Source organism: Coregonus lavaretus (assembly GCF_964263955.1).
Source record: "Coregonus lavaretus genome assembly, chromosome: 14".
Classification (NCBI taxonomy): Eukaryota; Metazoa; Chordata; class Actinopteri; order Salmoniformes; family Salmonidae; genus Coregonus; species Coregonus lavaretus.
Genome location: NC_140001.1, coordinates 38,692,077 through 38,836,255, shown reverse-complemented (window position 1 = coordinate 38,836,255; position 144,179 = coordinate 38,692,077). Strand labels below are relative to the sequence as shown.

General features: G+C 43.1%; 6 protein-coding genes across 6 annotated transcripts; 4 read left to right on the top strand and 2 right to left on the bottom strand.

Moving 5' to 3' along the window:
* Window positions 1-3,663: 3,663 nt before the first annotated feature.
* LOC311141700 (BAG family molecular chaperone regulator 4-like) lies at window positions 3,664-9,584 on the bottom strand. The gene is made up of 5 exons (XM_084177120.1): window positions 9,297-9,584; window positions 7,936-8,058; window positions 7,478-7,720; window positions 7,106-7,369; window positions 3,664-4,581 (listed from the first exon to the last, which is right to left on the bottom strand). The coding sequence occupies exons 1-5, from the start codon at window positions 9,423-9,425 to the stop codon at window positions 4,090-4,092; spliced, it is 1,251 nt and encodes a 416-aa protein (XP_084033246.1). The 5' UTR covers window positions 9,426-9,584; the 3' UTR covers window positions 3,664-4,089.
* A 20,529-nt stretch (window positions 9,585-30,113) lies between these two features.
* On the top strand, window positions 30,114-32,003 carry LOC311141214 (U6 snRNA-associated Sm-like protein LSm1). Its single transcript, XM_084176473.1, has 4 exons — window positions 30,114-30,390; window positions 30,675-30,743; window positions 30,991-31,106; window positions 31,433-32,003. The coding sequence occupies exons 1-4, from the start codon at window positions 30,345-30,347 to the stop codon at window positions 31,601-31,603; spliced, it is 402 nt and encodes a 133-aa protein (XP_084032599.1). The 5' UTR covers window positions 30,114-30,344; the 3' UTR covers window positions 31,604-32,003.
* A 3,752-nt stretch (window positions 32,004-35,755) lies between these two features.
* LOC311141614 (G protein-coupled receptor kinase 5-like) lies at window positions 35,756-101,242 on the top strand. Its single transcript, XM_084176995.1, has 16 exons — window positions 35,756-36,201; window positions 85,844-85,939; window positions 86,321-86,433; window positions 90,474-90,551; window positions 91,597-91,694; window positions 92,105-92,197; window positions 95,807-95,870; window positions 95,959-96,099; window positions 96,188-96,378; window positions 96,646-96,683; window positions 96,806-96,895; window positions 97,063-97,271; window positions 98,370-98,507; window positions 98,781-98,918; window positions 99,116-99,247; window positions 99,369-101,242. The coding sequence occupies exons 1-16, from the start codon at window positions 36,150-36,152 to the stop codon at window positions 99,450-99,452; spliced, it is 1,755 nt and encodes a 584-aa protein (XP_084033121.1). The 5' UTR covers window positions 35,756-36,149; the 3' UTR covers window positions 99,453-101,242.
* Window positions 101,243-116,815: 15,573 nt separating this feature from the next.
* On the top strand, window positions 116,816-120,463 carry LOC311141619 (steroidogenic acute regulatory protein, mitochondrial; the record flags this gene model as incomplete). Its single annotated transcript, XM_084177005.1, has 7 exons — window positions 116,816-116,879; window positions 117,163-117,270; window positions 117,403-117,533; window positions 117,719-117,877; window positions 118,200-118,384; window positions 118,544-118,637; window positions 120,341-120,463. The coding sequence occupies 7 exons, from the start codon at window positions 116,816-116,818 to the stop codon at window positions 120,461-120,463; spliced, it is 864 nt and encodes a 287-aa protein (XP_084033131.1).
* Window positions 120,464-123,991: 3,528 nt separating this feature from the next.
* LOC311141617 (ELMO domain-containing protein 3-like) lies at window positions 123,992-136,645 on the top strand. Its single transcript, XM_084177003.1, has 14 exons — window positions 123,992-124,044; window positions 124,868-125,385; window positions 126,318-126,389; window positions 126,544-126,618; window positions 127,294-127,363; window positions 127,686-127,748; window positions 127,887-127,975; window positions 128,084-128,207; window positions 128,295-128,417; window positions 128,547-128,677; window positions 128,828-128,904; window positions 129,038-129,165; window positions 129,299-130,738; window positions 133,420-136,645. Exons 2-13 carry the CDS (start codon window positions 125,350-125,352, stop codon window positions 129,535-129,537), a joined length of 1,227 nt encoding a protein of 408 aa, XP_084033129.1. The 5' UTR covers window positions 123,992-124,044; window positions 124,868-125,349; the 3' UTR covers window positions 129,538-130,738; window positions 133,420-136,645.
* LOC311141137 (E3 SUMO-protein ligase ZBED1-like) lies at window positions 131,058-132,458 on the bottom strand (the record flags this gene model as incomplete). The annotated part of the gene is made up of 2 exons (XM_084176391.1): window positions 131,058-131,753; window positions 131,908-132,458. 2 exons carry the CDS (start codon window positions 132,456-132,458, stop codon window positions 131,096-131,098), a joined length of 1,209 nt encoding a protein of 402 aa, XP_084032517.1. The 3' UTR covers window positions 131,058-131,095.
* Window positions 136,646-144,179: the final 7,534 nt, after the last annotated feature.

Here is a 144,179-nt window from a genome sequence, read left to right as displayed (position 1 = left end):
CGGTCCGACAGTTTAGACACTTTTTTGCAGCTGCTGCTGCCGCCTTTCACTGGAACCGGTTTTGGAAAGGGTAGTGTAAATGAGCCCTACTGTATGAAGAATCAGGGCCTGGTTTCCCAAAAGCATCTTAGGGCTAAGTTCATCGTTAGAACCATAGGATCCTATGCTTTTGGGAAACTGGGCCCTTGTCTATCACCATGCAAGGGACACAGAGTGCCTACTGTATATCTCCATACTTTAGAGCAGCAAAGTGATTGATTGTTGATTAGTTTCACAGGAATCCTGAAGAGGGATTGAATGAACAGGTGTAGGATTAATAAAGTTGTTCGCTCCAGTGAGTCTTCAAAGCCTTCTGACGCTGTCCCACAAATCAAATTCAGTGAGTGTTCTGATTGTCTCACTATCAGCACCCTTTACTTCATTCAAACCTTTTAATTTTCTCTCTCCCACCTATCATTTGACGAACTCTTGTTAATTGTGAGCGTTTATGGTATTTTTATCATATGACGAACTCTTGTTAATTGTGAGTGTTAATGGCATTCTTTCCTAAAAGACTACAATTGCATAAATACAAAATATTTAAAAAATGTCCTGACATTTAATGCAAGGCCTCAGTTTGAGCTACAGTGGCTTGCAAAAGTATTCACCCCCCTTGGCATTTTTCCTATTTTGTTGCCTTACAACCTGGAATTAAAATGAATTTTTGGGGGGTTTGTATCATTTGATTTACACAACATGCCTACCACTTTGAAGATGTAGAATATTTTTTCTTGTGAAACAAAATAATTAAAAAAAAAGACAAAAAAGCCACTGGGATTTATGCCCATTCTTCAAGGCAAAACTGCTCCAGCTCCTTCAAGTTGGATGAGTTCCGCTGGTGTACAGAAACCTTTAAGTCATACCACAGATTCTCAATTGGATTGAGGTCTGGGCTTTGACTAGGCCATTCCAAGACATTTAAATGGTTCCCCTTAAACCACTCGAGTGTTACTTTAGCAGTATGCTTAGGGTCATTGTCCTACTGGAAGGTGAACCTCCGTCCCAGTCTCAAATCTCTGGAAGACAAACAGTTTTCCCTCAAGAATTTCCCTGTATATTTAGCGCCATCCATCATTCCTTCAATTCTGACCAGTTTCCCAGTCCCTGCCAATGAAAAACATCCCCACAGGATGGTGTTCTCACGTTGATGAGAGGTGTTGGGTTTGCGCCAGACATAGCGTTTTCCTTGATGGCCAAAAAGCTCAATTTTAGTCTCATCTGACCAGAGTACCTTCTTCCATATGTTTGGGGAGTCTCCTACATGCATTTTGGCAAACACCAAACGTGTTTGCTTATTTTTTTCTTTAAGCAATGGCTTTTTTCTGGCCACTGTTCCGTAAAGCCCAGCTCTGTGGAGTATACGGCTTAAAGTGGTCCTATGGACAGATACTCCAATCTCCACTGTGGAGCTTTGCAGCTCCTTCAGGGTTACCTTTGGTCTCTTTGTTGCCTCTCTGATTAATTCCCTCCTTGCCTGGTCCGTGAGTTTTGGTGGGCGGCCCTCTCTTGGCAGGTTTGTTGTGGTGCCATATTCTTTCCATTTTTTAATAATGGATTTAATGGTGTTCCGTGGGATGTTCAAAGTTTCGGTTATTTGTTTTATATTTTATAACCCAACCCTGAACTGTACTTCTCCACACCTTTTACCCTGACCTGCTTGGTCTTCATGGTGCCGCTTGCTTGGTGGTGCCCCTTGCTTAGTGGTGTTGCAGACTCTGGGGCCTTTCAGAACAGGTGTATATATACACTGAGATCATGTGACAGATCATGTGACACTTAGATTGCACACAAGTAGACTTCATTTAACTAATTCTGTGACTTCTGAAGGTAATTGGTTGCACCAGATCTTATTTAGGAGCTTCATAGCAAAGGTGGTGAATACATATGCACGCACCACTTTTCCGTTATTAATTTTTTTAAAACAAGTTTTTTTTTTCATTTCACTTCACCAATTTGGACTATTTTGTGTATGTCCATCACATGAAATCCAAATAAAAATCAATTTAAATTACAGGTTGTAATGCAACAAAATAGGAAAAACGCCAAGGGGGATGAATACTTTTGCAAGGCACTGTATATAAGCAAAGTCATTTCTAAATCAGTCAGGCAAATATTTCCATCTAGTGTTGGAAACATGACATGACCTTGGTCCCTGTATTTGTTACCGGTCTTCTGTTACACACAAATGTCAATCATGAACTAATATGCAATGCTCTATCTTAACACAAAACAAACCAGCACACGAAAAAAAAAAAAAAAAATATGACAAACATAAGATTTTGTTCCATGCAAAGCTTTAGAGATTGTTTATTTTTTTACGATTTGAAAAAGCAGCTGCCGATATTATGGCACTTGTGATTTATAAGAACTGATCACAGTCTAGGAAATTGTTGATCCAACCTCCTCTTCCAATACTTTGACAATGCATCCTTCCTTCAAAATAGTCACTGGTCTGAGACTGGATTGGTCAAACTATGTGGTAGAATGGTCAGAGATTACTCATTTCATTCATTTCATTTACGTCATTTAGCAGACGCTCTTATCCAGAGCGACTTACAGTTAGTGAGTACATTACATTTTATTTTATTCTTACTGGCCCCCCGTGGGAATCGAACCCACAACCCTGGCGTTGCAAACGCCATGCTCTACCAACTGAGCTACATCCCTGCCGGCCATTCCCTCCCCTACCCTGGACGACGCTGGGCCAATTGTGCGCCGCCCCATGGGTCTCCCGGTCGCGGCCGGATACGACAGAGCCTGGATTCGAACCAGGATCTCTAGTGGCACAGCTAGCACTGCGATGCAGTGCCTTAGACCACTGCGCCACTCGGGAGACTCCAAAGGAAGGAAGGACTGGGACAGGATCTAAGGTCAGTTTTCCTTTTCATCCATCTAAAATCTAATCCTAGATCTGCACTTACGGACAATGTCTACCACCAGTCAATGGCAATCGCATTGTGAAGGAGTTGTAGACCAACTACTAAACAGTACATACCAGGGTTGGGATCAATTCCATCTATTCAGAATGTGAATTGAAACTTGCTCAATATTTTCACTGAGCAACTTTTCAATTCATTAACAGAATTTCAATAAATGTATTTCATCAACTGCATTGAAAAGCTATTGACCCTACCTTTGTATATACTGAAGGAAAGTGTAAAATAAACAGAATACAGTGTAATATTACCCAGTACCGATTTGGAAGGCTGTGTGTGAATGCACCCTGCTTGCATTCTGCTTGCAATGACAAGTGGGTGAAAATGTTAGGCTGAGTGATAAAGGGGAAATCTCATGGCACTGCCATTGGTTCACATTATGTAAGAAAACATGGTGAATGGAACACTCATGGTAGAAGTGGCCTTTGACCACAGATCTAGGATCAGATCAGCCTACCCCGAATCCTAACCGAAAATATATCTGACCCTGTATCAGTGATTAAGGGGCAATATCTACCTACTTTGAAAGGAACGTGGTGACACTACATTACACTGGCATAAGTATGACATAACAGATGCTTTAAGCAGTCATGGCCACTAACGTCGGGTTATGAAAACTAACCTAACAAAACCATAACTTGATATGTACAACCATTCAATTTGCCATCATGACTACTTTGAAATGGTATCTCTTATGTATGTTTTTATTTTTTACATTTTAGTCATTTAGCAGACGCTCTTATCCAGAGCGACTTACAGTTAGTGAGTGCATACATTTTCATACTGGCCCCCCGTAGGAAACGAACCCACAACCCTGGCGTTGCACATCCATGCTCTACCAACTGAGCTACAGGAGACTATGTTGTGATCACACCTGCATAAAGTAGCCCAAACTGGCCCGATTCCAAACCAACCCCTACGCCCTTGTTGACAATCAGCCTATCTAAACCTTTCTGATCCGGGAGGTGTAGTCAACAAACAAGGACTTAGTACTCCAATGAATTCTAAGGGACCGGTTTAAATCTTAAATAAGGCCCACAACCTGACTGTGGAAGATTCAAATGTCACAAGAAAAAGAACAGTAAGACCCGTCCATATACAGAACCGGTTCAGTTCAGAAGGCCTTTTTCTCCAGCCGGTCCAGTATGGCCTGGATCCTCTGCACAGCTTCCTTTCGGGCCTGCCTTACCACTTCCTGTCCCTGAGTCTCCACTGAATCCAGCACCAGTAGCTCCTTGGTCAGTAGTTCCTCTAGGTACCTGTAACTCTTGTCTGATTTTTTACCCACAAACTCGTCCACATCCTCATGGAGCAAAAGCACCCGGGCAATGACCTGCTGGACTTTGGCCAGGCTAGGGTTGTCGCTCAGGCACTGAGGCCCGATCGGTCCCTGGGGTTGGGCTGGAGCTGGGACTGGGGGTGGAGGCTCACCCTGGGAAGGCTTTGGCTCCTGCGCCCCCCCCCGCCCTGGTTTATTGTACATCTGGGGAGGTGAGCTGAAGTCAACAGGCTTGCCATTAGTGGGGTTAGGGGAGTGGGCCGGTCTGGGTTTGGGTCCCACCTGTGGGGCACGCTGGTGCTGATGGGGTCCTGGGTAGTGCTGGTCCTGAGGAGGTATAAAAGATTATCTTAGATCAAGGGTGGGCAAACAAACTTGTTGTCAACAGAGGGCCGCACAGATTTTATTTGGGCCAATTTGTTCCTCAAAATACATTTGAAGGCTAGAAAAAAATAGATACACTGCATGACCAAAAGTATGTGGACACCTGCTTGTCGAACATCTCATTCCAAAATCATGGGCATTAATATGGAGTTGGTCCCCCCTTTGCTGCTATAACAGCCTCCACTCTTCTGGGAAGTATTTCCACTAGATGTTGGAACATTGCTGCAGGGACTTGCTTCCATTCAGCCACAAGAGCATTAGTGAGGTCGTCACTGGTGTTGGGCGATTAGGCCTGGCTCGCTGTCGGCATTCCAATTCATCCCAAAGGTGTTCGATGGGGTTAAGGTCAGGGCTCTTTGCAGACCTGTCAAGTCCTTCCACAACGATCTTGACAAACCATTTCTGTATGGACCTCACTTTGAGCACGGGGGCATTGTCATGCTGAAAACAGGAAAGGGCCTTCCCCAAACTGTTGCCACAAAGTTGGAAGCACATAACCGTCTAGAATGTCATTGTATGCTGTAGCATTAAGATTTCCCTTCACTGGAGCAAAGGGGCCTAGCCCGAACGATGACAAAACAGCCCCAGACCATTATTCCTCCTCCACCAAACTTTACAATTGGCACTATGCATTGGGGCAGGTAGCGTTCTCCTGGCATCCGCTAAACTCAGATTCCGTCGGACTGCCAGATGGTGAAGCGTGATTCATCACTCCAAAGAATGCGTTTCCACTCCTGCAGAGTCCAATGGCGGCGAGCTTTACACCACTCCAGCCGACACTTGGCATTGCGCATGGTGAGCTTAGGCTTGTGTGCGGCTGCTCAGCCATGGAAACTCATTTAATGTAGCTCCCGACGAACAGTTCTTGTGCTGACGTTGCTTCCAGAGGCAGTTTGGAACTTGGTAGTGTTGCAACCGAGGACAGACGATTTTTACGCGCAACGCACTTCAACACTCTGCGGTCCCGTTCTGTGAGCTTGTGTGGCCTACCACTTTGCAGCTGAGCAGTTGTTGCTCCTAGACGTTTCCACTTTACAATAACAGCACATACAGTTGACCGGGGCAGCTCTTGCAGGGTAGACATTTGACGAACTGACTTGTTGGAAAGGTGGCATTCTATGACGGTGCCATGTTGAAAGTCACTGAGCTCTTCAGTAAGGCCATTCTACTGACAATGTTTGTCCATGGAGGTTGCATGGCTTTGTGCTCGATTTTATACACCTGTCAGCAATGGGTGTGGCTGAAATAGCCGAATCCACTCATTTGAAGGGGTGTCCACATACTTATGAATATATAGTATATATAGGTCCATTATCATTTCTACATTCTATCTACACTGAACAAAAATATAAAACAAAACATGTAAAGTGTTGGTCCCATGTTTCATGAGCTGAAATAAAAGATCCCAGAAATTTTCCATTCGCAAAAAAAAACACGTATTCTCCCAAATTGAGCACTAATTTGTTTACATCCCTGTTAGTAAGCATTTCTCCTTTGCAAAAATAATCCATCCACATGACAGATGTGAAATATCAAGAATCAAATTAAACAGCATGATCATGACACAGGTGCACCTTGTGCTGTGGACAATTAAAGGCCACTAAAATGTGCAGTTGTCATACAATGCCACAGATGTCTCAAGTTGAGGGAGTGTGCAATTGGCATGCTGACTGCAGGAAAGTCCACCACAGCTGTTGCCAGAGAATTGAAATTTCATTTCTCTAGCATAAGCGGCTTCCAACGTCGTTTTAGAGAATTTGGCAGTACGTCCAACCGGCCTCACAACCACAGACCACGTGTATGGTGTCTTGTGGGCGAGCGGTTTGCTGATGTCAACGTTGTGAACAGAGTGCCCCATGGTGGCGGTGGGGTTATGGTATTGGCAGGCATAAGCTACGGACAACGAACACAATTGCATTTTATCGACTGCAATTTCAAATGGACAAAAATACTGTTACGAGATCCTGAGGGCCATTGTGAGGCCCATTTTTATTTAATGCATCTGTTTTCACAGTCATGTGCAATCCATAGATTAGGGCCTAATGATTTTATTTCAAATTGGCTGATTTCCTCATATGAACTCAGTAAAATAAATGAAATTGTTACATGTTGCGTTTATATTTTTGTTCAGTATAGTTTTTAGACAATCAAATGTGTCCTGGAGCGTTTTTTTTACCCAAAATAATAATTGTAAAATCGGCTGGCGGGTCTGATGCGGCCTGCGGGCCGTAGTTTGCCCACCCGTCTTAGACGACTAGTGTATAATGAGTAAGTTATTAAATTCAGACCCAAAACAGCTACGGTACCAGAGGAAGGATTGAGCTTTTATCGGACATATCCCCTTTCTTCCAAGAAGTAAATGAGGTCCACTTGGAGGTTATTTTAGAAACAATATGTGCAAATAAAGGAGATGAGACAAAAAGGCACTTTAGGTCATTGAGATGCATCCCTTGTGTTCCACATGTACCTTGGCTTCATAGGGGGGTGGTGCTCCAGTGCCAGTCCCTGGCCAGGCTGGGGGTTGTTGGGGGCAGACAGGGGTCCCATAGTGGCTGTGTGGAGGTTGGGTGCCTGGCCGCCACTGCGAGCCTGGCTGCCCCCCATACCCACCCGAGTGGGCCCAAGCCTCAGCCTGTGGCCTATGGTGAATGGCTTGTCCAGTGGGGTATGGGGGCAACGCAGGACCACCTTCCCCATAGTGCGGGTAAGACCCAGGAAGATAGCTAGAGGCCTAAAGAAGACGATTAAGGTAGAAAATAGACAACAAGCTCCATTATACCCAACTGCCTGTACATCAGACACCATTAAACACTGCCCTGCACTGGTTGAATGAACTTACCCCTTGACAGTGTGGTCCAGGATAGTGGTGGTGCGGATGTTGGTGCTGGGCGTGTGGTTGTCCTGACCCCCCTGTGCTCTGCTCTGGTCCTGGGCAGCCCTGGCTAGGGTACTGGCCTGGGGCCTGCCTGGGAGACATCTGGTCTGCACAGTAAAATGGATTGGATGGGTGGAAAGAACTTGCCGGATACTGGCCTGGACCAGGGTTATAGACACCGTGGCCATTTGGATATGCTTGCATTGCCTGGATAGGGAGAGAGAGAGAGCGTGTGCGTACATCAGTAAGTGTGTGAAAGTGCGTGCCAGACTGCCGGTCTGTGAAATTATGTGTGCGTGATTGTGTGAGTGACAAAGTGTCATGGAAGGCTGAGAGCAATTGAGTCTAGAGATAAGGAATTGATTACCATATATAGCCTTGGATTTAGAGGGCCTTTGCTATGATATAACATAAGACAGTACCTGTGGGTTGTAAGGTGGCTGCATGTCAGATCCTGAAGGATAGGCATTTGCATAGTGCCCTGCTGTGGAATGTGACTGGGGGTACCAGTAGTTTGAGGAATAACCAGGGTATTGGGAAGCGTCCTGTAGGAATATGAGGAGAGATTTATTTACCTAGCCTCAAAATCTGCACGGTTTGAACTAGCTATATTGACCTGATATACTCCACTGAGCTAGCCTGCAATGTCACTTCCTTCAGTAGCTCAAACTGCACATGCAATGTTTCCAAAAACTCCTCCATGTAGCAAGATGGCGACATGCTGAAATGAAACTTCCTCATCAAACGCATAGAGCTCGCCAGCTTGTAGTCCTAAAAAACGGAAAGGATTTACCTCTGGTTCGGTCACCCATTCCTATAAGCAACATTAAATGGGGAAAGAATAGGGTTTTGGAATAAACGCCGGAAATAAGGTCTGAGGTTAACACAGGCTTATGAAAGTGTTGTTCTATGAGATAATATCTGTCAGTTAACATGACCTTTATGAATTATGAAGCCTTTATGTGCTTTGTGGGTATTTTTTATTACATAAATGCTTCAAAATTCACAAAAGTGAGGTTAGCTGATTAAGATTCTCAAAGTACAAAACGTATATGATCTCCTAAGTCTGTGTTTACTACACACCTTATTTTTGGCCTTTATCCCAAAACCCTACAAAAACTCAATTTTCCCATAGGCTTTGTTCAAAACCATGGCAGAGTTAGTGCCTACAAAAAGAAGCCATTACTATTGCTTCCTATTCTCATACGAAACAAATGCGGTGACGTCACGTCATCGATGGTCTATTGCTGTGTTCAAAACAACTGGGAACTAGACAAAAAAACGAGCTCTGACTGGGAAAAATATTTTGAACCGTCATCAATCTCGGAATTCCAAATAGGAATCTCGGGCTTCTTTCACTGACGTCATGATTTTGACCTCGTTTTTTCCCTCTAGTTCCCAGTTGCCTTGAATGCACCATAAAAAGTAACGTTAGGCTCCTTTAGTCCATCATTGGGCTATTAGTTATAGTTACCAGTTAGTTAGCTATGTATTGTAGTCTCAACCGTCTGTCTAGCTAGGCTATTTAACGTCATATAATACAAACGAGATAGCTAGCTAGAAAATCTGCATGTCAAATATAGCAAAGCAAGCTAGCAATATAGGAAATCTTACTGTCAGAAGACGGCTAGCTAGATAACGTTAACTGGCTAGAACGTAGACTAGCTAACTAGCTTGAGCTAAATGTACACAGTACAAAAAGACAATGCTTGTTTACTGATATTAAATCGTGTGAGTAACATAAGTACGTGTTGATATGAATTAGCTATACAATGTGACTTACCATAGCTTTACTCCAGTTCACGTTATTATTTTCTGAGTTGTAATTTGAAGGCCAGGCGGATTTGGGATTCGACGGCATTTGATGATGCATAATCCAAGCTGCGTCCCCAGCACTTCTGTCGTTTGCCATACAAATAATCGTGATACAATTCCCCGTCAAATAAGATAGCTCTGACTGATATGGGGGACAAAATTGCTTTATTGAAATTATCCTGTTAATGCATTGATCATGGACAGCAAAGTAGGGAAATGTTTGAATGACAATATTTTATAATTTGCCCCTCCTTCTACCCTTTTCGCCACGTGCGTCAGTAAAATAGGTCGTTATCAATAAAACGTCACGATAAGGTGCAGAGCGTTCGATTTGCCTGCTGGGGGGCAAGTCGACCTTTGCTCCGCTAAAAAAAAAACTGCTTGCCCTTTTCAAAGGATTGTTAAATCAATTTTAACTATTTGGTTGTAATATCATCACCCCTTGAAGAGCATAGTCAGAACAAAACATTTCCGATTATTTCATGCAAAGCAATTGTGCATATTTAGCTCTATCAGAGAATACCACAGAGTTTCTAAACACAGAGGCACAACATCGCGACTTTCGGGAACGCTTGCAAAACATACCAAACAGACCATGCGGGGGTTTGATAAGGCAATGAGAGAAGTGAAACGTATTCCTTTAATAGTTGTTAATTTTCTCGAAATCTAAAGACACAACCTAGATTCGAGACCATTTCTTAAGTAGTTGAACATGTTGTTACTCCAACCTCGTGAAAGTGAGAAACTGACAGGTTTTTATTTTCCTCAAAAACAACTTTATATTGAAGGAGTGCCTTTTGATTTTGACGGCCTGCACATGCGCAGTTCGGCGCAAGGCGACCTTTAGACCCGATGAAGTGTTTCTACGCATGAGTTTAGTTAGCCAACGTCGCCTACAAGTGTGATTGGGGATTTCTATTGGAGAAGCAGTTTTAGCCTATCTTAATACTGTACTGTCTTTGGTTATACATCAAGTAGCTTTTCATGATCAGTAAACATACATTGATCATCTCATTTGAGATACGTGAGGGTAACCACCATTAATTGGATATTTGAGTGATATAAAATAAAAGTGAACTATACCTCAACTATATAGTATGAGTGGTTTAGGTTAATTTCCCATCCGCCTTTGTGGGCGCTGCCTGTCAAGCATCAGAAGGGTGCATTTGTGTACTGTTAGATGATAGCTAGTGTTTACTTTGTGGTAAGTAGACCTAATGTACTTTTTTCTCCAACCAACGTAAACCTACCTAGCGAAGTTAGCAAACATTATCTCCTGTTCAACATTGTTTTTAAGTTTAATCACGATTGCTGCTGACAGACATGATAGCTAGGCTACACTGATTGATGGACCACGTCAAATTGGCTAGAAAATAACAGATCACGTCAATATGGCTAGTTAACAAGCTAACTTTCAGGGGATAAACTAGATGGTTATATATCCTAATATTGTTTGATTTGCTTGCCATCTATGGTGGTGATGTCAGAAGTCCGATTGTCAACTTTACCAGGACGAGGATTTGCCGATGTCAAACCTAATCTGGGATGAAGCATGCTAAATGACACATTTCGTTTGCTTAGCTAGCTAGCTACATGCCGGCTACCATCACGTATCTGAAATTACATGATCGATGTTTACTGTACTGATCATGAAACGCATACAGTTACTTGCTCTATTACTCTGATGATAGTTTCCACCTTTTAATGGGGTGATTGTTGTCTAATCGGGTGGATGATAGAGATAAATGTGGAATATTTGGAAATGTGTAGTTCTGACTGCTCTTCAAGAGGTGATGATATTAAATACAAATAGTTATAACATTTATTTCAAGATCCCTTGAAAACAACACGTAGTAGCGGAGCTGGGGGGTCTCCTTGTCCCTCAGCAGCCAAATCGAATGCTTTGAATCAAATACTGTGACGCTTCTTCTTTTTCTTCTTCATAGGTATCACGGCGTTTGCACATTTTGTTTGTACATGCGCTACCTTTACTGTGCGGTCAATGACGTTAAAATGTGATACAAAAATAAACAAGGACACAATTGCACCACTAACCCTACACCTATATAATACTATTTCATCAAAATAAAATATCACCACCCCATTCCACTACTTCGACCCTAACTGATCCTACACCATGCCAACGGCCTGGGATGACAGGACTCTTTCATTCAACACACATTGTATACCCACATACTTCTGCGCTGCTGCCACCACAACATCTATTTTCTGTGATTTACGTTCCATTTCTGCGGTAGAGTTGTTAACCATGGCAATGAATGCTGAGTAGCGTATGTGTGTGTGTGTCTGTATTATATATATATATATATATATATATACATACAGTGCCTTCGGAAATTATTCAGTCCCCTTGACTTTTTCCACATTTTTGTTACAGCCTTATTCTAAAATGGATTAAATAAATAATCCTCAGCAATCTACACACAATACCCCATAATGACAAAGCGAAAACAGGTTTCATGCATTTTTGCAAATTTATAAAAAAATAAAATAAAAAAACGTATTTACATAAGTATTCAGACCCTTTGCTATGATACTAGAAATTGAGCTCAGGTGCATCCTGTTTCCATTCATCATCCTTGAGATGTTTCTACAACTTGATTGGTGTCCACCTGTGGTAAATTAAATTGATTGGACAAGATTTGGAAAGGCACACACCTTTCTATATAAGGTCCCACAGTTGACAGTGCATGTCAGAGCAAAAACCAAGCCATGAAGTCGAAGGAATTGTCCGTAGAGCTCAGAGAGGCACAGATCTGGGGAAGGGTACCAAAAAATGTCTGCAGCATTGAAGGTCCACAAGAACACAGTGGCCTCCATCATTCTTAAATGGAAGAAGTTTGGAACCAAAGACTCTTCCCAGAGCTGGCCGCCCGGCCAAATTGAGCAATCGGGGGAGAAGGGCCTTGGTCAGAGAGGTGACCAAGAACCCGATGGTCACTCTGACAGAGCTCCAGAGTTCCTCTGTGGAGATGGGAGAACCTTCTAGAAGGACAACCATCTCTGCAGCACTCCACCAATCAGGCCTTTATTGTAGTGTGGCCAGATGGAAGACACTCTTCAGTAAAAGGCACATGACAGCCCACTTGGAGTTTGCCAAACGGCACCGAAAGACTCTCTGGTCTGATGAAACCAAGATTGAACTCTTTGGCCTGAATGCCAATATTCACGTCTGGAGGAAACCTGGCACCGTCCCTACGGTGAAGCATGGTGGTGGCAGCATCATGCTGTGGGGATGTTTTTCAGCGGCAGGGACTGGGAGACTAGTCAGGATCGAGGGAAAGATGAACGGAGTAAAGTACTGCAAGATCCTTGATGAAAACCTGCTCCAGAGCACTCAGGACCTCAGACTGGGGCGAAGGTTCACCTTCCAACAGGACAACGACCCTAGGCATACAGCCAAGACAATGCAGGAGTGGCTTCGGGACAAGTCTCTGAATGTCCTTGAGTGGCCCAGCCAGAGCCCTGACTTGAACCCGATCTAACATCTCTGGAGAGACCTGAAAATAGCTGTGCAGCAACAATCCCCATCCAACCTGACAGAGCTTAAGAGGATCTGCAGAGAAGAATGGGAGAAACTCCACAAATATAGGTGTTCCAAGCTTGTAGCGTCATACCCAAGAATACTTGATGCTGTAATCACTGCCAAAGGTGCTTCAACAAAGTACTGAGTAAAGGGTCTGAATACTTATGTAAATGTGATATTTCCGTTTTTAATTTTTAATAAATTAGCAATAATTTCTCAACCTGTTTTTGCTTTGTCATTATGAGCAATTTAGAATAAGGCTGTAACGTAACAACATTTTGTTGGCTGCTTTTCCTTCACTCTGCGGTCCAACTCATCCCAAACCATCTAAATTGGGTTGAGGTCGGGTGATTGTGGAGGCCAGGTCATCTGATGCAGCACTCCATCACTCTCCTTGGTCAAATAGCCCTTACACAGCCTGGAGGTGTGTTTTGGGTCATTGTCCTGTTGAAAAACAAATGATAGTCCCACTAAGCGCAAACCAGATGGGATGGCAATCGCTGCATAATGCTGTTGTAGCCATGCTGGTTAAGTGTGCCTTGATTTCTAAATAAATCACTGACAGTGTCACCAGCAAAGCACCATCACACCTCCTCCTCCATGCTTCACGGTGGGAACCACACATGCGGATATAGTCCCCTGTAGCTCAGTTGGTAGAGCATGGCGCTTGCAACGCCAGGGTTGTGGGTTCGTTTCCCACGGGGGGCCAGTATGAAAGTGTATGCACTCACTAACTGTAAGTTGCTCTGGATAAGAGCGTCTGCTCAATTACTAAAATGTAAAATATCATCCGTTCACCTACTCTGCATCTGACAAAGACACGGCGGTTGGACTCATCAGACCAAAGGACAGATTTCCACCGGTCTAATGTCCATTGCTTGTGTTTCTTGGCCCAAGCAAGTCTCTTCTTCTTATTGGTGTCCTTTAGTAGTGGTTTCTTTGCAGCAATTCGACCATGAAGGCCTGATTCACGCAGTCTCCTCTGAACAGTTGATGTTGATGTGTCTATTACTTGAACTCTGAAGCATTTATTTGGGCTGCAATCTGAGGTGCAGTTAACTCTAATTATCTTATCCTCTGCAGCAGAGGTAACTCTGGGTCTTCCTTTCCTGTGGCGGTCCTCATGAGAGCCAGTTTCATCATAGCGCTTGATGGTTTTTGCGACTGCACTTGAAGAAACGTTCAAAGTTCTTGAAATGTTCCGTATTGACTGACCTTCATGTCTTAAAGTAATGATGGACTGTCGTTTCTCTTTGCTTATTTGAGCTGTTCTTGCCATAATAATGACTTGGTCTTTTACCAAATAGGGCTATCTTCTGTATACCACCCCTACCTTGTCACAACACAACTGATTGGCTCAAACGCATTAAGAAGGAAATAAATTCCACAAATTAACTTTTAACAACGCACACCTGTTAAATAAAATGCATTCCAGGTGACTACCTCATGAAGCTGGTTGAGAGAATGCCAAGAGTGTGCAAAGCTGTCATTAAGGCAAAGGGTGTCTACTTTGAAGAAACTCAAATAACATATTTAGATTTGTTTAACACTTTTGGTTACTACGTGATTGCATATGTGTTATATCATAGTTTTGATGTCTTCACTATTATTCTACAATGTAGAAAATCTATTATCCTACAATGTAGAAAATAGTAAAAATAAAGAAAAACCCTGGAATGAGTAAGTGTGTGCAAACTTTTGACTGGTACTGTATATGATATACAGTTGAAGTCGTAAGTTTACATACACCTTAGCCAAATACATTTAAAATCAGTTTTTCACAATTCCTGACATTTAATCCTAGTAAAAATTCCCTATCGTAGGTCAGTTAGGATTACCACTCTATTTTAAGAATGTGAAATGTCAGAATAATAGTAGAGAGTGATTTATTTCAGCTTTTATTTCTTTCATCACATTCTCAGTGGGTCAGAAGTTTACATACACTCAATTAGTATTTGGTAGCATTGCCTTTAAATTGTTTAACTTGGGTCAAACGTTTTGGGTAGCCTTCCACAAGCTTCCCACAATAAGTTGGGTGAATTTTGGCCCATTCCTCCTGACAGAGCTGGTGTAACTGAGTCAGGTTTGTAGGCCTCCTTGCTCGCACACGCTTTTTCAGTTCTGCCCACACATTTGCTATAGGATTGAGGTCAGGGCTTTGTGATGGCCACTCCAATACCTTGACTTTGTTGTCCTTAAGCCAATTTGCCACAACTTTGGAAGTATGCTTGGGGTCATTGTCCAATTGAAAGACCCATTTGCGACCAAGCTTTAACTTCCTGACAATATGTCTTGAGATATTGCTTCAATATATCCACATAATTTTCCTTCCTCATGATGCCATCTATTTTGTGAAGTGCACCAGTCCCTCCTGCAACAAAGCACCCCCACAGCATGATGCTGCCACCCCCGTGCTTCACGGTTGGGATGGTGTTCTTCGGCTTACAAGCCTTCCCCTCTTTCCTCCAAACATAACGATGGTCATTATGGCCAAACAGTTCTATTTTTGTTTCATCAGACCAGAGGACATTTCTCCAAAAAGTACGATCTTTGTCCCCATGTGCAGTTGCAAAATGTAGTCTGGCTTTTTTATGGCGGTTTTGGAGCAGTGGCTTCTTCCTTGCTGAGCAGCCTTTCAGGTTATGTCGATAAAGGACTCGTTTTACAGTGGATATAGATACTTTTGTACCTGTTTCCTCCAGCATCTTCACAAGGTCCTTTGCTGTTGTTCTGGGATTGATTTGCACTTTCCGCACCAAAGTATGTTAATCTCTAGGAGACAGAACATGTCTCCTTCCTGAGCGGTATGACGGCTGCGTGGTCCCATGGTGTTTATACTTGTGTACTATTGATTGTACAGATGAACGTGGTACCTTCAGCCGTTTTGAAATTGCTCCCAAGGATGAACCAGACTTGTGGAGGTCTACAAATTATTTTCTAAAGTCTTGGCTGATTTCTTTTGATTTTCCCATGATGTCAAGCAAAGAGGCACTGAGTTTGAAGGGAGGCATTGAAATAAATCCACAGGTACACCTCCAATTGACTCAAATGATGTCAATTAGCCTATCAGAAGCTTCTAAAGCCATGACATCATTTTCTGGAATTTTCCAAGCTGTTTAAAGGCACAGTCAACTTAGTGTATGTAAACTTCTGACCCACTAGAATTGTGATACAGTGAATTATAAGTGAAATAATCTGTCTGTAAACAATTGTTGGAAAATTTACTTGTGTCATGCACAAAGTAGATGTCCTAACCAACTTGCCAAAACTATAGTTTGTTAACAAGAAATGTGTGGAGTGGTTGAAAAACGAGTTTTAATGACTCCAACCTAAGTGTATGTAAACTTCCGACTTCAACTGTATGTGTGTTTATATTTCTCTCTCTCTCATATATATATATATATATATATATGTACACACACACGTACAGTGGGGAAAAAAAGTATTTAGTCAGCCACCAATTGTGCAAGTTCTCCCACTTAAAAAGATGAGAGAGGCCTGTCATTTATCATAGGTACACGTCAACTATGACAGACAAAATGAGAAAAAAAATTCCAGCAAATCACATTGTAGGATTTTTTATGAATTTATTTGCAAATTATGGTGGAAAATAAGTATTTGGTCAATAACAAAAGTTTCTCAATACTTTGTTATATACCCTTTATTGGCAATGACACAGGTCAAACGTTTTCTGTAAGTCTTCACAAGGTTTTCACACACTGTTGCTGGTATTTTGGCCCATTCCTCCATGCAGATCTCCTCTAGAGCAGTGATGTTTTGGGGCTGTCGCTGGGCAACACGGACTTTCAACTCCCTCCAAAGATTTTCTATGGGGTTGAGATCTGGAGACTGGCTAGGCCACTCCAGGACCTTGAAATTATTCTTACGAAGCCACTCCTTCATTGCCCGGGTGGTGTGTTTGGGATCATTGTCATGCTGAAAGACCCAGCCACGTTTCATCTTCAATGCCCTTGCTGATGGAAGGAGGTTTTCACTCAAAATCTCACGATACATGGCCCCATTCATTCTTTCCTTTACACAGATCAGTCGTCCTGGTCACTTTGCAGAAAAACAGCCCCAAAGCATGATGTTTCCACCCCCATGCTTCACAGTAGGTATGGTGTTCTTTGGATGCAACTCAGCATTCTTTGTCCTCCAAACACGACGAGTTGAGTTTTTACCAAAAAGTTCTATTTTGGTTTCATCTGACCATATGACATTCTCCCAATCCTCTTCTGGATCATCCAAATGCACTCTAGCAAACTTCAGACGGGCCTGGACATGTACTGGCTTAAGCAGGGGGACACGTCTGGCACTGCAGGATTTGAGTCCCTGGCGGCGTAGTGTGTTACTGATGGTAGGCTTTGTTACTTTGGTCCCAGCTCTCTGCAGGTCATTCACTAGGTCCCCCCGTGTGGTTCTGGGATTTTTGCTCACTGTTCTTGTGATAATTTTGACCCCACGGGGTGAGATCTTGCGTGGAGCCCCAGATCGAGGGAGATTATCAGTGGTCTTGTATGTCTTCCATTTCCTAATAATTGCTCCCACAGTTGATTTCTTCAAACCAAGCTGCTTACCTATTGCAGATTCAGTCTTCCCAGCCTGGTGCAGGTCTACAATTGTGTTTCTGGTGTCCTTTGACAGCTCTTTGGTCTTGGCCATAGTGGAGTTTGGAGTGTGACTGTTTGAGGTTGTGGACAGGTGTCTTTTATACTGATAACAAGTTCAAACAGGTGCCATTAATACAGGTAACGAGTGGAGGACAGAGGAGCCTCTTAAAGAAGAAGTTACAGGTCTGTGAGAGCCAGAAATATTGCTTGTTTGTAGGTGACCAAATACTTATTTTCCACCATAATTTGCAAATAAATTCATAAAAAATCCTACAATGTGATTTTCTGGATTTTTTTCTTCTCATTTTGTCTGTCATAGTTGACGTGTACCTATGATGAAAATTACAGGCCTCTCTCATCTTTTTAAGTGGGAGAACTTGCACAATTGGTGGCTGACTAAATACTTTTTTCCCCCACTGTATGTGTGTGATGGGACGTATAGACATTGACAGTATGTGGAAAGAATATATAGTACATCTGAAGAATACATGGATAGAATTGTATATGTACAGCAATGTATATGTACAGCAATAGTTGAATAGGATGGACTTGACTAGAATACAGTATATACAGTGGCTTGCGAAAGGTTTCACCCCCCTTGGCATTTTTCCTATTTTGTTGCCTTACAACCTGGAATTAAAATGGATTTTTTCGGGTTTTGTATCATTTGATGTACACAACATGCCTACAACTTTGAAGATGCAAAATATTTGTTATTGTGAAACAAACAAGAAATAAGACAAAAAAACTGAACTTGAGTGTGCATAACTATTCACCCCCCAAAGTCAATACTTTTTAGAGACACCTTTTGCAGCAATTACAGCTGCAAGTATCTTGGGGTATGTCTCTATAAGCTTGGCACATCTAGCCACTTGGATTTTTCCCCATTCTTCAAGGCAAAACGGCTCCAGCTCCATCAAGTTGGATGGGTTCCGCTGGTGTACAGCAATCTTTAAGTCATACCACAGATTCTCAATTGGATTGGTCCCGGGTAGCTCAGTTGGTAGAGCATGTTGGTAGAGCATGGCGTTTGCAACGCCAGGGTTGTGGGTTCGATTCCCACGGGGGGCCAGTATGAAAATGTATGCACTCACTAACTGTAAGTCACTCTGGATAAGAGCGTCTGCTAAATGACTTAAATGTAAATGTAAAAATTGAGGTCTGGGCTTTGACAAGGCCATTCCAAGACATTTAAATGTTTCCCCTTAAACCACTCAAGTGTTGCTTTAGCAGTATGCTTAGGGTCATTGTCCTGCTGGAAGGTGAACCACCATCCCAGTCTCAAATCTCTGGAAGACAAACAGGTTTCCCTCAAGAACTTCCCTGTATTTAGCGCCATCCATCATTCCATCAATTCTGACCAGTTTCCCAGTCCCTGCCGATGGAAAAACATCCCCACAGCATAATGCTGCCACCACCATGCTTCACTGTGGGGATGGTGTTCTCGGGGTGATGAGAGGTGTTGGGTTTGCGCCAGACATAGCGTTTTCCTTGATGGCCAAAAAGCTCAATTTTAATCTCATCTGACCTTCTTCCATATGTTTGGAGTCTCTCACGTGTTTGCTTATTTTTTTGCTTAGTTGTGTTGCAGACTCTGGGGCCTTTCAGAACAGGCGTATATATACTGAGATCATGTGATAGATCATGTGACACTTAGATTGCACACAGGTGGACTTTATTTAACTAATTATGTGACTTCTGAAGGTAATTGGTTGCACCAGTGTTAGATTAATTTGGATTTTAAGAATAATGACTAAAGGATTTTACCCCAAATACAGTATAAATGTTAGAATTATCATGTAGTGTCAACCCACTAACAGAGGGGGTACTAAACATTCAAGGGTAAAGGAGGAGGCGGGAACTGTTTAAGAAAGCCACCTAAAGGTGGGAGGAGCATAGTGCCTTTGTTTGTCAAGAAGTATAAAAACAGTATGTATGTGTTTTTAGCGCCAGAGCGCTCTCCATGAATAAATATACCGATAATTACTTGTGGATTGTGGACCTTGAATCATTGATGATTAAAACCAGAGCTTTACAACCTCTGGTAATGATTCGAGCTTAGGTTGAATTAGAGATAGAAATTCACGTGACAGATTGGTCCTCCTGAGCGGAGCTTAAATACATCTTTATCGTTCTGAAGACACTGAAACCTGTGCACGGGCGGGTGATAGCATCCGTGAATGAGTCCTGGCCTTCGACGTTAAGGTTATAAACAGGCCGGTGATTACTCTTTATGAACGATAAAGACGTTAACGAGTTTGAACAATTATTTGAATCCAAACTACAAGGAAAAGGTCAGTAGTTTTATTCATGGATTTTGGTGAAATGATTTGAACTTGTATAAGAATAGGAATTCTTGTGAAGGGCAGACAGGTTACCAAAATCTCAAAGAAGGTAATAATTATTACGACAGGGAGGGTCCGCAATTGATCCTAGGTAAATAGCTATTACAAAAATAAACTAGTCCGAAATGACATGGAGTGAATTGCAATCACAAATGTAAACTAGTTAATATTGTCATTGTACGAATTGCAATGTTCAGTATAAACAGGGAAATAATTATCATCGTGTGAGATGGATGTGTCGGGAGTAGCATGTGCGACTGGGCATTTGCTAGAACTTTGCAAACAAGTTTGGCAAATGATAAGGTCGTATATGTGTGAGACTTAATCCATCGGGAGACGTGATCATTATTTCAAGGAAGGAGAAAAAAAATAAGTCGCGTGAGAAAAAATTGGGTAACTTACTCTTTTCATGAAACCGGAGTTTTAAATAGAAACTCTGGGTTAGCGGTTAAATAATTTTAAATGGTTAATTACAAAAGCAAGAGGCGCACTAAGATATTAGCTCCTACGAAAATAATTCGGGAGTGAATTATTTAAAAAACAAAAGGGGGGGGGGGGATTTCTTATTGTTCCACCATGGGAAAGACATCTTCTAAACAAGTCCGAGAATTAACGGGAGATGAAAGATATATATTAGGAAGAGATCGAAGAAATATGTTTTATGGATCCATTTGGGAGAAGAGGTATGGATTTATTGGGCATCTCGATGTTGCAAAGTTAGAAAATATGTTTACGCAAATGCATATCAACTGTGGAGCAAATTTTTTAAAAAAAACAGCGAGCGGAGGGGCTAGAGACAGCGAGTGTGTTTTTTTTAAGCGCAAAAATGCTTTAACGGGAACAAAGGAATATTTAACCATCGTGACTGCATGGGTAAAGAAAAGGAGGAGGACAGTCAATTTTTTTGGTTCAACGGGTAAAATGATTGAAAAAAATGATTCGTGTCAATTAAGAATTGGCTAAAAACACCACAAAGCGATTATTTGAGAGGTACCTATAAAGTCCAACGATGTGGTCCTCTGTAGCTCAGCTGGTAAAGCACGGCGCTTGTAACGCCAAGGTAGTGGGTTCGATCCCCGGGACCACCCATACACAAAAAAAATAAAAATAAAAAATGTATGCACGCATGACTGTAAGTCGCTTTGGATAAAAGCGTCTGCTAAATGGCATATTATTATTATTATTATTATGCATATGTATGAACTTTCGCACTCAAACGTAGACGTACGTAATGAGTGAGAAAGTAGAGAAATTTACATTTGCATTTTTGGTCATTTGGCAGACGCTCTGGTCCGGAGCGACTTGTAAGAACCAATAGAGGGAACTATTCTGTTGTGTTGGGCATTTGAATGGCATAAGGTGAAATATGTGTGTATGAGGGAATTCAACGGCGGGTATAAATGATAACCGGATACTACTTAGTATTTGGTTGGTTAAATGCTGAATAAAAGATTTGAGGCGTGGTTATGGGGTAACTAGGAAGACGCACTTATTCAATAAGGAATGGGTGGAGAGAGAGAGAGTTTTTTTACGTGTATTAAAAGTTGCATTAGATAGCTTTAGTAATATTCTAGATATGTCTATGAAAATATGTTATAAGTACGAATGACAATATTTCCTAAGAAGGAAGATTGTAGGGAAGTTTCCCGCGCCTCCCCCATAATGTAGGAAGGAGCAGGAGAGGGGGGAGGTGAGAGACAGTAAATAAGTTCAGATGGTAGGAATGTCATGTATGCTGATCAACGATATCAAGCATTTGTTTTATTGATTGGGGCCGAATCAGAGAGAACTGTTAAAGATATTGAATAGCGAACTGAAATGGGTTAGCGGGAAAATACAAATAGTTGGAAAAATTTTAAACGATAATTTATTTTCGTTACAGGGAAGCGAGTGGCATTGGCTGTTGTGCTGGGGGAATAGCGCCAGCCTGTGGTGGGTTCTGGATTTGTTATAAATAACTTTATATTTTAAACTAAAGTGATGGAATAGACTACAATTATAACATCAGAAAAAGGACAATATAATTCGTAATAGTTATTATAATTATTATTGATAGTTATTGCAGTTATTATTATCCTGAGTGGCGCAGTGGTCTAAGGCACTGCATCGCAGGCCTAACTGTGCCACTAGAGATCCTGGTTCGGATCCAGGCTCTGTCGCAGCCGGCAGCGACCGGGAGACTCATGGGCGGCGCACAATTGGCCCAGCGTCGTCCAGGGTAGGGGGGAATGGCCGGCAGGGATGTAGCTCAGTTGATAGAGCATGGTGTTTGCAACGCCAGGGTTATGGGTTCGATTCCCACGGGGGGAGGCCAGTAGAAAAAAAAAGAATAATAAAAAGAATAATATGTATTCACTAACTGTAGGTCGCTCTGGATAGGAGCGTCTGCTGGGTGACTAGAATGTAAATGTATTATCATTGATTCAGTAATGATAGAAGGGTAGAGAGGGAAGAGGCAGGAAAAGCTAGAGAGAGTAAACACAGAGAGTTTAAAAACAGGGAGTTAAAAAGATTAGAAAACTACAATAAGCCAGGGAGGCAGGTTAAGGGTAGAGTTAGATAGAGAGAAAGAGGTAGTAAGAGCTATAGAGGGTGTAGTGCACCCTAAGACAGGAACAGAGGGGTTCAGGAGGAATTTGGAGAGTTTAGCAGCAAGCTTTAAGCTAAACACAGGGGAAATTGAGAGGACAGTCAGAACCCTAGTTGGGAAAGATTGGGCAGCTGTTCGGGGGGCAGTGGGTTTCAGGGGATGCCAATGGAGCAGTCCTACCATGGGCAAATGATGGGCAATATGTTGGGAAAATAACTGAGTTGTGTAATAATTTAAGGGAACCTTACCATCGACATGCTGACTTCTCCAAAGTACATGAATGTAAACAGGAAGACAGTGAGACCATCAGCCAAGTGGCATACCTGAGCCTCCCCAGGGACAGAGAAATGATACTCCGTACCATCAGCAGCTAAAAAATAGCATTCCTTAGTGGAATGAGACCAGAAATAAGCTGGAATATTAAGAGGACTTTAGTGGGATGGGGAACTACTTCGTTAGCCGAGGTCAAGAGATATGCAATCCATCATGAGCGGAATAGTAGACAGGATAGAGTAAGAAAAATAACATACGGGAGCTGAGTATTTAATGGCCAATAGGGGAAATAGCTGGTAGAGGTAGAACTCCAGAATAGAAGGGGAGAGAGATTTTACTAGGGGGTGGATCAAATAATTGATAATGGATCATTTGAATGAGATCACATGTAGCAGATTTAGAGTAATCAATTAAATAATCATTGTATACTCAAGGAATTTTGAGGGATTTTATGAAGTTAGGCAGTATTTAGGTCATAAGAGGGAGCTACCAAATTAAGTTGAGCCTAACTATCTTTGATTGTTATTTTTCAATTGGGTTTTTCAAATAAATAAAAAAAACACACCCAGCATGATGTTTATAAAGGGTTGTTATGTTGAATTTAGGGGATTTTCAACAGTTCATAGGTGGTGTTTACTATGCTGTGGGATGGAACGGTTTATTGGGTGATATTTGAAACTAAATTAATGGAATAAGCTGCAGTAATCAGAGGAATGTACAATCTAAGGCGAGACAACTATTGCCTAGATCATTGATTTAGCAATAGGATCAGGTAGATAAGGACTAGGGAAAAAAAAAAAAAAAAAAAATTAGATGAAGATTGATGAGCTTTTTGGTAAGGATAGACTGCTGTAAAGCTTGGGTACTCCATTATGTAATGCATACGGGTAAATTAAGTGATCTTATCTATGGGAAGGCAATGGCAGCCCATGATAAAATCATTTGGAACTCTGAGGAGGAAGAACAGTTTATGTTGTTGCTCTCTTCCCAAACAGTCTTAGCTTTTCATACATATATCAGGGATGTTACCCAAATGGTAGATGGAGGGATATGACATTGGTCGTGATTTAAAGATGAGGTTTTTTTTTGGTGGGCTATTAGTGATAACTGGGTTAATCACGAACATAGAGGTTTTTATTCTTTGTTGCTAGGCAGAATACTTAGGTGACCTAAAAATGGACTTATCATGTCCAACAATCAGTCTTCAGGTCAAGCCCGGGAGAGCCGGGGTAGAACAGAGGTTGAACTAAACATAAGTGTTTTTACAAGATAAGAGATTGTTTGTTGGATTACTAATTGATTCTGAACTGAATGAAAGTCGAATTTAGCCGCCATAAAGACAAAGGAAGTGGGAGGAGCAATAAAGAAGCAAAAGACAATCTCAAAAATGAAAGGCATGGCAATTGGTTGATAAATAACCTAAGGGAATGTTTAGGAAGGTGGAAAAAATTTACACATAAGCAGAACTATGTGTCAAGAGGGGGGAAGAGGCTAATTGTATTAAATAATATACGAAGGGGAGGACAAAATACTTTTTTTTTTTTTTTTACATTTTTTTAGATACAGTCTAAAAAGAGAATGCAGTCAGAAATTGTTAGATTAATCTGAACATGTGTGAAGATAGTTTATTAACCACACCCGTATGTCAGAGGTTTTGTGCCCCACAGGTGAACTAAAGGAGAAGGTGACCCACTATCTAACCAGGTGACTGGTGAGCATCCAGTCACTAGAAGGAAAACTGGAAGCAGGCCTGTTGGGAAGGGCCCTATCAGGTTATGTTGGTCACCACCTTGGCCATTAGAATAGCAGAGAGAGGAACCTGGGTCCATGTTACCCACTGCAAGAAGGTAAGACCACATACAAGCACCGCTTAGCACACGCAGAGTTGACGAGCAGAACTGGGCCACAGGGTCCGGGGGTCACCTCTGTCAACGAAGATCTCCTACCCAGACCTATCATCACTGTAGTGTGTTCCTAGGGTGTGAGTATGGGGTGGTACCGAGCAGAAGGACTCAAGACAGGAGAGGGTTGGCGGTTTTTGGGAATATGAGTGACCCTGAGCTGCATCATAGACTCGGCAATAGTCGTGGTAGGTCAAAATCCACCACCACCTCGCACCAATTACGCTATGGCCTTACCATTATTAAGAAATAAAGGGAAAGCGACCCGACATACTGACCGTCAAGGGCGAGTGATCTACAAAATAGGAGTCAGAGAGGGGTGGGGAGTAAGATTCAAAATTAGGATTAGGGATTTTATCAGAGCGGATAAGCAAGCAACATGGGATTATAAGATCCCGTTGTATTTATGTTCAGCTCCCTCGGCAGATTGTTCCTGGGCTCAGGTATTTAGACATACTGGGGGACGGAGATATGAGACGGGGGGGGGGCTGGACGTCCAGATGGAGGATAAGAAGGTATAACGACATCCCCACGGAAATGGTAGTAACAATAGTAAAAGTCACTAAAGAGGACATGAAAAGAACTTACTGGGCTTGCGCGGACGTATACGGACGGGATACTTGTCTAAGATTATATTTGATGGAGTCAAAAGATATAGAGGGAGCAGGTACTGTCATTAATCCACTAACAGCAATAGACCGAGTAAATCAGTCAAGGGATGACGGAGTCAATTCAACTAACCCGTCCACTATGAAAGATTTTCTCCTCCAAGAATGGAACAATGGGGAAGTGGAGGGGGTCCCTGATGAGAATCTCTGGTTAAAGTGGATGAAATACACCGCTAGGGCCTTGGGGGAGACCAATTGTTATGCATGCTCCATTGGGCGACCAACAATGTTGACCGCCCCAATGCCAAAGGCAATGTTTCCCTGTGTATTAGACCTGGGGTCCAATCAAAAAGAGCCAAATTGCACAGGGATTGGGCTGGCAAAATTGACATACTGGGCCAGCCCACCTAGATTCACTTTAACTCCTGGCGAATACCAGTGTTACAGACATAGAAATGGCACCCGTAACTTGGGTGATTTTGATGGCTGTAAGGAGATAATTAATGTGACTGATTTAGATAAGGAAGAATAATTAGGAGAAAAAGAAATAAGTCAGGAAGGAAGGAAATAGCCCAATTTGGATAGATGGTATAGGCATCCCCAGGGGTGTTCCAGACGAATACAAAGCTATAAATCAAATATGGGAGAGTTTTACTACAACATTTTTCTGGTGGGTGACAAACAAAAATATGGATTGGATAAATTATATCTATTACAACCAACAACGATTTATTGACCAGACTAGAGATGCAGTAAAGGGGATCTCTGAGCGATTATCTGCCATCCCGCTCATAACTTAGTAGAGGTTGGTTCTAGATCAGGCAGAAAGGGCCGGTGTCTATAGAAAGATAAGCCATTGTTGCACATTTATCCCTAACAACACCACACTGGATGGGACAGTCACCAGAGCTCTTACAGAATTAACTGCACTAAGTGATGGATGAACTGAACTCAGAAGTTAGTACATTGTGGATAGGGTGGTTTGATGAAATATTTGGTAAATGGAAAACCCTAGCAGCCACCATCTTAGGAGTGATCAGTGTTTGTATGGGTATTCTTGTATTATGTGGTTGTTGTCTTGTTCCCTGTGTCCGAGGATTGGTGAGTCAGGCGTTGGTGAAATGCAGTATCTAAACAATGATGAGAGATGGACTGACTCCGGACTCTGACCAGGGGAATGTGAAAAACGATCCTCCAGGCTTGGTGGATGACGAGGATTTGGAGCCTGAAAGACCGCAATTGGATGAAATGTTTATTAGTTCTGATGTGATCTCTGAGATTAATCATGCTTGTAAAATACATTTATCCTGAATGTGGGAATATTTAGTCAAAGGGGTGGATTGTTAGATTAATTTGGATTTTAAGAATAATGACTAAAGGATTTTACCCCAAATACAGTATAAATGTTAGAATTATCATGTAGTGTCAACCCACTAACAGAGGGGGTACTAAACATTCAAGGGTAAAGGAGGAGGCGGGAACTGTTTAAGAAAGCCACCTAAAGGTGGGAGGAGCATAGTGCCTTTGTTTGTCAAGAAGTATAAAAACAGTATGTATGTGTTTTTAGCGCCAGAGCGCTCTCCATGAATAAATATACCGATAATTACTTGTGGATTGTGGACCTTGAATCATTGATGATTAAAACCAGAGCTTTACAACCTCTGGTAATGATTCGAGCTTAGGTTGAATTAGAGATAGAAATTCACGTGACAACCAGATCTTATTTAGTGGCTTCATAGCAAAGGTGATGGATACATATGCACGCACCACTTTTCTCTTATTTATTTGTTAGAATTTTTTGAAACAAGTTATTTTTTTCATTTCACTTCACAAATTTGGACTGTTTTGTGCATGTCCATTACATGAAATCCAAATAAAATTCAATTTAAATTATAGGTTGTAATTCAACAAAATAGGAAAAACACCAAGGGGGATGAATTTCTGGGTTTTTGTTTGTCCACCCGCCTCTTGAGGATCGACCACAAGTTCTCAATGGGATTAAGATCTGGGGAGTTTCCTGGCCATGGACCCAACATTTCTAAGTTTTGTTCCCCGAGCCACTTAGTTATCACTTTTGACTTATGGCAAGGTGCTCCATCATGCTGGAAAAGGCATTGGTCGTCACCAAACTGTTCTTGGATGGTTGGGAGAAGTAGCCTCGGAGGATGTGTTGGTACCATTCTTTATTCATGGCTGTGTTCTTAGGCAAAATTGTGAGTGAGCCCACTCCCTTGGCTGAGAAGCAACCCCACACATGAATGGTCTCAGGATGCTTTACTGTTGGCATGACACAGGACTGATGGTAGCGCTCACCTTGTCTTCTCCGGACAAGGTGTTTTCCGGATGCCCCAAACAATCGGAAAGGGGATTCATCAGAGAAAATGACTTTACCCCAGTCCTCAGCAGTCCAATCCCTGTACCTTTTGCAGAATATCAGTCTGTCCCTGATGTTTTTCCTGGAGAGAAGTGGCTTCTTTGCTGCCCTTCTTGACACCAGGCCATCCTCAAAAGATGCACACACACCTGCCTGCTGCCATTCCTGAGCAAGCTCTGCACTGGTGGTGCCCCGATCCCGCAGCTGAATCAACTTTAGGAGACGGTCCTGGCACTTGCTGGACTTTCTTGGGCGCCCTGATGCCTTCTTCACAACAATTGAACCTCTCTCCTTGAAGTTCTTGATGAGCCGATAAATGGTTGATTTAGGTGCAATCTTACTAGCAGCAATATCCTTGCCTGTGAAGCCCTTTTTGTGCAAAGCAATGATGACGGCACGTGTTTCCTTGCAGGTAACCATGGTTAACAGAGGAAGAACAATGATTTCAAGCACCACCCTCCTTTTTAAAGCTTCCAGTCTGTTATTCTACCTCAATCAGCATGACAGAGTGATCTCCAGCCTTGTCCTCGTCAACACTCTCACCTGTGTTAACGAGAGAATCACTGACATGATGGCAGCTGGTCCTTTTGTGGCAGGCCTGAAATGCAGTGGAATTTTTTGGGGGGGATTAAGTTCATTTTCATGGCAAAGAGGGACGTTGCAATTTAATTGCAATTCATCTGATCACTCTTTATGACATTCTGGATTATATGCAAATTGCCATCATCAAAACTGAGGCAGCAGACTTTGTGAAAATTAGTATTTGTGTCATTCTCAAAACTTTTGACCACAACTGTACACATGAAATCAATAAGACAGTATGCAAAAATTATTAAAATGACCAGTGTTCCATGTCTATGTAGATATGGCAGCAGCCTCTAAGGTGCAGGTATGAGTAACTGGGTGGTAGCCGACAAGTGACAGTAGCAAAAAAAATTCCACCGATACTACACATTGCTTTGACCCATGTCCTCCTGCACACTTTTCACATCTCGGAATCTCCCTCCTATACACTGCTGCAACATGACCATAAGCTTAGCATCTGAAACACTATAGTGGGTTCGGCACAAAAGCTCTCACTGGATAACTGGATAACTGACATATCCTAACAGGTAAAGACTCTGCTTCAAAAGGACAGACAATGTCTTTTCAGTTTCACCACGCTCGCCACCGGGTCTGCGTTTCACCAAGCGGCGTTATAAATCTATACAATTCGTGGTAGTTGTTTGCAGGGTCTAATCCTTTTTGTCTTGAAAATTAAAGGCCTGCTCATTTAAAAGTATTACATTATTAGAAACATGCAATGTCCTAAATCTAAATCTGTAACTTAAACTTAGATTTGCCTTAATTGTCACTCAATCAAAATTCAAAGAACATGGTCTGATGGAATAAATATTATACACTATATATACAAAAGTATGTGGACACCCCTTCAAATTAGTGGATTCGGCTATTTCCGCCACAACCGTTGCTGACAGGTGTATAAAATCGAGCAAACAGCCATGCAATCTCCATAGACAAACATTGGCAGTAGAATGGCCTTACTGAAGAGCTCAGTGACTTTCAACATGGCACAGTCATAGGATGCCACCTTTCCAACAAGTCAGTTCGTCACATTTCTGTCCTGCTAGAGCTTCCCCGGTCAACTGTCAGTGTTGTTATTTTTAAGTGGAAACGTCTAGGAGCAACAACGGCTCAGCCGTGACGTGGTAGGCCACACAAGCTCACAGAATGGGACCGCAGAGTGCTAATGCGCGTAGAAACATCTGTCCTTCCAGAGGAGTTCCAATAACTGTTCGTCGGGAGCTTCATGAATCGTCGGGAGCTTCACCATCTGGCAGTCCGACGGATGAATCTGGGTTTGACAGATGCCAGGAGAATGCTACCTGCCCCAATGCATAGTGCCAACTGTAAAGTTTGGTGGAGTAGGAATAATGGTCTGGGGCTGTTTTTCATGGTTCGGGCTAGGCCCCTTAGTTTCAGTGAAGGAAATCTTAATGCTACAGCATACAATGACATTCTAGACGATTCTGTGCTTCCAACTTTGTGGCAACAGTTTGGGGAAGGCCGTTTTCTGTTTCAGCATGACAATGCCCCTGTGCACAAAGCGAGGTCCGTAAAGAAATGGTTTGTTGAGATTGGTGTGGAAGAATTTGACTGGCCTGCACAGAGCCCTGACCTCAACCCCATCGAACACCTTTGGGATGAATTGGAACGCTGACTGCGAGCCAGGCCTAATCGCCCAACATCTGTGCCCGACCTCACGAATGCAAGTCCTCGCAGCAATGTTCCAACATCTAGTGGAAAGCCTTCCCAGAAGAGTGGAGGCTATTATAGCAGCAAAGGGGGGACCAACTCCATATTAGTGCCCATTAGTGAGATGTTCGACGAGCAGGTGTCCACATACTTTTGGCCATGTAGTGTATCTTTCTTAGATCATTGGAATAAATAGAAAAATAACAATTCTAATGTTCCTTGCCATCAGCGCTTAAAGGGTTAACATTTTACAGGAAGTCTTTCTCTGTGCGTGCATTACTGCAATTGCGCTTCCTGTAGAGAGAATAACGGTTGTTGACACTTTTCTACTACTAAGTGGTGGACTTTTATTTTGAACATGTCCGGAATTCTGTGACCCGGAAGTGCTTTTTTAGTGTTGCTGAAGAGACGCGTATGACGCTGATCTTATTTTGAACGATTCATGGCTTAATACATTTTATACACAGCGATTAGCTACAATTAAACCACAGAGATACTTACACACGATCACAATGAACTACATGCCAGGGACCGCGAGTCTCATCGACGATATAGACAGTAAGTAGGGATAGAGAATGTTAGGATGAGTTGAGGCAGCAGTGTGAGTGTGAGCAAGTCCGCACTGTTTCCAACGTTCGAAAAAACATTGATGATGATCATGATTAGCAGATACAGTTACCGTTATTATAAATCCCTTCTTGTAACTATTTATTCTTCAGTCGTCAATCGTCACGGGGCGACCTTGCAACATTGTATCCTGAACTCAGTGTTGGGGACAACGATTGGCTACTTTGTATCCGTTTGCTGTGGCTGAACTATAAACATTCATTTTTCTCTTGCAGAAAAACATCTTGTACTTCTTCGTGATGGAAGAACGCTAATTGGGTTTCTTAGAAGCATTGACCAGTTTGGTATGGCAAATAAACCACCTAATAATCATATAGTAGTTTAAACACACTAGCCCACTTGGCATACTAAGTTAGCTCAAGTTTAGATCCCTGTACTATGGATATCTTCCATACATTGAGATGGAGTTGAGTTTACTAAGCTACCTACTATGTAAGCCTTGAAATAATGTAACATATTCAAAAGTAGCTACATTCAGGCAATCAAAGGGGAAATTATATCAACTTCACTATCTCTTAACCTCTCTTTCAGCCAACCTAGTTTTCCATCAAACAGTCGAGCGCATCCATGTGGGCAAGAAGTTTGGGGACATCCCCAGAGGAATCTTCATTGTGAGAGGAGAGAATGTTGTTTTGCTTGGTGAAATAGTAAGTGTTCATCCATGCCACCCTCTTGTTCTTTATCAGTAATTGTTTAGCCTTCCTCGTAGAGTAGGTCTACACATAGTAATGTGTTTGTGTTCAAGTAGCCTGTTGATTAGACCCGTTACTTGAGTGTATAGCAGTTTTCCAATATGCTCACATGATTAATTTTGCCTTAAACTTTAGTTGTCACCTACTTAGCGTGGTTCACACACAGTTGATGATAATCAGTTGCTGGGGTTTACAAGTGTGTGCCACTGCGATTGTTCTCCAGCAGGATATGCGTGACATGTAGGTTTACAGTATGTTTAATATGGTGTTCCCCTCTTTAGGACATGGATAAGCCATGTGACACAGTCTTGCAGCAGGTTTCTATAGAGGAGATCCTAGAGGAGCAGCGATTGCAACAGCAAGCCAAGCAGGAGACAGAGAAAGCCAAGGTGACCGCACTGAAGGACAGAGGCCTATCCATCCCCAAGGCAGATAATCTTGATGAATACTGAAGGCACTTCTGTTCTATTTTCCTCTGTTATACTAGACTCCCCAGTTATTTTGGAGATGGGGAGAAGAATGTGTGTTTTGTAGATGACGCAGCGTCACACTAAATACTGTACTGATTTCATTTTGATAATGGCTCATTGGTTAGAAAGCAAGCAATGATTTAAGTGATGCATTTTTGTTATCTTTGATGGCTGGCGTAATGCAGGAATTGAGGGTAGACCACACACACTAGATTGTCTGCAAGACTACATTTGATGCGATAAATCAATTGAATACGATTTTCATACCACAGCACTTAAAACTTTGTCAATAGTACATAATGATGGACTCTTTATGTTTGTGTAAACGGACCATAACTGTAATGGTAAGATTTGTTTTCCAATAAAGTGTGTTTTATTTTAATACTGAAGTCCACTTTGTAGAAATTAAATTGGTTCTGGAAGTGTCATAGTTCAGGTGCAAGCTGTGCCACAGTAAACCTCTTCCGGTGAGTCTGTGGTAAAACAGTGTACAAACAGTAAGGGTTGCTTTTGTACTTGGGGGTGATATGAAAGTAGACTGTTTAAGGTTTCCACAATCAAGGTTCAACTGACATTGTGTGGACATGTTGTTGTGGGTCAACCAAAAACACCCTAATTAATTGACAAAGAGCCGCCCACAATGCAGGCCATGGCTACATGGTGCAGTTGATATGTAAAGGGTACGGGCAAACTGAGACACGAACACGGATGAAATCATATGACATACATCATTGTCCATTTTTGTCCATCAAAAGTACAACTCATCTCCACTTTTTTTCGGACGTGTTAAGACTAGTTGCGTACATAACAATATGGACAATTTGTTATTTTTGTCAGGAACTCTGTCATTCATCCAGCAACAGAAGACTCCTATTGAAAAATAATTGCTTCCTCCTGGAATTTTCAGACACAAAATCGCAATGTGGCCATGGCCTAATGCAATAAACATTCAAAGTTGGTGATAGATGGCCACCGACTGCAGAGAACTTTCAAGCATGTGGCACATTGACTGAATTTGGATCATATTTGTCTCCTTTCTGTGTTAATAGGCCAACTGATGTTTTAGTTTTTTATACCATATTGCTCAATAGTTTCTCCAGTAATGAATGGAAGGGGAAAAGGTGTGGAAGTAACACAAACACTCCCCCCAGTGTCCCATGTGATGGAGCCAAATTCCCAACATAACTAATAACTACACTGAACAAAAATATAAACGCAACATGTAAAGTGTTGGTCCCATGTTTCATGAGCTGAAATAAAAGATCCAAGAAATGTTCCATACTCACAAAAAGCTTATTTCTCTGAAATGTTGTGCACAAATTTGTTTACATCCCTGTTAGTGAGAATTTCTCCATTGCCAAGATAGTCCATCCACCTGACAGGTGTGGCATATCAAGAAGCTGATTAAACAGCATGCTCATTACACAGGTGCACCTTGTGCTGTGAACAATAAAAGGTCACTCTAAAATGTGCAATTTTGTCACAACACAATGCCACAGATGTCTCAAGTTTTGAGGGAGCGTGCAATTGGCATGCTGACTGCAGGAATGTCCACCAGAGCTGTTGGCAGATAATTTAATGTTCATTTCTCTACCATAAGACACCTCCAATGTCGTTTTATAGAATTTGGCAGTACGTCCAACCAGCCTCACAACCGCAGACCACGTGTAACCATGCCAGCCCAGGACCTCAACATCCGGCTTCTTCATCTGCGGGATCGCCTGAAACCAGCCACCGGGACAGCTGATGAAACTGTGTGTTTGTGCAACCCAAGAATTTCTGCACAAACTGTTAGAAACCGTCTCAGGGAAGCTCATCTGCGTGCACGTCGTCCTCACCAAGGTCTTGACCTGACTGCAGTTCGGCTTTGTAACTGACTTCAGTGGGCAAATGCTCACCTTCAATGGCCACTGGCACACTGGAGAAGTGTGCTCTTCATGGATGAATCCCGGTTTCAACTGTACTGGGCAGATGGCAAACAGCGTGTATGGCGTCGTGTGGGAGAGCGGTTTGCTGATGTCAACGTTGTGAACAGACTGCCCCATGGTGGGGTTATGGTATGGGCAGGCATAAGCTATGGACAACGAACACAATTGCATTTTATGGATGGCAATTTGAATGCACCGTGACGAGATCCTGAGGCCCATTGTTGTGCCATTCATCTGCCGCCAGCACCTCATGTTTCAGCATGATAATGCACGGCCCCATGTCGCAAGGGGCCGTACACAATTCCTGGAAGCTGAAAATGTCCCAGTTCTTCCATGGTCTGCATACTCACCATAAATGTCACCCATTGAGCATGTTTTGGATGCTCTGGATCGAAGTGTACAACAGCTTGTTCCAGTTCCTGCCAATATCCAGCAACTTCGCACAGCCATTGAAGAGGAGTGGGACAACATTCCACAAGCCACAATCAACAGCCTGATCAACTCTATGTTGCGTTGTATGAGGCAAATGGTGGTCACACCAGATATTGACTGGTTTTCTGATCCATGCCCTTACTTTTTTGTAAAGGTATCTGTGACCAACAGATGCAGATCTGTATTCCCAGTCATGTGAAATCCATAGATTTGGGGCCTAATTCATGTATTTCAATTGACTGATTTCAATATATGAACTGTAATTCAGTAAAATCTTAGAAATTGTTGCATGTTGCATTTATATTTTTGTTCAGTGTATATTAACCTATTGTAGACAGGCAGAGCATCACCAATGGTATACATATAGTCTACTGGTAGGCCTATGAGATATTGAGATCATACGATTTTGTATTTCATCAGTTTTTCATAATTATGTCAATGAAATAAATGCACCGCAGTTCTTAGGCTATCCAAACCATGTCAGATGAAAAACAGCATTTGAACGAAGGTCTTTCATCTTCAGTGCTACCGCTTGGCATTCCATTGAGAGGGGATGGCAAGAATGTTCTGTTATCAGATGTCTATGACAGCCAGACACGCATACTCTATGGTAGTACCGTCTATACCAGAGAGGAATAGGCGAAGAGAGAGGGAAAACAGGGCCCAAAATCTGTCTTCTCCAGCAGGTGGCGTTTTTTCCCTTTCCTAATCAAGCGAGGAGTTTTTGTATGGAGGTCAATGAGAGAATATTGAATTTGGTCAACAAAAAATGTAATTGCTTATATGCTACGTGTGGCTTAATTGATCGAATAGAAGTTTCGTAATGCGTAGGTTGTTATGAGTGTCCTGATATACGTAGAACGTGACATCCGGGCAACTTTTAAAATAAAAACGCTATATATCGGAGTTATTCCTGTTGTTCAGCCGGTATCTGCCCTCTCATTGGCTAGAATGGTCCCACCTGATCTTGACTCCTCCCGACTGCCTTCCATTTTTAAAGAAATGTATTTCCATTGTTACATTTTAGTCATTTAGCAGACGCTCTTATCCAGAGCGATTTACAGTTAGTGCATACATTTTTTCATACTGGCCCCCTGTGGGAATAGAACCCACAACCCTGGCGTTGCAAGCGCCATGCTCTACCAACTGAGCTACACGGGGCCACGTTGTTAGAGCAGCCACTTGAGTATCTGGTCAATATAATGGATAATCAGTGTCTATAACCACAAAGTAATAAACCCTGCGCATTTCTACAATTTCTCTTCTTAAAATGTGATTTTGAATCAGCATTATCCACACTGCTAACCTTATGCCTAACCCTAACCTTAAATGAAGACCAAAAAGCATTTTTTTAAAGCAAATTTGACTTTGTGGCTGTGGAATCTGACTTTGTGGATATAGAAGTTAGTGGAAACCAATCCTCTATCAACATACATACGTCATTGGCCAGATCCCAATACGCCCCTTCCGACTGGATGTGTGTGCCACGGGCGGTGAAACTGAATATTGGAACCAATTTGGTGGATGAAGATTAGCGAACCCCTACTACAAATCACTCAACTTCCATTGGCTGTGCGCTTAGCCCCCTGCACGATATCCAAATGTAACCGAAATCTTGACCAGACACACGGGGGAAACAGCTTGGAGCTTCGCCAAACGTGGGGGATATTGATGGCCAAACCAAGAGAAAAAAACCAAGCCCATTTTTTGATTAGGCCTATGCACCGAGAGGGGGAGCACGTTGATGTTCTAGTACACTTCACCAACTCCCCCCAGTGCTACTGTGCTGTGCTTCAGCCGCTGTTAGGAATGCGTTACTAAATGATGTAGGTCTTGCGGTGGTCTCTGGCTGTATTGATAGCTCAACCGTGATCTATCCTTTGATGGGATTCCGCGCCAAATTACGCACGAAACACAACGGTCTTCGGAATTGGAATGGAAATGCCCTCCCAACGCTGGATTCGGAGCCCACGATATGAACCATGCCTAGTTAATTTTACAAGGATTTCTCCTATAGCCTGTGTATAGACCGTGAACGAGTTTGAAATTTATACATTTTATTCGGATTTGGAATAAAACGAACGGCAATTCATCCGTGAAGAGCGAGGTGTTGCTGTCGACTTGTTTTTAAATTTTTTATCTATTCAGCTAATATCAAAGGATTTTAGATGGAACTGGAGAATATTGTGGCCAATACGGTACTGCTAAAAGCAAGAGAAGGTAGGTCTTCAAACAGCCTAATACAATTACTGGACAATTTCTACGCATAGAAGTGATTTCGAATTCCATTTTGTGGTGAATGCTACAGTGATGTAATCTAAACTGGCTCAGAACATGATATTTATACAGATGCTATGCTCTTCAATCAAGCCTATACCATACATCATCAATATCAAACAACATGTTTTATTGGTTATACTAGGCTTTTAAAACCGTCCATTATCTCTCCTTATCTCCATTGATTTCCACAGCCTATGTATGTTCAGGCCTAATATCAGTTTGACAGCTCTTACGTTACGGTGTGGGCAAAGGTCCTCCAAATGTAACAAAAAATCTAAATCAAATTGGTGACTGCGTGATTTATGATTAGACTATTGAGCAGCGATGAAACTAACAATTCAGCATTGCTAGAACTGGGGTCAAACTGATCTGATGATCATTTGCTTCAGTTGGCATATTTATAATGAAAAATGACGTGATCTGAATCGAAGTGGCCATGGTCTCCGTGCTGCAAAATGCAGCCAGTTCAACTTCGAGACCCCAAATAACCCTGCGATTGGACACTTAGGTTCTGTCAATTTCATCTTTACCGACTGTTTGCACGTGTTCAGCAGGTGGACAGTTTCAGAGACGGGCTGCTTTGTTGTTGACATTCTTTGATATTTTAGTAATTCTCCTTGCACAAACACATACGCCTATACCTTCACTTTAAACTCAAACACTGATCCGAACTGCTGAAATTAATGACACTGCCTTAGGTTACTAATGAGAATGTTTTGGCTCCTATGTCGTGTTAATGCTGCAAGCTTCCGTCTATCTGAATAAATATTACAGAAACTGAGAAGGCTGTGTTGCTCTTACTCAGAGAAACACACACTGTTGTGCGTGGTGTAATGTGGCTATGGGTTCTTTGGGCTGCATTGGGTCACAGACAGAGACTAATGTTTGCAGTCAGTGTACCACTTCTGTACAAGGGTCCTTTGTTGTTTTGAAATGCTGCTTGAAACCATCTTATTACTGTGTAAAGAAACACTAGATCACAGATGATTCCAAAGAAAATCACACCATCAAACAATCTCTATAGCATAGGTAGAGTATTTGGCAACCAGTCCTCAGGTGATCCAAGAAGATTCAAACCCAGTGGGGAACCGTGAGGGCCTTCAGAGAAGGCCTAAGGATTTATAAAAATTTATATAAATACAGTGCCTTTTGGAAAGTATTCAGACCACCTGACTTTTTCCACATTTTGTTACGTTACATACAGCCTTATTCTAAAATTGATTCAATAATTTTTTCCCCCTAATCAATCTACACACAATACCCTATAATGACAAAGCAAAAACAGGTTTTTAGAAATGTTTGCTAATTTATTAAAAATGAAAAACTAAAATATCACATTTACATAAGTATTCAGACCCTTTACTCAGTACTTTATTGAAGCACCTTTGGCAGTGATTACAGCATCGAGTCTTCTTGGGTATGATGCTACAAGCTTGGGACACCTGAATTTGGGAAGTTTCTCCCATTCGTCTCTGCAGATCCTCTCAAGCTCTGTCAGGTTGGATGGGGAGCGTTGCTGCAGTTATTTTCAGGTCTCTCCAGAGATGTTCGATCGGGTTCAAGTCCGAGCTCTGGCTGGGCCACTCAGAGACTTGTCCCAAAGCCACTGTGTTGTCTTGGCTGTGTGCTTAGGGTCGTTGTCCTGTTGGAAGGTGAACCTTCACCCCAGTCTGAGGTCCTGAGCACTCTGGAGCAGGTTTTCATCAAGGAGCTCTCTGTACTTTGCTCCGTTCATCTTTCCCTGGATCCTGACTAGTCTCCCAGTCCCTGCCACTGAGAAACATCCCCACAGCATGATGCTGCCACCACCATGCTTCACCATAGGGATGGTGCCAGGTTTCCTCCAGACGTGACACTTGGCATTCAGGCCAAAGAGTTCAATCTTTATTTAATCAGTTTCTCATGGTCTGAGAATCTTTAGGTGCCTTTTGGCAAACTCCAAGTGGGCTGTCATGTGCCTTTTACTGAGGAGTGTTTTCTGTCTGGCCACTCTACCATAAAGGCCTGATTGGTGGAGTGCTGAAAGTTCTCCCATCTACACAGAGGAACTCTAGAGCTCTGTCAGAGTCGGGTTCTTGGTCACCTCCCTGACCAAGGCCCTTCTCCCCCGATTGCTCAGTTTGGCCGGGCGGCCAGCTATAGGAAGAGTCTTGGTGGTTCCAAACATTTTCCATTTAAGAATGATGGAGTTCTTGGGGACCTTCAATGCTGCAGAAATGTTTTGGTACCCTTTCCCAGATCTGTGCCTCGACACAATCCTATCTCAGAGCTCTACAGACAATTCCTTCAACCTTTTCTCTGTCAACTGTGGGGCCTTATATAGACAGGTGTGTGCCTTTCCAAGTCATGTCCAATCAACATAATTAGCGACTTACATTATATATTTTTTCATACCTGTGGGAATCGAACCCACAACCCTGGCGTTGCAAACACCATGCTCTATCAACTGAGCTACATCCCTGCCGGGCCAATTGTGTGCCGCCCCATGGGTCTCCCGGTCGCGACAGAGCCTGGATTCGAACCAGGATCTCTAGTGGCACAGCTAGCACTGCGATGCAGTGCCTTAGACCACTGCACCACTCGGGAGACACTAAATGAGTAGGTGTTGTAGATGTTGTAGAAATATCTCAAGGATGATCAATGGAAACAGGATGCACCTGAGCTCAATTTCGAGTCTCATAGCAAAAGGGCTGAATACTGTAAATAATACTGTTTTTAATTTGTAATACATTTGCAAACATTTCTAAAAACCTGTTTTCGATTGGTGATTATGGGGTATTGTGTGTAGATTGCTGAGGAAAATGTGTTATTTAATCCATTTTAGAATTAGGCTGGAACGTAACAAAGTGGAAAAAGTATATGTACAGTACCAGTCAAAAGTTTGGACACACCTACTCATTCAAGGGTTTTTCTTTATTTTTACTATTTTCTACATTGTAGAATAATAGTGAAGACATCAAAACAATGAAATAACACACATGGAATCATGTAGTAACCAAAAAAAAGTGTTAAACAAATCAAAATAAATTTTCGATTTTCGATTCTACCCTTTGCCTTGATGACAGCTTTGCACACTCTTGGCATTCTCTCAACCAGCTTCACCTGGAATGCTTTTCCAACAGTCTTGAAGGAGTTCCCACATATGCTGAGCACTTGTTGGCTGCTTTTCCTTCACTCTGCGGTCCAACTCATCCCAAACCATCTCAATCGGAATGCTTCTTTGCACACTCTTGGCATTCTCTCAACTAGCTTCATGAGGTAGTCACCTGGAATGCATTTCATTTAAATTAAGGAATTTCTTTCCTTCTTAATGCGTTTGAGCCAATCAGTTGTGTTGTGACAAGGTAGGGGTGGTATACAGAAGATGGCCCTATTTGGTAAAAGACCAAGTCCATATTATGGCAAGAACAGCTCAAATAAGTAAAGAGAAACGACAGTCCATCATTACTTTAAGACATGAATGTCAGTCCATTTGTAAAATTTCAAGAACTTTGAAAATGTCTTCAAGTGCAGTCGCAAAAACCATCAAGCGCTATGATGAAACTGGCTCTCATGAGGACCGCCATGAGAGCGGTCCTCATGGCATGCCACAGGAGAGGAAGACCCAGAGTTACCTCTGCTGCAGAGGATAAGATAATTAGAGTTACCAGCCTCAGAAATTGCAGCCCAAATAAATGCTTCACAGAGTTCAAGTAACAGACACATCTCAACATCAACTGTTCAGAGGAGACTGTGTAAATCAGGCCTTCATGGTCGAATTGCTGCAAAGAAATCACTACTAAAGGACACTAATAAGAAGAAGAGACTTGCTTGCGACAAGAAACACGAGCAATGGAAATCTGTCCTTTGGTCTGAGTCCAAATTTGAGACTTTTGGTTCCAACCGCCGTGTCTTTGTCAGACGCAGAGTAGGTGAACGGATGATCTTTGCATGTGTGGTTCGCACCGTGAAGCATGGAGGAGGAGGTGTGGGGGTGCTTTGCCGGTGACACTGTCTGTGATTGATTTAGAATTTAAGGCACAATTAACCAGCATGGCTACCAGAGCATTCTGCAGCGATACGCTACCCCATCCAGTTTGGGCTTAGTGGGACTATCATTTGTTTTTCAACAGGACAATGACCCAACACATCTCCAGGGTGTGTAAGGGCTATTTGACCAAGAAGGAGAGTGATGGAGTGCTGCATCAGATGACCTGGTCTCCACAATCACCCGACTTCAACCCAATTGAGATGCTTTGGGATGAGTTGGACCGCAAAGTGAAGGAAAAGCAGCCAACAAGTGCTCAGCATATGTGGGAACTCGTTCAAGACTGTTCGAAAAGCATTCCAGGTGAAGCTGGTTGAGAGAATGCCAAGAGTGTGCAAAGCTGTCATCAAGGCAAAGGGTAGCTACTTTGAAGAATATAAAATCGAAAATATATTTTTATTTGTTTAACACTTTTTTGGTTACTACATGATTCCATGTGTGTTATTTCATAGTTTTGATGTCTTCACTATTATTCTACAATGTAGAAAATATTCAAAATAAAGAAAAACCCTTGAATGAGTAGGTGTGTCCAAACTTTTGACTAGTACTGTCTATTCTTTAATTAAATGTATATTTCATCTTTACAAGAATTGTAATGATGTTCTGATTTCGTCTCTTCAGTTTTTGTTGGAAAGAGAAGGGTTAATACTGAAGAGAAAAAAATATCCAATCAGGATTTTCTTTGTTGGTCCCTGGGTAGAAAAAAATATCTCAGCTAACCATTGGCTAGGCTTTCAGAAGCTGGATAGAAGGCCTCTGCCATTCAACTGTATTAGAGCAGAATTTGGAATGACAGTGGAATAAACCAATCACATTTTGATTTACAATAGGTGTGACCGTAAAATAAAATAAATAGTGATGTGTCTAGGCCAGGGCTCTCCAACCATGTTCCTAGAGAGCTACCTTCCTGTAGGTTTTCACTCCAACCCCAGTTGTAATTTACCTGATTCACCTTATCAACAAGCTAATGATTAGAATCAGGTGCGCTAGATTAGGGTTGGAGTGAAAACCTACAGGACGGTAGCTATCCAGGAACAGGGTCGGAGAGCCACGTTATGACTGAGAGCACAAGAGAAAATAATCAGTGGCGCAAGCAGTACAGTCGTGGTCAAAAGTTTTGAGAATGACACAAGTATTGGTCTTCACAAAGTTCGCTGCTTCAGTGTTATGAGATATTTTTGTCAGATGTTACTATGGTATACTGAAGTATAATTACAAGCATTCCATGTCAAAGGCTTTTATTGACAATTACATTAAGTTTATGCAAAGCGTCTGCAATCCGCCCTGGCATGCTGTCAATTAACTTCTGGGCCACATCCTGACTGATGGCAGCCCATTCTTGCATAATCAATGCTTGGAGTTTGTCAGAATTTGTGGGTTTTTGTTTGTCCACCCGCCTCTTGATGATCGACCACAAGTTCTCAATGGGATTAAGGTCTGGGGAGTTTCCTGGCCATGGACCCAAAATGTTGATGTTTTGTTCCCCGAGCCACTTAGTTATCACTTTTGCCTTATGGCAAGGTGCTCCATCATGCTGGAAAAGGCATTGGTCGTCACCAAACTGTTCTTGGATGGTTGGGAGAAGTTGCTCTCGGAGGATGTGTTGGTACCATTCTTTATTCATGGCTGTGTTCTTAGGCAAAAATGTGAGTGAGCCAACTCCCTTGGCTGAGAAGCAACCCCACACATGAATGGTCTCAGGATGCTTTACTGTTGGCATGACACAGGACTGATGGTAGCGCTCACCTTGTCTTCTCCGGACAAGGTGTTTTCCGGATGGCCCAAACAATCGGAAAGGGGATTCATCAGAGAAAATGACTTTACCCTAGTCCTCAGCAGTCCAATCCCTGTACCTTTTGCAGAATATCAGTCTGTTTTTCCTGGAGAGAAGTGGCTTCTTTGCTGCCCTTCTTGACACCAGGCCATCCTCAAAAGTCTTCGCCTCACTGTGCGTGCAGATGCACTCACACCTGCCTGCTGCCATTCCTGAGCAAGCTCTGCACTGGTGGTGCCCCGATCCCGCAGCTGAATCAACTTTAGGAGACGGTCCTGGCGCTTGTTGGACTTTCTTGGGCGCCCTGACGCCTTCTTCACAACAATTGATCCTCTCTTCTTGAAGTTCTTGATGATTCGATAAATGGTTGATTTAGGTGCAATCTTACTAGCAACAATATCCTTGCCTGTGAAGCCCTTTTTGTGCAAAGCAATGATGACAGCACGTGTTTCCTTGCAGGTAACCATGGTTAACAGAGGAAGAACAATGATTTCAAGCACCACCCTCCTTTTTAAAGCTTCCAGTCTGTTATTCTAACTCAATCAGCATGACAGAGTGATCTCCAGCCTTGTCCTCGTCAACACTCTCACCTGTGTTAACGAGAGAATCACTGACATGATGGCAGCTGGTCCTTTAGTGGCAGGGCTGAAATGCAGTGGAAATGTTTTTTGGGGATTCAATCAATCAATCAATCAATTTTATTTTATATAGCCCTTCTTACATCAGCTAATATCTCGAAGTGCTGTACAGAAACCCAGCCTAAAACCCCAAACAGCTAGTAATGCAGGTGTAGAAGCACGGTGGCTAGGAAAAACTCCCTAGAAAGGCAAAACCTAGGAAGAAACCTAGAGAGGAACCAGGCTATGAGGGGTGGCCAGTCCTCTTCTGGCTGTGCCGGGTGGAGATTATAACAGAACCATGCCAAGATGTTCAAAAATGTTCATAAGTGACAAGCATGGTCAAATAATAATCAGGAATAAATCTCAGTTGGCTTTTCATAGCCGATCATTAAGAGTTGAAAACAGCAGGTCTGGGACAGGTAGGGGTTCCATAACCGCAGGCAGAACAGTTGAAACTGGAATAGCAGCAAGGCCAGGCGGACTGGGGACAGCAAGGAGTCACCACGGCCGGTAGTCCCGACGTATGGTCCTAGGGCTCAGGTCTCTCAGTTGGCTTTTCATAGCCGATCATTAAGAGTTGAAAACAGCAGGTCTGGGACAGGTAGGGGTTTCGTAGCCGCAGGCAGAACAGTTGAAACTGGAATAGCAGCAAGGCCAGGCGGACTGGGGACAGCAAGGTGTCATCATGCCCGGTAGTCCTGACGTATGGTCCTAGGGCTCAGGTTCTCAGAGAGAAAGAGAGAACGAGAGAATTAGAGAGAGCATACTTAAATTCACACAGGACACTGGATAAGACAGGAGAAGTACTCCAGGTATAACCAACTAACCCCAGCCCCCCGACACATAAACTACTGCAGCATAAATACTGGAGGCTGAGACAGGAGCGGTCCGGAGACACTGTGGCCCCATCCGAAGAAACCCCCGGACAGGGCCAAACAGGAAGGATATAACCCCACCCACTCCGCCAAAGCACAGCCCCCGCACCACTAGAGGGATATCCCCAACCACCAACTTACAATCCTGAGACAAGGCCGAGTATAGCCCACAGAGGTCTCCACCACAGCACAAACCAAGGGGGGGGCGCCAACCCAGACAGGAAGATCACGTCAGTAACTCAACCCACTCAAGTGACGCACCCCTCCCAGGGACGGCATGAAAGAGCACCAGCAAGCCAGTGACTCAGCCCCTGCAACAGGGTTAGAGGCAGAGAACCCCAGTGGAGAGGGGAACCGGCCTGGCAGAGACAGCAAGGGCTGTTCGTTGCTCCAGCCTTTCCGTTCACCTTCACACTCCTGGGCCAGACTACACTCAATCATATGACCTACTGAAGAGATAAGTCTTCAGTAAAGACTTAAAGGTTGAGACCGAGTCTGCGTCTCTCACATGGGTAGGCAGACTGTTCCATAAAAATGGAGATCTATAGGAGAAAGCCCTGCCTCCCGCTGTTTGCTTAGAAATTCTAGGGACAATTAGGAGGCCTGCGTCTTGTGACCGTAGCGTACGTATTGGTATGTACGGCAGGACCAACTCGGAAAGATAGGTAGGAGCAAGCCCATGTAACGCTTTATAGGTTAACAGTAAAACCTTGAAATCAGCCCTTGCCTTAACAGGAAGCCAGTGTAGGGAAGCTAGCACTGGAGTAATATGATCAAATTTCTTGGTTCTAGTCAGGATTCTAGCAGCCGTATTTAGCACTAACTGAAGTTTATTTAGTGCTTTATCCGGGTAGCCGGAAAATAGAGCATTGCAGTAGTCTAACCTAGAAGTAACAAATGCATGGATTAATTTTTCTGCATCATTTTTGGACAGAAAATTTCTGATTTTTGCAATGTTACGTAGATGGAAAAAAGCTGTCCTTGAAACAGTCTTGATATGTTCGTCAAAAGAGAGATCAGGGTCAAGAGTAACGCCTAGGTCCTTCACAGTTTTATTTGAGACGACTTTACAACCATCAAGATTAATTGTCAGATTTAACTGAAGATCTCTTTGTTTCTTGGGACCTAGAACAAGCATCTCTGTTTTGTCCGAGTTTAAAAGTAAAAAGTTTTCAGCCATCCACTTCCTTATGTCTGAAACACAGGCTTCTAGCGAGGGCAATTTTGGGGCTTCACCATGCTTCATTGAAATGTACAGCTGTGTGTCATCCGCATAGCAGTGAAAGTTAACATTATGTTTTCGAATAACATCCCCAAGAGGTAAAATATATAGTGAAAACAATAGTGGTCCTAAAACGGAACCTTGAGGAACACCGAAATGTACAGTTGATTTGTCGGAGGACAGACCATTCACAGAGACAAACTGATATCTTTCCGACAGGTAGGATCTAAACCAGGCCAGAACTTGTCCGTGTAGACCAATTTGGGTTTCCAGTCTCTCCAAAAGAATGTGGTGATCGATGGTGTCAAAGGCAGCACTAAGGTCTAGTAGCACGAGGACAGATGCAGAGCCTCGGTCTGACGCCATTAAAAGGTCATTTACCACCTTCACAAGTGCAGTCTCAGTGCTATGATGGGGTCTAAAACCAGACTGAAGCATTTCGTATACATTGTTTGTCTTCAGAAAGGCAGTGAGTTGCTGCGCAACAGCTTTTTCTAAAATTTTTGAGAGGAATGGAAGATTCGATATAGGCCGATAGTTTTTTATATTTTCCGGGTCAAGGTTTGGCTTTTTCAAGAGAGGCTTTATCACTGCCACTTTTAGTGAGTTTGGTACACATCCGGTGGATAGAGAGCTGTTTATTATGTTCAACATAGGAGGGCCAAGCACAGGAAGCAGCTCCTTCAGCAGTTTAGTAGGAATAGGATCCAGTATGCAGCTTGAAGGTTTAGAGGCCATGATTATTTTCATCATTGTGTCAAGAGATATAGTACTAAAACACTTAAGTGTCTCTCCCGATCCCAGGCCCTCGCAGAGCTGTGCAGATCCAGGACAGCTAAGCCCTGGAGGAATACGCAGATTCAAAGAGGAGTCCGTAATTTGCTTTCTAATGGTCATGATCTTTTCCTCAAAGAAGTTCATGAATTTATCACTGCTGAAGTGAAAGCCATCCTCTCTTGGGGAATGCTGCTTTTTAGTTAGCTTTGCAACAGTATCAAAAAGAAATTTTGGATTGTTCTTATTTTCCTCGATTAAGTTGGAAAAGTAGGATGATCGAGCAGCAGTGAGGGCTCTTCGGTACTGCACGGTACTGTCTTTCCAAGCTAGTCGGAAGACTTCCAGTTTGGTGTGGCGCCATTTCCGTTCCAATTTCCTGGAAGCTTGCTTCAAAGCTCGGGTATTTTCTGTATACCAGGGAGCTAGTTTCTTATGACAAATGTTTTTCGTTTTTAGGGGTGCAACTGCATCTAGGGTATTGCGCAAGGTTAAATTGAGTTCCTCAGTTAAGTGGTTAACTGATTTTTGTCCTCTGACGTCCTTGGGTAGGCAGAAGGAGTCTGGAAGGGCATCAATGAATTTTTGTGTTGTCTGAGAATTTATAGCACGACTTTTGATGCTCCTTGGTTGGGGTCTGAGCAGATTATTTGTTGCGATTGCAAACGTAATAAAATGGTGGTCCGATAGTCCAGGATTTTGTGGAAAAACATTAAGATCTACAACATTTATTCCATGGGACAAAACTAGGTCCAGAGTATGACTGTGGCAGTGAGTAGGTCCAGAGACATGTTGGACAAAACCCACTGAGTCGATAATGGCTCCGAAAGACTTTTGGAGTGGGTCTGTGGACTTCTCCATGTGAATATTAAAATCACCAAAAATTAGAATATGATCTGCTATGACTACAAGGTCTGATAGGAATTCAGGAAACTCAGAGAGGAACGCTGTATATGGCCCAGGAGGCCTGTAAACAGTAGCTATAAAAAGTGATTGAGTAGGCTGCACAGATTTCATGACTAGAAGCTCAAAAGATGAAAACGCCATTTTTTTTTTTTTTTGTAAATTGAAATTTGCTATCGTAAATGTTAGGTTCATTTTCATGGCAAAGAGGGACTTTGCAATTAATTGCAATTCATCTGATCACTCTTCATGACTTTCTGGAGTATATGCAAATTGCCATCATAAAATACTAGCGTTAGCATGGGAAAACTACAGTCGTGGTCAAAAGTTTTGAGAATGACACAAATACTAATTTTCACAAAGTCTGCTGCCTCAGTTTTTATGATGGCAACGCTAGTAAAGTTAGCTAGCTTGTGTTGTAGTAGAGTGACAATGAAAATGCAAGCGTGTTGTAGTAGTGTGACAATGGCCACGGCGCCTGCAGCAGCTGTTATCAACTTCAAGGTGGAATTAGCAACACCCTTTTCAAGATTAACTTTCAAACTTAATTTGTAAACTATCATCTGGTGTGTGGATCTGTTTTTTGTTGCAGCTCACTTGCTGTTAGATATCTCTTTGAAAAGAATGACTGTGAAACATTGTTGCATTTAAACTTTAGGTCACTGGTTAATGTGATGAACGTGATAAAATATATTTGCAATGGGAAGTAATAGCTGGTTTGTTAATTTCATTTTCGAAATGAAATGGTTGTGCTTTTGTATTGTTTTTATTTCATGGGGCCTACTGGAGTGAATGGGCTGCTTATTCTTTATAATTATTTCATGCTGTGTGAGACTGCTGTCGCCTGTATGTCAGCCGTGTCTATGTGTTTGACCAAAACTGGCTCTCTTTCAGCGCCATGGAGTGCACAGGTATTACGGTCGCTGTCATTTCGGCACCATGAGCCTGTCACCGTCGGTGTGACGCTGTTGTTGTCACTATTGGTGATAGTGTGATAGTGGTGTTAGGCTACCATAGGTTGTGTAAACAGTGTGTTTTTGGTTTTGCTGGTCGCATTATTTTATGCTGTGTGTCCATGCTGGTTCTGTCTCTGTGTGTGCGGCAGCCTGAAGCACGGCCAGGCCTGTTTAATTCATAATGTCATCAAAAAGCATTGCTCCTCTTTCACTAGAATGGTTCCGACTACAGAATATATAACGTCGGGCGCATTAAGTGATGCTATGTTTACTGTTCTTTTCTATATTTTCTTTAGTGATACAACGTATTGGTAGATTTTTGGTCCCTCTGAAAGCCTAGGTCCAATAGTCAAGGTTTGCCACTGTTCAAACCCATGGTATGACAACCCATGACATTCTTGTTGTCCCAGCTGCTCTATACCCGAGCCAGCATACGGGTTTGCAAGTTGGCACAGTGTAAACCATGCTCTGATACACCCCAGGCAGACATGATCAACATAGATTTGCCCTGTGAAGAGCTGTTGTATAAGATATTGGTGAAGATGGCTCCATAACAAGTGATCAACTGTCAAGCTTTCTTTCACGATTCATTGCTGATTGGAGTGTATTGAGTCCATTGAGTGCTTAGTTGCTTCGATTCTGCCTGGTAATGTTAGAATTACTAGGGACGTTATCTGACAGCGCCCATAGTGTCAAGGGTTGTGTGAATGCCTGTGAGAGTCTTTTGGAGTCTGGGATGTACAGGGACGCTCCTATCTTTGTGTGTACGCCCGCTGTATGCCGAGGCTGGTTGAGAGGTCACAGACCAAGGACATAGCGAGAATGGGGAAGGGAGAACCATGTTTATTCCTGTTTGTTTATGCAAGTGTGTCTCAGCCAGAGCTGAGCGGAGAGACCCGCATTCCCTGTCCACATTTTTCCAGAGTAACTGAGACAACAGGAAGGCCCAGTTTACACTCCACTCCCAGTGTTTACACCAGTGTCCTCACGCTTCCGAAATCACTGGAATAAAGTGAACCATAGCCAAGCAGAGAAATAAAAAGCCATCAATATCCCCTTCCTTCTGCAAAGCTGACCAGAGAGAAGGAGAGGCCCTCTTCCAGTACTTGGTAAATGCATATCTCTGTTCTTCCATCTTCCTTTTGAAGTAAGTAATCATCACTAATCTGACATGACTGGTTTGGGCTAAGTGTAATATTTAGCCAATTCAGTTATGTTAGGTAAGTGATCACTCCAAAGGAGGATTTGTAAAAGAGGTCAGAGGATGGATTTGAACATATTCATGCCTGCTGAAGAGGACATTTGATGACGTTACAGTTGAGATTCCAGTAAGTCTATCTCACCTGCTCTCTCTCAAATACTATGGAACAACGGAGTAGCTAGTAAGACCTGAGTATAATTCAGAATCAGGCAAAGGCTAAACGCGCACACAAAACAGTCACATCGTTATTATACAGAGTATACCAAACATTAGGAATACCTTCCTAATATTGAGTTGCCCCTCCCCTTTCCCTGGAGTCACCTGGTCAGTCTGTCATGGAAAGAGCAGGTGTTCTTAATGTTTTGTATACTCAGTGTATATCATGAATATAACCTACAGTGTTAGCTGAAGTGAAGGGTTGCATGCAGTTTTGATTACAGATTGACTGCGTTGTGGTCATCCAATCGCCATCCTTTTCTCCCTGGTGTCCAGTAATCGTGTCTTTGTGGAGGATGTTGAGGGGATTATGCAGTGAAATCCAAATGTCCATTCAGCCATTTCACCTCTGCTGTGGATCACCTAACAGGTCCTATTACCAGTCACAGCCCACAGCATTTCAGAGATGCTGACATGTTGAACATAGAAACATTAAAGGTACAATCCATAAGTTCTCTGTCTCTTGTGGCAATGAGGCAAAGCACAAACATTTACATTACATTTTAGTCATTTAGCAGACGCTCTTATCCAGAGCGACTTACAGAAGCAATTAGGGTTAAGTGCCTTGCTCAAGGGCACATCGACAGATTTTTCACCTAGTTGGCTCGGGGATTAGAACCAGCGACCTTTCGGTTACTGGCACAACGCTCTTAACCACTAAGCTACCTGCCGCCCTTCAAACAGTTGATTTGAATGAAAACACACAATTCGCTTGTTGTCCTGTTCCGCTGCGCTTTTGCTTTTGAACTCACAAAGACCTTTCCCGTCAGTCCTCCAAAACGTGTTGAGACAATTTTTTTTTTTTACGTTGATCTTTAATGGTAGTTTGAACATTAGGAAAGCCTAAGTGTGTGAACCCAGTCAGTGTTTTACCTATCAGACTACCCTGAAAGGGTCATACACTGAGTGTAGAAAACATTAGGAACACCTTCCTAAAATTGAGGTGCACCTCCTTTTGCCCTCCGAACAGCCTCACTTCATTGGGGCATGGACTCTGCAAGGTGTTGAAAGCTTTCCATAGGGATGCTGGCCCATGATGACTCCAAAGCTTCCCACAGTTGTGTCAAGTTGGCTGGATATCATTTGGGTGGTGGACCATTTTTGATACACACAGGAAACTGTTGAGCGTGGAAAACCCAGCAGCGTTGCAGTTCTTGACACAAACCGGTGTGCCTAGCACCTACTACCATACACCGTTCAAAGGCACTTCAATCTTTTGTCTTGCCCATTCATGCTCTGAATGATACACATTCCATGTCTCAATTGTCTCAAGCCTTAAAAATCCTTATTAAACCTGTCTCTTCCCCCTCATTTACACTGATTGAAGTGGATTTAACAAGTGACATCAATTAGGGATCATAGCTTTCACCTGGATTCACCTGGTCAGTCTGTCATGGAAAGAGCAGGTGTCCTTAATGTTTTGTACACTCAATGTATAACAGTGAGAGCAGCAGTGTTTCTTCCTGTTAAAATACTAGGTGTCACGTTTACTTGATTTTTAGGAAGCATTTCCTCAGATGGCGTAGTGTGTTACCAATTGTTTTCTTGGTGACTATGGTCCCAGCTGCCTTGAGATCATTGACAAGATCCTCCCGTGTAGTTCTGGGCTGATTCCTCACCGTTCTGCTAAAACATGGAAATATCTAAAAGACAGCATATTAGTACGTAGTTTAATATGCAAAAATATGTATTTATTTAAATGGGCAATGAGCATCTGTGACCTTTGCTTGTACCTACGTTACTGTTAACAGTTACAAATGTTCTCAACATACACTACCGGTCAAAAGTTTTAGAACACCTACTCATTCAAGGGTTTATTTTTATTTTTACTATTTTCTACAAAGTTCTTGAAATTTTCCGGATTGACTGACCTTCACGTCTTAAAGTAATGATGGACTGTCGTTTCTCTTTGCTTATTTGAGCTGTTCTTGCCATAATATGGACTTGGTCTTTTACCAAATAGGGCTATCTTCTGTATACCACCCCTACCTTGTCACAACACAACTGATTGGCTCAAACGCATTAAGAAGGAAAGGAATTCCACAAATTAACTTTTTAAGACGGCACACCTGTTAATTGAAATACATTCATGAAGCTGGTTGAGAGAATGCCAAGAGTGTGCAAAGCTGTCATCAAGGCAAAGGGTGTTTAACACTTTCTTGGTTACTGTAGCTCAGTTGGTAGAGCATGGCGTTTGCAACGCCAGGGTTGTGGGTTCGATTCCCACGGGGGGCCAAAGAAAAAAAAAAGAAAAAAAATGTATGCACTCACTAACTGTAAGTCGCTCTGGATAAGAGCGTCTGCTAAATGACTAAAATGTAAATGTAAAATGTACATGATTCCATATGTGTTAAGTCATAGTTTTGATGTCTTCACTATTATTCTACAATGGAGAAAATAGTAAAAATAAAGAAAAAACCTTGAATGAGTAGGTGTTCTAAAACTTTTGACCGGTAGTGTAAGAATCTGAGCAGTGATAATATTTGAGGTTTCTGCAAATGCTTTAAAATCAGGTAGGTCTACACAAGGTGAACTCAACACAAGATAATTAACATCAATCAATTACCAGCAGTTTAAAAGTTACATCAGATTCCATTTACTCGTTTGGATAGTTTGCAATAGTTGTTCAGTAGGGATCTGAGTACTGCTGAAAAAACGCGTCGGTATAGGGAAGGGAAGAACGCTCCGATTTTATATAAAAGGCCTGGAAGATAAAAGATGCAGAGGGTCAAGGTCACGCTGTAACGGAGTCACACTCCCACTAAATAAAAACAGACATATCTTTTAAAAAATTAGGGCCAAATCTTAATACTATATTTATTTGTTAGTGCTTGAATGCAATACTAACAAGGAATTGTTCAAATATATATTTCATGCAAAAAATGGATTAGTGCTTGGTGATGGCGTCACAGCTGCCCAGAAACCATACATCTTGCTTTACATAATTTTGATGCATTTTATGGTTCCATGAATCATATTAAATCTTGCAATCAGGAAATTGCCCTAGAAATATAGATCCAGAGTTCATTTTATTGCATTATGCTATTTTGCATGTTTGTACCGGACATCTCTTTTGAATTTCATGAAGTAATATTGCATCAAATGATACCACAATTGGTGTTGATATAGTCAACTAAGAACTTTATAAAATGATATGTTACATTAAGTGATTATCACTAAAGAACCACATGTTATGCAGGATGTTAAAGGTCCCATATGTTAAAATGGATGTTTAAGGTCCAATGCAGCCATTTTTATCTCAATATCAAGTCATTTCTTGGTTGTGTCAAATTAGTGGATGTCTTTTGAGCGTGAAAACCCAGCAGCGTTGCAGTTCTTGACACAAACTAGTGCGCCTGGCACCTATTACCATACCCCGTTCAAAGGCACTTAAATATTTTGTCTTGCCCATTGACTCTCTGAATGGCACACACAAACAATCCATGTCTCAATTGTCTCAAGGCTTAAAAATCCTTCTTTAACCTGTCTCAACCCCTGGATTTATTTTGCTTAAAACTTTTTTTATTTGTTTTACTTTGCATTGTTGGTTAAGGGCTTGTAAGTACGCATTTCACTGTAATGTCTACACCTGTTGTATTCGGCGCATGTGGCAAATAAAAATTGATTTGATTTCATCTACACTGATTTGAAGTAGATTTAACAAGTGACATCAATAAGGGATCATAGCTTTCACCTGGAATCACCTGGTCAGTCTGTCATGGAAAGAACATGTTCTTATTGTTTTGTATACTCAGTGTATGTGGGGCCAGTATGAAAAAAATAAATAAAAAATTGTATGCACTAACTGTAAGTCGCTCTGGATAAGAGCATCTGCTAAATGACTAAAATGTAAAATGTAAATGTGGGTGTGTGGAATGGTGCATATCTGTTTGGGTGTGTGCGTGAGTGAGTGCATGTGTGCTAAGGTGCGGAAAGTTAGTGCAGGTGGTCAGTCCAGTTCAAATGTTCAGCAGGCTGATGGCTTGTAGATAGAAACGGTCTGTGAGCCTGTTGGTATCCGACTTCATGCTCCGATATCGTCTGCCTGACTGTAAGGGAGTGAACAGCTCATGGCTGGTGTGTGTGGGGTCCTTGATGATGCTGCAGAACTTCCTCAGGCACAGTTTCGAGTAGATGTATTGGATGGGTGGCAGCACGGTCCCAGTCATATACTTGGCCATCTTCACCATCCGCTGAAGGGCCTTGCGGTCGTGGACAGAGCAATCAGGATGCTTGGTCAGGATGCTCTCGATGGTGCAGCGGTAGTATTTGGAGAGGGCCCGGGGTGGCATGCCGAATTTCTTCAGCTGCCTTAGGGTCACTGTAGGGTCACTGTTGCGCCCTCTTGACAAGTGTGGTGGTGGTGTTGGTCCATGTCACGTCCTCAGTGATGTGGACGCCAAGGAACTTAACTGCTGATTCGCTCTACTGCAGTCCCGTTGATGTGGATCGGGGCATGTTCCTTCCTCTGCTTCCTGAAGTCAACAATCAACTTCTTTGTTCTGCTGACGTTGAGGAAGAGGTTGTTGTCCTGGCACCACAATTCCAGTTCACGTACCTCCTCCCTATAGGCTGACTCGTTGTTGTTGGTTATCAGGCCTACAACCGTGGTGTTGTCAGCAAACTTGATGGAGTTGGTGTCGTGCAAAGCCATGCAGTCGTGGGTGAACAGGGAGTACAGCACAGAGCTGAGGACACCCCCCTGGGGGGCCCCTGTGTTAAGAGTCAGTGTGGAGGAGGTGTTGTTGCCAATCCTCACAGCCAGTGGTCTGCCTGTCAGGAAGTCCAGGATCCAGTTGCAGAGGGTGGTGTCTAGACCCAGGGCTCTGAGCTTGGTGTCGAGCTTGGAGGGAACAATTAGTGTTGAACGCTGAATTGAAGTCAATTAACAGCATTCTCACATAGGTGTTGCTCTTGTCCAGATGTGTTACGGCCGTGTGAATACCGATGGAAATTGCATCTTCAGTGGATCTGTTGGAGAGGTAGGCAAATTGGAGTGGGTCCAGTGTGCCTGTGATACAGCTCATAGCGAGACTCAAACTCAGGACCTCTGCCTTACAAACACATGTGACTGCTCTCCTGAAGTGGTCCAACCCACCGCACTATTGAAAAAGGCCTTTTTCAATTGTGCAAGGAGCGACACTTCAGGCTGATGAGTGAGTTTCACAGATCCCCTTCTGCTACAGTCACCCCCTAAACTCACTCCACAGTGACCCCAGTGGTTGAACCAGCGCAACTGTAGATCTAAGTCCAGTTGCACCATTGTAAAGGATGTCATGCTGCCTGCTTAGCGGGTACCGCTTTCCCCTGATTCAGCTCATGTGGAGACACGAACTCAGGACTTCTGCCTCAAACACACGTGACCGCCCTTCTGAAACATTCCAACCTGTCGTGCTATTAAAAAAGTCCTTCTTTAAATTGTGCAAGGGGTGACACTTCAGGCTGAGGAGTGAGTTTCACAGATCCCTGCTACACTAATAGAAATCTTCAAGATCCAGCAAGGTTACTAATCAAAAGAGCATGGTTTTGGTGATCCATGCTTATGTGATGAGAACCTTGCCTGAGACCTGAATAACGTGTTAGTTTGACATGTGTTAGACGTGTTCAAGTCTCCGGCAAGGGTAGTCATTATAAGGTTAACATGTGACTGACTGGGTTAAGACTGTGTTAGCCTGTTGAGCTAAAGCCTAGGTATTTTTCCTGTTACTTGGATGGAGGTCAAAGGGGGGTGAAGTGTAACACAGGTGGTTCGGTGACCACGCTTGTGATGATTAACTTGTCTGAGACCTGAAAAGTTGTCTGACACACAGGAGACCTGGGTTAGAACCCCATCAGTCAAACTAACACGTCTTCAGGTCTCAGGCATGGTTGCTCATCACATGGATCACCAAACCACCTCTGTTGCAATCTCATTAAATGGGGTGGACAGATCATTCTGCTTCTGTTTGTCACAGAAAGTTTTGTTGTGGTGCAGTAGGCCTGAATTCGAACCCAGTCATTTATATTGGTGCTGTGATCACTGAGTATGAGGTCAAAGGGGGGTGAAATGTAACTGAGGTGGTTCGATGAACCATGCTCTTTTGATGAGTAACCTTGCTGGAGACGAAGACTTGTGTTAGCTTCCTGAACTAATCCCTTTGGGCTTTAGATAAGTGGGCTAACACAGTCTTGTCACTTGCAGGAGACCTGGTTCGAACCCAGTCAGTCACAAGAGCAAGATTTAAATAGGGAGTGGAAAGGTTTTCCTTAGAAGGGCAATGCAAGGGTTATTGAAATGTATTCTTATGGGGGCCATTTTTTTGTTTTGGTGTGACACTCCCTTCTAACGTGGCATGTGATTATCATAGAGGGGAACAGAAGGCACATCCATGTTCCAGAGAGTCTTAGCTTTCAGGAATGGGGTCATTATAGCTTATAGCCAAAATGGCTAAAATGCTAAAGCCAAATTCATTGGAAGATAATAAATTCTACATGAAACATTGGCTTCAGAAACCGCCAGAAGCTTCTGTTTACCGGAGTGAGCATTTGATTCTATCTGTTCTCCTCTACCTTTCCTGTCTGGCAAAGTACCAGGATGTTGTCTCTGGTTTTGAATCTGAATATAGAGAACTGAATTGGAATGCACCTGAGACGTTGACTATATGAAACTTTGATCAACTTGAAATTATAGTTTGTAAACTTGATACACAGACAATTAATGCAATATCTACCATATTGAAGCTGAATATATAAATATAGAATTTGACTATTCAGTTAAATTGAAATTGAATTTTAAAACAATGCAATATTCACTCAATTCAATTTCAAATCATGAAAGAAGTTATATTTTTTAATTCAATTTGTGCATTACAAGTTCAAAAATATTCAATTCAAATTCAGTAGCCTAATTCAAATGTAAAATTATAGAATTAAAATACAATTTCTGTAAGGCACTGAAATCGCTCCATAATAGCTAGCTGTAAAATCACCTAAACAAACTGCACTATCAATTTAGGAGTTCTCATGAATTCAACTTGCAGTTCTCTGCCCTGAACGAGTGTAGGTTATGTTGCTATGGCAACAACGGGCCTTTCCCACAGACACACAGGGTGCATTGCAAGATGGTAGGCCTACTTGAAGGAGAAACTGAATTGAATAATTTGGTACACTGTTTAGATTGAGCACATCTAAGCGCAATATATAGATTTTTCATGACGATATAAACAGATGGATGTGTTCTAGACAAGTATGCCCATACCATGTATTGGCTGATTTGGTGATCTGGAGTGCAGGTAATTGTTTTTAAAGTGTTATGAAATGTGACAGTGTGTTATCCTCTATCTCCAGTGTCGAGAACCATGTAGCCATGGTTCCTACATGATTTCCTGATTTCACAGACGGTCCACTTAGAAGTGAAATCATGGACATTTTAGATGTTACTCACTGATAGAACATAGGCTTTCAGGAAATGTTTCTGGGGGCGGATTATCCCTATAAGTACCTTACTGTGATTGTTTTCAATTATAATGGTATCATTTTTTTGTTTAGCAAAGAGCAATTTCTCAAGCAAGAATTTTGCTAGGACTGTCTGGGAGTGGTCTGAGTGGTCAGGGGGAAACGGAAAACTAGCTTTTATTTGCACTGAGGTTTGGAACTCTCTTTCTTATTGGTCTATTAACTAATTTAACGCCTTGTGATGCCACCAGGCAGGCCAAAACTCCAGCCCACCAAAACGGGCTGAAATTTCAGGCGGTCTTTTCAAACTAAAATGACATTTTCATTTTCACAGTATTATTCCAACTTCATAGTGTGGAAATATATACAGTTGAAGTCCGAAGTTTACATACACTTAGGTTGGAGTCATTAAAACTCGTTTTTCAACCACTCCACAAATTTCTTGTTAACAAACTATAGTTTTGGCAAGTCGATTAGGACATCTAATTTGTGCATGACACAAGTAATTTTTCCAACAATTGTTTACAGACAGATTATTTCACTTATAATTCACTGTATCACAATTCCAGTGGGTCAGAAGTTTACATACACTACGTTGACTGTGCCTTTAAACAGCTTGGAAAATTCCGGAAAATGATGTCATGGCTTTAGAAGCTTCTGATAGGCTAATTGATATCATTTGAGTCAATTGGAGGTGTACCTGTGGATGTATTTCAAGGCCTACCTTCAAACTCCGTGCCTCTTTCCTTGACATCATGGGAAAATGAAAAGAAATCAGCCAAGATTGTAGACTTTCACAAGTTTGGTTCTTCCTTGGGAGCAATTTCCAAACGCCTGAAGGCACCACGTTCATCTGTACAAACAATAGTATGCAAGTATAAACATCATGGGACCACGCAGCAATCATACCGCTCAGGAAGGAGACGCGTTCTGTCTCCTAGAGATGAACATACTTTGGTGCGAAAAGTGCAAATCATTCCCAGAACAACAACAAAGGACCTTGTGAAGATGCTGGAGGAAACTGGTACGAAAGTATTTATATCCACAGTAAAACAAGTCCTTTATCGACATAACCTGAAAGGCCGCTCAGCAAGGAAGAAGCCACTGCTCCAAAACCGCCATAAAAAAGCCAGACTACGGTTTGCAACTGCACATGGTGACAAAGATCGTACTTTTTGGAGAAATGTCCTCTGGTCTGATGAAACAAAAATATAACTGTTTGTCCATAATGACCATTGTTATGTTTGGAGTAAAAAGGGGGTGCTTGCAAGCTGAAGAAAACCATCCCAACCGTGAAGCACGGGGGTGGCAGCATCATGCTGTGGGGGTGCTTTGCTGCAGGAGGGACTGGTGCACTTCACAAAATAGATGGCATCATGAGGTAGGAAAATTATGTGGATATATTGAAGCAACATCTCAAGACATCCAGTCAGGAAGTTAAAGCTTGGTCGCAAATGGGTCTGCCAAATAGACAATGACCCCAAGCATACTTCCAAAGTTGTGGCAAAATGGCTTAAGGACAACAAAGTCAAGGTATTAGAGTGGACATCACAAAGCCCTGACATCAATCCTATAGAAAATGTGTGGGCAGAACTGAAAAAGCGTGTGCGAGCAAGGAGGCCTACAAACCTGACTCAGTTACACCAGCTTTGTCAGGAGGAATGGGCCAAAATTCACCCAACTTATTGTGGGAAGCTTGTGGAAGGCTACCCGAAACATTTGACCCAAGTTAAGCAATTTAAAGGCAATGCTACCAAATACTAATTGAGTGTATGTAAACTTCTGACCCACTGGGAATGTGATGAAAGAAATAAAAGCTGAAAGAAATCATTCTCTCTGCTATTATTCTGACATTTCACATTCTTAAAATAAAGTGGTGATCCTAACTGACCTAAGACAGGGAATTTTTACTAGGATTAAATGTCAGGAATTGTGAAAAACTGAGTTTAAATGTATTTGGCTAAGGAGTATGTAAACTTCCGACTTCAACTGTGTGTATTTGATACACTGCCGATTTTGCAGGTTTTCCTACTTACAAAGCATGTAGAGGTCTGTAATTTTTATCATAGGTACACTTCAACTGTGAGAGACGGAATCTAAAACAAAAATGCAGAAAATCACATTGTATGATTTTTAAGTAATTAATTAGCATTTGATTGCATGACATAAGTATTTGATCACCTAACAACCAGTAAGAATTCCGGCTCTCACAGACCTGTTAGTTTTTCTTTAAGAAGCCCTCCTTTTCTCCACTCATTACCTGTATTAACTGCACCTGTTTGAACTCGTTACCTGTATAAAAGACACCTGTCCACACACTCAATCAAACAGACTCCAACCTCTCCACAATGGCCAATACCAGAGAGCTGTGTAAGGACATCAGGGATAAAATTGTAGACCTGCACAAGGCTGGGATGGGCTACAGGACAATAGGCAAGCAGCTTGGTGAGAAGGCAACAACTGTTGGCGCAATTATTAGAAAATGGAAGAAGTTCAAGATGACGGTCAATCACCCTCAGTCTGGGGCTCCATGCAAGATCTCACCTCGTGGTGCATCAATGATCATGAGGAAGGTGAGGGATCAGCCCAGAACTACATGGCAGGACCTGGTCAATGACCTGAAGAGAGCTGGGACCACAGTCTCAAAGAAAACCATTAGTAACACACTACGCCGTCATGGATTAAAATCCTGCAGCGCACGCAAGGTCCCCCTGCTCAAGCCAGCGCATGTCCAGGCCCGTCTGAAGTTTGCCAATGACTATCTGGATGATCCAGAGGAGGAATGGGAGAAGGTCATTTAGTCTGATGAGACAAAAATTGAGCTTTTTGGTCTAAACTCCACTCGCCGTGTTTGGAGGAAGAAGAAGGATGAGTACAACCCCAAGAACACCATCCCAACCGTGAAGCATGGAGGTGGAAACATCATTCTTTGGGGATGCTTTTCTGCAAAGGGGACAGGACGACTGCACCGTATTGAGGGGAGGATGGATGGGGCCATGTATCGCGAGATCTTGGCCAACAACCTCCTTCCCTCAGTAAGAGCATTGAAGATGGGTCGTGGCTGGGTCTTCCAGCATGACAACGACCCGAAACACACAGCCAGGGCAACTAAGGAGTGGCTCCGTAAGAAGCATCTCAAGGTCCTGGAGTGGCCTAGCCAGTCTCCAGACCTGAACCCAATAGAACATCTTTGGAGGGAGTTGAAAGTCCGTATTGCCCAGCGACCTGAAGGATCTGGAGAAGGTCTGTATGGAGGAGTGGGCCAAAATTCCTGCTGCAGTATGTGCAAACCTGGTCAAGACCTACAGGAAACATATGATCTCTGTAATTGCAAACAAAGGTTTCTGTACCAAATATTAAGTTCTGCTTTTCTGATGTATCAAATACTTATGTCATGCAATAAAATGCAAATTAATTACTTAAAAATCATACAATGTGATTTTCTGCATTTTTGTTTTAGATTCCGTCTCTCACAGTTGAAGTGTACATATGATAAAAATTACAGACCTCTACATGCTTTGTAAGTAGGAAAACCTGCAAAATCGGCAGTGTATCAAATACTTGTTCTCCCCACTGTATATATATATAACACAGAAAAAACAAGTTTTTGACTGCACTGGGCCTTTAACTGGCTGTGATTCCTTTACCAAGCACTAATCAATTTTTTGAATGAAAGATTTATTTGAACAATTACTTGTTAGTATTGAATTAGAGCACTAACAAATACCTACAAAAACATACATAGCATTAAGACTTGGCCCTGATTGTAAAAAAAGATTGTGACTCCGTTACCACGTGACCTTGACAAAATGTAAATCCAGTATCTGTCTCATGCAGGAAACACAACTGTAGTGCTGCAAGCACCAACCATGCTCCAGGTAACAGCGGTTAGGTTGTGAACAATGCACTATCAAGCTACAGTTCATTTTCTCTACAGAGTATGTAGATGCATCTCACCTCAGGCCTAGTTTGTGAGGAGCCTTTGTGGTAAGGTGAGAAAAAAATGCTGCTTGATCCTATTACAGTCTCAGCTAACCAGAAGGGCAAAAATATACGCTTTATGCTCCCTAAAGATTGAGTCAGGGGTCGGCCATAGGCTCTTGTGTGCTTATATCGAAGTACAGTTGAAGCTTGGCAACTTTCTCGGTTCTCCTTTTTGTGACATTGTATTTGGCAGTCCTCTCAGATCTTTAGAGGGTGAGTCAATGAGGGTGAAGTGAAGTGAGCAGGTTATTGAATTGAAATCCACCTCTGTGTCAGACATCATTGACTACTTTTTCAGTCGTTTTTTACTAACAAGCTTATTCTCTTCTAGTGTCCTGTCTTCCATGATCACTGATCTGGCAGGACATGTCAGGGAAAAGCGTGATGAACACATATCCACTATCCAGTGCATTTATGAGGGAAAGGAGATGAGGAGAGGATGCTATTAGACAGAATTTTGACACCGCTATCAAGTAGTGAGTCAATGGTGCTGTTCTCTCTCACTCACACACACACACACACACACACACACACACAGAGCCTGGAGTGTGTTCCCTCAGGGCGTCTCTCAGAGGGCTGAGCCATGACATAATGCTGAGGAGTTTTATTGAGGAGACAACTGAGGAACATTAATGGGAGGAGAATCAAATCCATAAGAGGAGAGTTGAGGCCCATGCAGGCCAGCCAGTTTCCTCTTTGTGTGGTTATGTTTGTTTGCATGGGAATAAAAAGAAGACAAAGGGAAGAGTGTTTCACATACTTGCTGTCTCTCACGCATAGCTATAGAGCAATGACTCTCCGACTCTTGCTGTACAGCCCCCACCCTCCTAAAGTTGAAAGGTAGATAGAGTTTTCTACTTTGCTGTCATGTGTCGCCTTGTAGAATTGTCTCTTATGTGAGTGCCTGTCCATGCATCTCTGTTTAATTTCTTTAGACCTAATGAATATTTGATGTTTGTAAATTGTTAGACGATCAATATCTAGGACTGCTCAACTCTGACAAGAGTTTGGCTTGTGTACTTTCGCTGCACACACACACATCAGAAAAGGGAATGTATTAGTTATGGGGTAGATGTTGACCCACACTGGCCTTTTGGTGTTGTGAAATTTGGGCTATTTTCCCAGTTCACAGACCTTATCAGAGTTCTCTATTTAAAGGCTGTTTTTGGTATTCCTGAGTCCCTTGGTATGCCCCAGATCCATTGCTCATTTTAGAGCTTCCAGCACAACACAAGACATGGTAGAAAAAGGGAGAAGAGAGAAGAGGAGGGTTGCAGGTCGGATACTTATGAGGGGAGGGTAGGAGAGTGAGTGAACTAAAGAGGATAAGAGGATGAGCTGATAGAAGAAAGAGGATGGATTAGATGAGCATTCAGAGGGAGGAAAGATGTGTGTGTGTGTTTTACAGAGGAAAGGAAATGGGGAACAGCTGGAAAGGAAGCAGAGAGCCTAGAGAAGGCCATCATAATCACTTTAACCCTGTTTCCGGGATTGCTGTGTGGCGAGTTGCTTTGATTTTGTCTTGTGTTGGTCTGTCTTTTTGTGTCTGAGTCCACGTTTGTGTGCTGTGCATTTGTTTGTGTGTTGTGCTTGTGTGGTTGTGTCTGTCTGTGTGTGTTGGAGACAGAGAAATAGAGTAGGCCTATCTGCTCAACAAAAACCTGTTGGACAGAATCAGTGCTAGCCTAAGATTGGATCAGGTCAAAGGTTTAGTCTGTACCATTGTTCCTATTGGAGGATTCAGAGCAGTAGGCCTAGTGCTGGATGACCCTTTGCACTGTTCTGTTCTGTTCTGTTCCTCTCCTGTAGATGTATAGCATGTGTCACCTAGTGTGCCGTCAGCTGTGTGCTGTCACACGGTTGTTTAATATGTAACTTCAGCCCAGAGAGTGAAGCTCGGGTGATGAGCATGTTTTCTCACATTCCATGTGTGGTATATTTATAGAACAGGAAGCTTGTGGCACCTGACTCTTCCCATACAGGAAGTGTAATCCCCCCCATCTCCCCCCTCTTTGTTACTCTCTCTCTGTCTTTCTCTCGCAAACACTCACCTCTCTCTCTCTCTCTCTCTCTCTCTCTCTCTCTTACTCACTCACATTCTCTCTCACTCACTCACACTCTCTCTCTCTCACTCACTCACACTCTCTCTCTCTCACTCACTCACTCTCACACTCTATCTATCTCCCTCTCTCAAACACAAACACACCCACGCACGCACGCACACACAGAGAGAGTGTCTGAGACAAGCATCAGAACAGTGTTTGTGAGGTCAGGGACCGGTCTGACCACCTCTGTCAGGGATCTCACTAGGAAGGCCTATTTATGACATCACCGTTTTCTTTACAAGACTCCATGATAAGCATGAAGAGAGAACCTGTTACACTCAGGCCATTGTGTACATAATCAATTCCTGGAGTTGGTAAATGTTTTCTTTTTGGTACATTGTACTTATAGTGCTCATGATTTGTATTCAGTATATTCTCACTACATGTCATGCTACAGAGTGTAAAGCCTGTTTTGTCTTTATTATTCCCCAGTATGTTTGTATGTATTATTCCACTGTATGATCTCAATTTGAAAAAATTTCACACAACTCAAAACAGAGGTCATTGTCAGTGTACCAAGCTCTGCTTTAAGTTTTAGCAACATATACATTGCATTCGGAAAAGTATTCAGACCCCTTGACTTTCAACATTTTGTTACGTTACAGCCTAATTCTAAAATTGATTAAATTGTTTTTTTCTTCTCCTCATCAATCTACACAAAATACCCCATAATGACAAAGCAAAAACAGGTTTTATAGATTTTTGCAAATGTATTACAAATAAAAACCTGAAATATCACATTTACATAAGTATTCAGACCCTTTACTTTGTTGAAGCACCTTTGGCAGCGATTACAGCCTCAAGGCTTCTTCGGTATGACGCTAGAAGCTTGGCACACCTGTATTTGGGGAATTTCTCCCATTCTTCTCTGCAGATCCTCTCAAGCTCTGTCAGGTTTGATGGGGAGTGTCGCTGCACAGCTATTTTCAGGTCTCTCCAGAGATGTTAGATCGGGTTCAAGTCCGGGCTCTGGCTGAGGACATTCAGATACTTGTCCCGAAGTCTCTCCTGCGTTGTCTTTGCTGTGTGCTTAGGGTTGTTGCCCTGTTGGAAGGTGAACGTTCATCTTTCCCTCGTTCCTGACTAGTCTCCCAGTCCCTGACGCGAAAAACATCCCCACAGCATGATGCTGCCACCACCACCTCCAGACGTGCTGCTTGGCAGTCAGGCCAAAGAGTTCAATCTTGGTTTCATCAGACCAGAGAATCTTGTTTCTCATGGTCTCAGTCCTTTAGGTACCTTTTGGCAAACTCCAAGCGGGCTGTTGTGTCTATTACTGAAGAGTGGCTTCCGTCTGGCCACTCTACCATAAAGGCCTGATTGGTGGAGTGTTGCAGAGATGGTTGTCCTTCTGGAAGGTTCTCCCATCTCCACAGAGGAACTCTGGAGCTCTGTCAGAGTGACCATCGGGTTCTTGGTCACCTCCCTGACCAAGGCCCTTCTCCCCCGATTGCTCAGTTTGGCCGGGCGGCCAGCTCTAGGAGGAGTCTTGGTGGTTCCAAACTTCTTCCATTTAAGAATGATGGAGGCCACTGTGTTCTTGGGGACCTTCAATACTGCAAAAAAAAAATGGGTACCCTTCCTCAGATCTGTGCCTCGAAACAAACCTGTCTCGGAGTGCTACGGACAAACCCTCGACCTCATGGCTTGGTTTTTGCTCTGACAACTGTGGGACCTTATATAGACAGGTGTGTCCCTTTCCAAATCATGTCCAATCAATTGAATTTACAACAGGTGGACTCCAATCAAGTTGTAGAAACATCTCAAGGATGATCAATGGAAACAGGATGCACCTGAGCTCAATTTCGAGTCTCATAGCAAAGGGTCTGAATACTTATTTAAATAAGGTATTTCTGTTTTTTATTTTTAATACATTTGCAAAAATCTCTAAAAACCTGTTTTTGCTTTGTTGTTATGGGGTAGTGTGTGTAGATTGATGCTTTTCTATTTATTTAATCCATTTTAGAATAAGGCTGTAATGTAACAAAATGTGGGAAAGGGGAAGGGGTCTGAATACTTTCCGAATGCACTGTATGTATTGCATTGAACATAAAAATGTCCTTTCTGTGTTCTTTATTCATCTATGAGCAGAGACGGGAGTTTTTCTTAGTCAGGTGAGGACACATTCTCAGGCTATAACTTGATGGGACTAGTAAGCCCAGAGTTCTCATGAACAGAACTCCTGGCCCTATCTATGAAATATTTAGTTTATGACCCCCACTAAGTAGTTTAGCATGTGCCACTGAGAAGAATAGTCCTGTGTGAATGCTACAGCCATACGTACGTCATTGATGTTTGCTTAAAGCACACTAATAGATGTTACAGCTGCTTGGAACATCCCATTATTATTGTGATGATATAAGACATTTAAACACCAGGTCCGTTTTATACACCATAAAAGGACAAACAATGACATCACCATGGTGGAACTGGGTAGCAAAGAGCTCTTCCTCCCATAGTCCCCTTTCACTCCGATGGTTAGGCAGAGCATTTCTCAGTATCACACACACACACACACACACAGACCTGTTGAACACACAGCCTAAAAAGTATGTGTGCTGGAAACAGTCTGACATATTTCCAAGAACGCCTGTGTTAGCCCGAGGCACACTCAGTGTTCTCTTTGTTTGACTGGAAGGATAGAGATCTCTTATCACCGCCTAATGTCCTTCTGTGGATAAATATTTGTTTTGGCTAACCACTGGATCCCTCAGAGTCAACAACACTCTCTTGTTATCACGTTAATCCAATTTACTAACCTGGTAATTCACCCTGTTAGTTTTACATTGGCAGTGTGGGTAGATGAGACCTGAAAGAACACCTCTATATGCTCTGACCTCAATGCAAATGCTTTTTCAGGATCAGACAGGATGACATTGTTGAGAGCACTAGACTTTGTATTCCAACTGTATTGACATCCTGGTTGTAAGAAAGACTCGGGTCACACACGACTTCCTCACAGTGCTGAGGAAGGTGGTGGCTTCACCTAGCTCTGCTTATGGCCCTGCTGCCGGGCCTTAGGTTCAAATCAAAATCAAATCAAATTGTATTTGTTACATGTGAAATGCTTGCTTACAATACGAGCTCTTCCCAACATTGCAGAGGTAATAAGTAAAAAATGAAATTGTCTCATCCGGCTCCGGTGGCATGCATTGAAATGCATAGTTTTATTTTTTGCCAAATTACTATGAATTAACGGACTTCTAAAATTAAGGTGTGGGATGAAGGTGTGGGACGTTCACTGTATGACAAGAAAAAACGAGCAGGTCTATTTCACTCCAGCAGATAGCATAATCAGTCCGTTCACAATTCACCTGTGGTAACATGGCGTCTCTCAACACAAGACAACAGAAAGAGCTAGCCGCTACCAACCGAGAGATTGTTCGTGAGGAGATTACCTCTGCTCTCGACTTGTAAATTAATCACTCGAGTGGCTCACTTCTAAAGTGGATGCCTATTCAACTAAAGTGGAAAGTCTTGAGAAGACAGCCAATGTGAGAGAGGTGTGACTCCATGACCTGGAAACAGAGCAGGCTAAGTTCGAGGGGGAAATAAATGTCATAAAAGACTAAACGGAATCACTTGAAAATCATTCCCGTAAATTCAATGTGTGGGTCATAGGACTTGAAACTGGCATGGAAGCGGGCAACCCAACTTCTTTCATGAACAATCTTGTCTATGAACTGTTCGGGCAGGAGGAGCTTGGTCCCATGCCACTAATTAATATTGCGCACGCACGGGTCCTCACCGGAATCACTGTATGATTGTATGAATCCATAGTTTTGATGTCAAATGGCAAATTGTTCGCCTTGCAGCGGAATCGGGGGTTCTGACCTATGCGGATAAGAGTATCAGCCTCTACACAGACCTGAGTGCCAAACTGCTAAAACAGAGGGTGATTTACAATGAGGTGAAATCCCAGCTACTCAAGCTAAATCTCAGATGTGGCTTTATCCACCCGGAGCACAACACACGTTCTCCACTGCCACGTTCTCCACTGCCACGCTCTCCACTGCCACGCTCTCCACTGCCACGCTCTCCACTGCCACGCTCTCCACTGCCACGTTCTCCACTGCCACGTTCTCCACTGCCAAGGAAGCTCAAGACTTCTTCAAGAATGACATCACACATACAAGGGGACGAGTCGACAGATGGAACCCCATTATGACTGGCTCAATATTCAGGTATGCTATCTATGCACAATCACGCAGCCTAGCCTATGGCTATGATACTGCCCTCAGCATAAGACAATGAGGACACCCCCTCAAGTGAGTACAAGGAACAGTATTACTATTATTACTGAGTATTGGATTTTGTTATTATACTGAACAAAAATATAAATGCAACATGCAACAATTTCAAAGATTTTACTTAGTTACAGTTCATGTAAGGAAATTAGTCAATTGAAATAAATTCATTAGGCCCTAATCTATGGATTTCACATGACTGGGAATGCATACCCCCCCCCAAAAAAAAAAATTAAAATAAAATAAGGTTGTGGATCAGAAAACCAGTCAGTATCTGGTGTGACCACCATTTGCCTCATGCAGCGGCAAATTATGTCCCACTCCTCTTCAATGGCTGTGCGAAGTTGCTGGATATTGGCGGGAACTGGAACACGCTGTCGTACACGTTGTTCCAGAGCACTGCTTGCGAGGAGAGCGTTATTGTGAGTAGGCATTACATTGTATTGTGTAGCTTACATGCTGTGTAATAAATACACTTTGATTTGATTAGCTTGAACACATGGTTACAATATACCCTATTACAGAATAAAAGAGGTGATCTATCAATTCATAGTTTATTTCCATAGATTAAACATGCTATCAAATCAATTGACCAAGTAATAAACATAAATCATTACTACATAGAATTACAGGGAATTCATTTTAAAGCAGCCATAAAATCAAGCTTTTGGTATGGTGTATTCATGCATCTCAATAAACTACACTGCTCAAAAAAATAAAGGGAACACTAAAATAACACATCCTCGATTTGAATGAATTAAATAATCTTATTAAATACTTTTTTCTTTACATAGTTGAATGTGCTGACAACAAAATCACACAAAAATTATCAATGGAAATCAAATGTATCAACCCATGGAGGTCTGGATTTGGAGTCACCCTTAAAATTAAAGTGGAAAACCACACTACAGGCTGATCCAACTTTGATGTAATGTCCTTAAAACAAGTCAAAATTAGGCTCAGTAGTGTGTGTGGCCTCCACGTGCATGTATGACCTCCCTACAACGCCTGGGCATACTCCTGATGAGGTGGCGGATGGTCTCCTGTGGGATCTCCTCCCAGACCTGGACTAAAGCATCCGCCAACTCCTGGACAGTCTGTGGTGCAACGTGGCGTTGGTGGATGGAGCGAGACATGATGTCCCAGATGTGCTCAATTGGATTCAGGTCTGGGGAATGGGCGGGCCAGTCCATAGCATCAATGCCTTCCTCTTGCATGAACTGCTGACACACTCCAGCCACATGAGGTCTAGCATTGTCTTGCATTAGGAGGAACCCAGGGCCAACCGCACCAGCATATGGTCTCACAAGTGGTCTGAGGATCTCATCTCGGCAGTCAGGCTACCTCTGGCGAGCACATGGAGGGCTGTGCGGCCCCCCAAAGAAATGCCACCCCACACATGACTGACCCACCGCCAAACCGGTCATGCTGGAGGATGTTGCAGGCAGCAGAACGTTCTCCACGGCGTCTCCAGACTCTGTCACGTGCTCAGTGTGAACCTGCTTTCATCTGTGAAGAGCACAGGGTGCCAGTGGCGAATTTGCCAATCTTGGTGTTCTCTGGCAAATGCCAAACGTCCTGCACGGTGTTGGGCTGTAAGCACAACCCCCACCTGTGGACGTCGGGCCCTCATACCACCCTCATGGAGTCTGTTTCTGACCGTTTGAGCAGACACATGCACATTTGTGGCCTGCTGGAGGTCATTTTGCAGGGCTCTGGCAGTGCTCCTCCTGCTCCTCCTTGCACAAAGGCGGAGGTAAAAGTCCTGCTGCTGGGTTGTTGCCCTCCTACGGTCTCCTGATGTACTGGCATATCTCCTGGTAGCGCCTCCATGCTCTGGACACTACACTGACAGACACAGCAAACCTTCTTGCCACAGCTCGCATTGATGTGCCATCCTGGATGAGCTGCACTACCTGAGCCACTTGTGTGGGTTGTAGACTCCGTCTCATGCTACCACTAGAGTGAAAGCACCGCCAGCATTCAAAAGTGACCAAAACATCAGCCAGGAAGCATAGGAACTGAGAAGTGGTCTGTGGTCACCACCTGCAAAACCAGTCCTTTATTGGGGGTGTCTTGCTAATTGCCTATAATTTCCACCTGTTGTCTATTCCATTTGCACAACAGCATGTGACATTTATTGTCAATCAGTGTTGCTTCCTAAGTGGACAGTTTGATTTCACAGAAGTGTGATTGACTTGGAGTTACATTGTGTTGTTTAAGTGTTCCCTTTATTTTTTTGAGCAGTGTATAACCTAAATGCATTATTGCCTCCAATTCACATTTCCAATTGCCCACCTTGACATACCAAGCTAGAAAGTCTCAACCAATAGCCAATGTTGGCTAAATATCCCAAGCAGGGCTACAGCATCTTCCAGAGAGGGTCAGGCTCCTTGGGCTTTGCAGTGGCCACTGGTTTGGGTGTCCTCGGCAGAACGGTGTCACCATAACCAAGTGGTCACATATATCGTTCTGGGTTCCACTGCGCAAGACGGGGCTCGTGGAGTTTTATGAACATCAAGACAGACACACAGTGAATTTAGATATTTTTTTTCCAATGCTCTAATTGGCCCAAGTGGTCAAGCCTCCGACAGGCCTCCAAAATGCGTAGCCTATAGTTCTTCATCATTCTCTCCACCGCCAGCGAGAAGAGGGCGAAGAAACCACAATTTACTGTACCTACCTCTAGGCTGCTATACATATTTATTTGGTTTGACATTCTATCATTTTTCATGGAATTTTAGTGGTAATTAAATATAATTTATTTAGAATTTATCAGAATACATTTTCCAGAAATATTTTTTGCCAGCTCTGTGCGTTCTCAAATTGAAAAAAGTATGGGAGCGCTGCTCTTCCGCGCTCCGGCACCACTACACCCCTGGGAAGGACCAAGGGAAGTGAAACAGAAATGGAACTGGACAATGAATGAACATCGGAGGAAGGTATTATTAGCCCACTGTCTTTCAACTCTCTTTTTGTATTAGACCAATGTCAACACACTGAGGAAAATAGGTGGGCCTTGGGTTCTGTCAGTCAGGACCTTACACATGGTTAGATGAGGATTCTCACACTATGTACTAACAAGTTTCATGCACAAATACATTAAAATGCCTTTCTTGCAAACTCAATTCTCTGACTATCAAGTTAACCTGCATTCATACAGTTTGCAGATGTGAGTTTTTACTTTTATTTTGTGTGCCATACAGTCTAGAATTCAGGATGTGGTTTTCTAGCTGTCACGTCCTCATTGTAAGATTGTGAGGTGTGTATTGTGATGACTGTGTGTGTTTCACAGAGGACAGAACTTTGAATCTACAGTGCCTTCGGAAAGGATTCACACCCCTTGACTTTTTCACATTTTGTTGTTACAGCCTGAATTTAAAATGGATTAAATTTAGCTTTTGTGTCACTGGCCTACACGCAATTCCCCATAATGTCAAAGTGGAACTATGTTCTTAGACATTTTTACAAATTAATTTTAAATGAAAAGCTGAAATGTTTTGAGTCAATAAGTATTCAACCCCTTTGTTACGGCAAGCCTAAATAAGTTCAGAAGTAAACATATGCTTAACAACATGATAAGTTGCATGGACTCTGTGTGCGACAATAGTGTTTTAACATGATTTTTTAACAACTACCTCATCTATGTACCTCACACATACAATTATCTGTAAGGTCCCTCAGTCGAGCAGTGAATTTCAAACAGATTCAACCACAAAGACCAGGGGGGTTTTCCAGTGCCTCGCAATGAAGTGCACCTATTGGTATTTGGGTAAAAAAGAAAAAAAAAGCAGACATTGAATATCCCTTTGAGCATGATGAAGTCATTAATTACACTGGATGGTGTATCAATACACCCAGTCACTACAAAGATACAGGGGTCCTACCTAACTCAGTTGCCGGAAAGGAATGAAACCGCTCAGGGATTTCACCATGAGGCCAATGGTGACTTTAAACAGTTAGAGTTTAATGGCTGTGAAAGGAGAAAACTGAGGATGGCACAACAACATTGTAGTTACTCCACAATACTAACCTAAATGACAGAGTGAAGAGAAGGAAGCCTGTACAGAATATATACAGTATATTTCAAAACATGCATCCTGTTTGCAATAAGGCACTAAAGAAAAATTGCAAAACATGTGGCAAAGAAATGAACTTTATGTCCTGAATACAAAGCATTATGTTTGGGGCAAATTCAACACAACACGTCACTGAGTGCCACTCTTCATATTTTCAAGCACCAGGCTGCATCACGTTCTGGGTATGCTTTTCATCGGCAAGGACAAGGGAGTTTTTTTAGGATAAAAATAAACTGAATATAGCTAAGAACAGGCAAAATCCTAGAGGAAAACCGGGTTCAGTCTGCTTTCCAACAGACACTGGGAGACAAATTCACCTTTCAGCATGACAATAACCTGAAACACAAGGCCAAATCTACACTGGAGTTGCTTACCAAGACGACATTGAATGTTCCTGAGTGGCCTATTTACAGTTTTGACTTAAATCAACGTAAAAATCTTTGGCAAGACTTGAAAATGGCTGTCTAGCAATGAACAACAACCAACTTGACAGAGCTTGAAGATTTTTTAAAGAATCATGTGCAGATATTGTACAATCCAGGTGTGCAAAGCTCTTAAGAGATTTACCCAGAAAGACTCACAGCTGTGATCGCTGCCAAAGGTGATTCTAACATGTATAGACTTAGGGGTGTGAATACTTATGTAAATTAGATATTTCTGTATTTCATTTTCAATTCATTTTCAAAAAATATTCTAAAACCATGTTTTCACATTGTCATTATGGGGTATTGTGTGTAGATGGGTGAGAAAAGTAATCAATTTAATACATTTTACATTTTAGTCATTTAGCAGACGCTCTTATCCAGAGCGACTTACAGGAGCAATTAGGGTTAAGTGCCTTGCTTAAGGGCACATCGACAGATTTTTCACCTAGTCGGCTCGGGGATTAGAACCAGCGACCTTTCGGTTACTGGCACAACGCTCTTACCCACTAAGCTACCTGCCGCCCCCATCCATTTTGAATTCAGGTTGCAACACAACATTTGGAATAAGTCAAGGGGTATGAATATTTTCTGAAGGCACTATATGTTGTTTTTGGTAACATACACCATGCTCTCTCAAGTTACGCCACTGATGCTTGTGTTCCTTTGTTTAATCCTATTGCCAGTGAGTTCACACATTATTTCACCCAATGAAGTCTTTTTGCATAAGAATTGTGAGTAATGGACTTTCTTGGCAAGATCTCTGGATGTTTGCGCTGTTGAAGTGGTTCCCACATAGTCCCAAACAAGGACTGTCTGGTTGCATTGTGTGTGTGTGTGTGTGTGTGTGTGTGTGTGTGTGTGTGTGTGTGTGTGTGTGTGTGTGTGACATACAGTACTACTGTGCCATAGGCCTCTCCTGGCCTCTGTCTTAGCCTCAACTGAAGTTGTAGTCAGGATGACCTCATCGCCAGAGAAAGGCCACAGTGGTGCGCTCCGCACTCTTGATACTCCTCAAACTTTACTTTCTCTCTAACGCGCGCACACACTCTACAAAGTTCCCTTTCACTCAGGAGCAGTAAGAGGATGGTACACACTCCTCTTGAATACTGCACACACACACAGATGTTTAGGATGACGGTAACTCAAGGTCATTTTCGTAACCCCGGTTCTCTGATAATATGAGTGAGATTCCTCACTATGAGATTCAGTCGAATCACTAAGACTCTCAGAAGAAAACCAATGGCAAGCGTCTCTTGGAGACCGCCATGTCGAGTGGCGAATGAGGTGAGTCCCTCACCTAAAGAGACACTCGCCCGCCCTTTGGTCATTCTCAAGCATGCTTCTCTTGCAAGCAGGGAAATGCGGTGAGATATCTCACTCATATTATCAGAGAACCAGGGTTATGAAAGTAACCTTGTTCTCTTTCAAATATTCACTCTATCTCACTATGGGATATGGCCAACTCACGTATTGCAAACCTGCTCTCCGAAGCCAGGGTATCCCCAATATCAGCAACCATCAGAGGCTCTGAAACTGAGGAAGTACGCACCACGTAGGTGCAGAGACAACCCGCCTAGAAAAACCTCATAACAGAGTGAAGGGAGGCCCAATACATGTTGTCTCAAATCTCTAAGCAGAGATACCCCAAAACAGTGCCCAAGAGGAAGCCACTCCTCTATAGGCGAGGGCCCTCAGGCCCCTCCGAAGGCTGCCACCCTTGCTATTAGATGTATAATAGCCTCACTTATCCAACAGGATAGCCGTAGAAGAGAGAAGGGCCCATCCTCACAGATGGGTGTCCAGGGAGCAAAGAGCATTGCGCTCTTGCCTAAAGCTCTCTTTCTATCCAAGTAGATGTGCAATGCGCGTACTGGACGTAAACGTGTAGACACTTTTTCTGTAGAAGTGAAGGTGATAGGTGGAAAGCCATAAGCTCTACGGTGCTGCTACGGAGATAATTGCTGATCTTAGGCATAACATGCAGACTACACCGAGCATGCGCGTCATCTGCCATCGTGCGCATGTTGATTTTGTCCATCCACACCAGACGCGATCAGGACACGCAGGTTGAAATATCAAAACAAACTCAGAACTAACTAATATTAATTTGGGGACAGGTCGAAAGACTTGAAACATTCATGGACATTTAGCTAGCTAGCTTGCTGTTGCTAGCTAATTTGTCCTTGGATATAAACATTTGGTTGTTATTTTACCTGAAATACACAAGGTCCTTTTTTTCCTGGATCTTGGTAGAATTTTGACCCATTCTGAGTCACACAAAATCGTGTGTTCTCTACTTCGACAATTAATCCACAGATAAAAGGGTAAACCTAGTTAGTTTCTAGTAATCTCATTGTCCATTTGGAAGACCCATTTGCGAACAAGCTTTAACTTCCTGACTAAATCAAATCAAATCAAATTTTATTGGCCACATGCGCCGAATACAACAGGTGTAGACATTACAGTGAAATGCTTACTTACAGCCCTTAACCAACAATGCATTTATTTTTTAATAAAAAAGTAAAATAAAACAACAACAAAAAAGTGTTGAGAAAAAAAGAGCAGAAGTAAAGTAAAATAAAATAACAGTATATATACAGGGGGGTACCGGTGCAGAGTCAATGTGCGGGGGCACCAGCTAGTTGAGGTAGTTGAGGTAATATGTACATGTGGGTAGAATTAAAGTGACTATGCATAAATAATTAACAGAGTAGCAGCAGCATAAAGACATGGGGTGGGGGTGGGGGGCAGTGCAAATAGTCCGGGTAGCCATGATTAGCTGTTCAGGAGTCTTATGGATTGGGGGTAGAAGCTGTTGAGAAGTCTTTTGGACCTAGACTTGGCACTCCGGTACCGCTTGCCGTGCGGTAGCAGAGAGAACAGTCTATGACTAGGGTGGCTGGAGTCTTTGACAATTTTGAGGGCCTTCCTCTGACACCGCCTGGTATAGAGGTCCTGGATGGCAGGAAGCTTGGCCCAAGTGATGTACTGGGTCGTACGCACTACGCTCTGTAGTGCCTTGCGGTCGGAGGCCGAGCAGTTGCCATACCAGGCGGTGATGCAACCAGTCAGGATGCTCTCGATGGTGCAGCTGTAGAATATTTTGAGGATCTGAGGACCCATGCCAAATCTTTTCAGTCTCCTGAGGGGGAATAGGCTTTGTCGTGCCCTCTTCACGACTGTCTTGGTGTGTTTGGACCATGATAGTTTGTTGGTGATGTGGACACCAAGGAACTTGAAGCTCTCAACCTGTTCCACTACAGCCCCGTCGATGAGAATGGGGGCGTGCTCAGTCCTCTTTTTTTTCCTGTAGTCCACAATCATCTCCTTTGTCTTGGTCACGTTGAGGGAGAGGTTGTTATCCTGGCACCACACGGCCAGGTCTCTGACCTCCTCCCTATAGGCTGTCTCATCGTTGTCGGTGATCAGGCCTACCACTGTTGTGTCGTTGGCAAACGTAATGATGGTGTTGGAGTCGTGCCTGGCCATGCAGTCATGGGTGAACAGGGAGTACAGGAGGGGACTGAGCATGCACCCCTAAGGGGCCCCCGTGTTGAGGATCAGTGTGGCAGATGTGTTGTTACCTACCCTTACCACCTGGGGGCGGCCTGTCAGGATGTCTTGAGATGTTGCTTCAATATATCTACATAATTTTCCTTCCTCATGATGCCATCTATTTTGTGAAGTGCACCAGTCCCTGCTGCAGCAAAGCACCCCCACAGCATGATGCTGCCACCCCTGTGCTTCACGGTTGGGATGGTGTTCTTTGGGTTGCAAGCCAACCCCTTTTTCCTCCAAACATAATGATGGTTAATATGGCCAAACCGTTCTATTTTTTGTTTCATCAGACCAGAGGACATTTCTCCAAAAAGTACCATCTTTGTCCCCATGTGCAGTTGCAAACCGTAGTCTGGTTTTTTATGGCGGTTTTGGAGCAGTGGCTTCTTCCTTGCTGAGCGGCCTTTCAGGTTATGTCAATATAGGACTCGATTTACTGTGGATATACATACTTTTGTACCTGTTTCCTCCAGCATCTTCACAAGGTCCTTTGCTGCTGTTCTGGGATTGATTTGCACTTTTCGCACCAAAGTACGTTCATCTCTAGGAGACAACACGTCTCCTTCCTGAGCGGTATGATGGCTGCGTGGTCCCATGGTGTTTATACTTGCGTACTATTGTTTGTACAGATGAATGTGGTACCTTCAGGCATTTGGAAATTGCTCCCAAGGATGAACCAGACTTGTGGAGGTCTACACATTTATTTTTGAGGTCTTGGCTGATTTCTTTTGATTTTCCCATGATGTCAAGCAAAGAGGCACTGAGTTATTCCACAGGAATACCTCCAATTGACTCAAAAAATGTCAATTAGCCTATCAGAAGCTTCTAAAGCCATGACATCATTTTCTGGAATTTTCCAAGCTGTTTAAAGGCACAGTCAACTTAGTATATGTAAACTTCTGACCCACTGGAATTGTGATACAGTGAATTATAAGTGAAATAATCTGTCTGTAAACAATTGTTGGAAAAATGACTTGTGTCATGCACAAAGTAGATGTCCTAACCGACTTGCCAAAACTATAGTTTTGTTAACAAGAAATTTGTGGAGTGGTTGAAAAACGAGTTTTAATGACTCCAACCTAAGTGTATGTAAACTTCCGACTTCAACTGTATGTTACTAATTTACAGGAGGCATTTGAACGTAAATATTTATTTTTGATCAAAAATAAGTTTTTTGGCAAATGGAGAGAGAGAGAGGGACACTGTCAACCGTTTACTGCTTTTCCCTCCTGAACTGCGCCCCAACCCGTGAGTGATGTGTCTGTTGTCGTTACCACCCTCCTTATTGACACTACTCCTAGGGGTGTGCCAGAAACAAAGATCGAGGGGCTCTTCCAGTAACGGAGAGAGACAAGTTGAGGTCACCCTTATCTTTCGATTGACTGTGGACAAGACCTAGGGCTGGATTGTGCGTGCGGGCCAGTTCCCTGCACTCGCGGGTAAGTGGGCTCCCTCCGTCTTCCTTGTGAGCAAACGCATAGAAATTAGTCGCTGCACAAAGTGAAGGGTTCTAGGAGCACACGAGAGGTGGCAGGCCAGGACAGAGAGTGAACTGTTGGCTGCTCCTCTCTGCCGATGGGGCGTACTTGCATGAAGCCTTTCGCTGCTCCTCGCTACATACGAGGGGCGTGGTGACGAGCATTGTTGTACAAAACAAAGTCAGAGATTGGATCGTCTAACCAATCAGAGTATCAAAGCCAATGCTGAATTTTGCCCAATCCATCGGTTTCTGGGACCAATCAGACAGTCTGAATGTGTCCGATTGTGTTTGCATTCTAGAAGGGTCAGGGAAGGAGTCAAATCCAGACTCATTGCTGAGAAGAAACAAGCGTTTGTGGGCGTGGCGTTTGGCCGGAGCAGTCTGCGTAGCCAGGCAATGGGCGTACCCCTAGGTCGGGACCTCGATGCGACTTGGACTGTGGATTTGCAGCCTGCTGCTTCGCTGGTCACTCTGTTAGGACTGGCACTAGCAAACTGCCCCTCTCCCTGATGCGGAGCCTTGGCTCGTACAGGGGGAGCGTGGAGACCAGGTTGCCACGATTTCCGGGTCTACCGGGCAGGTGGGGGCAAGGCTAGCCTTGACGCGTAGCTGACCTGTTTTTTTAGTCTCTTGGACCGGAGAACGTAGTAGGTGGGGCCGATAGAGTCGGTAAGTACAAAAAGGACAGAGCCTTATGTAAGCCATGCAAGATTCAAAAGAGCTTAGCTAGCGGTGGGCTATCTGAGGTAGGCCTCATTAGCGTTTTGCCCAGCATAGGTTAGTGATGGTACAGCCAGCCTTGCCGCGTTAGCTAGCCTGTTTCAGGCAGTCTCGTGGACCGGATCACCACGTGGTGGGACTGTTTCAGTTAGTAGGCACAAAGCAACTTAATGCTAGGCATACTAGATAGCATGGGCCGGTACAAAACTCGCAGGACTCATTAGAGAGCTGCCTGAACATGTTTGTTTCCCATGGGGTACGGGTCCCATTATAACTCCAGGAGAAAAGTATTGCTAATCGGGTTATGATGCTCATGGTTTGATGCTTAGCCATGAGGTGTTTTTGTTAGCTAGCTAGTGTTCACCCAGTGGGCTAACAGCCTAGCTAATGCTAACTATCACAGGGGGCGAAGCATGTAGCAATGCTAGTGTGGTTAGCACGCTTTCCAGAAAGCTAGCCAAGTTACCTTGTGCCTTGCGCCGTGGGCTAACCAAGTCTCAGTAGCTAGCTGTGTGACGCTAGATACCACAGGAGACTAAGCAAAATCTTTCCTTTTGGTAAGTTACTCCACACAAAAGACGAGCTAAAATACTGTCCTTGCGGCACACCTGTGAACAGTTAAGCTGGAAAACAGGGATCAAGTTGTACTGAGGAGAGCTTCCAGAGAGAGTGCTTTTCGTAAGGAAGAGAAGCAAGAATTTCCAGAGGGTGGGAAAGTGGCGCCTTATAATGTGAGGGGCTCCCCTCATTCGCCATTCGACCTGTCTGTCTCCATCAGACACTTGTCATTGGTTTCTTCCGAGAGTCTTACTGATTCAATTGAATCCCGTAGTGTGATATCGAGTGAATATTTGAAAGAGAACCCCCTGGTGTCTCGCCAGATGGATGTACAGGTAACTGCCAAAATAAAGGAAACACCAACATAGTGTCTTAATAGGGTGTTGGGCCACCACGAGCCAGAACAGCTTCAATGCACTTTGGCATAGATTCTACAAGTGTCTGGAACTCTATGATGCGACTCCATTCTTACACAAGAAATGCCATAAATTGTCAGACTCCAGGCCAAGCCACAGACTGTTCTCTCTGCTGCCGCACGGCAAGCGGTACCAAAGCACCACGTCTGGAACCAACAGGACCCTGAACAGCTTCTATCCCCAATACTTCTAAACAATACTGCTAAATAGTTAATCAAATGGCTACCCGGACTACCTGAATTGACCCTTTTTTGCACTAATTCTCTCTGTGCTCACACACTGGACTCTACCCACACACTCACACGTACAGCTGTGGAAAAAATTAAGAGACCACTGCACATTTTTCTTAAATCAGCATATATACATGTATGACAGCCATTCTACATTCCATTCCAGTGTCTGTTGAATTCCAACACAGGCACACCTCATTCTACTGAATTAGGTACTGATTAGGTGATCACCTGAACCAAATCTTATTTAATGAGGAAAAGTATAAAAACCACTGCTGTGGTCATCACTATCCTCTTGCAATAGGACCAGCTAGATGGCAAAAACAGTGCTAATAGTACCTCAAAAGTAATATGAATCAAAAATAGCTATTGACCATGCCAAAAGTGTTGAAAAGGAAAGTTTTGAGTGAGGAAAAGAAGGGTTCAATTCTGGCTTTACTGGCAGAGGGATACAGTGAGCGTCAGGTTGCTTCCATCCTTAAAATTTCAAAGATAGCGGTTCATAAGAACAAGTTCAAGCAGCAGACATTGGGGACAACAAAGCTACAGACCGGCAGAGGGCGAAAACGACTCTACTGACCGGGATGACCGCCAACTCATTCGAATGTCACTCAACAACCGTAGGATGACATCAAGTGACCTACAAAAATAATGGCAAACGGCAGTTGGGGTGAAGTGCACGGCGAGGACGGTTCGAAACAGGCTCCTAGGGGCAGGGCTGAAGTCGTGCAAAGCTAGAAAAAAGCCCTTCATCAATGAGAAGCAAAGAAGAGCCAGGCTGAGGTTTGCAAAAGACCATAAGAATTGGACCGTAGAGGACTGGAGTAAGGTCATCTTCTCTGATGAGTCCAATTTTCAGCTTTGCCCAACACCTGGTCGTCTAATGGTTAGACGGAGACCTGGAGAGACCTACAAGCCACAGTGTCTCGCACCCACTGTGAAATTTGGTGGAGGATCAGTGATGATCTGGGGGTGCTTCAGCAAGGCTGGAATCGGGCAGATTTGTCTTTGTGAAGGACGCATGAATCAAGCCACGTACAAGGTTGTCCTGGAAGAACTTGCTTCCTTTTGCTCTGACATTGTTCCCCAACTCGGAGGATTGGTTTTTCCAGCAGGACAATGCGCCATGCCACACAGCCAGGTCAATCAAGGTGTGGATGGAGGACCACCAGATCAAGACCCTGTCATGGCCAGCCCAATCTCCAGACCTGAACCCCATTGAAAACTTCTGGAATGTGATCAAGAGGAAGATGGATGGTCACAAGCCATCAAACAAAGCCGAGCTGCTTGAATTTTTGCGCCAGGAGTGGCATAAAGTCACCCAACATCAATGTGAAAGACCGGTGGAGAGCATGCCAAGAAGCATGAAAGCTGTGATTGAAAATCAGGGTTATTCCACCAAATATTGATTTCTGAACTCTTCCTAAGTTAAAACATTAGTATTGTGTTGTTTAAAAACAATCATGAACTTATTTTCTTAGCATTATTCGAGGTCTGAAAACACTGCGTCTTTTTTGTTATTTTGACCAGTTGTCATTTTCTGCAAATAAATGCTTTAAATGTTTTTTGAATTTTGGGGGGGATTTTGGGGGGGAATTTGGGAGAAATGTTGTCAGTAGTTTATAGAATAAAACTAAAATGTTATATTTACCCAAACACATACCTAAAAATAGTAAAACCAGAGAAACTGATAACTTTGCAGTGGTCTCTTACTTTTTTCCAGAGCTGTATTTACACTGACACCCCAAAACACACATACACACACACGCATACTGACGCCACACACACACCATATACGCTGCTGCTATTGTCTATTATCTATCGTGTTGCCTAGTCACTTTAGCCCTACCTATATGTACAGTACATATCTACCTCAATTACCTTGTAACCCTTCACACCAAGTCAGTACTGGTACTCCCTGTATATAGCCATGTTATTTTCTACTCCCTATATATAGCTATGTTATTTTAACTTTTTATTTGTATTCGTTATTCACTGTGTATTTATTCCTCGTGTCACTATTTATATTTTTTATTTTAGTCGTTTTAGCAGACGCTCTTATCCAGAGCGACTTACAGTTAGTGAGTGCATACATTTTTCATACTGGCCCCCGTGGGAATCGAACCCACAACCCTGGCGTTGCAAGCGCCATGCTCTACCAACTGAGCTACAGGAGGCTCACCATTTTATTTCTTATCTTTAACTCTGCATTGTTGGAAATGGACCTGCCTTTCACTTTTAGTCTACACCTGTGGTCTACGAATCATGTGAGAAATAACATTTGATTTGATTTGTTCATGGTGGTGGAAAACACTGTCTCAGGCACCACTCCAGAATCTCCCATAAGTGTTCAGTTGGGTTGAGATCTGGTGACTGAGACAGCCATGGCATATGGGTTCATTGTTTTCATGCTCATCAAACCATTCAGTGATCACTCGTGCTCTGTGGATGGGGGCATTGTCATCATATGGGGGCATATCCATGGTAGCCAAAATAATGGCCTGCCCAGCATTTTTATACATGACCCTAAGCATGATGGGATGTTAATTTCTTAATTAACTCAGGAACCACACCTGTGTGGAAACACCTACTTTAAATATACTTTATATCCCTCATTTACTCAATTGTTTCCATTATTTAGTCAGTTACCTGTAGTTCTCTCTGACATTTTTACTTTGCTTGGCTCACGTTGATGATGTCAGAGCTGTAAACCAGAAACATGAAACAAAGGGAGTAGTCCGCATGGAACAAATTAGACTGACGGGTTTCTGTACGCAATGAACTCTCACCGGAATGTTTGTGTGTGTGTGAGTGAGAGAGGGAGTGATACACTGTGATAGAAGGAGAGACAGAATGGGTTGACAGAGGAGGAGAGAGAGAAAGGGGAGAGGATAAAGAAAGTTTACACAAGACTTTTATGACTTTATTCATACTTTTACAAGCCAACTTTGTCAAACAGAAAGCTACAGTAACAAACCCAGACACTGTGCTCGCCAAGGGTTCCTACTTCACTCCAGTCTCCTTCTCACCTCATTTAACACCTGATTTACTTAACAAAAGGCAGTAGGTGGTTCAGGTATGTCATGACATAGCACAAGTGGGGGGGGCTTTCCTCTTTTGTTCTCTATTGCTTGTCTATTGTACCTCATGCAAGAAGGGAGGCCGATGACATCACGGATTCCCATCAGACTCACCTTGAATGCACTACTCCTTGAAGTTTGCAGTTGTCTAAAAAACACTATTTTGCTCAAAACTTATTTTATTACCGTTTAGTGTGTGTACTTTACTGTATTTATACTTGGGATATCGCTTTTCAACAAAAATCACTGGAGGAAGTCTTTAAACATTATACTATGATTATAAATCTGAACATATTCATTTATTATAGTTTCACATATTTCCACAAAGGCTTAGCACTATCACACAGTGCCAGATGCATTCCATTCCAGGCAGTCTTGGAATGTTCATGTCAATGTTTCCCCTTCATTAAGCAGCAATGGACGCCCGCCATGGAAGTAACATAGAATTATAAATAATGTGGAAGTAATGGCGTCATCTTTTATGCTCCTACTATGGCCCAGACAGCAGGAGAGGTTCAAACACACTCACAGACAGACAGGAAGTGATTTATCAGCAGGATTACGAATCCCCTCTGCAGAGTTGATGGAATATTTCATAATGGGTACGGGTAAGCAGTCTTCCTGTCTACGGTAGGTAGCATTGACTGCTACATACCCCTGGCTAGGTTGTTATTGTAAAATATCATATGTTCCCAGAAAGAGACCATTCTTTGGTTACACAGCTACCATGTAGTTACATATAGTTTAATTTCATGCTGTAATTGCATATACAGTACCTTCAGAAAGTGTCCAAACCCCTTGACTAATTCCACATTTTGTGTTACAACCTGAATTCAAAATGGATGAAATATGTTTTTCTTCACCCATCTACACACAATACCCCTTAATGACAAAGTGAATACGTTTTTTTGAAATTGTAGCTAATTTTTTGGAAATGAAATACAGAAATATCTAATTTACATAATTATTCACCACCCTTTGCTATGACACTCCAAATTGAGCTCAGGTGCATCCAATTTCCTTTGATAATCCTTGAGATGTCACAACAACTTGATTGGAGTCCACCTGTGGCCAATTCAATTGTTTGGACATGATTTAGAAAGAAACACACCTGTCTATATAAGGTCCCACAGTTGACAGTGCATGTCAGAGTAGAAACTATACCATGAAGTCCAAGGAACTGTCTGTAGATCTCCGAGATAGAATTGTAATGAGGCATACAGTATATCTGGGGAAGGGTATAAAACTGTTTCTAGAATGTTGAAAGTTTCCAAGAGCACAGTGGTCTCCATCATTGGGAGAGAAAAAAAAATTGCGTGACTACTTATGTAAATGAGATATTTCTGTATTTAATTTTCAATACATTTACAAACATTTCTAAAAACATATTTGTACTTTGTCATTATGGGGTTTTGTGTGTAGATGGGTGAGAAAAATATATGTAATCCATTTTGAATTCAGGCTGTAACACAACAAAATGTGGAATAAGTCAAGGGGTGTAAATACTTTTTGAAGGTGCTGTAACTACACTGTAATTATACTGGTAATGTCTTTAATGTGTCTTTGTCACACTTTAGTGTGTAATTTACAGTGGGACCCCTAATATATTCCTGTCTGTGATAGTGCTGAGCGATTTCTTTTTTTAAACAACTAATTGACCAACGTCGGTTCAGTTGTTTGAATTCCATTTCGTTCTGGTTTTTTTCTGTGAGCTCAATGCGCAGTTTCGCTAGAGATAAATAAGATCAAGCCCGAACTGTTTGATGTAGTAAGGTGTTGTAGGTTCCAACAGGCCAATATTTTCAGAAAACATGGTCATTAAACTACAATTACCATAATCCATACCTTCTACTTGTCTGGTCTGTGTGGGGCAGACACGGAGAGGAAGAGAAGAGACAGTAGAACAAACGATATCGCTACCTGAAAATATATGATCTAAGTGATTTGATAGTTGGTATTCAGTCATAAAAGTATGCCTTATTTACTTTGAAGAACTACTAAAATAGTGATTTTGTCAGACAGCATAGGCAGCAGCTCTATAGCTGATGATGACTTAGAATGAAATAATAGTCATCAAATAAAACAAATGTAAAATACACAACTGAAATATTTTATTAAAGTAATGTGAATAAATTACGGTTAATAAGTGATAAGCAGTAATGGGCAGTCACTACCATACAGCATTCAAAGCACGTAATGCATAGTGTATCTAATGTTTAAAAAAATTATTGAAATCAAAAAAAGTTTTTTTATTTTTTATCGAACTGAAACCGAACCGACCTCAGAAAAGCACGTATCGCTCAGCACTAGTCTGTGAGGCTCTGTGTCTGACTTGTTTATTGTTTTAATGTTGTTTTTAATCTGTGAAGTGAGTTCATGGAGCCCGCCCCTCAACCCAATATTTAGTTTGGGCTCTTTTCGCTGGCAGTACTTGCTTGCTTGTAATGTTCTAAAATTTTTGTCCCTGGTTCTGCTGTTTCTTAAGTCCTGTCAGCAAGTCTTATAGCACCGACTGTATTCTTGGACGAGATTCTAAGACTGTCCGTTACTGCTAACAATTAACTGCACTGACATAGGTACTACTAGAGTTTGCCAAGCAGTTAAAATGCTTTAAAAACACACACACACACACACATACACACACACACACACACACACACACACCTCTGTGGGAGCAGTCCTGAGCCTGTTTCTTCCTGTAGACTTTGTCCCTGTTTGTTTCAGTGGTGTGCAGCGCTGAACACCAAAGTAAAAGTCAATCAGATACATTTCAGGTTTAATGTGCCCACAGACACACTCTTGTTCATTGTGCTTTGATCAGTGTAGTAGTTTTCTCAAAGGGTACGTTTCTGGTTCTTTGTATTGTCCTAACCATAGAATTAGACATCTATTTATATGGTCCCTAGACATGTTTTGCTAAAACAATGTGGCAGATATGGCGCTGCATTTGATACACTTGCGTAAACATGTATTCCAATTCTCTACAGGGGGAACAACTCATATGCAAAATAAAAACATAATTCATTTGACTCCTGACAAGTGCAGTTCAACAGCCCCAAATGCACCATCCTTTACTGCGTCCCAGATATGTGAATGCTGACCCAGAATGTATTTTCTCTACTAGGAAACAACATGAAGGTTGTTAGTCTTGTTAACAAAAGGTTATAAACCTGTGACCTTAAATGATCCTAGAAGGAGGTAATTGATTGGTCAGTAGCAGGGAAAGAGGTCACTGATTGGCCATGAAAGCAGAAGTGCAGTTCAGTCACTGACCTGAAGTCAGCATGTAATAGTGATGATTCCGTAGGGTCGAATCAGACGAGAGTGAGACTGAGAAAGAGGGAGAGATTAAGACAAAGAGAGGACAAGAGCGAAAGGTAGGGTAAGAGAGAGGCGATTGAAGGAAAGACAGACAGACTGAGAGCTAGAAAGAGTTGGAGGAAGGGAGAGATTGAGAGAGGAAGAGAGTAGGGTAGATTCAGAGGGAGGAAGAAGTAGTATTGTGGTCAAGTACATATTGTGTTGAATTGAAAGACAGGGTGGAGGGCCACTATTTAGACATAACATAGGCCTGAGATTGACCCTTCACAAGAAATAACCTCGCCTCTCCTCTCAATGTCTACATGTCTACTTGTTCATTGTTTTACCCATTGAATCATAAAGGGGTGTATTTCTGTTCTCTGAGAAGTTGTCTGAATGTAACTAGGGAAGTGCTCTGGGTTAAAATGTCACAGTTACTGTTGCTAATGCCCAATAGTTATTTTAGAATGTTTAAGGTCAGGGTTAATAATTCACTAATAGGTTTGACTTGTTGACTTGTTGGAGTTACATCTCCATTATATCCCATGGTTGGGGACCATGTGACCCAAGCAGGAAAATCTCTGGGCCCTAGTTATGCCTCTTGTTGTTCCTGAAAGGCTTCCCTCCGCAAGTGTTCCACTACATAGCTTTCACCTATCCAGTCAATGTCAGATCAGTGAGATGGGAGGGGAGGAGGCATGGCCATTGTGTAACCCAGGCCAGACTGAGGACTGAGGAGAAGGTCTGTGGCAGCAGTCGGTGTGTGAGAAAGAGTTGGGGGTTAGTGAAGGGGAAAGGGATGTGAAAGCTGCTAAAGCATTCACACACACAGTGAGAGGCAAACACATGACGTACTTGTTGGAGCATTCCTGGATTATTGCTTAAAGATGTCTGTCTGTCTGTCTTTCACTGCCTCTCCATCTCTCTCCATCTCCCTCATGTTAGACAACCTGAGTGTGAGAATGGGAAGGGGAAACCTATCGAACATTAGCAACGTTTCAGTATCAAACAAGGCTAATCATCTGATATTGATGAGTGTGTGTGTGCTGGAAACATATGCATGGTTATTCAGTATGATAGAATCTGCTTTGGCCAAGCTCTGTGTTCCGATGGGAATCTGATTGGTTGGGATGTATTATCTGTTACACACACACTGTTCTGGTTCGGGATGGCCACATTCCCCGGAGCATTACACAGAGGAAGAAAAGAAAAGAGAAGGTGAGACGTAATGTAAAAATTATACATACACACATTCAGAGCTATGAGCTGAACTCATTTGTTAGTTGCAGAGCTCTCTCTCTCTTTCTCACATACTGAAACTAATAGTATGTGTTTGTGCCTCTCTGAAATGGCTTGTTCCTCTCATCCACTCATCCCTTCTTTTCTCTCTCTCTGTAGGTGGAGGAGGGAAGCGGAAAGGGAGGAGTAAGAAATGGAAGGAGATCCTTCGCTTCCCCCACATCAGCCAGTGCACTGAGCTGGGCAACAGCATCGGTACATCATTGTGTGTGTGTGTGTGTGTGTGTGTTTTTGGTTTTACTATCCTTGTCGGGATCAGAAGTCCTCACACAAGGATGGTAAAACAAGGAAAATTCTGACAAGTGGGGACATTTCGCCAGTCCCCACAAGGCAAAAGCAATTTTAGGTTTAGGGTTAGGTTAGGGGTTAAGGAAAATGGGATTTTGAATGTGACTCAATTGTTTGGTCCCCACAAGGATAGTAAAACAAACTTGTGGGTGCAAGTATTACATATGTGTCACGCTGCTGCAGTGCTGTTAATGTAAGTGATTGTAAACGTGCCTGGGTCTTTCCAAATGTGTGTTATTTCTACAGACCAGATACTAGTGTTTGTGTGTGTGTGTTTGTTTCTGGCAGATCGGGACTACATGAGCCTGTGTGAGAAACAGCCCATCGGCAGACTGCTTTTTCGCCTCTACTGTGAGACCAGACCTGAACTGCTGCGATGCATCCACCTACTGGACGCCATGGTAACACACACACAGACACACACACTTTTAAATGCATTCACTTGGATTAAACAGTCATCCAAAAAGCACTAGTCATGCTCAGTTGACTGAGAGAAGACAATCAAATTGAGTAGTGATTATAATAGCAGCCTCCTCCCCTTTACTCAGTGTCTAGACACAGTGTCCCAGATTACAGGTTTTAGATGTGAAAATGCCTCTAATCGTCAGAGAAGAAACAATCCGAATCAAATACCAATAGTAACCAGAAGCTAATAGTAACCAGAAGCCAATAGTAACCAGAAGCCAATGGTAACCAGAAGCCAATAGTAATCCCCTAACCTTCTCCCCCTGTTTTCTTGTGTCTAGACGGAATGCCTCGCACATGACACATTTCAGTTTTCGAGTAAAGCCCAAAATATCACTGTAGGCATGTGACTGGACAGAATGAGAGGATTGTTTCTGGTCAGACCCCCGTCCTGTTCTCACCCCTTCCCACCAACCTAAAAATGACCATCACACTCTGAGGGAAACTACCCTCGCCACACATGCACACACAAAAAATGCGCACATACAAGAATGGGTCAGCGGCAGATGCATTTTTGGAGAAAGAGAGAGAACCGGGAACCGGGAAAATAATGAAATAAGATATTGAGATTCCATCACCCAAATACTCTTGTTGGGTCATTTGAAAAGTTCCTAATTGATGGACAGGTACAGTGAGGGATAAAAGTATTTGATCCCCTGCTGATTTTGTACGTTTGCCCACTGACAAAGAAATGATCAGTCTATAATTTTAATGGTAGGTTTATTTGAACAGTGAGAGACAGAATAACAACAACAAAATCCAGAAAAACGCATGTCAAAAATGTTATAAATTGATTTCCATTTTAATGAGGGAAATAAGTATTTGACCCCCTCTCAATCAGATAGATTTCTGGCTCCCAGGTGTCTTTTATACAGGTAACGAGCTGAGATTAGGAGCACACTCTGAAAGGGAGTGCTCCTAATCTCAGCTTGTTACCTGTATAACAGACACCTGTCCACAGAAGCAATCAATCAATCAGATTCCAAACTCTCCACCATGGCCAAGACCAAAGAGCTCTCCAAGGATGTCAGGGACAAGATTGTAGACCTACACAAGGCTAGAATGGGCTACAAGACCATCGCCAAGCAGCTTGGTGAGAAGGTGACAACAGTTGGTGTGATTATTCGCAAATGGAAGAAACACAAAAGAACTGTCAATCTCCCTCGGCCCGGGGCTCCCTGCAAGAGTTGCAATGATCATGAGAACGGTGAGGAATCAGCCCAGAACTACACGGGAGGATCTTGTCAATAATCTCAAGGCAGCTGGGACCATAATCACCAAGAAAACAATTGGTAACACACTACGCCGTGAAGGACTGAAATCCTGCAGCGCCCGCAAGGTCCCCCTGCTCAAGAAAGCACATATACAGGCCCGTCTGAAGTTTGCCAATGAACATCTGAATGATTCAGAGGAGAACTGGGTGAAAATGTTGTGGTCAGATGAGACCAAAATCGAGCTCTTTGGCATCAACTCAACTCGCCGTGTTTGGAGGAGGAGGAATGCTGCCTATGACCCCAAGAACACCATCCCCACCGTCAAACATGGAGGTGGAAACATTATGCTTTGGGGTTGTTTTTCTGCTAAGGGGTCAGGACAACTTTACCGCATCAAAGGGACGATGGACGGGGCCATGTACCGTCAAATCTTGGGTGAGAACCTCCTTCCCTCAGCCAGGGCATTGAAAATGGGTCGTGGATGGGTATTCCAGCATGACAATGACCCAAAACACACAGCCAAGGCAACAAAGGAGTGGCTTAAGAAGAAGCACATTAAGGTCCTGGAGTGGCCTAGCCAGTCTCCAGACCTTAATCCCATAGAAAATCTGTGGAGGGAGATGAAGGTTCGAGTTGCCAAACGTCAGCCTCGAAACCTTCATGACTTAGAGAAGATCTGCAAAGAGGAGTGGGACAAAATCCCTCCTGAGATGTGTGCAACCTGGTGGCCAACTACAAGAAACGTCTGACCTCTGTGATTGCCAACAAGGGTTTTGCCACCAAGTACTAAGTCATGTTTTGCAGAGGAGTCAAATACTTATTTCCCTCATTAAAATGCAAATCAATTTATAACATTTTTGACATGCGTTTTTCTGGATTTTTTTGTTGTTATTCTGTCTCTCACTGTTCAAATAAACCTACCATTAAAATTATAGACTGATCATGTCTTTGTCAGTGGGCAAACGTACAAAATCAGCAGGGGATCAAATACTTTTTTCCCTCACTGTATGAACAATGTCCAAAGGAATGTTTGTGTGTTGTATTTTTTGTGTGTGTCCATGTGCTTCTAATGTATAAGCTAGGGTGTTAGTGAGGGAAAATAGCACAGTAGCTAGCGATAGAGAGAGAGAGATGTGTAACAGTAGAAGGAATGCGCCTGGGGGTCCCTGTGTTTCCTCTGACGTCAGTGCAGGAGGGAGGGGTGTATGTGTGAATGCTGCCGAATTATGATGGGCTATTGTTGGCAAGAGACTGCATTGTAAGACACAACACACACACTCACACAGAATGAGCCACCCAATTGTTAGCCGAAGGGGTTAGCCGAAGAGAAATGGAAACGCCCCCTTGGCCTTTTGGCAGACTTACACACTCACACAGGACAGAGTAACAGCTCTAATGGCAGAAGTCTGTCCTTTTCACTCTATGCCTTTCTTTCTCTGTCTGTGTCTCAGAGCAGAGTAGACCAATATAGTGGGCCACAGCCAGGGTCAGGAGAGAAGCTCTAGGTGTGTGTGTGTTGGGGGGGACACACTGACACTAAAGGACCTCGCGGAATCCTGCCGTGTTGACTATGTGGTTGCCAGGCAACACAGGGTCACATATGGGGTCCCAGGCAGCGTGTGTGTCAGAGAGGGAGTGTGTCTGTTAATAACAGATTGTGGGTTAAAGAGGTGTTTGTGTGTGTTTCAGGGCAGGTGGGCTAGTGGAGAGTCTTGCATAAAGGCGCCGCGTAATAGGTTCGGTTTGCTTCTAGCAGAACTCAGTTAGGCGACACAGACGTCTGTATGCAAGGCATGCGACTGACAGACGTTCGCGTCGCCTTCCTCAAAATAGTCAGAATGAATCTAAGATAAATCAAGAAATCTGTAATTAATTTAGACATTTTTAGTCGCACAATTTTACATTTAACTAAGATGTTTGGAGCAGTATTTCTCAAGTAAAAAAAAAATCATGAAAACTAGTCGTCTCATTGAATGACAACAAACACTTCATCCACTAGTTACCCCAGCCACAAAGTCAAAATTGTCTATATCGTAAAAATCTGTTATGTCGAACAGCCTAAAAAAACCTGACGAACACCAAAACGAACAAAGACGTCACAAGATTTCATAATAATATATGCGCAAACTGTTTTGACTGGGAAGCATGCGACAGGCTTAATCAAATCAAATCAAATGTTATTGGTCACATACACATATTTAGCAGATGTTATTGCGGGTGTAGCGAAATGCTAATAGAATAGAGAGGCGAGAGAATGATCAGGGAGTGAAGGATTAACACCTACTCACCACGAGACTATGTCCCGGCCCCTAGCAATGCTGTACCACTCAGTGCTCTCGCACTCCTGGCTGATAAATACTGGAGGTGCTAAGGATATAGATAATGGCTGATCATTTCAACTCAAGGCAGTCCACACTGTTCTGGTCTAGTCGCATGCTGCATGTTTGCACAACACTGAAAGCCACACAATAATGTCATTCAAAACATGATCTCGTCCATACATTGCCCCTGATTATGGAATATTATTGTATGTCCAGTCACACCTGGCTCGAAATAGTATGTTTTTTTCTTTCAAATACTATAGTTGCATACCCAGGATGCCAGTTGGATGCGGTTTGCAGTTTTGGGACTATTCCATTGGTTGAATTATGCTGGGCAAGATAAAACGATAGTGCATTAAGTTTTTCAAAGAAAACAAATACTATTTGGAGCTATTATTATATTATGAACTGTAAGTGTATAATGATGTTGTGTTCTTTCAGGACGACTATGAGCTGGCGCCTGATGAGAAACGGAAAAGCAGAGGAGGTGAAATCATTGGGAAGTTCCTCACTAAACAGGTGAGTGAGTCTTTGTAGGGGGATTGATGAATGTAGATAGGTCAACAACTGTTAGAGCTATATAACATGTTTGTTTGTCAAATCCAAATCAAATTGTGTTTGTCACATGCTCCGTAAGCAACAGGTGTAGACTAACAGGGAAATGCTTACTTACGGGCCCTTCTCAACAATGCAGAGAGAACAATAGAAAAGTAATAGAAAAATAATAACACAAGGAATAAATACACAATGAGTAACGATAACTTGGCTATATACATGGGGTAGCAGTACCGAATCGATGTGAAGGGGTCCGAAGTAATTGAGGTAGATATGTACATATAGGTAGGGATAAAGTCACTAGGCAACAGGATAGATAATAAACAGTAGCAGTAGCGTATGTGATGAGTCAAAAGAGTTAGTGAATAGGGGGGGGGGGGGGGGGGGGTTTAACTATTTAGCAGACTTGGTGCATTGGTACCGCTTGCATGCGGTAGCAGAGAGAACAGTGTATGACTTGGGTGGCTGGAGTCTTTGACACTGCCTGGTATAGAGGTCCTGGATGGCAGGAAGCTTGGCCCCAGTGATGTACTGGGCCGTACGCACTACCCTCTGTAGCGCCAAGCAGTTGCCATACCAAGCGGTGATACAGCCAGTCAAGATGCTTTCAGTGGTGCAGCTGTAGAACCTTTTGAGGATCTGAGGGCCCATGCCAAATCTTTTCAGCCTCCTGAGGGGGAAGAGGCGTTGTCGTGCCCTCTTCACGACTGTGTTGGTGTGTGTGTGTGTACCATGTTAATTCCTTAGTGATATGGATACAGAGGAACATGAAGCTCTCGACCCACTCCACTACAGTCCCATCGATATGGACGGGGGCGTGCTCGGCCCTCCGTTTCTTGTACTCCACGATCAGCTCCTTTGTCTTGCTGACGTTGAGGGAAAGGTTGTTGTCCTGGCACCACACTGCCAGGTCTCTGACCTCCTCCCTATAGGCTGTCTCATCGTCTTCGGTGATTAGGCCTACAACACTAATTCCCATTTGTGTGTGTGTGTGCGTGTGTCTGTGTAGTCGTCAGAGTGTGTGGAAGCAGCAGAGAGCCTTGCTGAGCAGTGTAGAGAGAACCTGGAGCTTCACCCCTGCAAGGAGATCTTCAGTGACTGTCGCAAGTAAGGGAATCTTTCTTTGGTCTCACTCCTTTTTGTCAACTATGATATTCTTATTAAGAAACAGCTTGTCCTTAGCTTATCCCTAGCCTCGTCCCATACTCTACATGCTGTAGCCAACTCTTATATCATTTCTATCAAGTTGCTGACATAACGAAGCTTCAAAGGTGACTTTGATTAACACACTAGTAACAGTGGGAGAAATTAAGTGGTTGTTGTACCAGGTGTATATGCAATGTGTGCAAGGGCCTGGGGATGAGGTTGCGTTTGACAATGAAGGAACACAGAGAGGAGTTGGCTAAAGCACAAACACACTGGACCACCAGCTGGCTTACCTCCTACTGTAACTGAAGCTGTTGTCTGTTGTCTCAGGGCTTTAACCTTTAACCTTTTGTTTGTTGTCTGTTCTTTAGGGCTCTCCATGACTACCTGAGAGGAGCTCCCTTCTCTGACTACCAGAACAGCATGTACTTTGACCGTTTCCTACAGTGGAAGATGCTGGAGAGGTGAGTGCTGCTTAAACTCCTACAAAATCTAATAGAAACTGATGTTTTCAGTGATTATTGAATAGCACAGAGCTAGCTTGGGGGCCATGGGTGCGACCGCCCTAGGGCCCAAGCACCTAATTTTTCAATGATGATGTAGCCTACCAAAAACCAAAGTAAAAGCATTCTTTAAAGTTGAGATCCACAATAGGCACAACGGCGTCACTGGCCGCCAAAGCGCATTTGTTATTGTTTTTGTTATGAGGAAATGAGCATCCAGCATGGTGGTAAAAAAAAAATCGTAGTACATACTCTGCTGTTCTATCGCGCGTGCAATGATTTCTGAGGGGAAAAAAACAGTGAAGGTTGTTTAAAGTAACGTCTTTGTTGTTGTAATACCGCAATGGATTCCAGCTTTAACACCATAAAACATGGAAAAATGGACAGTACCAGTCAAAAGTTTGGACACACCTATTCATTCAAGGGGTTTTCTTAATTTTTACGATTTTCTACATTGTAATAGTAAAGACATCAAAACTATGAAATAACACATATGGAATCATGTAGTAACCAAAAAAGTGTTAAAACAAATCAAAATATATTTATATTTGAGATTCTTCAAAGTAGCCACCCTTTGCCTTGATGACAGCTTTGCACACTCTTGGCATTCTCTCAACCAGCTTCATGAGGTAGTCACCTGGAATAATTAACAGGTGTGCCTTGTTAAAAGTTAATTTATGGAATTGCTTTTCTTCTTAATGTGTTTGACCCAATCAGTTGGGTTGTGACAAGGTAGGGTTGGTATACAGAAGATAGCCCTATTTGGTAAAAGACCAAGTCCATATTATGGCAAGAACAGCTCAAATAAGCAAAGAGAAACGACAGTCCATCATTACTTTAAGACATGAAGGTCAGTCAATCCGGAAAATGTCAAGAACTTCGAAAGTTTCTTCAAGTGCAGTCGAAAAACCATCAAGCGCTATGATGAAACTGGCTCTCATGAGGACCGCCACAGGAAAGGAAGACCCAGAGTTACCTCTGCTGCAGAGGATAAGTTAATTACAGTTACCAGCCTCAGAAATTGCACCCCAAATAAATGCTTCATAGAGTTCAATTAACAGACACATCTCAACATCAACTGTTCAGAGGAGACTGCGTGAATCAGGCCTTCATGGTTGAATTGCTGCAAAGAAACCACTGCTAAAGGACACCAGTAAGAAGAAGAGACTTGCTTGGGCCAAGAAACATGAGCAATGGACATTAGACCAGTGGAAATCTGTCCTTTGGTCTGATGAGTCCAAATGTGAGATTTTTGGTTCCAACTGCCGTGTCTTTGTGAGACACAGTGTAGGTGAACGGATGAGCTCTGCATGTGTGGGTCCCACCGTGAAGCATGGAGGAGGAAGTGTGATGTTGTGGGGGTGCTTTGCTGGTGACACTGTCTGTGATTTATTTAGAATTCAAGGCACAATTAACCAGCATGGCTACCACAGCATTCTGCAGCGATACGTCATCCCATCTGGTTTGCGCTTAGTGGGACTATCATTTGTTTTTCAACAGGACAATGACCCAAAACACTCCTCCAGGCTGTATAAGGGCAATTTGACCAAGAAGGAGAGTAATGGAGTGCTGCATCAGATGACCTGGCCTCCACAATCCCCCGACCTCAACCCAATTGAGATGGTTTGGGATGAGTTAGACTGCAGAGTGAAGGAAAAGCAGCCAACAAGTGCTCAGCAAATGTTGGAACTCCTTCAAGACTGTTGGAAAAGCATTCCTCATGAAGCTGGTTAAGAGAATGCCAAGAGTGTGCAAAGCTGTCATCAAGGTAAAGGGTGGCTACTTTGAAGCATCTCAAATATAACATATATTTTGATTTGTTTAACACTTTTTTGGTTACTACATGATTCCATATGTGTTATTTCATAGTTTTGATGTCTTCACTATTATTCTACATTGTAGAAAATAGTAAAAATTAAGAAAAACCCTTGAATGAGTAGGTGTGTCCAAACTTTTGACTGGTACTCTATATATAATATGATATATTATATGATTTCATTAAACCCTGGAATTTGTCTGAGCTGGTGTTGCTTATTTTATAAAGCAATGTACAGCTTTCTGTCGCTATACCCCCTTGAGGGGCCCGCTGGCCTGGGACTGGCAACAATTCGAGGGAAAAACACATTCTAAAGTGCATCTGCTGCGAGCGGTTGCATATGACAGAGGCAAAATCTAAAGATGCAACAACTAGGATGGTTGCTAATATGACTAGGATTGTGCATCTGGCTTCTGGACAACGAAAGAAAGTTGATGTGGAAACAAATAGAACAGGACATAAATGCTGGTTTCAATGGCATATGAGGAAGTCTTTATTAAATAATTCACATTTCTAAGTTTGGATTTTGGCAAGGCCACTTTGAATCAATAGGCTATGAAGTAAAACTTCCAGATTACAAACAATTAAGTATATATTTTCAACATGCAGACTGCCTACAGCTCAGATTGCAAACCATGCCAGATAGGCTACTCTGGTTGTAGGCCTAATAAGTTGCAATTTGCTTAATATTAAGATGAGTTGAGAAATAAATATAGTAGCAATAGAAAGCTGGGATCCTCTTTTAGTGGACATCAAAACTCTATCACACTCGATTGCATGTAGAAATGTTGTGCATTGACTGGGCTTATAAGAACACGTTTGAGGAGCTGTCGCTGCACACTCAAACTAGGCTCTGTTACCCGACCCGAGCCCGACGGCCCCGACATTATACATCGGGTTAGGGCCGGGTACGGTATCACTAAATTGATCACTAACATTTCGTAGCTGAGCCATTTGCTCGTGCTCTGCTGCGCAGTTGAGTCATATCTGACTAAGATCATAACATGGTGTCAGAAGTGCTTCAACCTCATCAAATATAAAACAGGAGAGATTATTTCACAGAAAATAATAATGTTCCTTGAGTTTTGTCGGAGTTTAGTGATGAAAAGTAGCCAACAGCTAACTGCTGTCTGATGTCTCTTCTTTGAGCAGAGCAGCCCAACTGGAGCCGTTGCTATGGATACTCACAGACTTAGAGCCGCCATGAGCAGAACGCATGCAGAGCGAGCAGGGAGCGAGTGATGGACAGAGAGAAGCAGCTAATGGATTTACTAATGGAGGAAGTTATTTCTCATTTCGGGCAGGGCCTTAAATTTAGCAGAAGCAGGGTAGGGCCTGGGTAGAGTAGGGCCTGAACGTTGTGGGCATGGGTAGGGTTCGGGCTTAAAATTGATGCCCATGCAGGGCTCTAGTATGCGGTGCGCATGTGATAAAATAAGATACATGACGAACTAATGAAAATACACGCGCAAATTTATTTGCACTCATTTATGCAAATCAACCTATAGCTAGACCGGTAACCACGACAGGTTAAAAAAAATCTGCGACTAACAGTTACGCCTTACTGTTAACATCCCTAGTGATGATGCCTAGTTTGCGTTTGCGTTTATGATAGGACATACCAGCTATTCATTTAATTGATTTGGTCAGAAGGGCCCCTCTAGAGCACCCCTCCCCTTCTGTGGTGAGACGCTCTAGCTCTGCGCCTGGTACTATGTTATCCAGCTGTACATTAATGACTGATGTGTTTTCAGGCAGCCAATAACTAAAGACACGTTTCGACAGTACCGAGTACTGGGGAAGGGAGGATTCGGAGAGGTGAGGCACAATTTTCCATTTAGAGAATTATTAGAGAATTGTGTGTGAGATGAACTGGCCTATGATATAATACTGTGTGTTCTCTCAGGTGTGTGCGTGCCAGGTGCGAGCCACAGGGAAGATGTATGCCTGCAAGAAGCTGGAGAAGAAGAGGATTAAGAAGAGGAAAGGAGAGTCCATGGCCCTTAACGAGAAACAAATACTAGAGAAGGTCAACAGCAGATTTGTTGTGAGTCTCTTCCTATTATTTGGACACATGACCATACAATACATGTAGACACTCTTTCACTTTATTCTCTCTCTCTCTCTCCATCTAGGTGAGTTTAGCATATGCCTATGAGACCAAAGATGCTCTGTGTCTGGTGTTGACCTTAATGAATGGAGGAGATCTGAAGTTCCACATCTATAGCATGGGGACTCCAGGCTTTGAGAAGGACAGGGTCCAGTTCTATGCTGCCCAGATCTGCTGCGGCCTGGACCACCTACACCAGGAATCCATTGTCTACAGGTGACAGCTTTTTATCATAGCACCTACACTCACCAGATTCCTCACAAGTTTCCCTTAACACAGATTTAGGTTCACATTGCAACAAATCTAGGATCAGATGGGGGCAACTAACTTCTACCTACTCCTACCTTTAGCAAAATTAGCAGTTGATTCTTCTGATTGTCATTCACTATACTAATGTCTCATGAGATCACGTGATGTCAACACATTGGTTTTAGTCCCAATGTCAAATGCCCCAAATAAACGTTGGTTTTTATTTTTTTTCAGGGATTTAAAACCAGAGAATATTCTATTAGATGATAACGGTGAGTTTCTCTTACTACTGTACAGTAGCCTAACTACTGGGATTATGTATTTGAACTCAGAGAGGCTCTCTGTTAAATAGGACTGTTCTTTGACCCCTGACCTCTCTGCCCCTGTGCTGTAGGACACATCCGGATCTCAGATCTGGGCCTGGCCATCAAAGTGCCTGAAGGGGACCCCATACGAGGCAGAGTGGGAACAGTGGGCTACATGGGTAAGACAGCTCACCTTCATATGTTATTACCACACATTATAATTCATTTATAATGCATCAGAATACAATACACATAGGATATACACATCGGACAAAAACCGGACACATTTTTTACCATACAAAGAAGATATTATCATCAAATCTGTTGTACTCTGCTGTGTGTGTAGCTCCGGAGGTGATCAACAATGAGCGCTATGGGATGAGTCCAGACTGGTGGGGGCTGGGATGTCTCATCTACGAGATGACCGCCGGACGCTCACCCTTCCGCGCACGCAAAGAACGAGTGAAGAGGGAAGAGGTAGAGAAGAGGGTGCAGGAGGAAGAGGAGGAGTACAGCGACAAGTTTACAGAGGACACCAAGGCCATCTGTAGGGTGGTGAGAGCCCATTGATTGATTGACAAGACGTAGGCCTAGTTAGTGTCATCAGAAACCTCACACTGTATTGGGTAGTTACCCTGAGTACCTGATCTCATGATATTTGAAAATGACCGACTGTACATTGCATAATCTCTCCCCTGTCTCGCTCTCTCTCCCCCGTCTTGCTCTCTCCCCCGGTCTCTCTCTCACTCTCCCCCGTCTCTCTCTCTCTCCCCCGTCTCGCTCTCTCTCCCCCCCGTCTCGCTCTCTCTCCCCCCCGTCTCGCTCTCTCTCCCCCCGTCTCTCTCTCTCTCCCCCCCGTCTCTCTCTCTCTCCCCCCGTCTCTCTCTCTCTCCCCCCGTCTCGCTCTCTCTCTCCCCCCCGTCTCGCTCTCTCTCCCCCGTCTCGCTCTCTCTCCCCCGTCTCGCTCTCTCCCCCCCGTCTCTCTCTCTCTCCCCCCCGTCTCTCTCTCTCTCCCCCCCGTCTCTCTCTCTCTCCCCCCCGTCTCGCTCTCTCTCTCCCCCCCGTCTCGCTCTCTCTCCCCCGTCTCGCTCTCTCTCCCCCGTCTCGCTCTCTCTCCCCCGTCTCGCTCTCTCCCCCCCGTCTCTCTCTCTCTCCCCCCCGTCTCTCTCTCTCTCCCCCCGTCTCGCTCTCTCTCTCCCCCCGTCTCGCTCTCTCTCTCCCGTCTCGCTCTCTCCCCCCCGTCTCGCTCTCTCTCCCCCCCGTCTCGCTCTCTCTCCCCCCCGTCTCGCTCTCTCTCCCCCCCGTCTCGCTCTCTCTCCCCCCCGTCTCTCTCTCTCTCCCCCCCGTCTCGCTCTCTCTCTCTCCCCCGTCTCGCTCTCTCTCCCCCGTCTCGCTCTCTCTCCCCCGTCTCGCTCTCTCCCCCCGTTTTTCTCTCTCTCTCTTTCCCCTGTTTTTCTCTCTCTCTCCCCCCGTTTCGTTCTCCCCCGTCCCGCTCGCTCTCTCCCCCATCTCTCTCTCTCTCTCTCTCTCTCTCTCTCTCTCTCTCTCTCTCTCTCTCTCTCTCTCTCTCTCCCTCCCCCCGTCTCTCTCTCTCTCTCTCTCTCTCTCCCTCCCCCCGTCTCTCTCTCTCTCTCTCTCCCCCTCTCTCTCCAGCTGTTGACCAAAGATCCTAATCACAGGCTGGGCTGTACAGCAGAGGGGTCAGCGGGGGTGAAGGCTCACTGCTTCTTCAGGAACATCAACTTTAAGAGACTAGAGGCAGGCATCCAGGAGCCCTCCTTTGTACCTGATGTAAGTAGAGGAGGAGGAGGAGGAGGAGGAGGAGGAGGAGGATGGCAACTCTGGTCCCTCTTCAGCTCTGGAAACAACACCAGGAAGTGTTTAATATGGGAACCAACCAACTGTTCCAATTGTTTCAATCAGTTACATTCAGGACTGGGGGAATATGTTATTTACACCAGGGATGATTACCTCTACTCCAAATGAAGACTCTCAAACGTTTTACTCCTCCCTCCCTCTGTATCTTCTCCCTCTTTTCCTCTGTGCGTTTCTTCTCTCTCTCAGCCCCGGGCGGTGTACTGTAAGGACGTGTTGGACATTGAGCAGTTCTCTACAGTCAAGGGAGTAAATCTGGACCAAACTGACAACGACTTCTACTTCAAATTCTCTACAGGCTGCGTGTCCATCCCATGGCAGCACGAGGTGGGTGAACTAACTGGGACGTCTTTCCCTCTCCTCTGGCCTCTTCTGAGAGGTAGTCTGCAAGGTAACCTGAAAGACTGAATAATTGGTGGTCTTGTCTGTCAGTGGCAGTCATATACTGTCCTTACACCATCTCTCTCTGTCTCTGTCTCTGTCTGTCTCTGTGTGTGTGTGTGTGTGTGTGTGTGTGTGTATAGATGATAGACACAGAGTGTTTCAGTGATCTGAATGTGTTCGGGCCCCAGGGGACCAGACCCCCAGATCTGGACTGGAACACACTCCCCGAGCCTCCCCGACGCAGCCTGCTGGACAGGATCTTCAGAAGACATGTGAGGACACACACACACACCAACATACTCAGTCTCACACAGAGTTCACACTACACAGTTACATCCACACACTGATACTGAGACGACACAAACTCTCTTTCCCTCTCTCTCAACCCTCCAGCACCCCGAGGTGTCCATCACCAACAGTCGCGTGTCTTCCTGCAGTGTGAACTCAGTGGACTCCATGTCAAACTCTGCCCCCTAGTGGCCATGGCTCTGTGTGGCGCCACACACAGACAGAGGAGGAGGCTCTCCTCACTGCTGATTGGTTTACACCCGGCCTGACCAGCTGTCAGTCTTCCGGAGGCACCCAACCCAAGACCATGGTCAGTCTAGGGGAAATGCTGACCATGACCCGGGCCTGAGACCCATGGGGAATTATTGGAGGGACGTTCAATGACGCAAAGACGTTTTGAGAACAATGCTCAGACACTTCACTTACCCTCAGGATCGCTGGAGTAGAGAAGAGCCACTAACGGTGTTGATGAATAAGAAAAAACTAGCTAATTCAGGGGATCCACTGTCTAAGAAAGACTACCACAGAAAATACAAGATGGGATCTTTGTTGTTGCTGTTTTTCTTTTCTTTTTTATTGAATCCTTGCATAAATTCACATTCACACTCAAATGCACTCTGTATCTGTTCATTTTCTTCCTCTCTCTTTACCCCCTCTCTCTTTTTGTCTCTTTCGCCTTTCTTTTCCCCTCCCACTCTTCTAATCACTTATAAACATACATGCAACCAACAACATCACCAACCTCAAGACACAATGTGCATATTACCTTGTATACCCTCAGGCCAAAGATCTAGTTCAGTTGTGTATTTGTGTTATTGTTGCCATATTAGATTTGGAGGAGGAAGGGGGATTTGCCTGGTCTTTATTCAATCACATATTAAACTTGAGTCTGCAGCTATGCTACACCTAAGTCACAATCAAACAAATGTGTTTGCATACAACAGGCTCCCCCCCCCCTACCCCCCACCACACACACACACACACACACACACACACACACACACAACTGTGGAGTTAGAATTGTAACTACAATACTTATCTTGTTTTCTGCACTTTTCCCAAAGAGTGCACCACCGGCACCCTGTTGACCTTGAGCAAAAGGAGATTTGTCAAACCAGTAATGCACCATTTATATACCAATTAAGATGTTTTAACAGTAAATATGTTATTGTTTTACGTCAGACATTAAAGTAATATTACTGTGATGTAATATCCAATCAGCCGGTGCTGTTTTGTGTTTGTGTTGCCATCATGACCATGGGTGCATCTCGATAGTCTCAATGGGGAATTTTCTCTCCTCCTTTTCTTCATCTTCACTGATCCTAAAGGAAAGCTTAGGAATCCTGGCAGATATATGACCTTTTTCTACAGGAAATAAGCTTTAACCAATCCAGTGCAGATGAAGGAAAGGAGACGAGGAGAGGAAGCCATGTTAGACTATTGAGGTGCATGGGCTCTGGTAGAGTAATTGGTAAAGGGACCACACGTCACCACACAATGGGAAGCCTTCCTACACGCCCGAACAAAAGGGAAGAACAGCTTTGGCTTTGGAATTTGATATGTCTTATTTTAAGGAAGAATAAATCATTCATTACAGTAAACAATTGTCCTTACACATTTCGTCTTGGCCTGTTATTATTTTATTCGGAAATAATTGTACAAATTGAAAATCAGAAGTGCCTGATCCCCCAGACGACACGCACACAAATGTTTGCACTTTGTTCCTCTCATGATCGGTTTGTTTCTTTATGACATAGTGTGTGTATTTGGCTGGTGGTGGAGGGTGGGAAGTGAAGAGAGAGAGGATAAGAAGGAGATGAAAGGAGGATGGAAAGCGGAGAAGAGAAGGAGAGAACGAGGGATGATATCTTCCTGCTATTGTTGTACATTACAGTGCTGAGTGTACAGAATGTAAAGCCAAACCCACTGTGTCCTGCAGCTCCGAATAAATAAACCCTGTGCTTCCTTAGCACCTCTGTACCATCTGTGTCTGTCTGTCTGTCTGTCTGTCTGTCTCTGTAGCAAATACAAGAGTCAGGGCATTCTCAAACGGATGGATCGATACAAGAGTAATCAGTTTCGTAATAACATTTCCACAAGATTATTGATACCATTTTCACTTTCTGGGCCAGTTTCATAGACCCATATAATATGAATCCAAAAGCAGGCCAAATTCTGCCTCTGTTGATCAACAACTACAAAGTGATTTCATGAACATTTATTAACATTGGTCCCAGTCAATAGCAATAGCAATATTTTACACATGTCTATGAGACCAAATCAAAGTAATTGTATTCTATGAGAAGACAATATTGGTCAGTGGAACAAGCCTGATGTGTTTGCCTGGTGAACACAGACCAAAGATTACAGGAATTGATAGGTTTCCAACCTACCTATTTCTTATTGGGTGAATGAGAAAAGGAAACAGCATATCATATGTTAATTCTATCATTGTTTAATCAAGCAGTAACGCATGAGAAGCCATGATATATAACTAGTGATAATATTGGTCAGGTGTATTGTTGTATGTGCATGCATAGCCTACTTGGCTGCTGAGAAGGTCAGTGGAAAAAGGCCCCTAAAGCTGTTTGATGAAGACCTTTTTGGTCTAAACGCTTTGCAGTATGAAACCTTCTGTAATGTTGTCGTACAAATGTTTTAACAATGTGGAGGACTCCGTATAGCTCCGCATTGACATGATTGGTTGACGGAAGGTGAGGGCGGGAGGTCCTGTATAATCACAAACTCACTTCCTTGACAACTTCCTTCACAACAGCTCTGCGCTGCTCCACGAAGCGCAAAAAGTATGTTTGCTCTGACTTCTGCAGAGGCAGCATAGCAGTAAATGCTGTTTGGCCAAGGCAGACGTCAGATTGACCATGCAACGCCTTTAAGGTTAATGTTGCCGAACGTAGAACCTCAACTCCTGTCGATAGTGTTGAGTACTGAACATCTTGAAGAACAATCTGGCCTCAATGGCTATGTACTCCGATAATCTCCACCCGGCACAGAGAGAAGAGGACTGGCCACCCCTCAGAGCCTGGTTCCTCCCTTGCTTCTACATCTGCATTGCTTGCTCTTTGGGGTTTTAGGCTGGGTTTCTGAAAAAAGGCCTTTAAACACTGAACAAAATATAAACTCAACATGTAAAGTGTTGGTCCCATGTTTCATGAACTGAAATAAAAGATAATAAATAAAATGTTCCATACGCACAAAAAGCTTATTTCTCTCAAATTCTGTGCACAAATGTGTTTACATCCCTGTTAGTGAGCATTTCTCCTTTGCCAAGATAATCCATCCACCTGACAGGTGTGGCATATCAAGAAGCTGATTAAACAGCATGATCATTACAAAGGTTCACCTTGTGCTGGGGACAATAAAAGGCCAATGTAAAATGTGCAGTTTTGTCAAACACACAATGCCACAGATGTCTCAAGTTTTGAGGGAGCATTTGGCAGTACGTCCAACCGGCCTCACAACCGCAGACCACGTGTATGACGTTGTTTGGGCGAGAGGTTTGCTGATGTCAACGTTGTGAACAGAGAGCCCCATGGTGGCAGTGGGGTTATAGTATGGGCAGACATAAGTTACGGACACAATTGCATTTTATCGATGCAATTTGAATGCACAGAGATACCGTGACGAGATCCTGAGGCCCATTGTAGTGCCATTCATCCGCCGCCATCAACTCATGTTTCAGCATGATAATGCATGGCCTCATGTCGCAAGGATCTGTACACAATTCCTGGAAGCTGAAAATGTCCCAGTTCTTCCATGGCCTGCATACTCACCAGACATGTCACCCATTGAGCATGTTTGGGATGCTCTGGATCGATGTGTACGACAGCGTGTTCCAGTTCCCGCCAATATCCAGCCATTTCGCACAGCCATTGAAGAGGAGTAGGACAACATTCCACAAGGCCACAATAAACAGCCTAATCAACTCAATGCAAAGGAGGTGTCACGCTGCATGAGGGAAATCTGTGACCAACAGATGCATACAGTGGGGAAAAAAAGTATTTAGTCAGCCACCAATTGTGCAAGTTCTCCCACTTAAAAAGATGAGAGAGGCCTGTAATTTTCATCATAGGTAAACGTCAACAACTTTTTTCCAGAAAATCACATTGTAGGAATTTTTATGAATTTATTTGCAAATTATGGTGGAAAATAAGTATTTGGTCACCTACAAACAAGCAAGATTTCTGGCTCTCACAGACCTGTAACTTCTTCTTTAAGAGGCTCCTCTGTCCTCCACTCGTTACCTGTATTAATGGCACCTGTTTGAACTTGTTATCAGTATAAAAGACACCTGTCCACAACCTCAAACAGTCACACTCCAAACTCCACTATGGCCAAGACCAAAGAGCTGTCAAAGGACACCAGAAACAAAATTGTAGACCTGCACCAGGCTGGGAAGACTGAATCTGCAATAGGTAAGCAGCTTGGTTTGAAGAAATCAACTGTGGGAGCAATTATTAAGAAATGGAAGACATACAAGACCACTGATAATCTCCCTCGATCTGGGGCTCCACGCAAGATCTCACCCCGTGAGGTCAAAATGATCACAAGAACGGTGAGCAAAAATCCCAGAACCACACGGGGGGACCTAGTGAATGACCTGCAGAGAGCTGGGACCAAAGTAACAAAGCCTACCATCAGTAACACACTACGCCGCCAGGGACTCAAATCCTGCAGTGCCAGACGTGTCCCCCTGCTTAAGCCAGTACATGTCCAGGCCCGTCTGAAGTTTGCTAGAGTGCATTTGGATGATCCAGAAGAGGATTGGGAGAATGTCATATGGTCAGATGAAACCAAAATTGAACTTTTTGGTCAAAACTCAACTCGTCGTGTTTGGAGGACAAAGAATGCTGAGTTGCATCCAAAGAACACCATACCTACTGTGAAGCATGGGGGTGGAAACATCATGCTTTGGGGCTGTTTTTCTGCAAAGGGACCAGGACGACTGATCCGTGCAAAGGAAAGAATGAATGGGGCAATGTATCGTGAGATTTTGAGTGAAAACCTCCTTCCATCAGCAAGGGCATTGAAGATGAAACGTGGCTGGGTCTTTCAGCATGACAATGATCCCAAACACACCGCCCGGGCAACGAAGGAGTGGCTTCGTAAGAAGAATTTCAAGGTCCTGGAGTGGCCTAGCCAGTCTCCAGATCTCAACCCCATAGAAAATCTTTGGAGGGAGTTGAAAGTCTGTGTTGCCCAGCAACAGCCCCAAAACATCACTGCTCTAGAGGAGATCTGCATGGAGGAATGGGCCAAAATACCAGCAACAGTGTGTGAAAACCTTGTGAAGACTTACAGAAAATATTTGACCTGTGTCATTGCCAACAAAGGGTATATAACAAAGTATTGAGAAACTTTTGTTATTGACCAAATACTTATTTTCCACCATAATTTGCAAATAAATTCATTACAAATCCTACAATGTGATTTTCTGGATTTTTTTTCTCTCATTTTGTCTGTCATAGTTGACGTGTACCTATGATGAAAATTACAGGCCTCTCTCATCTTTTTAAGTGGGAGAACTTGCACAATTGGTGGCTGACTAAATACTTTTTCCCCCCACTGTATCTATATTCCCAGTCATGTGAAATCCATAGATTAAAGCCTAATGAATTTATTTCAATTAACTGATTTCCTTATATAAATTGTAACAAATCTTTGAAATTGTTGCATGTTGTATTTATCTTTTTTTTGTTCAGTATAAATACATTTGATTGATTGATTGAAAGAAACGTTTTTGCTATGAGTTGAATTTGTCTAAAATTCTACCTTTTCAGTCTCCAGTGGTAGCTAGTGTCACAAGGCTAGCTATCGAGACCTAGTTAGCCCACGCTGCAAAGCTTAAGCTAACTTGGTTAGCTTGTTGGAAAGCAAGCTAACCATGATAGCTAGCAGTTCTACCTGCACATACGGTAGCATTGCTAGCTCTCTCCTCTCGTTTAGTTTAACCTACATTCACTCATTCGTATTAACTAAACCGACCAAGTTTAGGCTGACGGCGTTAAGGTCGTGGGAGGATAAGAGCCCGAAGTCTAACTAACCCAAGATAGACCACAGCCTGTCGTTTCCAATGGGAGCAAATTAATCATAGTGGGCAGAACAAGCAAGGGCGTAGGCAGAGCCAAGCATGAGCTAGCGAGAGCCTATTGGCGTGTTCTAGCATGTATTTGCATATTTCCGTTAGGGAACGCCTACTCTGTGAAGTGCATGTGTGCAATAACTCAATTCGCCCTTACACTCCTTCTAAACAACGCAACGCTAAAGTCTACAAAACTTACTCCACTCTGTTCGTAACAGATTTTAGTTTTGGAAACAGAAAACTGTATTGAGATCAAGTGTTTCATCGATGAGAAAATTAGCAGAATGTAGGCCAAAATCCATCTCGTTCCATCTTCTCGCACTGCCGTCCACTGAGCTTCCTCTCACCACCATATTTGGTAGTGAGTGGAAACGCCAACCGGATGCTTCACATTTATACATCCAGTGAAATATCTGTCTCATTGATCTGTGCCGTGCTCACTCTAGGTAGTGTTGTGTCGAGTAAACGTTGCTAATTATGCTGTGTGACCAAGGAGAACCGCTGACGCTGTATTTTCATCATAAAGGTTTATTCATAACAAAGGGTTACAGCGTCGATTTACAGATACCTGCAGATACCTGGAGAATAATCGCCCCATCTCAAATCTGATTATTCTGTCGTCCTTTGTCCCAACTGTGGTATATAGCCTATGTAATCTGATATGGGTGTTCCCCTACAGACCAATCCCAGGAGGACACCTAACAGACTTCCTCTGCTTTAGGGTGCCCCTCTAAAACTGCTCCCCAGATGCTCCCTCTAAGCTGAATAAACCTCCTCTCAGGTTCCATTTGAAAACGTTAGCAAAGTCATAATTCCTCAGATACTACAGTAGGTACCTGTTTTTTTACAATGGCCACTGCTGCCCCGTCACAGCAAACCTCACGTTCTTGCACTTGCGGCTCCATGATTGCGGGGAAGGATTCGGGGCAAGTTTAAGGAGGCTCAAACATACCTCCGTCTCTGCCCCCCCTCTCGCCTCTGAGCCATCAGCCAAGGCTGAGGTTCAGTTCCCCACAACCGAGTCCAGCTGGGGAAAGATTCCTTTCCCTCACTATCTGACGAATTGATGACGGGATTAATCTCATGGGTCTCCTCGACTTCAAGCATGAGATCGAAGGTGGGACCACAGTCTCCCTCCCTCTCAAGTCCCGAGGGGGAGGGGAGAGGTTCCTCAGTGTCACCCATGGAGTTGTTCGGGCCCACTGTCGCCACCACGCGGAAGAAGTGTGACATGCGCAAGAAAAACGGTGAATCCTTCAACTTCTGCCTGCCCCACAGACCTAGACCCTGTTGCAGCCTGTTGGTTCCTGCAGCTTCACAGCTGGAAAGGGGCAGCATGCTGGCTTTGGGGGTCTTAGATCCCCAGCGATGCAGCAGACTGCTGATACCCTGGCAAACACGGAAGCAAACAGTCCTTTGCTGCAGCCGCCCTCTACGAAACCCCTTCAGCCCACGGGGCCCCACCCTCTCAGGAACCCTATGAAAAAGGCCACTGAGGATGTGGAACGGCCAAGTGTGGGCCTGAGTGCCCACCACTATGGCCTTGTCTCTTACCCGAGATGTTTTTGAAATCCATCTCGTGGCTCCATCCTCTCTCTATCCTTGACTCTTAGTATAACGCCTGGTGGAGAAAAAGAGAGGAGAAATAGGTTTTTCTTCGTTACCACAAGGGTGGGGCACAGTCCGAGAAGTTCGAGCTTGTCTTGTTAAAGAAGGGCTCTGCTCAACATTTTTACTAGGTACCACAGTTACTGTGATACACTCTCTGCCCCTCTGCAGTGTCATTGGGTGCACTTGACGTACGTGCACTAGCGCATTCCGCCTGTTAGAAGCGACAACCCAGTGGGGTTCGGAGATTCCATCACCAAGTAGTGAAAACAAACCACTAGGGGTGAAAACACTGCCACATCCTTGGCAAGGGTGATGTTTTGTCCTCCTCTGTGCGTCTTTTCTACTCCCCACTTTAGTTGGAGTGAAGGAGCAAGGCCTCCTTGCTCGCAACACGCTTTTCAGTTCTGCCCACACATTTTCTATAGGATTGAGGTCAGGGCTTTGTGATGGCCACTCCAATACCTTGACTTTGTTGTCCTTAAGCCATTTTGCCACAACTTTGGAAGTATGCTTGGGGTCATTGTCCATTTGGAAGACCCATTTCCTGACTGATGTCTTGAGATGTTGCTTCAGTATATCCACCTAATTTTCCTTCCTCATGATGCCATCTAATTTGTGAAGTGCACCAGTCCCTCCTCCAGCAAAGCACCCCCACAGCATGATGCTGCCACCCCCGTGCTTCACGGTTGGGATGGTTATCTTCGGCTTGCAAGCCTTCCCCTTTTTCCTCCAAACATAATTATGGTCAGTATGGCCAAACAGTTCTAATTTTGTTTCATCAGACCAGATGACATTTCTCCAAAAAGTACGAATCTTTGTCCCCATGTGCAGTTGCAAACCGTAGTCTGGCTTTTTTATGGCGGTTTTGGAGCAGTGGCTTCTTCCTTGCTGAGAGGCCTTTCAGGTTATGTCGATATAGGACTTGTTTTACTGTGGATATAGATACATTTGTACCTGTTTCCTCCAGCATCTTCACAAGGTCCTTTGCTGTTGTTCTGGGATTGATTTGCACTTTTCGCACCAAAGTACGTTCATCTCTAGGAGACAGAACGCGTCTCCTTCCTGAGCAGTATGATGGCTGCGTGGTCCCATGGTGTTTATACTTGCGTACTATTGTTTGTACAGATAAATGTGGTACCTTCAGGCGTTTGGAAATTGCTCCCAAGGATGAACCAGACTTGTGGAGATCTACAAAAAAAATTCTGAGGTCTTGGCTGATTTCTTTTTATTTTCCCATGATGTCAAGCAAAGAGGCACTGAGTTTGAAGGTATGCCTTGAAATACATCCACAGGTACACCTCCAATTGACTCAAATGATGTCAATTAGCCTATCAGAAGCTTCTAAAGCCATGACATAATTTTCTGGAATTTTCCAAGCTGTTTAAAGGCACAGTCAATTTAGTGTATGTAAACTTCTGACCCACTAGAATTGTGATACAGTGAATTATAAGTGAAATAATCTGTCTGTAAACAATTGTTGGAAAAATTACTTGTGTCATGCACAAAGTAGATGTCCTAACCGACTTGCCCAAACTATAGTTTGTTAACAAGAAATACGTGGAGTGGTTGAAAAACGAGTTTTAATGACTCCAACCTAAGTGTATGTAAACTTCCGACTTCAACTGTAGCTACCAAGAAGCCATTTCAGGCTATCAATCAAGTTAGAGTAACTAGCATGTCTAACTATCTTAGCTGGCATGCTTGCTGTCAAGGTTGGTAGACTTTAGAAAAGGAAGCAATAACAATTCCTTTCAATCTTTTACCCAGATTTTAGTAGAGATATGCAGTACAATACAATTAAGCATAATGATAATGGTTCTAGATTGTAGCAAAAAGCTGTTTCAGGTATTTGAAAAATACAAAATTCTCCAACCTCAGATTTTTGGGGTACATGACACTCCTGCCTCTATGGCCAGGGAAACTCTGAGTAGCCGAGATCCCTCTCTGGCTTTACGGCTAGTCCTTGTAGCTACACAGGGATCTGTATGACCCAAGCGAGCTAAGAGACTTCCCACTCTCACCCAGCAACCATAGCCCTCTAGGTCTGACCAGTGAGAGGATGGTTTTTTCTCCACTGCAAAGGTCTATTTAGATTTTTTTGGCCTATCATATAGGCCTCGACAACCACACAGTAGGGTAGCACCCTTTGTCATATCGCTTTACGAAGGGTGAGTGTCGCTTACGTCCAGTCTCGAAGCCTTTAGTTCATCTTGGGACCTGTCTATTGTGCTTGAGGCTTTTTCACAGCAGCCGCTGGAAAGTGTGGAGATGAAATATCTCTCCTTTTTTCTAACCGCTTTACTAATTGCCCTTATGCTGCAAAGCGAGTGAGTGAGCTGCACGCACTGTCAGTTCACCATTCGTGCCTACAGTTTGACCGGGGGTTATCAAGATATGTTATTATCTAACCCTGCCTTTATGCCTAAGGTCAGCGATCATTTTCTAATTGTCCCGCCTTAGAGCATATGGTTTTCCATCCGCCGCCCTTCACCGCTACGGTAGAAGTGCATCTCCACCGTTTGTATCCAGTACGCTTGTTGAGCTTTTACTTGGATAGAACGGGAGCTTTATGCAAGAGCGTCCAACTCTTCATTTCTCGGGCGTCCCCCTGCAATTACTATCCCATAGGATAGTGGAGGCTATTATATTGACCTATAATAGCAAGGGTTGAAGCCCTCGAGGGCCTGATGGCTCATATATTATATGAGATTTTTACCGACTGGATGTCACTGCACTTTTGTTGATGCATTCTGTCCTCAATGTCAGAGCCTCTGAGGGGTGGTACTGTCAGAAGACTACCTTGGCTTGGGAGAGCATGTCTGCGATACGGTAGTTGACCATATCCCATATGTGATACATCAAAACAAGTATTTGCAAGAGAACTCAAGGTTACTTTCATAACCCCTGTTCTCTGATAATATGAGTGAGATATCTCACCACTTTTCCCTCCTCACAGTACGCAAGGAAGAGAGACATGCTTGAGAATGACCAGTGGGCAGGCGAGTGGCACCTTATAGGGAGGGGCCCACCTCTTTCGCCACTCGACCTGTCTGTTTTCGGCAGACGCTGTGTGATTGGTTACTTCCTGTAGTGAAATGCGATTTCCCATATGTGATACATCTCACTCATATTATTACAGAACCGGGGTTACAAAAGTAACCTTGAGTTCTGTGTGTTCCCATTTTCTATGTCAGAACTCAGCCATGATAAGGCCCAAGATATAAATCAATGCAGCCAGAGGGACAAGGGGCTTCAGGTTAAGGCCACTCTCCCTTCATGATTTATGACCTGTTCTTTTTTTTCCCATGGCACTTTTTATTGACTTTTCAGTTCAGATGGCTTGTTATCTTATGCTCTAGTGATATGAATGCTGTTGCAATGGTATTGAACAATGTTGACTTCCTCTGCCTAGTTTGACACGCAAGTCATTGGAGCAATATTTTCGTAAGATAATTTGGGTTTTGGTTGGACTCAGAAAGCAAGGCTAAAAAAGTGTGTAAGACTCCTTGAGTAATAGTTTGTTACCACAGCATGGTGATTACAGTGACAGTCAGTGGTTTAGCAACCCACAGTCACATCTACAGTAAAAGGATGGACACCTTCCAGAGGGTGACACAACCCCACAGACATGGACATTAGACTGGTCCATTTTGTACCATGATACTGGAATTATTTGTACATTTGCATTGTGAGAAATGCTACACTGCAGCATATCTGGTAGGCTATAGGGCACATTTTCAGGATCAGGTCAGTTTGACACTTTACATGAGGTTGCCTGTGGGACATGTGCTTAGGTACCATAATTCAGCATTTTGACACGTCCCTCTGTGCATTTAACCCACTCAACCCCAACATTCATCATTGTAAAGTTATTTGGTTGCTTTGACAAAGTCATTTCTGAAGATTATTATTTATTTCATGTGATGTTTTTTAAAATTATTATAATTTTTAAATATATTTTCTTTTATTACGTTCCAACCCCACCACCCCTCCCCTAATTGGAGTAAACTAGTGAACAACAACGCTTATGCCTCTACTTCCAGCTTATAGATACTATATACATTTTATGGACACAGTCAATTTTACAATAGTTCTATTTTGTTTGTTTTTACTCCTGAACTTCCTCTATCCTCAACCTCTCAGATCATTTTCATGATGTCCATCCGGTTTGCTTCTGTATGCAATATCTTTCAAACTGTGCTCTTTCACAAAAGTTCTTAATATACAACCTATATACTTATCATGGACACAGTATGTTTTACATTAGTTATCTTGTTGTTATTAGTTGTTATTAGTCCCAACCTTCAGCTCCATTCAACCCCTCCCATCTATCTCTTAACACCATCCATATTGGATTTCTATTTGCCATATATTTTTCAACTGTACTGTGATGTTTCACAAAAGTTCTGAACGCTTCAATTCTCATTGTTTCTACAGATTGTAAATTGAAAATAAACATTTATGCTAAAATTATTATTATATTATTGATCGATTGACTATGTCTTTTCAGATCACCCAGTAGTGCTATCTCCAGGTAAATATTGCAATCCTGTGACCAAAAACAAGCTACAAATGGACAGTACCAAAACAAATGATCTAATGATTCTGTCTCTTCGCAGCAAAATATGCAGAGCTGGGAAGATTGTATCCCCCATATAAAAAACATTATATTGGTAGCAAGAATTTTGTATAATAACTGAGTTTTCAATCCGGCATCGTTTTGCGAATCAGTTCATAAACCATTTGCCATGGAATTGGTACGTCAAAAATCTCTTCCCAACTATTTTGCAATCTATATGGGACGGCTGTCAATCCTTTGGTCCTTAAATGAAACTGGTATACTTTTTTATTTATCACAATTTTCTTTAACCAATTATGGTCTTTAATGCAGGGCCGACAGACAAGTTCCATTTTTGCGGTAATGCTGCAATTATTTGGTTGTAATCTTGGGTAGAGCAGACATTTCCATATGTTTTTGTTAGCTGCATGTGCAACATGATGATATCATTTACGAAGATTATACCTTTTTTAAAAATTGTATTCAAAAATAATGTTTTCTTATCAATTTGTATATTTGAGTTTAACCACAATATTTGTTGCATTATTTGTTCTATCGTTTCTGGAGGATTAAATTGAAATTGCAACCAACTTTCTATGGCTTGTTTTAGAAATAGTGATATTTGGGAGATTATTTCCTTTTCAAATAACTGTAAATTAGAGGTTGTAATCTGAATAAAGGGAAATAGGCCATTCTTGAACATGGGGTGAGACAATCTTACTACTTTGCTAGAGAACCAGTTTGGATTTAAGTATAACTTTTGTATGACTGAAGCTTTTAGGGATAGGTCTAATGCTTTAATATTTAATCATTTCTGTCCTCCGAATTGATATTCATTATAAAAATAGGCCCATTTAATTTTGTCTGGCTTGCCGTTCCAAATAAAATTGAATATTTTTTTCTCATATAATTTAAAAAACTGTTCGCTAGGCGTAGACAAGACCATAAGCAAATATGTAAACTGGGATAATACTAAAGAGTTAATCAGGGTGATTTTTCCACAAATAGACAGGTATTTACCTTTCCATGGTAGCAAGATCTTATCTATTTTTGCTAACTTTCTATTAAAAGGTATTGAAGTGAGATCATTTATTTCATTTGGGATATGTATACTGAGTATATCCACATCACCATCAGACCATTTCATTGGTAAACTACACTCTAATGTAAAAATTGTATTTTTTAGTGATCCAATACGTAATATAGTACATTTATCATAATATGGTTGTAATCCAGAGAGGTTAGAAAATGTATCTAGATGCTCTATGAGGCTGTGGAGGGATTCAAGGGATCAGCGTTCAATGACACCTTTGTTTTTAAGCCCTGGATTTCTAATCCCTTGATATTATTGTTGGATCTGATTTTAACAGCTAACATTTCGATGGCCATAATAATTAGATATGCCGATAGTGGACAACCTTGTTTTACTCCTCTTGACAGTTTAAAACTTTCTGAGAAATAGCCATTATTTATTATTTTAAACCTAGGGTTACTATACATGATTTTAACCCATTTTATAAGAAATTCTCCAAAATTGAAATGCTCCAGGCATTTATATATAAACTCCAGTCGTACTTTATCAAAAGCCTTTTCAAAGTCAGCTATGAATAGGAGGCCTGGTTTCCCAGATTTTTCATAGTGTTCTATTGTTTCCAGTACTTGCCTTATATTATCTCCAATGTACCGTCCATGTAAAAAACCTGTCTGATTAGAATGAATAATGTCTGACAATACCTTTTTAATTCTATGCGCTATCCATTTTGCTAGAATCTTTGCATCACAACACTGAAGTGTAAGGGGCCTCCAATTTTTTTAATGGACTGTATCTTTATATTTACCACTTGTATCCTGTTTCAGTAATAATGAAATCAGACCTTCTTATTGAGCGTCTGATAATCTACCATTTACATAGGAGTGGTTTAAACATGCTAATAACGGTCCTCTGAGTATATCAAAAAAGGTTTGGTATATCTCAACTAGTATGCCATCCAACCCTGGAGTTTTCCCAGACTTAAAGTCTTTAACTGCATCCAGAAGTTCCTCCTCTGTAATTTCACCTTCTTTCTGTATGGCTGTTTTTGACATTATCAATAGAAGAAAAAAATCCAGTTAGAGGAGATCGAGGCGACTGAAACTAAAACATATGCTTAAAGTACTTTGCTTCCTCCTTCTAAATATAATTTGGTGAATCATGGGTGACTCCATCATTTGTAACCAATTTCAGTAAATTATTTTTGGTAGCATTTCTATGTTGAAGATTAACAAATAATTTGGTGCATTTTTCCCCATATTCAAATAAAATAAAATAAAATAAAATTTTATTGGCCACATGCGCCGAATACAACAGGTGTAGACATTACAGTGAAATGCTTACTTACAGCCCTTAACCAACAGTGCATTTATTTTTAATAAAAAAGTAAAATAAAACAACAACAAAAAAAGTGTTGAGAAAAAAAGAGCAGAAGTAAAATAAAATAACAGTAGGGAGGCTATATATACAGGGGGGTACCGGTGCAGAGTCAATGTGCGGGGGCACCGGCTAGTTGAGGTAGTTGAAGTAATATGTACATGTGGGTAGAGTTTGCTTTATTTTTATAATATATTACACTTGATCTTTCTTGAATAAGTTCCTCCATTTCTTTTTGTTTCCCCTCTAACTTATTCTGAGCCTCTATGTTACAGTTTTTATTGCTATCTATCTGTTCTGTTAGACCTTCTATTTCCTTTGTTGGTATGGACTCTTTTGACCTAAATTGCTTTTGTTTTCGAGATGAGTACTGAATTGCATGGCCTCTAAAGGCACATTTAAAAGTGTCCCATACAATAAGGGGATTTGCTGTACCTATGTTATGTCGGAAAAATTCAGTTATGAATTCCTCTGTCCTAGTTAGAAACAAGTTATCATCCAATAGGATTTGATTACATTTCCAATATCCTCGCCCACGTGGAAATTCAGTAAGAGTAATGTATATGCCAATTATATGATGGTCATGTGATTAATTTTAAGAAATAAAAAAACTTTCCCTCACGTAACAGGTCAACCCTGTTACGTGAATTGAACTCTCGTTTTAATATGGTGAAACTTCCTTTTTTTTTTATTCAATGAACATCTAATCGTCAAATCATATTGTAAAAGCAGGTGAACTGGTTCTACTCTTTTTGGCAATCTTTTTGTGTTTGTGGTGGAAAACTGAGCAGGTCAAGCAAGTCAAACCTGCTACTCATAGCTAGACAGGCTAGGAATTATTTAACATTCAATTGCCCCTCCCTGTTGCACACAACAAGCTTCCATTCCAAGATTTATGGATGATTTAAGATGAAGTAGTCAACCCTATTACGGTCAACCCTGTTACTTTATTTGGTAGCTAATAGGTACTTACTATAGTCTTTCTATTTATTTAACCTCTTGAAATGGGAAAACATGGATTTTATTACAGTTTTTCTCAATTGCGTAAAGCATTTTTTGGAACTGTGGATAAATGTTCCTATAGCAGAACAACAATGATCAAATGCTTAAATACATCAGCAGAATGTTCTTGCCTTTGTACCTGGATTGCATATCTTAGACCCACTTTTGCAAAACTTTAAATACAATCGTCATCAATGAATACAACATTTATTGTAAAGTGTTTTGTTCACAGAATATCAACACGTGAAGAGAAAAGGTTGCAAACGTGTTCACTGTTTCTGGCAATCAGTAAATACTACTGCACATTGTAATTGTTTTTATCAGTAGTAAGGTACAATATAGGTACAGATCTAGGTAACGAGACTGTCTCATTTTTATGATCTTACACCATTGTGGACATGCAGAGATGCAGAGAATGAAATGAAATTAATTATGTAACCTTAGTTTACTTCTAAGTCATCATCTCCAACATTGTGACCTTCCATTACATAGCTTTGCTTTGGTGTGGATTGAGGCCTATAAATTCATATCAGTTGTGTTCCTCCACTGTATTCACCTTTGCTTATTTCTATTCGGGATTGTGTTTCTACTTGCCGATGGAAAACTACAAACCTGTAAGCAGACCAGCCTATGGACTGAATACATAGAATTGGATTGTGATGATACCAGTGAATGAATTCTGCACACAATGTGCTTATTTTCCATTTTCTTTTTGAACAGGAATAATATTTGATTTGATGTGTATGACATTGTTTAAGGAAAATATGCATAAAAGGAGAGTAATAGCCCAAAATTCTGCACCTTTTGATAGTGATTTGGTGACTGCAAAGAAAATGTATTGATCTACTGGGATTTTTTTAAAGACAGACGGTCTTTTTGTCAGCTTAGACTCAAAAGATATGTATGTTTGTGTTAGTATTTTTGCAGACAGTCGTGTTCTTTTGATGAATGTATTCGCAATTTTGACAGTATAATATTTAGTTTTGATGAATGTATATATACAACGTTTTTTACCACCAGGTTAAACTACTCAAAAGGCACATAATTGGTGGAATGACCACTGTATGAGGATAGAGTCAACTTCCACCAAGTTGAAGATGTCCAATATCTCTTAGTGTCAGAGCACCATGCGCTGCTTAGATCATATCATATTGTTAAAGATGGGATCATACTCACCATAAAGGTGGTTTCAACACATACTGTTGGCAGAATATTCTGTCCAGCAAACATCCAGTAAACACTGTTTATTTCATACATTCCTGTGATTTGGCTGTGAGGGACCTTGGGAGTGTGAGCGGATGTGACTGTTACTGGTCCTACTACACTGACTGGCATGTGTCTGTCTGTCTGTCAGTCTGTCTGTATGTCTGAGGGACTGTGTGTGTGTGTGTGTGTGTGTGTGTGTGTGTGTGTGTGTGTGTGTGTGTGTGTGTGTGTGTGTGTGTGTGTGTGTGTGTGTGTGTGTGTGTGTATGTGTGTGTGGTATAGTGGGCCTGAGCACTGGACGTTATCTGACACAATGTTTATAAGAGCTTGGAGACATTCTCAGCTTGTCCAAGAGGTATCCTTGGCCACAGGGTCGTTAGATCGGCGGGATGATGTGTGTGTTTATCTCCGAGGTGACAGCATCACGGCCTTGCTCCACGCTTATATAGACACACATACGGCAACTCCCACAGACAGAATCTCAAATCCTCTTGACAACACAACGATACTGGTGCTCTCTGTTTTACAGTTCTATGATTCTCTATTTCTCTCTTTGAAATACCAAGAACAAGATTGACAATCTAAACGGGTCCTCTGATTTATATATTTTATATTTTAGCATTATCTATTTCACTCAGAAGCTAAACTTAACACTAAATTGATACAAAATGTTGCCTGCAACTTTCAAACTGTGCGCTGGCATCTCCTACAGACATATGAGGAACATGACAGGTTAGTGAGAGAGAGTTTGTGAATGATTCTCTAGTGTTTCATAGCCCTGTGGCCCTGTGGCCATGGTGTGTTCTGAAACTCTAATTTTCAGTTGTAAATCGTTAGCTCACAAAAACTGTATGTAATGGTTTGGTATAACAATAATATACAAATTGTTTTGATGGTACTAAAGATGTTTTAATTGTACTGACTTTTGTACTAACAATTTAATGTATTGTAGATTCCTCTACTGCTTTTTACAAACTGTTCTTATCTACTTTTTCTCCCATTCTTCTTGTCCCAGGTTTGAGGAAGAATGCGATGGTGGCCATTCACCATGAGTTGAACATGCTAGCAGGCCCCAACCCTAGCAGCTGGATCAGCCATGTCCGCCGCAGGAGCTCACTGCTCAGTAAGTCCACACCCTCCACTCAGAACACACTTCTTACTTGTTTTTCTTTCTTTCATTCACAAATACCCAAAAGGAAAGTCCTTTCTTCTAACTCTACTGATAATGTTGTTTTCTATCTGTGCTGTGCTCCAGGCTCGCGGATCGAGGAGGAGCAGGGCTACAATGAGGCGGAGGTGTCATATGTGAAGCAGGGAGAGGAGGCGCTGCAGAAGTCTATCATCATCCTCGGCGATCAGGATGGATGGACCACTGAGATCACTGCTGTGAGTATAGAGATGGAGTACCAAAGACAGGAGGGCTGGCACACTGAAATTCCCTTCATCACCTATTCAATGTAGTAATTACAGACCTTTATCTGTTTTGAATTGCAATATAACGGTTGTTGTTTAAGGTTGTTGTTTATTCTTGCAGAACTATGAGTTTTAATTATCTGGACCTATGATCTCAGGCGAATGGCGACAAGGTGCTGAGTAAGGTGTTACCTGACGTGGGGAAGGTGTTTAAGCTGGAGGTGCTGTTGGACCAGCGCTCTGATAACCTCTTTGTGGAGCTGGTGGGCAACATGGAGCAAATGGGAGACTGGAACCCTAACGTCAAAGAGGTCAAGGTGGGACAATCAACGTTTTCCAATCAACTTTATAAACAAGGCACGCACTACACTGTAAGTCGCTTTGGATAAAAGGGTCTGCTAAATGGCATGTAGAACGCAACAACAAAACAAAACATTAAGAGGAATTGGCTCATGTGTACACAGATTGCATGGATTGACTAGAAGTCGCATACTGTGGGTTGTTTTGTTCCCATGTGCATTCTCGCATTGAAGAATATACAGAGGTTTCTGACTCTCTCCTCTCCTTTTCTCCTTCCTTTTCTCTCTATCTTTCCCTCTCTCTCTTCCTCCCTTTTTCTTCCTCTCCTTCCCCCTTTAGATCCTTCAGAAGATAGGTCAGGAGACCATGGTGACCCACGAGGTGTCGGGACCCACGCCTGGTAACGTGGTGGGGCCGCGGGACTTCGTTAGTGTTCGCTGTGCCAAGCGCCGGGGGTCCACGTGCTTCCTGGCTGGCATGTCCACTCAGCACCCCACCATGCCCGAACAGAGGGGAGTTGTTAGGTGGGCTAGTTTATACTCAAGGGATGGATGGAAAGATGGATGGATGGAGATTATAAATCACTAACAATACATAATATAAAAAATAACATTTTGAATATTGTGTTGGACTCCAACATATGCTAACATGAATGTTCTAAACCGTATTGTTGACTTTTTCAGGGCGGAGAACGGACCAACATGTATAGTAATGCGGCCCAGTGCTGATGACCCCAACAAGACCAAGTTCACCTGGTTGTTAAGCATAGATTTAAAGGTAAGGAGGCCATTAACCTGCCGTTTATCACTAGGGTCAGACAGATACAACTGTTACTATCTGGTTTCATCATTTTACATTTTAGTAATTTAGCAGATGCTCTTATCCAGAGCGACTTACAGTTAGTGCATTAATCTTAAGATAGCTAGGTGGGACAACCACATATCACAGGCATAGAAAGTCTGTTTTTCCTCAATAATGTAGCTATCAGTAGAGTGTGAGTGCTGGGGGTGGGGGTCGAGGTGAGGAGGAGGATTATTTAAGATACTGTTTGAAGAGGTAGGGTTTCAGATGTTTTCAGAAGATGGGCAGGGACTCTGCTGTCCTAGCTTCAGGGGTGTAGCTGGTTCCACCATTGGGGTGCCAGGACAGAGAAGAGCTTGGACTGGGCTGAGTGGGAGCTGCCCTCCCGTAGGGGTGGGAGGGCCAAGAGACCTGAGGTGGCAGAACAGAGTCCTCTGGTTGGGGTGTAGGGTTTGAGCATAGCCTGAAGGTAGGGAGGGGCAATTCCTTTTGCTGTTCCGTAGGTAAGCACCATGGTCTTGTAGTGGATGCGAGCTTCGACTGGAAGCTAGTAGAGTGTGCGGAGGAGCGGAGTGACATGAGAGAACTTGGGAAGGTTGAACACCAGGTGGGCTGCAGTGTTCTGGATAAGTTGCAGGGGTTTGATGGCACAAGTGGGGAGCCCAGCCAAGAGCGAGTTGCAGTAGTCCAGAAGGGAGAAGACAAGTGCCTGGATTAGGACCTGCGCCACTTCCTGTGTGAGATAGGGTTGTACTCTACGGATGTTGTAGAGCGTGTACCTGCAGGAGTGGGTCACTGCTTTGATGTTTGCAGAGAACAACAGGGTATTGTCCAGGGTCACACCAAGGTTATTTGCACTCTGGGAGGGCGACACTGTGGAGTGGTCAACCGTGATAGAGGGGTTGTTGAGCGGGCAGGACTTCCCCGGGAGGAAGAGCAGTTCCGTCTTGTCGAGGTAGAGCTTGAGGTGGTGGGCTAACATCCAAGTTGAGATATCTGCCAGGCACGCAGAGATGCGTGTTGCCACCTGGGTTTCAGAAGGGGGGAAGGAGAAAGGTAGTTGGGTGTCATCCGCATAGCAATGATAGGAGAGACCATGTGAGGATATGACGTAGCCTAGTGACTTGGTGTATAGAGAGAAGAGGTGAGGGCCTAGAACCGAGCCCTGGGGGACACCAGTAGTGACCCAGACACAGATCCTCTCCACGTCACCTGGTAGGAGCGGCCTGCCAGGTAGGATGCAATACGAAAATGTGCAGAGTCTGAGACGCCCAGCCCTGAGAGGGTGGAGAGGAGGATCTGATGGTTCACGGTGTTGAATGCAACGGATAGATCTAGGAGGATGAGAACAGAGGAGAGAGAGACAGCTTTGGCAGTGCAGAGAGCCTCCATGACATAGAGAAGTGCAGTCTCGGTTGAGTGACCCGTCTTGAAGCCTAACTGGTTAGTGTCAAGAAGATCAGAAGATCCTTTCTGGAACTAATGGTCCCATAGATATTGTTTGGCCTTTAATCATAGTGAGGGATTTCTGTTCAATGTGACACACCTGTGTTGTTGTAATCAGATGCTATTGATCACTGCCTAAGGTTATGGTTGATGATGGTTGTATTGAGGACACTTAATTGTTGTTTCTCATCATGTTCTCTCTTCCTGTTTTACCCTGTCTCGCTCCCTCACAGGGTTGGATCCCAAAGACCATCATAAACAAAGTGCTCTCTCAGACGCAGGTGGACTTTGCCAACCACCTGAGGCAGAGGATGGCTGACAACAGTGTTTCCATGGAGATGGCACCAGCCTGCTGATACCATGCCCTTTGACCTTTCGATTAGTGAGTACACCAATGACAGGCCACCAAATGGACAGCTCCGCCCAGTCATCGTTGCCACTTCCTCCACCAAAGGCACTCCAAGAGAATCAGGACAAATGGGCCAAATTCTAACTACTCTTTTGAGTTATTAGGACATAATTTCAGTACAATTGAGTAAAACCTTGGATGCAACTCTGGATGCATTAATAGTCTAAAGTGGCTTACTCTCCTCATGTCCTTTCCTTCTCTCATATACACCTAATCTGTTCACACACCAGTCCAGATGAAGTGGAGAGACTAGGGCTGCGTTTACACAGGCAGCCCAATTTTGATCTTTTCCGCTCTAATTGGTCTTTGACCAATCACATCAGATCTTTTCACATCAGCTATTTTTTAGAGCTGATCTGATTGGTCGAAAGACCAATTTGTGAAAAGAAAGATCAGAATTTGTCTGCCTGTGTAAACACAGCCCTAGGAGAGGATGCTTAAGACTAGATGCACCCTGTGAGCCCCCTTCACACAGCACACACCATCTTCTCAAAACATACAAACATTCCCACAAGTCTGTATAGTGTCTCTATGGCACAGTATCCACCCAAGTCACTTTTTATCCAGCCATAGCACTGGTAATTACATTGTCATTGCACCCTCAATGTGAAATTTGCACTTTTATTTCAATATTATATTTATTGTAAAACAATATCATTGCATTACACTTGGTTAGGATGACTGCCAAGTGAATAAATGATTTCAACATCATTAAAATGTACAAGGATCATTCTTCTATTACTATTATTTAAATACATCTTGAGAATTGTAAAATGTCTCACTTGACAAAATGTGGCAAAGCACTTACAAATCAAACATTTTTGGCATACCAATCAAACTTTATCAAGATTTATATATCGTCAGTCATAAAATCATTTAATATGCCTCAATTGGAAAATACCAAATTATTACACATCTGAACACATCTAACATAAAACTAATACAACCAAATATGACAATAACATCACAGAAAAACTCAAGCCAACTAAGCGAACCATCTCAAGTCCTCACAATCATTACGTAAATATTCCATTTCAACTGGGGGGAGGAATTCAAAAGGTATTTTTTAACCACAAAGTTTAGCTCATAAAAATGTTTTCCTGTCTAAGATGGATTTGGCTGTTGTGTTTGCCAAGGCAAGCAGGTGTTTGACCATTCACATGTGTGTGAAGGACTCTGCAGCACTGTGAGCCTTGGCCTGGGCCTGCAGTACATTCCCTGGGATGAAGTCAACAGCACAACTCACGCCAAAGGGGAAGTCTGCCCTCTGTTATTGTCCTTGTAACATTTTCCTATGATTTATAGTTGTAATTGTTCCAGAAGGTTTTGTACTTTTCTAGGATATGGTGTACGCTGTAAGGGAAAATGGGTTTCAGGGGGGAAAAGGGGGTGTCATATTTGTCAGAGAGACAGGTTTTTTCGTTAATACAAGTCAGCGTCTTCTAGGATTACAGATGCAGTCTTTTTAATTGCACACGTCACAGCACAGCATGCCGCACTTGCCTAAATCAAAATCTGTGAGAGTAAGGTAGACAAAATAATTTCATTTGGCTGAAGATATACATTTTATTGGTAAAATAAATTTTCTGAATTTGAGTAACAGCTAACATTGAAGTAATGAGCTAAATCGAACATGTGAATTACAGAGCAGTGACTGTCAGTGGAGACTGCTGAGGGGAGGACGGCTCATAATAATTGCTGGAACTGAGTAAATGGAATGGCATCAAACACATGGAAACCATGTATTTGATACCATTCCACTAATTCCACTCCAGCCATTACCACTTGCCTGTCCTCCCAAATTAAGTTGCCACCAACCTCCTGTGGTGACTGTCATACCTAACATTGGTATATTCTTGGCAGCTGTTTAAACTATAAATTGTAAACATTTTACCCTGCGCTTCTTAGGCAATTAAGCTCATAGCAACAATGTTGGCTGTTGCATACACAGATTTTCTGAGGATTGTGAATAGTTAAGAGGGTGGGTTTCTGTTATGCAGAAATAAATGTATTGGAACCATGTTCTGAGGCATAATAATTGACGTTTGCATTAAATCCTTTACAGTAGAATAAGTGTTCAAGCCACTCCATGGCCTTGGTCTATACAGTTCACTTAATACATGGGAAGTGGATAAGAGACACGATCACAAACATATGTTAAGGGGGAAGGGAATTTATAACATTTACATTTTAGTCATTTAGCAGACGCTCTTATCCAGAGCGACTTACAGTTAGTGAGTGCATACATTTTCTTACTGGCCCCCTGTGGGAATCGAACCCACAACCCTGGCGTTGCAAACGCCATGCTCTACCAACTTAGCTACACGGGGCCTCAAAACACAGCCATAAAGTGAAGATAAGTGAAGTAACCAAACAAAATAGACAAAACAAACAATCTGAATATTAAATACAATACTTGACTAAGATGACAACCATGGTTCAATTCCCTCTTTTGAAAATGCATACACCATGTCCTCGACTGTAATGTAGTCCCCATGCCCCAGTCTGTTTCTCTGTGGCCGCCAGGCCGGCTAACCCTGATGCTGGCTGGGATGGAGAGTCCCAGTCTAACTACCAACTGTACGTCACCCCAGCCCACCCATGTTCTACCACAATGATGTCAAAGGTTTACATAGGTGGTGTGCCCGGGGAGATCTGGTCAGAGAGCTGTTATTTCTCAGAGTACATGTCCATGTCGAGCTCTGCGAGCTGACCACACAGCCAGGGACAGCCAGTCACCAGGAATAACTGCTTTCCTACCAGTGTTTCCCCTTCACCATTGGATAACTGTAAACACATTGGTGAACTAACCGCATGTAGAGCTAATCGTAATGTTTTGGCAAAATGTTTAACTTCTCATTTTAGGTATTTTTTCCCCCTCAAAATTTAAAAGCGGAAGAGCATGTGAATATGCAGTCAGCCAACGAATAAAATGTGCCCTGGTCCAGGTGCTGGACAGTTTTGTGATTGGGTGTGGTTAACCTGACTCTAGATCTGTGCCAATAGGAAACCAATGCAGAGTGGTGAAATATGTCAGTTTGTGTTAAATGCCAGATGTCTTTGGGGGTTTGAGGGATGGACCATGAAGATATGAAATTAGAGTCGTAAACATATTATTTTTCTACTTCACGTCAACAGAAGTATAGAGTACAGTGAGTAAGGTCACATCATTCTGACCTCCTCTGACCTGTACAGCATCCTATCACAACCATGGCCTCAGCGCACACGCACACACACACACACACACCATTATATCAGGCCACTTTACAGGATAGGTGCATTATGGTTATATACGTTTTTATATTACCATAAACAGTTTACTATACCACCGATTTGCAGTGTCCAGTACAATCAAGATCCATTCTGGGAAATGTATCCCTGTTTTTGCTTTAGCCATGACGTAATCGAAAACGAACCGTCCAGCGCAGGCAAGTTAGGCAGGGCAGGAAACCACAATTCCCAGAATGCACTTGACGTTAACTGTGGAAAGGGGGAAGGGAAACTGAGATTGGAGGGAGAGAAACTGAGGTAAAATAAACTGCATTAAACGATTTTTAAATATTATATAGATAGTTGCTGCTGTGAGATGAATATTTAAGAAACAGAGCGAAGTCAAAAAAATCCGAAAATGTTTTGATAGTCTCCAGTAGGCCAGTAGTTAACCTAGTGGTTGGCTTGTGAAAAAATATTTAGCTTGCTAGCTGGGCTAATTTAGCTAACATTTAGAGTTAGCTAGCTAATGTTAGCTTGCTGGATGACAGTTCTTCTGAGACACTGGTGTTTACTGTCTTCTTCGCACAAATGTTATGCAAATAAAAAAATGCATTCATGATGTAGATAGCTAGCCACTAGCGAGCTAGAGGTGCTGCAGGGCTGGGTATGGACTAAATTGACCTGACGATAAAATCAATGTTAGCTGAATGTACAGTAAGTTAGACTAGCTAGCTAGTGGTAGCCTATCAGCTCACGTAGCTAGCTTGCTAACGTACCGGTAGTTAGCTAATGTTGTCAGTACCGGTAACATTAACCACGTTTCAGATTATACCTTGAAGTTTTTGCATTTTTGTGTAGGCTGTGAGTGGGTCTTCGGCATCACGTTAGCGAACAGCTCATATGTTGGCCATTTGGTGAGCCTAGTAGTTTGACAGCTTGATAACGGTTCTAGCTATGTACTGTAGCTAGCTAACGTTAGTTAATAATTCAATGAGTTTGGTTTGGATACTTTTTCCAAAAATAATTGGAAATAGACCATTGATCAGTTTGGGTTCATGAATAATTATTATGCTTTTGACATTTTATTTGTGAGCAAGCTAGCTAGTTACCCACCTTATTTTTCTGCCCCAAATTGCAGATATCCATGACAACCAGTTTGACATAGCATGGCATGAGTGCCCCCTATTGGTTGGATCCTGTCAAGGAGAAGGCCCACTCCAACTCTGCAAGACTTCGACTCGCCCCACCTGGGCTTGAACATTGTTACATCGTGGATGTGAGGTGCCAACATTGAGTGTCAAAGCAATGAAGCGGCTGGGAAAGAGAGAGGCCATCCCAGACCAGCAGTGTCCTTACCCAGCCCTGCAGCCCCTCTAATGGGGCAGGATGCACAACAACTGAATTCAGTGAGATCAACCTGTTGACTCTAGTCTGGACCGAGAGAGAGGAAGGAAGGAAGGAAGGAAGGGGAAGTTTGACAAGCAGTAGTTGTGGAAAGGGACACAACAGACAACATGGGGGTCTTCCCAAAAGCACTTCTGACCGCCTCAGTCTGATAAATTAAGCTTTAAAGAACAGGGATTACACACTCACACATACATAGACACACACACTCATGCCATGGAAGAGGACAGCGGTGTCACATCACACACAGAGGTAGGTGTTTTAACATTGAATAGCCTAACCTTTTAAAGTAGTTTAAACTGTGTGGAAACTATGTGATTGACAGTCGCATCAGCATGTAGCATTTCGCTACACCCGCTATAACATCTACAATGAAATGGAACAGTATCAGTCAACAGACATCAGTCAAGTTCCAAATCAACATTTTGACCTTATGGTCTGTTCTGTACACGTTACCTGTATACTGTCTGTGTGATACCATCACAGGTGTAGACAATGTGGGTGTGGTGGTATTCAATCAGATTGCACAATGAAACTTGCTGCACTAACATATATATCTGCTTCAAGGTACAACCTTATGGTACTGTACACACATCCATTAGATTGTTTTTCTGACTATTGACCCTAAAATGTGTGGTTCTTAGCTGAATTTCCATCTCTCCCTTCTTTTTTTAATCCCCATTGTGTTAGTGAGTGGAGGAGGAAGTAATGAAGCATATTCCCCTCTAAAGTGTTCACATGGGGAAATAAAAGGTTTTCACCACCATGTAGCCTAACAGTTCTCTTTCCCTGCAGTGTCTGCCCTGGCACTGTACCATCCTGCCAGGGGTGTATTCATTAGTTTGATTCCGTTGCAAAACGTTTGGTCTGTGGCAAAATGTTTTGCAACTGAAACCATTTACAGTTTACTATAGGAACCAAATGGACACAAACGGAACGAAACTGTGAGGGACCTACCTGAATTTGTCCAATAGAAACAATTTTCAGTCGCAAAACATTTTGCAACAGACCAAACATTTTGCAAGGAATCAGACTAATGAATACATTCCAGGTCAGGTGAGAGGACAACCACTTGATCCTCAGCTGCGTCTCATTCCACAGAGACGTTCCTGCCCTTCCATGCCACTCTGGCTGTGTTTGTGTGTGTCTGATGATGCCTCGTTCTGTCCCCCTCCTCCTCTCAGGGTCTGAATGGTGTGTTCCATGAATGTAAAGAGACAGAGGAGCTAACCAATGGCCACTCCAACCACAAACCTGTGAGTACAACAACCAACCAGAGTTCCCGTTCATAGATTTTATTAGCAGGAATTTCTGTATACCTCTCGTGTTATCATCGGTATGGACTGGAAGCTTGTTGGTCCTGCTGTTCTATGTTGCATTGTGTAACCTGTTGTGTTTCTGTATTCCCAGGTGATGAATGGACTGACACCAGGTCATAGTGTTAAAGAGCACGCCAACGGAAGTTCACTGCTCAAGTCTCTGCCAGTGAGTTGCTCTATACTGGCCCTCATGTCAAAGGCATTACAGGAAAGGGCACCGACCCGACTGTTGTTCTCTTTTCTTTTTTTATGTGTTTGGTGTGTTTACAGATACGCTGAGTATACCAAACATTAGGAACACCTTCCTAATATTGAGTTGCACCCCCCCCCCCCCCTTTTGCCCTCAGAACAGACTCAATTTGTCGGGGCATGGACTCTATAAGGTGTCTAAAGCATTCCACAGGGATGCTGGCCCATGTTGACTCCAATGCTTCCCACAGTTGTGTCAAGTTGGCTGGATGTCCTTTGGGTGGTGGACCATTCTTGATACACACGGGAAACTGTTCAGAGTGAAAAACCCAGCAGCGTTGCAGTTCTTGACACAAACTGGTGCGCCTGGCACCTACTACCATATCCCGTTCAAAGGAACTTAAATATTTTGTCTTACCCATTCACCCTCCATGTCTCAAGGCTTAAAAATCCTTCTTTAACCTGTCTCCTCCCCTTCATCTACACTGATTTAAGTGGATTTAACAAGTCAATAAGGGATCATAGGGGATCAATAAGGGATCGTAGCTTTCACCAGGATTCACCTGCATTCACCTGGTGAGTCTATGTCATGGAAAGAGCAGGTGTCATTAATGTTTTGTACACTCAGTGTATTTTATTGTGATTTGTCTAGATTTCAGCTCTGAAGCAGAATGGCCTTCTGCGGTCCCTGGCTGCAGGAGGAGAGCAACCCAAGACTGAAGGTAAGACACACTACACGCAGTGGCCCCTCTTCCCAAAGGAACAACCATGTATCCTAGCTACCAGGTAACCTTAGCAGGTCCCCCTCTCAGGGACTGAGGTAGCTGGCTGTGGGAGGGTGGGGAGATGAGGAGGGGCAGGGTATGAAATTATGGTGTCATGGCAAAGAAGGGGAGAAGGTGTGGTTCAGATTGAAAATGAACTGGAGAGGTGGTGGCACCATGGCTGAACGATTACTCCTCACCTGTGTATGTTGTTGCAGGTTAGCTGTGTGTGTGTGTTGATGGGTTTGTTTCTCAACTGTGTGTATGTCTGTGTTTGCAGAAGAGAGTGCGGAGGTGGAGCAGGCACGAGAGGAGTGGGAGGCTCTAGAGAGTATCCAACCAGGTGAGTTGTTGTTAGGGGTTGTTAGGGGCAACATCTACCTACTCCCTGGCTGCCTGAAAGCTGTGACGTATTACTCCTTCATTCTAGGTTTGTATATACGAGTCTGTTAAAGTGTGTTATTGTCCTGTGTGTCTCCAGTGGTCACTGAGGAGTCCAGTCCCACTCCTCTCATCTCCTTTAATGAGGCGCTGCAGCACTTCCAGACCACAGACCTTGGCGAGGTGCTGGTAAGAATGTGGGTCTCTGTGTGTCTGGGGGTTTTAGGACTGCATTGTAGAGTCTCATTGAGAAAAACAATTCAGTTTGCGTTTTGTCCCTTATCTCTCTCTCTGTAGAAGAACATCCAGCCCACCATCCGTAGGACGGGTCTGGCCGCTATCACACACTTCCTGTTCGGCCCGCCGCGACTTCACCGAGAACTACTGGAGGAGAGGGACCTGGTCTTCGCCATCGCACAGTGTAAGTGTGTGTGTGTTTGAATGAGAGAGCGGGAGAGCCGTTTTGCAGACGATAAGAGGCAGATTGTTTGTGTGTTCCTCTCTGTAGGTTCTCTGGATAACAGTCAGGCTGTACACATGCGTGTTCTACAGACCATCTATAAGAGGCTGACAGGCAGCAAGCAGGACTGTCCTCGGTTCGGCACACACTGGGAGAACGTGGGCTTTCAGGGTGAGAGACATCTTCTGCATCTATGCTTCATTAGATGCCACTCTCACACTGAGATGAAAAGTGTGATAAAATTATATTGCTATAAAGAAATTAACAAAACACTGAAATTATGAGTGTGTCTGTGTGTAGGTATGGACCCAGCCACAGACCTGCGTGGTACAGGTTTCCTTGGGCTGATGCACACCCTGTACCTGGTGATGGACCCTGAGACTCTGCCTCTAGCCAGAGACATCTACAAGCTGTCCCAACACCCCACACAGGTACATACACACACACACACACACTGGCCACAAACTGTTCAGGTGAAGGCAAGTGGGGAAATCTATTAAATGTGTGCTTGGCTACTTGAATAGTCTTTCTATTTACAAACCACATTTGGTTTGTACTCTTTCTGCCCAATCTTTCTCCAGAACTTCCCGTTCTGTGTGATGTCCATCAACATGACCCGTATCGCCCTGCATGCACTCAGAGAAGAGTCCCTCTCCAAGTAAGTGTCCGGCCCTACTCCTCTACGACAGACAGACAGAGAGACAGACCGACACATTGGCTTGACAGTTACTTACAAGAGCCTAGTCACTTGCTTACAAGATGTCCTCACTTTTGTGTGTGTGGTCCTCCAGGGAATGTAACCGTCGGCAGCAGGTAGTGGGGGTGTTGAATGAGTTCTATGTTGCCACGTTCCTGCACCTCTACCAGCTTTGGAAGAGCCAGCAGAAGACTATCTCTGACTCTGGCTTTGTCCTCAAAGGTAACTCTCTGGGTTTTTACCCCAGGCTTAACCAAGCCCAGTTGTTTCAGCAGAGTATCATGTCATTATTAACAACATCCCTTTGTAACACAATCACATCCTTGACATCCACTGTGTCTCTGCTCCCCTCTAGAAGTGGAACTGTTTGCCAAAAAGAACCCCAAGCAGATGCTGCGTCGGCTTGACGTCTTCCTGAGGGAGAGGAGGTCGGGTGGCGCCCCCCGGGCCTCCCCAGACCCCACGGCCCAGCAACCCTCACCCTACCTGGGGGAGAGAGGGGCCAGGTCTGAGGGAACCAGGGGCAAGGAGATGCACTTCACTGGAGTGTGTGAGCTGACACCAGACATGGAGGGAGAGGCCAGGCTCATCTGACACTCTGGGACAGAGGGAGAGCTAGAGAGAGACTGAGAGTGAGAGACTGTATGTGAGTACGGCTAGACTAGTCTGAGCTGGAAAGAGAGTGTGTGTGTTAGTGTGTGTGTGAGAGACAGAAAGAGAATGAGGACCCCACCAAGCCCTGACCCCACTACTTGTGGTACATACCCATTGATGCTGTAAAGCTGCTCTCAGATCAGTTTGTATGGGATCACTTTTCTCCCAACAGAAGTACATGACGGTGTGGCGGTCAGTTAACACTAAATCACAGACATGGGACTGATGGATGAATAGAAGATGTCATTAAAGAGAAAGTATTAGCGTTTTCTCTGGGTCTAGTGCAGGGACAGGCAATTTTACCAAACAAGGACTGTCAGTGCAGGCTTTTGCTCCAGCCAAGCAGTAACGCACCTGATTCTTCTACTAATCATCCAATCATAGTCTTTAATCAAGGCTTCGAAAAGTCGAATCAGGTGTGTTATAGCTTGGCTGGAGCCAAAGCCTGCAGAGTAAGACTGCCCACCCTTGGTTTATTGAGGCCAAATCAGTAGCTGCCAAACCCCAGGGCACTGATCTGTCTATACGGCCCCAGTAGAGTTCTGGAAAGCCATAGTGTGTATGTCTGTTTTCTACTGTCAGCAAAACCAAGCCTGGGTGTGTTTTTGTGTGTGTGTGTGCTGGGTATGAAGGTAAAGGTGTGTGTTGGCTTATAGGGAGTTGGAACAGTGAGCAATGTGTTTGTGTGTGTAGTCAGGCTATTGTGTGTGGTGGGTCTGTGGGCTCGGATGGTTATTGTCTCCATCTCCCAGTGCAGGTTGAATAGGCCCAGAGCCCCCCTATTGTATGGGGGATATATTTTTTAATAATTTAAAAACTATTTTAGTCCTTTCCAAAGGGATATCTGTCATGAAAATAGATGAAATTATACTGTATATGAAAATGATATTATATGGATATAGCAATTGATGATATTTATAAAAGTGAAAGGAACTTCTTCTGCTAAGAAACTCAGGATGAGGATTAGAATTGTTAAGCCCAGTTCAGATACATAATATGAGACGCGACGCAACGCAACTGTCTTTAAGGTAAATTCTGCGAAATGACATTGCCACGAGCAGCAACGCAGATATTGAGATGCAAGACTAAGCTCTCTCACAGCCGCACACAGTATCTGCGCATGCGCACGGGTTTGCTTCAGGTAGTGATGGGAAGTTCGGCTCTTTTCTGAGAGCCGGCTCTTTTGACTCGGCTCCCAAAGAAGAGCCGGCTCTTTCGACTCCCGAACGGCTCTTTATTTAGGATCTTTTGTAGCCTATATTTTACCTTAACTTTGAAAAAAAATCATGGTTTATGTGTTGAAAACCCTTTTGCTTTCAGTGTTTTTATGAGAGACCTTATAATGCCTAATTCTGTGCATTTATTCTGTGACAAAACCACTCTTACATTTGTTTATTTCAATTAAACTTTTTTATTGCACAAATTAACAATAAACTTCAAACAAATCCACAGAACAGAATCAAAACCAGAACCAAACTCCAGCAAACAGCATTAGTCCTCAGGGCAGGTTGGCATTCAGGAAGATCAGATGCCTCAGCTTGGATGGGCTGATACGATTTCGCCTCTCCGTGAGTATCTGCCCTGTTTTGGAGAAGATTCTCTCAGAAGGAACTGATGTGGCAACAATACATAGTCTCCCCTCCATCACCTTCACCAGGAGTGGAAAGACTGAGGCCTTGGCCTGCCACCAGCTCAGTGGGTCTTCTGCTCTCTGGATGAGGGGCTCCTCAAGGTAGCTCCTCACCTCCATTATAGCATCAGCTGTCGGATTTCTCCTTGAAGCATCTCCTGTAGCTCTGTCATCAAAAAGCCTCCAAACAGCAGAGGTTTGCTGCTCCTCCTCCACTTGGCCCTGTAATGGTGGAGCTGGCTGGCTGCTGGGGGTGCATTTTGCTGCTGCTGCTGCACTAATCCTCTGAAGAGCTTCATCAACAGCTCTACGATCACTGAAGGCAAGTTTTTTAAACCTTGGATCCAATAAGGTAGTTTCTGAAAGGACAGTGTTGTACTCCATCCGCAGAAATTTGCGGTCCATGGCTGAACAAAGAGCTGCAACTAATTCCTTCACTTTCTGCACAGTTACTGTCCATTGGTTCTCGGCTGTCACCAGCTGCAGACCTTTGCAAAGCAGGAGCATTTTCGAGGCTGTGACATAGCTGAAGGAGAGAAAACAGCAACTTTTAGAATTTAGTTTTTTAAAAGTATGTGGCATATTATACGTGATGCATTATACTGTATGTGTTGTGTTTGCAATGTATAATAGTGACTGAATAGTAGTAGAGAAAACAATGCTTCAATGGTTCTAGGTACCTGTCTGCACTTATCTCCACAGTCACCTCCTGGAATGGTTGCAGGACGGCGCAGACCTCTTTCACCAGCTCCCATTCCTCTTGGCTTAATGGCTCAATAGATGCGTTGATGAGGGCCAGGGTGGAGATGATGGCATCTTTTATTTCAAGCATTCGTTTCAACATATCAAATGTTGAGTTCCACCTGGTGGCACACTCTTGTTTGGGCCTCAGTTCAGGAATCCCCATTTGGCGCTGTGTGGACTTTAGCTTCTGTGCTGCTACTGTGCTTTTGTGGAAAAACTCCACAACAGCCTTCACCTTATCCACGGTTGTTTTGATCACCTTCAGAGCATCTCTAACCACCAGGTTTAGTGTATGCGCCAGACATGGGTGATGGGTCCACTTCAAAACTTTTATGGCTTTGGTGATGTTTGCAGCATTATCACTCACACAGCACACCACTTTGTCCTCTACTTGCCACTCTTTTGCCACTCTTAGTAGCTCCACTGCCAAGTTTTCTGCAGTGTGTCTGTCGGTGAACTCGAAGCAGTCCAGAAGGCAAGATGTCATCTTGTAATCTTCAATAAAGTGGCAAGTGACAGACATGAAAGAGCAGGTTGTTCTGGAGGTCCAGCAGTCAGTTGTCAGGCAAACTGATGGAGCTTTTGTCACCCTTTCTTGCCATAATGCACGTTCTGTGTCATATAGTTTTGGGATCATTGTTTGGGAAAGTGTTTTTCTACTGGGTAGAGTGTATGTGGGATTTAGGGCTTTGACAAAGTTTTTCATTCCTTTGTCCTCCACAATGGAAAAGGGTTGAAAATCAGAAGCTACCATTTTAGCCAACTCATCATCAATACTGTGCTGTTTGGCTGGGGTCATCAGTTTAGGTAAAAGTTTAGGTAAAAACTGACTTATTTTGCTTTGAGTTGCAGTAGGAGAGGTTATACTTGCACGCATGGGGATGGCAGTAGACGTTACAGCAGCTGTTGTTCTGGTATGAGACACACCAGGATCAGTAGATGGTGAGCTGGCTTGCCCTCTCTCCTCTAACTGCACTGTAGGATGGACAGTTCTTGTATGTCTATGCAGGTTTGTGGTGGAACCTGCTCTTATAGTGACCTTCGTTTTGCAGTGAAGGCACTCTGCTTTCTTGTTCCCAATATCTTTAAACTGCAGCCAGATGCTGCTTCGCTTTCTAGTGTCACTCATAGTTAAACGACACGACAATGCAAGACGCACACACGCTCCTCAGTCCGCTCTGTCTCTCTCTTCACTTGCAGTGGAGTCAAGTGGTGTGTCTGCCCCGCCCCCTCTCTGTTTACACATCCTTAATTCTCACGTGAATGCCGCATGCTGGTCGCCATGCTGGCCAATCATAACAGACCTCTGTGAAAGTGAAACCTAAGCAGCGAATGGGCAAAAAACTGGGAGCCGGCTCTCACTCGATGCGAGCCGGCTCTTCTGATTCACTACAAAGAGCCGGCTCTCAGAGCCGATGCTTGTGCGCATGACCCATCACTAGCTTCAGGCTCTTGGCGCGTGGTAGCCACAGGACCAAAACAGCGGAGAAGTTGACCCTCATGCTTCAAGTTGTTGCGGAAATTTACCCACTATACTGTTTACTTTCTGCATCATAATGCTGAGCCTACCTTTAAGGGGTTTTATAACTAAGTTTGTTTGATATGAACGGAGTAGTTTTAGAACGTCTCATGTCGTTGGCTGGAGTTTCCAAGATTCAACATGTCAAATCTTTAGCTAAACTCTTTCGACGAGACTGATCCATTATAGCCAATCAGAGAAACGTGTGCTAACGTTCTGTGTTCAGCCAAGCAGCTAGCTAGCCAAGCAGACAATTAGCTAGCTATTTTGCTGCACATAGCTAGCCTTGCTTGCTGATACAGTATTTATCTGACAAGTCACAAAATGTACACTGTTTCTGGTGCTTGTATTTCATGACACTCGTTTGCTACAACAAGTGGCAACTTCGTTTCAAAGTTTCATCCCGTAATTGTAAAGAGGCACCGTTACTGTGGAAACGGTCTCAACTGCACTTCTCGTCTTGATCTGATTGCCCCTTCTTTAGTCAGCTGTTGTACATTCTAAAATTAGCTCGTTTTTATCTCGTCTCATGTCGGCTGTTGTATCTGAACTGGGCTTTAGCCTTTGTCTCAAATGATACCCTAGTAGTCCCTATATAAAGTTATACTTTTGATCATATGTCCTGTGTTGCTCTGGTCAAAAGTAGTGAATGATATAATAAAAAGGGTTTCATTTGAGATGAGCATTTAGACAGGTCAGTCAAGCCAACAGCTGACGAGCCATGGAGTAGCAGAGTATGTTGGTGGGGTGGTTATGTCTGACTAGTGAAAGAAGTCTGCTGGAAGCTTTCTACATACATTCCGTTATAGAGCATCCAACTGGAGTTGTTTGACCAGTGCAAGATAAAAGCCAATTGTGTGTGGGTTATCTGACTAAATGGATAGTGCACACAAATTACACATTTAACTCATCTCATGGATATCTAGAATGAGCTAAAGCTTAGGGTGTCCATAGACAACGTGGTATTGTTATGATGAGGAACATTTGTGATTTGGGTGAATTTATTTCTTTTAAATGATAAGCTTATAGTGATGATAACAGTGAAGGGTGTCTCTCTAAGAAGGTGTACCGTATGCAATCCCAACTCTGTCATGGATAATCAGTAATAATAGTGTTGTATGATGAGGGAAATCCTTCCTCGTTTCAGGGTGGGTGTGCGCGTGCGTATGTGTTTGCGTGCGTGTGTCTGTGGGGAATGGTACAGTATGGCAGGGGAGCGTAGCTCTGCAGTCTCAATCAGTAGCATGTTCAGGTAGCACTAGTACTGTAGCATCTGATAGCATCCTTGTTGTTTTACCTTCCTTGTAGAACTTGTTGCTCTTGGTCATGTCTCATTTACAGTCTTTAGTGTCGGTGAGTGTGCAAGCTGTTACTATAGTACATTCACCCCCCCCCCCCGGAGACACACACATCTCATTAGTGGAGCTACTCAGTGGATGAATGTTTTGGAGGTACTTGTAGATCTTCGGTAGCCTGTTCTTAAATATGATCTTTGTCTTCTGCGGTGAAAGCAGAACAAGCAGGAGGGGGTCATTTGAACCATACTGTAGAATTACAGTGATGTCATTCTGTGAGTAGGATGCTGCTTGTGTTCCAGATGGTTCTATTGTGTGTGCCCCGCCCAGAGGATGTCATGTTGCCCTCTAAGGGCAGCCCATAAGGTTGGATGTATCACTGTGTCAGGGGTTATCTCTTTTGAGGCAACACAAACCCATTCAACTCATTCTAAAGTATACACATCTATACACATGATATAAACATCTATAAACGTGGACATTATCAGCTCCTATACATAGCCTACCTTGTTTTATTGGGTTATTTCCAAGCACATTACTCTCCACATATACCCCCTATTTAAAAAACAAAAAGGAATTTGTGCTCTTTATTTTGCCAAGCGTATGTGTTTTTGTTGATCAGCAAAATTTGCACTCTTATAGAATGTTGGAGGTGTGTACAGTGTGAGTGTTGCTAGGTGACTGAATATTATGCTTTGTCTGTGTTGTGTTTTCAACCCACCTTAAAGGAACAGGGCTCTACTCAATATCTCTTTGTAGCCATAATCTCACCACCCCTCTTTAATCTGAAATAATGGCCTAAAATCAGTCATATAACTGAACCTGCATTTCAGATCGTGAAGATACACATAAAGTTGTTGTTTTTTGTTCTATTTTAGCAGAGGGGCTTGTTCCAGTTCAGTGTGTGAATCAGGAAGTTTGTACAAAAGATGATTGTAACTATATGATTGTCAGTAGGGCATTCTATTGAAACACATTGCTTACCTCAAGACTTGAGACAAATCTTCTCTTTCTCTACTTTGAATGTCTGTTAAGAAGGACAACGGCTTCTCACTTCATATAATGGCAGGTTGTATCTTTTCTCTTTTCATTTGTTATACACATACTCCCTCATACACAGCTTGGACGTCAAATGTCATGTATATTCCACACCTGAAACACTAGTGAACTAACACTGAAGCTGGTAGGTCTATGTAATTTATTTCAAATGACACAGGCCCACTATTGGCCCACACACACACGCTTAGATCCACATAGCTTTATGTCAGCTTGACTGCAGATCCACTCTAATGGTATTTTGAACAATCATTACTGATGTTGACTGTGTTAATGATAAGCTAATTTACTTGTGGCTTCGACGGTATCCACTTTCGTGTGTGTATTGGTGATTGTTCCCACCTTCGACCATGTCCAGAAAAAAAACACGTAATAACACAATGATATTATGATATTAGTTTCTGATTGTACAGAACATTTGTGCTGCTTCTCCAAATTTGATTTGCAGTCCTAAATCAAGGTTTTGGCTTGAATTTTGCACAAGTTGGGTCATATTTTGTTTTCAACAGTTAGACCTCCTCAGTTCAGAACCAAGAGAAAACGGGTCTTAGGCAGGATGCAAGGTACTCTGAAATGAGTGGTCTGAATCTCTGCTTTGTGGACAACAAATCACTTCCTGAATCTCCTGCGCTTTATATGAAGGTGTTCTACTGTTGCTGTTGTCGTCTTTTGTCCCTGAAAGCATTTTATGACTGTACCTTGATTGTAGAAGCCCTATTTTATAATGAGAGTTATTTCAGAAATATGTGCCGTTGTACAGTAATGTATTGTATGGAGAAACCTAAATAAATGCAATTTAAAACAGTTATTTGCTTGTTCTTTTTCTTTGTGCTGTGGTTATTATTCTTTCTATTTGTATTTATTAAGGATACCCATTAGCTGCTGCCAAGGCAGCAGATACTCTTCCTGGGGTCCAGCAATATTAAGGCTGTTATATACAATTATAATATGACATTACATTTATAACACTTTTCACAACACATTAAGTGTGCTCCCTCAGGCCACTACTTTACTGTCACATATCTACAATATAAAATCCATGTGTACGTGTGTGTAAAGTGTGTGTCTTATCATGTGTATGTGTGCCTGTGTGTGTCTTCACAGTCCCCGCTGTTCCATAAGGTGTATTTCTATCTGTTTTCTAAATCTGATTCTACTGCTTGCATCAGTACCTGATGTGGAAAAGAGTTCCATGTAGCTATGGTTCTGTGCAGTACAGTGCGCCTCCCATAGTCTGTTCTTAATTTGGGGATCGTGAAGAGACCTTTGGTGGCATGTCTTCAGGGGTATGCATGGGTGTCCGAGCTGTGTGCTAGTAGTTTAAACAGACACCTCAGTGAATTCCGCTTGTCAACACTTCTTACAAAAACAAGTAGTGATGAAGTCAATCTCTCCTCCACTTTGAGCCATGAGAGATTTACATGCATATTATTCATGTTAGCTCTCCGTGTACATTTAAGGGCCAGCCGTGCTGCCCTGTTCTGGGCCAATTGTAATTCCCTCTTTGTGGCACCTGACCACACTACTGAACAGTAGTCCAGGTGGGACAAAACTAGAGCCTATAGGACCTGCCTTCTTGATAGTGTTGTTAAAAAGGCAGAGCAGTGATTTATTATGGACAGACTTTTCCCCATCTTAGCTACTGTTGTAGCAACATGTTTTGACCATGACAGTTTACAATCCAGGATTACTCCAAGCAGTTTAGTCACCTCAACTTGCTCAATTTCCACATTATTTATTACAAGATTTAGTTGAGGTTTAGGGTTTAGTGAAGGATTTGTCCCAAATACAATGCTTTTAGTTTTAGAAATATTTAGGACTAATCTATTCCTTGCCACCCATTCTGAAACTAACTGCAGCTCTTTCTTAAGTGTTGCAGTGATTTCACTCGCTGTTGTAGCTGACGTGTATAGTGTTGAGTCATCCACATACATAGACACACTGGCTTTACTCAAAGCCAGTGGCATGTCGTTAGTAAAGATGGAAAAAAGTAAGGTGCCTAGACAGCTGCCCTGGGGAATTCCTGATTCTACCTTGATTATGTTGGAGAGGCTTCCATTAAAGAACACCCTCTGTGTTCTGTTAGACAGGTAATTCTTTATCCACAATATAGCAGGGGGTGTAAAGCCATAACAAGTTTTTCCATCAGCAGACTATGATCGATAATGTCAAAAGCCGCACTGAAGTCTAACAAAACAGCTCCCACAATCTTTTTATCAACAATTAATCTCAGCCAATCATCAGTCATTTGTGTAAGTGCTGTGCTTGTTGAATGTCCTTCTCAATAAGGGTGCTGAAAGTCTGTTGTCAATTTGTTTACAGTAAAATAGCATTGTATCTGGTCAAACACAATTTTTTTCAAAAGTTTACTAAGGGTTGGTCGGCTATTTGAGCCAGTAAAGGGGGCTTTACTATTCTTGGGTAGCGGAATTACTTTTGCTTCCCTCCAGGCCTGAGGGCACACACTTTCTATTCCTTGCCACCCATTCTGAAACTACCATCCAATTTGTCAGACCCCGGTGGCTTGTCATTGTTGATAGACAACAATCATTTTTTCCCCTCTTCCACACTCACTTTACAGAATTCAAAGTTACAATGCTTGTCTTTCATAATTTGATCAGTTATACTTGGATGTGTAGTGTCAGCGTTTGTTGCTGCCATGTCATACCTACATTTTCTAATCTTGCCAATGAAAAAATCATTAAAGTAATTGGCAATATCAGTGGGTGTTGTGATGAATGAGTGTATTTGACTTTTTGCCCAAAATTTAATTTAAGGTGCTCCAAAGCTTTTTACTATCATTCTTTATATAATTTATCTTTGTTTCATAGTATAGTTTCTTCTTCTTTTTATTCAGTTGAGTCACATGATTTCTCAATTTGCAGTACATTTGCCAATCGGTTGTGCAGCCAGACTTATTTGCCATTCCTTTTGCCTCATCCCTCTCAACCATATAATTTTTACATTCCTCATCAATCCACAGAGATTTAACAGCTGTTACAGTCATTTTCTTAATGGGTGCATGCTTATTAGTAACTGGAATAAGCAATTTCATAAATGTGTCAAGTGCAGCGTCTGGTTGCTCCTCATTACACACCACAGACCAACAAATATTATTTACATCAACAACATAGGTATCACTACGAAACTTATTGTATGGCCTCCTATACTACTAGGGTTGCTGGAGTCTTTGACAATTTTTAGGGCCTTCCTCTGACACCGCCTGGTATAGAGGTCCTGGATGGCAGGAAGCTTGGCCCCAGTGATGTACTGGGCCGTACGCACTACCCTCTGTAGTGCCTTGTGGTCAGAGGCCGAGCAGTTGCCATACCAGGCATTGATGCAACCAGTCAGGATGCTCTCGATGTATAACTTTTTGAGGATCTGAGGACCCATGCCAAATCTTTTCAGTCTCCTGAGGGGGAATAGGCTTTGCCGTGTCCTCTTTTTTATTTTTATTTCACCTTTATTTAACCAGGTAAGCCAGTTGAGAACAAGTTCTCATTTACAACTGCGACCTGGCCAAGATAAAGCAAAGCAGTGCGATAAAAACAACAACAACACAGAGTTACATATGGAATAAACAAAACGTACATTCAATAACACAATAGAAAATCTATATACAGTGTGTGCAAATGTAGTAAGTTATGGAGGTAAGGCAATAAATAGGCCATAGTGGAAAATAATTACAATTTAGTATTAACACTGGAGTGATAGATGTGCAGAAGATGATGTGCAAATAGAGGTACTGGGGTGCAAATGAGCAAAATAAATAACAATGTAAATAACAATATAGGGATGAGGTAGTTGGGTGGGCTAATTACAGATGGGCTGTGTACAGGTGCAGTGATCGGTAAGCTGCTCTGACAACTGATGCTTAAAGTTAGTGAGGGAGATAAGTGTCTCCAGCGTCAGAGATTTTTGCAGTTCGTTCCAGTCATTTGCAGCAGAGAACTGGAAGGAATGGCGGCCAAAGGAGGTGTTGGCTTTGGGGATGACCAGTGAGATATACCTGCTGGAACGCATACTACGGGTGGGTGTTGCTATGGTGACCAATGAGCTAGTAGCAACACCCAATGGGCAAGTTGCAGCGGAGGGTGCAGAGCTGGTGGCTGGAGTAGGGGTAGCCAGGTGGAAAGCATGGCCAGCCATAGCAAAATGCTTATTGATTTATCGGCGGTGACAATGTTTCCTAGCCTCAGTGCAGTGGGTAGCTGAGAGGAGGTGCTCTTATTCTCCATGGACTTTACAGTGTCCCAAAACTTTTTGGAGTTAGTGCTACAGGATGCAAATTTCTGTTTGAAAAAGCTAGCCTTTGCTTTCCTAACTGCTTGTGTATATTGGTTCCTGACTTCCCTGAAAAGTTGCATATCGCGGGGGCTGTTCGATGCTAATGCAGTACACCACAGGATGTTTTTGTGCTGGTCAAGGGCAGTAAAGTCTGGGGTGAACCAGGGGCTATATCTGTTCTTAGTTCTGAATTTTTTGAATGGGGCATGCTTATTTAAGATGGAGAGGAAAGCACTTTTGAAGAACATCCAGGCATCCTCTACTGACGGAATGAGGTCTGCTCGCTGAAGTGTTTTAGGGAGCGTTTGACAGTGATGAGGGGTGGTCGTTTGACCGCGGACCCATTACGGACGCAGGCAATGAGGCAGTGATCGCTGAGATCCTGGTTGAAGACAGCGGAGGTGTATTTAGAGGGTCAATTAGTCAGGATGATATCTATGAGGGTGCCCATGTTTACGGATTTAGGGTTGTACCTGGTAGGTTCCTTGATGATTTGTGTGAGATTGAGGGCATCTAGTTTAGATTGTAGGATGGCCGGGGTGTTAAGCATATCCCAGTTTAGGTCACCAAGCAGTACGAACTCTGAGGATAGATGGGGGGCAAGCAATTCACATATGGTGTCCAGGGCACAACTTGGGGCTGAAGGGGGTCTGTAGCAAGCGGCAACAGTGAGAGACTTATTTCTGGAAAGGTGGATTTTTAGAAGTAGAAGCTCAAACTGTTTGGGCACAGACCTGGATAGTATGATAGAGCTCTGCAGGCTATCTCTACAGTAGATTGCAACTCCGCCCCCTTTGGCAGTTCTATCTAGACGGAAAATGTTGTAGTTCGGAATGGACATTTCTGAATTTTTGGTGGCCTTCCTAAGCCAAGATACAGACACTGCTAGATCATCAGGGTTGGCAGAGTGTGCTAACGCAGTGAATAACTCAAACTTGGGGAGGAGACTTCTGATGTTAACATGCAAGAAACCAAGGCTTTTACGGTTACAGAAGTCAACAAATGATAGCGCCTGGGGGGTAGGAGTGATACTGGAGGCTACAGGGCCTGGGTTAACCTCTACATCACCAGAGGAACAGAGGAGGAATATAATAAGGATACGGCTAAAGGCTTTAAGAACTGGTCTTCTAGTGCGTAGAACTGATTCAGGGCATTATGTACAGACAAGGATATGGAAGGATATGAGTACAGTGGAGGTACACCTAAGCATTGGGTAACTATGAAAGAGATAGCATCACTGGAGGTACCGATTGAGCCGGTCTCCACGTGTATGGGGGGTGGGACAAAGGAGCTCTCTGAGGCTGGTTGAGCTGAACTTAGGGCTCTACAGTGAAATTGTATAATAAGAACTAACTCAAACAGCAAATGGCTAGGCATATTGACATGGGAGAGAGCCATAACGCAATCACAGGTGTTATTCGAGAGGGCTAAGACAACAACTGGTAATGGCGACGAAAGTTTGGGCTGAGGCTAAACAGATAAACAGGATGGGGTACTGTGTAAAGGAACAGTACAGCAGGCATTAGCTGTGTAGCTGAGTGATCATAAGGTCCAGTGAACAGCACTAAGTAAGTCCGGGAGTAGATCGTAGGCTGCTAAATCACAGGCGAGCAGGAGGCACGGCTGTTGATTGCGCGTGTTAGCGGTCCGGGGCTAGCAGATGGATCTTCATGGTCGTTGCAACGGGAAGCCTGTTGAAACCACATCAGACGATTACGTTGGCAGACCAGTCGTGATGGATCGGTGGGGCTCCGTGTCAACACTAGGAGGTCCCGTCCGGTTGACAGAGAGGTAGATAGCCGGGAGATGGGCCTGGCTCGAGGCTAGCTCAAGGCTAACTGGGGCTAGCTTCGGACAGTGGTGATTAGCCAACAACAACAACAACAGCCACTCGGTTGCAGCTAGCTAGTTGCGATGATCCGGTGATAAGGTCCAGTGATTCCGGCAGAAAATCCGATATGCTCTGGCTCGATAGCGCGATGTGCAGACTGTGCAGACTGGCCGATAATTGTCCAGGCTAGAGCTGGCTGGTAGGTAGTGCAGGCCACACACAATGGTGAAGACCGCTAACGGTGGCTAATAGCAAGTAGCTAGTTAGCTGGCTAGCTGGCTAGTTTCAGCCAGAGGTTCTGGATAAAAATAAATAATAGAATCCGTTCCACATTGGGTGAGGCGGGTTGCAGGAAAGTATATTTAGTTAACGGATGGAAAGTGAGATTGAGAAATATATACGAAAATATATACGAAAAAGACACACACAAAAAAAACTGTCTATTTACATGAGGACACTATAGAAAACACGAACGCACTGCTACGCCATCTTGGTGTTTTTGGACCACGATAGTTTGTTGGTGATGTGGACACCAAGGAACTTGAAGCTCTCAACCTGCACCACTACAGCCCCGTTGTTGAGAATGGGGGTGTGCTCGGTCCTCTTCTTTTTCCTGTAGTCCACAATAATCTCCTTTGTCTTGATCACGTTGAGGGAGAGGTTGTTATCCTGGCACCACACGGCCAGGTCTCTGACTTCCTCCCTATAGGCTTTCTCATTGTTGTCGGTGATCAGGTCTACCACTGTTGTGTTGTCGGCAAACTTAATGATGGTGTTGGAATCGTGCCTGGCCATGCAGTCATGGGTGAACAGGGAGTACAGGAGGGGACTGAGCACGCACCTCTGAGGGGCCCCCATGTTGAGGATCAGCGTGGCAGATGTGTTGTTACCTACCCTTACCACCTGGGGGCTGCCCGTCAGGAAGTCCAGGATCCAGTTGCAGAGGGAGGTCTTTAGTCCCAGGGTCCTTAGCTTAGTGATGAGCTTTGAGGGCACAATGGTGTTGAACGCTGAGCTGTAGTCAATGAATAGCATTCTCACGTAGGTGTTCCTTTTGTCCAGGTGGGCAAAGGGCAGTGTGGAGAGCAATAGAGATTGCATCATCTGTGGATCTGTTGGGGCGGTATGCAAATTGGAGTGGGTCTAGGCTTTCTGGGATAATGGTGTTGATGTGAGCCATGACCAGCCTTTCAAAGCACTTCATGGCTACAGACCTAAGTGCTACGGGTCGGTAGTCATTTAGGCAGGTTACCTTAGTGTTCTTGGGCACAGGGACTATGGTGGTCTGCTTGAAACATGTTGGTATTACAGACTCAGTCAGGGACAGGTTGAAAATGTCAGTGAAGACACTTGCCAGTTGGTCAGTGCATGCTCAGAGTACACGTCCTGTTAATTCGTCTGGCACTGCGGCCTTGTGAATGTTGACCTGTTTAAAGGTCTTACTCACATCGGCTATGGAGAGTGTGATCACACAGTCGTCCGAAACAGCTGATGCTCTCATGCATGCTTCAGTGTTGCTTGCCTCGAAGCGAAGCTCGTCTGGTAGGCTCGTGTCACTGGGCAGCTCGCGGCTGTTCTTCCCTTTGTAGTCTGTAATAGTTTGCAAGCCCTGCCACGTGACGAGCGTCAGAGCCGGTGTAGTACGATTCAATCTTAGTCCTGTACAGTGCCTTGCAAAAGTATTCATCCCCCTTGGTGTTTTTTCCTATTTTGTTGCATTACAACCTGTAATTTAAATTGATTTTTATTTGGATTTCATGTCATGGACATACACAAAATAGTCCAAATTGGTGAAGTGAAATGAAAAAATAACTTGTTTCAAAAAATTCTAACAAATAAATAACGGAAAAGTGGTGGTGCATATGTATTCACCCCCTTTGCTATGAAGCCCCTAAATAAGATCTAGTGCAGCCAATTACCTTCAGAAGTCACAGAATTAGTTAAATAAAGTCCACCTGTGTGCAATCTAAGTGTCACATGATCTGTCACATGATCTCAGTATATATACACCTGTTCTGAAAGGCCCCAGAGTCTGCAACACCACTAAGCAAGGGGCACCACCAAGCAAGCACCCACCAAATCTCACGGACCAAGCAAGGAGGGCATTAATCAGAGGCAACAAAGAGACCAAAGATAACCCTGAAGGAGCTGCAAAGCTCCACAGCAGAAATGGGAGTATCTGTCCATAGGACCACTTAAAGCCGTACACTCCACAGA

What these genes read in the sequence shown, in the direction of transcription:
- LOC311141700 (XM_084177120.1), bottom strand. Translation starts at nt 9,425, where the DNA reads ATGGCAAACGACAGAAGTGCTGGGGACGCAGCTTGGATTATGCATCAT. An exon ending in TGAACTGGAGTAAAGCTATG is followed by an intron (nt 8,059 to 9,296) that starts GTAAGTCACATT and finishes ATATTCCTACAG; the next exon opens with GACGCTTCCCAATACCCTGG. An exon ending in CTGGACCACACTGTCAAGGG is followed by an intron (nt 7,370 to 7,477) that starts GTAAGTTCATTC and finishes CGTCTTCTTTAG; the next exon opens with GCCTCTAGCTATCTTCCTGG.
- LOC311141214 (XM_084176473.1), top strand. Translation starts at nt 30,345, where the DNA reads ATGAACTACATGCCAGGGACCGCGAGTCTCATCGACGATATAGACA. An exon ending in TAGAAGCATTGACCAGTTTG is followed by an intron (nt 30,744 to 30,990) that starts GTATGGCAAATA and finishes CCTCTCTTTCAG; the next exon opens with CCAACCTAGTTTTCCATCAA. An exon ending in TTGTTTTGCTTGGTGAAATA is followed by an intron (nt 31,107 to 31,432) that starts GTAAGTGTTCAT and finishes TCCCCTCTTTAG; the next exon opens with GACATGGATAAGCCATGTGA.
- LOC311141614 (XM_084176995.1), top strand. Translation starts at nt 36,150, where the DNA reads ATGGAACTGGAGAATATTGTGGCCAATACGGTACTGCTAAAAGCAAGA. An exon ending in TGAGCTGGGCAACAGCATCG is followed by an intron (nt 85,940 to 86,320) that starts GTACATCATTGT and finishes TGTTTCTGGCAG; the next exon opens with ATCGGGACTACATGAGCCTG. An exon ending in ACAGGATCTTCAGAAGACAT is followed by an intron (nt 99,248 to 99,368) that starts GTGAGGACACAC and finishes TCAACCCTCCAG; the next exon opens with CACCCCGAGGTGTCCATCAC.
- LOC311141617 (XM_084177003.1), top strand. Translation starts at nt 125,350, where the DNA reads ATGGAAGAGGACAGCGGTGTCACATCACACACAGAG. An exon ending in GTGTCACATCACACACAGAG is followed by an intron (nt 125,386 to 126,317) that starts GTAGGTGTTTTA and finishes TCCTCCTCTCAG; the next exon opens with GGTCTGAATGGTGTGTTCCA. An exon ending in CACTGCTCAAGTCTCTGCCA is followed by an intron (nt 126,619 to 127,293) that starts GTGAGTTGCTCT and finishes TGATTTGTCTAG; the next exon opens with ATTTCAGCTCTGAAGCAGAA.